The sequence below is a fragment of the Rhineura floridana genome, chromosome 5 (assembly GCF_030035675.1).
Source record: "Rhineura floridana isolate rRhiFlo1 chromosome 5, rRhiFlo1.hap2, whole genome shotgun sequence".
In the NCBI taxonomy this organism is placed as follows: Eukaryota; Metazoa; Chordata; class Lepidosauria; order Squamata; family Rhineuridae; genus Rhineura; species Rhineura floridana.
The window spans coordinates 173,795,398-173,935,190 of record NC_084484.1 but is presented as its reverse complement, the minus strand read 5'-3'; the positions used below and the strand labels follow the sequence as shown (position 1 = coordinate 173,935,190).

Below are 139,793 nucleotides of genomic sequence, written 5' to 3'. Positions count from 1 at the left end.
TGGGGTTATTAAAAGCATTGTCCACACCACACATTTAAAACACATCCAACATCCGACACACTTTTAAAGTGCATGACTTCCCCCAAAAGAATCATGGGAACTGTAGTTTGTTAAGGGTGCTGGGAATCTGTGGCGTTGTGAAAGGGAAACCACAGTTCCCAGAATTCTTTGGGGGAAGTCATGTGCTTTAAAGACAGGGATAGGCATACACTGGAGCCAGTGTAAACGGTAATGTGCACACAGCCTGAGTAAGTGTGGAGCTTTAAAAGAGAGAGACAGACAGACAGGGAGAGAGACAGAGAGAGAGACAGAGAGAGATGGCTGCTAACCAGGAATGATCAGCATCTGCCTCAATGCTGTGCTTTTCTGTTGACTTAGCAAAAAACAAAGGGCCCTTTTGCTTGGGCTCTGCACATACCACAGATGTTTCAATCAGCAAAATGTTGGGGGTGGCAAAAAGAAAATGTCAAGTGTGGGCCTGATCCTCTCTGACCACATGCATGAGACTGAGAAGCCACGTGACTTACAGGATGTCACCGCCAGACAGTAATATGGAGTATGCTGATCTTGCCTCTGCCAGTCATTTCCAGTGGTGTAGTGGCAAATTCAGAAGCGCAGAGTCCTTGCATGACAGTCACACCTCTTTCCCCCCTTTTCTTGTTGCTGGGTTGAGAATGAGATCCTTGTTAATGCCTTTTCTCACAACAACAGACGCCCTGGGAGCCAATAAGCATGAAAGGGGAGAGTGTTAGCTACTGAGAAGTGTCTTCTCAGTGGCTGACTCATCTCCTTTCATTCTGATTGGCTCCAATCAGCAGGAAAGGACAAGCAAGCATGTTAGAAGACTCTTCTAAATGGCGAACACATCCCCCTTTCACGCTGATTGGCTCATACAGTGCTGGAGACATAGGGACCCTGCTGGGACCATGCTCCCCAAAAAAGTAAGGGGTCTAAGAACTCCTGGATGACTACAGCCCTGTCATTTCTAAATATAAGCTTTGCTACCAAGAGAAAAAGCAAAGAATATACCAGTTGATGGGGTCACACATTTTGTGTGTGTGTGTGAGCATGCATGTGCATGTTGGCAGAAGTGTGTGACTACTAGGACAACCAAGTGTACAGTTGGGCAGGGATCCTATGCCTTTAATAATTGTGTAGAAGAGGACATTCTGGCAAGCCAAATTATACTTCTCCTTTGTATTAGTGTAACATTTTGGAGGGTTCATCTATTATCTTATTGTAATCCTTATAAAAACCAGCAAAGTAGATTTATTTATTTGGTTTATTATTATTTATTACATTTATATCCACCTTTCCTCCAAGGAGCTTGAGGTCATGTACATGGTTTCCCCCTTCCCCATTTTATCCTCTTAACAACCCTGTGAGGTAGTTTAGGCTGAGTGACAGAGGCTGGCCCAAGGACACCCACTGCACTCCATGGCAAAGTGGGGATTTGAACTCTGGTCTCCTAGGTCCTAGTCCAACACTCTAGCCATTACACTGCACTGGCTTTCCAACAAATCAGTATTATCCTCACTCTATTGCTGCCAAAAAGAGAAAGAAAGATAAAAAAGAAAGATAAAAAGAGGGATGTAGAAGCTGAGGGTGGGTTACCTAAAGCTATTAAGTGAGTTCACGGCAGAGGTGAAATCTGAACCTGGGACTTGTTGATTCATGGTTTACTCTCTTAACCATTATGCTACACCAGTCAGCTCAGATAAAAGCTTGCTTACTTGCCTGCCTACCCACTGACTGAACCTGCTGAACCTGCTGTAAACTCTCCCCCTTCACTCCTTCTCATCCAAATGAACAACCATCTTCAGAGAAACTGAACTCAAGTTTTTACTGGCTTCACACACTACCGATTGACTGGCCCTTGTGATAATCATGAAGCCACTTGCCCCTCCTCTGCCCAAAGCAGTGTTTTAAGTAGGAGAAAATCCTGACTGGCAATTTAGAAAATGTGCCTAATAAAAGAACAAAAGAGAAGCATGCTGGATCAGGCCAAGGGCCATCTAGTCCAGCATCCTGTTCTCACAATGGCCAGCCGGATGCCCATGGGAAACCTGCAAGCAGGATCTGAGCACAAGAGCACTCTCCCCTCCTGAGGTTTCCAACAACTGTTAATCAAAAGCATGCTGCCTCTGACCATGGAGGCAGAGCATAGCCATCATGGCTAGTAACCACTGATAGCCTTAGGTTGTGAACACTACTGCAAAGCGCTTCTATTAGCCACACGTGGAGGGGGAATGGATTGATCTGCCAATCAGTTGCGAAATCTCTTTTAAGCTGATTTTAATAAAACAACACACGCACTCAAGCTGCTCCCATCAGGTTTTACAATAAAAAGGGGTGGGGTTTGACTAGTGTCATGTGCCCGTTTCAGAAGAGAGAGGCAGAGATGCACTGGAATTGGCAGAACAGTGAGTGTGTTTGTACTCTTATACTCCATATATCTGTCCAATCCTCTTTTAAAGCCATCCAAAGTTAACCAGATAAACATGCGAAGCACCACGTGGGAGGGAGAGACCAGAAATCTTGTTTGGATCAGCACTGGATTCAGAGTCAGGTACGTCTGTCATTACAGGTGTGAAGGCAGGTTGGGTGAGGAGTTTGTGTTTGGTGTCTTAAAAATATAAAATGAAATAGGAACTAAGTTTCTAAATGCAAGCAGCAGAGTGAGAATGTAAACCAGTCCACACCTTTCCTAGGCACAAATAACAACAGACACAACCTTCTTAGGTAAAAGATATAAGAACATTTACTCATGACCTTTCATATGTTCAGAAACATAGGCTCTAGCTTAGATGAAAGAAAAAGTAGAAGTCTTAGTCCATTTTAGTCTTTGGTAGTGATGCTCTCAGGAGAGCATCTGCCATGTGGCCTCTCCCAGAGGTAAAAAGCTCAGTAATGGAGATTATGCAGGAATCCCCAGGACAAAGGAGGAGGAAGCCAGGTAACTAATCCCACCCATTAGGAAGTTTCATCATGGTAAACAGGTACATGGGGTATTTCCCCAAATATCCCTTAAAGTGAACATGCAAGTTTGCCTATTCCAACAGTTTGCCCCATAGAAAAATGCACATCAGCTCCTATATGCAGCCTACACACATGTCATCACACTATCACAGACCTATTTTGGGAACAGACTTTCTCTGGGCACAAAAAAAGTGAATTAGAAAACCCCTGGAGCAGCTTTCGCCAGACTGGTGCCCTTCAGATGTTTTGGACTACAACTCCCATCAGCTCAGTTGCAGTCCAAAACATCTAGAGGGCACCAGGTTGACAAAGGCTTCTTTAGAAATATGCTTAAAACGATGGCAAGGATGGTGCAGGCCCAAGAGATGGCAGTAGTAATTCAGAAACAATTGCTCAGCTAGTTGAATTCTGATAAGGGGCTCCTTTTTGATACTGTCAGAAGAACCCCATTCAGTCTATAAGCGCACGGGACTTTCTTTGGAAATCGGGCCTTTGGAGACCGCGGGACAGTTCTGGTTGCAAGTGTAAAAGAACAGCATGTGCCGATTCTTGTCTGTGAATCCTTTAAGTACCACTCTCCTCCATTGCACGCCAAGTCCGTGAAGCTTGCTCATTTTTCTTTAGCAAGAAGATCAGGAACAAACAGGTGTTGGGTTTTTTTTAAAGAAAAATCATCTAGAATCCTGCACTTGGCAAAAGATGCCTAAGGAATAAAGGAAGTGTGTTCACCATTCTGGTTCGTGTTGGGATAGACTAATCTGTCAATTTTGTTTCCTGTAAATGTCTCATTATTCTAAAGTTAAATTCAGTTTGCCACATTTTCACAGTTTGCCATTAAAAAAAATCCCCAGCAAAATAGGCCAGCGTGTCAGTGTGCAACCAATTTCCCCCAATATAAATATTTTTGCAAGTAATTTCTGGAATGAATCCCACATGCATGTGCACAAGCAGGGATGGGGGAAAAATTCGATTCAGTTAAAACTATATCTATCAAATTTGCACTTTCTGAAACAATATGAGAACTGAAACACAGCCATCCTTGGAAATTTGCACTTATCTGAATTTTTGTGATGCAGTTCTCCAACCAAATAGTACAAAAATGAAACTGGGGAAATTGTGCATAAAAGTATTTATGAAAAAATTGAAAATAACATACAAAAGTGCATCATATTAGTAGAAACTGATTGCTTCTCGGCCTTTTGGCTAAGATCAAGTGTAGCAATATTAGTAGAAACTGCTTGCAAAAATATGCACATAAGTCAAAACCAAATACAAAAATCTGTTTATTAGGAGAAATCCACACTAAAATGCTGAAGAATTTCCATGAGGATTTTTTTTAATTGCAAATTGCTGCAGAAATGTGGAGAACTGAATTTAAGATGGGGGAGAAAATGAGAAACGGAGAAAACCGAAACGGACAGATCTTTCCATTCCTAATCTCAGGTAGCCCAAGTCCTAGACACTCTATCTCAGCCTTTCCCAACTAGTGGGCCACCAGATGTTGTTGGACCACAATTCCCATCTTTCCTGACCATTGGCAATGCTGGCTGAGGCTGATGGGAGTTGTGGTCCAACAACATCTGGTGGCCCACTAGTAGGGAAAGGCTGCTCTATCTGTTCCAGGGCCCACAGACCTTCTCTCTGGTTAGTGCAAACCTATCTGTACAACCCATCTCTCCTCCACTCACCCCTCCCCAAACATGATGCGCAGGGAAAGGCTGTGGCTCAGTGGCAGAGCATCTGCTTTGCACGCAGAAGGTCCCATGTTCAGCCCTGGGCATCTCCAGGTGGGGCTAGGAAATACTGTGCCTGAAATCTTGGACAGCCACTGCAGACAACAGTAACAGAGCTCCATGGACCAATAGTCTGACTCACTATAAGGTTCCTATATTTAGAATAAGAGTTGAAAGGAAAGGGAGGATTCCACCAAGGATGGCTTTTCCTGTCCTAGTTTTCTGGTGATGGACGAAGTTGCATATTGTGGCCTTGTCCCTTCCGTGCGACTCTTAAGGGTGTGGGGCAACGCTATTCCTCCTTTGCTCTCTGTCTCCCAGAGCACTCTGATCTAGCCTCTCCTTCCTGTCAGCATGTCACGTTCCTCCAGCTCCTGTTCTCTTGACCCCCCCCTTTTCCTTCTGCTTCGTGTTCCACTAACACTTTTCCTCTTGCTGTTTCCTTGCCTCCCCCCTGCCCACCCCACAACCAGCATGCTTTTCAGATCTGGTTTCTCCTTTCTGCCATCAATATGGAGTTCTCCTCAGTGCTTATTTTGGTTACTAAATAAGGTGCCGGTACTCATGTCTTTGAAAGCTGGTATAGGACAGTGTGGAGGAGAGCCTGGCTGGTAGTCCAGAGTCTGTGAGTTCAAATCCCCGCTTGTGTTTCCTGGGTGTCAAGGGCTAGCTAAAGATCACCCCCACAGTGAGTGGCTCAGGGGTTACATGCCCTGCCACCTGTGCAGCCGTGGGCAAGCTGCAGAGTCCCAAGAAGCCCAGTTGCCCCCCAGCTGGCAGATGCAGACAAGGAAGGGGCTGGTTTGTGCTGCTGTGGCAAGCTGAGCAGGCCCTAGCCAGCTGGGGAGTAGCCTCAGAGGAAGGCAATGGTAACCCCCCTCTAAATACCGCTTACCATGAAAATCCTATACATAGGGTCGCCATAAGTTGGGATCGACTTGAAGGCAGTTGTGATGTTCCTATATTAATGTATATATGGTAAGTGTTGGTTGTTTAGAAGATACATGGTAAGTGGAGTGAAAGAGGGGGAGTGAATGGGCAGTAGAATGCGAGATGATTGGCTGAGTGTTTAAAATGGCTGAATGTATAAAAGGAGGAGTGAGAGTGGAATCTGGGGGGCAGAAGAGAAAGAGTGGATTGCTTGGTGGGGTTTAGAGAGTTGTTTACCAGGAGGGAGGTGGAGTTCGGATTAGTATTGAGTAAAACCATATGCTTATGTGCCTTAAGAAGAAATCTTGTTAATCTTGTTAGCTTTGTTATCTGTAATAAATACTTAATTTGGTTTACCAAAGGCCTGATCCTTGGCTGGGGTTTCACAGACCAGAAGGGAGGGTAAGGTAATGACCAAGGCTGAAGGGGAACTGTAACAAATGGTGGCAGCGGTGAAGAGAATGACAATACCAGTATTCAGAGTCTCTGGGAATACTAGTATTGGGACGTTACTGGTGGTTGCCTAGCAGGGGGATCGGTTGAGATCTGTGCTAGAGCGGGGAGAGAAACCATAAGAGAGAGCGGTCCGGACTGGTGGAGTCCCTGGTGGTGCCTAGTGACAGGCAGTAACCACGAGCAGGTAGGAACCTGACAGGGAGAGCCAGGGAAGGACGCATCACAGCAGTCCATTTCCATTTTCCACTCATATCTTTACATAAGTGCTGTGGGTGCTGGCAAAAAAACAAGAGACAGTACTGTGTACCGGTGAGTACTGTCACACAAAAAAGGACCCGATTCCTCCTGTATCCTTACAATTTATTTAGTAGATTTCTGTCCCACCTTTCCTCCAAGGTGGCCCCTTTTACTCCCCTTTTATCCTCACAACAACCCTGTGGGGTAGGTTAGGCTGAGAGAGGGAGTGACTAGCTTGTCACCCAGTGAGCTTTGTGGTGAGTGGGGATGTGGACCTGAGTATCTATCTGGCACTTTACCCACTCTACCACACTGGGATTCCACATCATCTCCCCCCAAACTTCCTTCTCTTTCTCCTGCTCTAAGAACTGAAATTGCCAGATCCTTCCAGGGGCTATACATCTTTTAAATATTAACCAAGCAAAGGAACAAATCACAGCTGAGCCGCACCCACCACTGTGAGGTATAAGGAAGTTAGGATGATGCCTCTCCAGCTGTTGCCATGGGCTGTGTACTGCCTGTGATGTCACAAAAGTGCATCACAGCTGAATGAATATAAAGGTGATATAAAGGAGACAGAAATTTCTACCATCGATGGCCATGATAGTGTTAATTTTGTATTTAGCATAAGATAGTCAAAAAGACTTAAGGACTAAATATCACACTCCTTCATCCAATCCATAAATGATTAATATATTGGCCTTCATAACTGGGAATAACAAATAATTAAAGTCATAGTTTAAATATACAACTTATTTCCAACATTCCCCCAATAAATACTAATTAAGCAATGTTAGTCTACTTGGAAACAGTTTTCTCAAGGTTTATTGGATGCTGTTGAGTTTTGGTGAAGTACTCATTCTTGTTACTGTTTCATGTTGCAATACAATGTTAAAGGTTCTGTGCTGGCCTGAAATTCTGTTTTGTGCTTTTTATTTTTAAATGATGTCTGCTTTGTTTCTTACTCTGCACACAACATGCAGACAATGCCAGCATCCTCTAGTAATCTGAATATCCTTTCCAGCCCCTTCTCTCCAGCTGAACAGTGTTCAGTTTAGAATTGGTACTGTGTGCTATGAGAAAGTCTAGGAAGGCCATCAGTTTTAGCTTTCTGTTACCTCCTGTTAGACTGTACTAAAAGTTCAAAAAGGTGCTAGGAATATGAATGATCAGAACTCAATGAAAATGTACTGGTCTGTATAATTTGCCTGCCACTGAGCAGAATCTTTTCCTCATCATGCTGATGTTTGTTATAAATTGTATTTTGTAAATTGTATTGTTTTATTGATGTATTTTGTATTGTATTTTTAATGTATTTTATATTGTATTTTTATATTTGTGTTTTTTGTAAGCTGCCTTGAGGGCCTTTGGCCAAAAGGCGGGGTATAAATAATAATAATAATAATAATAATAATAATAATAATAATAATAATAATAATAATAGGGGAAAGCCAAGGGAAAAGCCCCTTTCCTTCCCTATCACAGAGGAGGCAACGGCTGTGACCTTCAGCACTGGGTGGTCTCCTTCCACACAGAGGTAGATTGGCAAATGAAAGGAAGTGATCATCCAGCAGCAAGAGATGCTGTGGAGCAATGAGAAAGCAAGTTCGCTTGCTGAGTGGGATTGTGGCTTGAAGGGGGATGATATCCACAGTTGAAAGCTGGCTGATATCTGGTGACAGACCTGGTGGAAGCTGGCTGATGTTGGTGGGAGGAAGCTGGTGGAGTTTGTTCAGAAGCTTGTAGATGCTGCAAGGCTGAAGCAGGCAGATGTTTGCAGATGTAAGCTGGTTTATTTATTTTTATTATTTATTTATTACATTTATATCCCACCTTTCCTCCCAGAAAGAGCCCGGGGAGCAAACAAAAACACTAAAAGCACTATAAAACATCTTAAAAACAAAATACTTTAAAATATTTAAACAAATCATCTTTAAAAATAAATTTAAACATCTTTAAAATGTCTTTAAAAAACAACTTAAAAAACATCTTCCAGCACAGACGCAGACTGGGATAAGTCTCTACTTAAAAGGCTTGTTGAAAGAGGAAGGTATTCAATCAGCATTGAAAAGATAACAGAGATGGTGTCTGTCTAATATTTAAGGGGAGGGAATTCCGTAGTGTTGATGCCACAAAACCTCCTGTCTTGTGCGGGATGGACCTCCTGATATAAGTTGGTATCTGCAGGAGGCCCTTACCTGCAGAGCGTAGTGATCGACTGGGTATATATACTGCTTGCTGCCCTGGGCTCCTGCTGGGAGGAAGGGTGTGAAATAAATCAAATAATATATAAATAATAAATATATAAGGGGTAAGATGATCTTTTAGGTATCCTGGTCCCAAGCTGCGTTGGGGTGTGTACACTAAAACCAGAACCTTAGCCTGGTAGCTAATGGGCAGCCAGTGCAGTTCTTTCAGCAGTGGGGTAACATGTTGCCAATACTCTGCCCCAGTGAGCAGTTGTGCCACCACATTTTGCACCAGCTCCATATTCTGGCCAACCTCAAGGGCAGTCCCACATAGATGATATTACCATAATCCAGCCTGGAGGTTACCAGTGCATAGACAACATGGTTGAAGTTCTTTGTCGGAAGCTGGTTGTCAGAAGCTGCGTGGATATTTGTGGATTGAAGCTGGGGCACATATGTGAAAGAATGGAGAGCGGCTGATGTGTGAATGTGCCCATTGACTTTTTTAATGGATATTGGCTGGTGTGTGTGAATGGAGGTTTCGTATACATTTGAGGAAAATGGTGTGTGTTTGAGTGTGTTCAGGGGGTGGGGGAGGTCGCCTGCCAGATGTGGCGTCTGGGAATTATGCATTCAGGGGGTGGCAGAGGTTGCCCTCCAGGCGCAGGATGCATGAATGAAACAATGGATATTCATGGGTGGGAGCCAGGGAAGTTGGCAGGCTGAAGTTGGGGATGAAATTGCCAGTTAGAAGAAGCCAGGGGAGGTGCCTGGGTGATGCTTTCGGATGGTAGCCATTCCACTCACTGTGCCTTTGTTTGCTTTTCAGGGATGTCTGAAGCCCCTGGGTGAAAGTGATGAAGAGAACCGCAGGGTTTAAGTCAGCCAGCTTATATTCCTAAATAAATGCCTATCTAAATACATCCACCTTCAAAGTAGGGCTCATTACAACTTCCCCCCAAGAGAGATAACAGGAGATCAAACATCCTGATTTTGTAGTGTGCCCTTCTCTGATATTGGTACACATGAAGGGTGAGCTGTAAATATGTTCAGTAATAAATAAATAAATAAATCCCTGCAGAGGTGCACCCAAAATTGTGAGGCCTGAGGAGGCTGTGTAAGTCGCTTCTCCGGCTGTTGCCATTGGCTACGGGCCGCCTGTGATGTCACAAAAGGAGAAAGAGGCAGTTTCTTGTAGGAGGGTGGAGGGAGGGAACAGCCCGAGGAGGAGGAGGTATCTTATGGAAAGCTGGGGGAGGAAGAGCCAACTGGAGATACAACTGGAGAAAGTGTGTTGACTCCCTCCTGTCTCCTTGGGTTGCCAACATTTTGCTCTCTCAGGGATCCTGTGCCTGTCTCTCCTATATTGCTGTAAAAAAAGCCACGCCTGATTTCACCACTGAAAATCCCTCACACCAGTAACCACCAATAAACTTGTACAGGTCCCCTGAGTTTGGAAAGGTGAAATATGCCACTATGAGGAAGATGGAAACGGTCAGAAGGGACCTATTCCTTTGGGGACAAGCAGGTATCCTTTCATGCTGGGGATACTAATCCGGAGGGTGGAGGGATCCTGGTAGTAGGTGATTCAGTCACTAGGAACATGGACAGTTGGATGTGTGATGGGTGTACTAGGGTTGCCAGGTTCAATCCCTGAGACTGATCCTGTATCTTTAGGAGAAGAGAAAGTCAGCCAAGTGCAGCTGTTCTTGCAACACTGTAATGGGAAAAACCACTAGGTGGAATTCTCCCTTCCCCCTCCTGCACAACTTTTAAAGATACAGAAGACCTCTTGGAAGCCGGGCCTGGCAACCAAGAGGTCTTCTGTATCTTTAAAAGTTGTGCAGGGGGAAGGGCCCCAACCACCTTTGGCCCTGGCCCCACCTGCCACTGGATGCGGCCCCTCCCATTGCTGGCATGTGGCCCCTGACAGATTGCCCCTGAAAGGAGGTGGCCCTTGAGAAAAAAAAAGGTTGCCCAGTCCTCTTGTAGATAGTCCGTATAGGTATCTATCAGTGCAATCCTATGCATGACCTTCCTCTTTCAAAAAGCCTTTTAAGTAGAGACCTCATCCCAGTTTGCATCTGTTTTGGAATTACTTTTTAAGATGTTTTTAAAGATTTTTTGAAAGATGTTTGATTTTTAAAATGTTCTTAACATGTTTTGTTTTTGAGATGTTTTAAGATATTTTTAGTGTTTTGTCCTTTGTTTGTTGCCCTGGGCACCTTCTGGGAGGAAGGGCAGGATAGAAGTAGTAGTAGTAGTAGTAATAATAATAATAATAAATTTCACGCTAGGTTCAATTGGACATATTCTTTAGTACCCCTTGCTGGATTGTCACCTTGTAGTGGTGAGTGGGCTTGTGTGTTCCAATGAACCTTATCTTGGAAGACAATCTTACTTGGCCACAAGTGATCGCCAATGAAATGAAAATTAATTCCTTAGTAAGCTTGTATATTATTTTCAATATTGCTTCTCTGTATGCTAGTATTGGGCATGATCAAACAAGATAAGTGCTTGATACTGCAGATTTGACCTCCCATTTCCCCCCTGATCTTACGGATATTGTTCTGGAATTATTTTCGTTTAGGTTTAGTACAACAACAACAAACACCCAATATATGCCTGCGATTTCATCCCTAAAGGAAAATGTAGCTCATTATAGTGACAGGAACATCAAAGAAATGGAAACTTCTGTTGTGCATAAAAAAGCTGAGTTTGGTTCCTGACCAAAATGTCTGCTTAAAAGAAACAGCAAAGAGCATGTCTGATTTTGTTTTTTACATCTCTTCGAGGTTTTGGTCTTTGTCTTTCAAAGATCAGGGGACTCTAAGCTGCAGGGAAAAGAATAGCTTTGTGTGGGTTAACAGAAGCCCAGGGAGAAGAAATGAAAAATGATCATTAGAGTGTTGAGTGTGGGAAAACTCTCAGAAAAAACAGTGGTGAATAGCACCAAGCCATTTACCCAAGGATGTTGTTAGGAGGTGGCGGAGGGGTGGATGGAGGTTGAGCCCAAGATCTTTTGCACTGGATTTGGGATCTCCTATCCCTCCCCCCCTTTTTAACTTATCCCCTGTTGCTTACAAGGAAGTGTTTCCTCTAAAAGTCAGCTTAAATTTGCATCTATACACTGTAGATAAATTTGTGTCACAGGTGGGGATGGGGGAGAAATTTGATTCAGCTCACATTTAAACCCAAATTTATCCATTTGCTTTTTCCAAAACAATATGAGAACTGAAACACAGCCATCCTACAAAATTTGCACTTATCATAATTTTGCAATGCACTTCTCCAACCAAGCAATGTTTATAAAAGTGCATATATAAGGGGAAGTGTGCACAAAATGAACATATTGGTGAAAAAATAACAAACAATAATGCATTAAAGATCTCTTAAATCATGGCTTCTGTATTTATATGAGCATGATTATACTCAGGTTTTATACAAGCTAGATTGTGTGTGTGCGTGCAAGTACAGCCTATATTCAGACAAATATGGTATATGCAGAATGTGTTGGGGCGCCATTGTGTGTGTGTGTGTGTGCAAGTACAGCCTATATTCAGACAAATATGGTATATGCAGAATGTGTTGGGGCGCCATTGTGTGTGTGTGTGTGTGTGTGCAAGTACAGCCTATATTCAGACAAATATGGTATATGCAGAATATGTTGGTGCGCCATTGTGTCCTTGACCTCAGGCGTCAAAATGCCTTGGGTTGTCTCTTCCTCCCCAACTATTGTGGGGCAGAATTTAGAGATCTGCTTGCATAGAGTATTAGGAGGGCACGCAAGAGACTGGTGGAAGAACAAGGCAAATGTTTGAATTTATATAAGGCTGCATTTAGATATGGGGGTTACTGCATTAGTTTTGTGGATTATAATGGTAGCACTTCCTTCCCAATTTCTAAAATTCCTTTCATATGACAGCACCAGGAATCATGATTTGTTGACCGATAGTACTGCCATGTTGTGCTAAATGTCTTTCACACACCTGCAGTGAATGACTTGTTTTCTTTTCTCACCTGTTATACACATGTGCACTGTAGTTCCTCATAATTCACTATGTGAGTATACCTTGTCACATATCCATTCAATCCCTCTTCCTTTCACTTCTGACATTTTTGTGGGATGTGTGCATCAGGGAAACTGTTACCCGCATCTAGGCTGGAATATGCTGAACTGCTACAATTTCCATGACGTTAAAAAAAAAAAGGTGGGGTTAAATTGCATGCTGGGATACCACACCCCAGCTGGTCACATGAGCAGCAATAGCATGATGGCTGGAAAATCAAGACTCCCATGATTTACCAGATTTTAGGGCTTGCAAAAGGCCTATTTTTGCAATCATTTATCATGGAAATAAGCAGTAAACTTCTGCTATATTCCTTTAGCTTTCCGGAACTGGCTTATACATTGTGTGAAAGACAAAAAAAAAAAAAAAAATTAAAAAAGAAAAAAAAGAGGAAAAAATTATAAGGTAAGGAACCATCAAAGAAACAGATTAAACCGCTGTCTGAAAGCACCCCAAGTATTATACATGTTGAATTATAATCCCACAGCCACATAATTTTGAAAGAAAAGTTAAATTTAGCAGCCTTATCCACATGCGGATGGGTTTAAAATTTGGATTATTCCATCCTGTACCACACTTTGCCCAAAATTTCTGCAATCAGCAGAACTGTTTTATGTTTGCTTTTACCATTCCCTCATTTGGATCTCACGTCTCATACGTGACATACTTTTAAATCACATGACTCCCCCCAAAGAATATTGGGGACTGTACTTTACCCCTCACAGAGCTACAATTCCCAGCACCCCTGACAAACTACAGTTCCTGGGATTTTTTGGGGGGGAAAGCCATGTGTTTTAAATGTATATTGTGTACGCAGCCTCAATCTACTTGTTTTCTAGTTCAGACACATTTTGCCACCCACCCCTGTCTTCAGACTTCTAAACTGTGATCTTCTGTTGGTTAGATAAGGGGATCTGGAATGTTTTAAAAAGAACTAAACAGGAAAAGCCCACTTGGGTCTCTCAATCTTTCCTCATTAACCTTATCTCTGCCCTTTTCCATCCCAGCATTTTTAAGCCCTCTTGTCATGGGCACTTCAGCATTTCATGGATCCCTCTCTTGATAAAGATGCCAGCCTTGAATGTATTTATATCATGGTTAAGCTTAACCACCCTAAATGGCAATTAGTTTTCTCTTAATCTCCATTTCCTAATGATATTTTCTCTCAGTCTTCAGTTATGATTCTTTCTTTTCCAGAATATAAGATGACATTTCCATCATCAACCCATCCACTCATAAGCCATTTATGAAGATCGTGGGATTGCCAAATTTTACCTTGCAGAGTTTTTCTGCTTTTAATACCAGCTAGGCAGACAAAATCCAACAGAAGAAGTTTTCTCCTGATATGGGGAAAAGTGGAATGCATAAAGTCGGCTCACCGAGGCACAAGATATTCATGTCCTTATTACACAGACAAGTACAGGGGACTTTCCCTGCCAAACCCTGAACTTGGGACCTTTTGTTTGCAAAGCATTGAGCTATGCCCTCCTCCTACAAGCTTCATGGAGGTTAAGTCCACTAATGGCTATTAACCATGGCCCCTCTAGGCAACCTCTTAACTGAGCATCCATTCTGATATATTTGCACAAAGCTTACACAGATGTTAGTCTATCTCTGATCTGTATTGAGGATTCATTCTGATTTGTTTGTGTTGTGTTTACACATCTTCCCGTTAGTGATTTGTTCATCCCACACTTTTTGATTCATTTCCCCATCACTTTCCAAACAATGAATTTTTTTTTTTTAAAAAAGTAGGTTTGTTGTGCTAGGACAATAGAATGATTTAATCCACTTTAACTGCACAAACCTAAAGCTTTAGCATGTCCTTTAATTCCTCCTGCAAAATACTGACAGTCTACAGATGTCCCATGACTATTAGGAATAAGGCTCCATTTTTCAGAAGCAGAATACAGAAGGGCCTCATCTCATCTCTCAGCCCTACTTGGAGATGCAAGGGATTGAACCCTGGACCTTCTGCAAGCAAATCACACACTCTTCCACTGAGCTATGGCCCTTCCCAATTTTTTAAAAATATTTTTTTTCATAGTGTGGTATTTTGCAACAACTGTCCAGTGGTTGGTTTGGGGTGTTTTGTTTTTCTTTCTTCTGTAAACAGTACTGGTTTCCTTAATAAGATATATGAACTCTGTTCATAATAATTGACTAAGGGTCCTATACCCACTTTTGTTTTTATGTGCCTTCAAGTAAATTACAACTTATAGTGACCCTATGAATTAGCAACCTCCAATAGCTTCTGTCATGAACCACCCTGTTCAGATCTTGTAAGTTCAGGTCTGTGGGTTCCTTTATGGAATCAATCCATCTCTTGTTTGGCTTTCCTCTTTTTCTACTTGCTTCTGTTTTTTCCCAGTATTATTATCTTTTCTAGTGGTTCATGCCTTCTCATTATGTGTCCAAAGTATGATAACCTCATTTCCAACATTTTAGCTTCTAATGATAGTTCTGGTTTAATTTGTTCCAACACCCAATTATTTGTCTTTTTTGCAGTCCCATGTATCTGCAAAGCTCTCCTCCAACACTTGAGAGCAATTCCCACTGAACCCATTGTACTTACTTTAGACATATTGTGCTGTCAATATTAGGGCTGTCAAAAAAAATTTGAAATCAAAAGTTGATTACCTGACCAAATTTGTAGTGCTTTGCTGGGCCATGGTGAAAAGGGGAGACTTGTATAGTTGAAGCCAGCAGCGAAGATCTTTGTATGTGGTTGATTTTCCTATAGAGAACCAGTAAATTCCTCCCAGATCCGTTCTCCGTTTGATACGTGCCTAAGGCTCCCTCTGGTGGCCACTTTAACTTGACATTTGTACAGCTCAGTGAACTGTCCTGTGAAGGGTGTATCCAGGTGGAGCTAGATTTGTATCATATTTTAAAGAAATAAATGGTAAATTTATATAACAGGTAGGGAGTATATTGCTTCTCTTAGCATTTGGGCCCAGTTCAAAGTGCTGGTTGTCTTACAACAAGTGAGGACCCATGGAAATTCACAGAGAAAGGAGTGAGGGGAGAGGACACATCCACCACATCCCCAAGATCAGGCCAGTGGCCCATCTAATTCAGCATCCTGTTCTTGCAGTGGCTAACTAGATGCCTATGGAAAGCCCACAAGCAGGACCTGAGTGCAACAGCACTCTTCCCTCCTGTGATTCCCAGTAACTGGTATTCAGCGCCATTCCACCTTTGACACTGGAGGGAGAATATAGACCAGGATACCTGAGAGATCATCTTACCCCTTATATACCCAGTCGATCACTGCGCTCTGCAGGTGAGGGACTCCTGCGGATACCATCTCATCTGGAGGTCCATTTTGCAAACCATAGGAAGTGGACCTTTAGTGTGGCGGCACCTACCCTTTTGAATTCCCTCCCCTTAAATATTAGATAGGCACCATCTCTGTTATCTTTTCGGTGCCTACTGAAGACCTTCCTCTTTCAACAAGCCTTTTAAGTAAGACCTTATCCCAGTCTGCATCTGTGCTGGAACTGTTTTTAGGTGTTTTTTTTTAAAAGATGTTTTAAAGATTTAGTTTTTAAGATGTTTTAAAGATGTGTTTCATTTTGTTTGTTACCTTGAGTTCCTTCTTGGAGAAGGAACGGAATATATTATTATTATTATTATAGCCCAGCAGGCGAGAGGACAACTTTGGTAAGGCTGGTGCTGTGTCTTGGGATCTCCCATGATGTAAGGGTGGCCTTCCTAGAGTCTGCCCACCTGTGTGCCCTCTGTGTTGGTGGAAGAGAAGTAAGTTCTTCTGGCTTCCTTTCATTTCCCAATGCAGCAAACACACACCAACAGGGCTGCCTCCACCATTAGACAGGGTAAGGCAAACTGCCTCAGACAGCAGGCGATGGATAGGACAACAACAGTAAGCCGCAGCTGTTCTTCCTCAGCCCCCAGCCTCATGGCCTGTCCTGGGCTCCCTCAACTGGCCTGCTGCCTCAGGTGCAGTGGAGTGTGTCTTGAAGTAAGACTGAACTGCCAGTCTTGAGGATTTCTGTTGGGGGGCTGGAGAGTGGACACCATCTTGCCCTTTGCCTCAGGCAGCTGTGGCACTGTTAGGCAACCTGTGGAAGGCGCTCCCTGGTGAGGCCTGCCCAGCACCTTCATGGACATCTTTTTGGTGTCGGGTAAAGATTTATCTTTCCCCCCAGACTTTTGATAGACTAGGATGATACTGTTTGTTATTAGTGTGCTGGGCTGTATGGGGGTTGATGCATCTGCTGCTGCTGTTTATTGTTGTTTTTATGGAATGATACATTTATTTGTATTCTCAACAATGTTGTAAATTGCTTGGAAACCTTCAGGTAACAAGCAACTAAATCTAATAAATAATTGAAGACTCTGGACTTAATGGTCTTACAGGGAGTGGTGGTGGGCATTTTTAGATGGCAGTGTGTGTTCACTTATTCCACTTCCTCCAAATTGTGATAAGCTAGCCCTGCTGTGTTGGGGACCCCTCCTGTTCATTCTGCTGATTGGGCCCCTGGCCATCTGCCCCAAAGTCCTGCCTTGATGGCACCATTGCTCTCCAGGGCTTTCTGCTGTGGGTTGTGCTCTGCTGTGGGTTTTCTTTGGCAACATGAGGGAAATGCACATACATGGGTACCAACGGTACAGGTCTGGTGTACTGAGGGACATTCCAACCAATTTTTTTCTGCAAGGGTTGGGGCTTATGGCTCCATGTCAGCCGGGCAGTGGAATCCACTCCAGTTTTTTTCCAGGAGCTGTCTAAAGTGTTGAAACCTATTTGGACAGCTCCTGGAAAACCCCCGGAGTAGATTCCACTGCCTCACTGACATGGAACCACCAGACTGTACTTGGTTGACAATTTCTCCAGGTATGCAGACCCCCCCTTTAGCCTGTAGGGTCAACATGCAGACCAGGATTTATTACTGGTTAGCCTAGAACAGCCTTTCCCAACCAGTGGGCCACCAGATGTTGTTGGACCACAACTCCCATGAGCCTCAGCCAGCATTGCCAATGGTCAGGAAAGATGGGAATTGTGGTCCAACAACATCTGGTGGCCCACTAGTTGGGAAAGGCTGGCCTAGAAGGTTTTCTGCTATTGTTTATTAACCTCCTAAAACAACAAGTAGAGACTGTCCAAGAATAAATAGGCAATGCCCAGCCTATTGGATAACAATCTAAGTAGCTTCTAAAGCTCTAAAGATGCAGCATACAGTTAGGGAGGAGCATCTCGTTATTTATTAGTTCTACAATGTACCCATATGCCAGTGGAATCCTATGTGTGCCTATTCAAATGTGAATCCCATGGAGTTCCATGGGAACTTATTCCTTGGTAAGTGTATAAGATTGCAGCCTTTAAAAATTTTTTACAAATGTTTTCTAGTTCTTCACTTCTGGTGCTTTAATAAACAGTGCCATATTTTCATTCTTATTCTCTGTTGCTGATGATTTTGAGATAATATTGATTTGGTTTTAGGGTTGATTTTTTTAATGCGCTTGTATTTTATGGGATTGTTTTGCACCACTTTTGGAATTAATGAATCCAACAGTTAAATAGACAAATGTTCATCCATGCACACCCCAGGACTCATTTAATGGACTATCCTCCCAAATGGGAGGATGAGATTGGAAGTAAACAGATTCTGGAAATTTATTCATTCATTCATTCTCTAAACCATCTTTCATCAGTTTTGATCCCAGGGCAATTTACTACTCAAGCATCAGAACATTAAAAATAATTAGCATTCAACCAATAATTTAAAACCATCTTAAAACAAAACCATGTAATCAGAGCAGCAGATGGCATCTATCAATTTACTTCTGGCTTTTTCAAATCAAATCAAAGATCTGGGACAGGAGAGCGTTTTCATTGAAAACCCAGTAATGATGTCGCAAATTGTACCTCTGAGGAGTTAGAGCAGCAAGCATTTCCAGCAGGATGAATGAGTCTCTGCAGTGGGTGTCTCCTTTTATTGTTTTTCAATTCATTTGCTGTTATTCTCTGAGCTGTTTTAAACTGGTTTTTAAAACTATTTTTATTTATTTATTTATTTACTTACTTATTATTTGATTTTTATCCTGCCTTTCCTCCCAGTAGGAGCCAAGAGCAGCAAACAAAAGCACTAAAAACATTTTAAAACATCATAAAGCCAAACTTTAAAATATATTAAAACAAAGCATCTTCAATAACATTTTTTTAAAAAGCTTTAAAAAACATCTTTTTTTTTTTTTGAAAAAAGAAAAGCTTTAAAAACATCTTAAAAAGCAATTCCAACACAGATGCAGACTGGGATAAGGTCTCTACTTAAAAGGCTTGTTGAAAGAGGACGGTCTTCAGTAGGCGCCAAAAAGATAACAGAGATGGCGCCTGTCTAATATTTAAGGGGAGGGAATTCCAAACGGTCGGTGCCACTACACTAAAGGCCCACTTCCTAAGTTGTACAGAATAGATCTCCTGATAAGATGGTATCTGCAGGAGGCCCTCACCTGCAGAGCTCAGTGATAGCCTGGGAACATAAGGGCTAAGACGATCTTTCAGGTATCCTTGTCCCAAGCTGTATAGGGCTTTGTACATGAAAACTAGAACCTTGAATTTAGCTTGGTAGTTAATAGGTAGCCAGTGCAATTCTTTCAGCAGCGGGGTAACATGTTGGCGATATTCTGCCCCAGTGAGCAGTCTTGCTGCCACATTTTGCACCAGCTGCAGCTTCCGTATATGTACATCGCCTTGAGACATGTATGTGGAAGGCAATTCATTAATAATTATTAATAATAAACTCCTGCTGAAAGAAATTATCAGACAAACAACTCGATCCTATGCATGTCTTCTCAAAGTCCCATTGAACTCAAAGTCCCATTGAACTTCATGTAAGTGGATGCAGGATTGCAGCCTTAGGTGTAATCCTGGAAGTAAGCCAGATTCAATTTAGTGGGATTTACTTAGGGATGGAAAAATCTGTCAGTTTCAGTTTCTCATATTTCCAATTTTAAATTCAGTTCTGCAGCAATCTGCAAATTTTCCTTTTAAAAAAAATCCTCACAAAAATTCTTCAGCATCTGAGTGAGAATTTCTCCTAATAAACACATTTTTAAATGCCTTTTAGACTCACACACATATTTTTGCAAGCAATTTCTCCTAATACATTTTTGTATGTTATTTTTCCCTGCTATCATTCTTACGCACATTTCCCCCAATACTGATTTTTTGTAAACATCTTGGGTTAGAGAATTGCATCACAAAATTCAGAAAAGTGCCAATTTCAAAAGATGGCTGTGCTTCAGTTCTCATATTGTTTGGGAAAGTGCAGATTTGACAAATTCAGCTTTGACAGTGAACCGAATCTAATCTCTCCCCCATCCTACATATATAGTAGGCATATATACAATTGCACTGTTAAGTCTGTAGAGTTTCTATAGCAAATAAACAAGTGAAGTAATACAAATGTCCTGGTGTTATGCTTTTTTAAAGGGTCTGAGGACAGAGAAGTGGCAATGGCCAACTACAAATAGACATGCTTAAATAAGTGGCACTGTTGGAAGCTAACCTGGTGGTGCAAATAATTGAAGAGCAAGAGAAAAACTAGACACATAGAGAGCAATGACAGCATACCTTTTTAGAAGCAAATGCACTCTTTTCATGTCATTTCAAGAGAAGGGGAGGTGAAATTTGAAAGGTGTCTGTTGCACTTTCAAAACTGCTGAAAAGGTAATAAGTTTTGACACCAACATGCAATTACCATTTCTGTCTGTGAGAGCATTATTCTCCTATAAGTGAGGCTTTAGTGTGATTTCAAAGAGGATTAAGGTGAAGGGAGATATATGCTACAGAAGCATCCTCAGGGCAATCAGTTTCAGACATACCTGCCCTCTTGTCTGCAAAAGAAGTTCTGGAAACCAAATGTGAATGGCATTGGCTGACTGGCTTCCATAATACCACTGAGAACCCTCACCCCCCCCAATCCATGGATCAATTTTGCACTTTTCTAAAAAACATTCTTGTTTGAAAATGAGTAAGAGGAGCCCTGCTGGATCAGGCCAGTGGTCCATCTAGTCCAGCATGCTGTTCTCACAGTGGCTAACCAGTTTATTTATTTATTTATTATTTGATTTATATCCTGCCCTTCCTCCCAGCAGGAGCCCAGGGCGGCAAACAGAAACACTAAAAACACTTAAAAACATTATAAAAAGACCTTAAAATACATTAAAACAAAACAACGTTAAAAACATTTTTTAAAAAAGCTTTAAAAACATCTTTTTAAAAAAGGGTTTAAAACATATTATTAAAGAAAACATATTAAAAGCAATTCTAACACAGACACAGACTGGGATAGGTCTCTACTTAAAAGGCTTGTTGAAAGAGGAAAGTCTTCAAAAGGCGCCGAAAATATAGCAGAGATGGCGCCTGCCTAATATTTAAGGGAGGGAATTCCACTGGGTAGGTGCCACCACACTAAAGGTCCGTTTCCTATATTGTGCAGAACGAACCTCCTGATAAGATGGTATCTGCAGGAGGCCCTCACCTGCAGAGCACAGTGATCAGCTGGGTATATAAGACGGTCTTTCAGGTATCCTGGTCCCGAGCTGTATAGGGCTTTGTATGCCAAAACAAGAACCTTGGACTTGGCCCAGTAGCAAATAGGCAGACGGCTATGGGAAGTCTGCAAACAGGGCCTGAGTGCAAAATCACTTTCCTTTCCTGCAATTTCAAGCAATTAGTATTCAGGAGCACACTGCCTTCAACTGTGGAGGGAGGGCATAGCCATCGTGGCTAGTAGCCATTGATCACCTTATTCTCCATGCGTCCATCTATTCCTCTTTTAAAGCCCTCCAAGTTGGTGGCCATCCTTGCCTCTTGTGGGAGCGAATTCCATAGTTTGACTATGCGCTGTGTGGAGAAGCGCTTTCTTTTGTCTGTCCTGAACCTTCCAACATACAGCTTCATTGGATGTCCATGAGTCTGAGTTATGCAAAAGGGAGAACGTTTCTCTATCCACTTTCTCCATGGCATGCATCATTTTATTTATTACTGTCATGTTGCCTCTTACTCGCCTTTTCTCTAAACTAAAATGCCCCAAATGCTGCAACCTTTCCTCATAGGGGTGTCACGCCATCCCCATGATCATTTTAGTTGCCCTTTTCCTGAACCTTTTCCAGCATTATAACAGCCTTTTTGAGGTGAGGCGACCAGGACTGTCTACAGTATTCCAAATGTGGTCTCACCATAGATTTGTATAACGGCATTATGATATCAGCAGCTTTATTTTCAGTGCCTTTCCTAACAATCCCTAGCATGGAATTTGCCTTTTCCCCCCACAGCTGCTGCACACTAACCCAGGGATGGGAGAACCTGTGACTCTCCAGATGTTGGACTCCAACTCCCCTTAGCTCCAGCCAGCAAGGCTAATGGTCAGCGATGATGGGAACTATAGTCCAACAATAGCTGATGTAGGGATGGGCAACTCTGTCAATTTCAGGGTCACTCAGCTTCTCATTTTTCCAATCCCAAGTTCAGTTCTCCACATTTCCACATCAATTTGCCTTAAAAAAAAAAAGTCCTCATGAAAATTCCTTCGTATATAATGTGAATTTCTCCTAACATGTTTGTATGCTATTTTGCCTCATATACACATTTTTGAAGAGCAATTTCCCCTGATATAAAGTATTTTTGTAATTTATTCACACTGTACCCCATTATGTGCATTTTTGTACAAATTGCTTAGCTGGAGAATTGCACTGCAAAATTCAGAGAAGTGCAAATTTCAAAAGATAGCTGGTGGTTTGGTTCTTGCAATGTTTGTCAGTGCAAATTAGAAAGATTCACCTTTAAATGTGAACTGAATTGGATTTCCCCCCCTTTCGACCAGCTTCATCTGGTTCAGCAGCTGTGGCCCTATCCAGAAAGGGAGGACCTTGTCTGGTTTATCCATGCACTAGCAACATCCAGGCTTGACTACCTCAGTGTGCTCTCCATGGGGCTGTTTTAAAGACAGTTTGGAAACTTCAACTGGTAAAAATTGTGGCTGCATGACCATTGGTGAGGCAGATGGACAATATTACACCTATATTATACTAGTTGTACTGGTTGCCATTTCATTTTCAGGTCCAATTCCCAGTGCTGGTTATGACCTCTAAAGCCCTGGTTTGGGTCCAGGTTACCTGGAGGACTACTTTCACCCATATCAACCAGCCTGCACCTTAGGATCAGCTTCAGAGGCCCTGTTCAGTTGTCCAGTGACCAAGACTGTAAAGGTGGTGAGCTCACAAAACAGAGGCTTCTTCGTGGTGACTCCAGTTATTGAATATGATCCTATATGAAGAGAGACAAGCTCCTTCTCTTCATATGATTAAGCAGGCTTTAAAGACCCACTTTTAAAATGTCTTTTAAAAGGTTAATTTTTGGACCAGTCTGGTTTTTGTGTTAGGATATGCTGGGTTGTATTGGTTTTAGTAATATTTTTGTGTTTAAATTATTGTGTTTAAGTGGGTTTTTTAAAATTGTATTGTGGTTTATTTATTGTGATTGGTTGTTGTAAACAACTTTGTGAAGCTTATGCTTCAAAAGTGGTCTAAACATCTTGTAAAAAAAAAAATTAAAACAAATCATTAAAAGAGGGAGCACTGGAGGCACCTGGAGTGCTTTCACACTGCACTTTATTCCGTTATTCTGACGATTTATTTCCTATTAAATTGCGCATAAAATTTGAGCGTTCACATGACATAACAGGCAGCTCTGGAATTCTGGTGGAATGTAGTGGAAGTTTAGCACTAAATTCTGCAATAAATGATCCCAGAAAAATTCCGATAGCAGGCTGGGAACCCGGAAGATTGCCGGAGTTTTGTGCTAGCTGCCGCTGCTCACGTGACAGACATCCCAGCATGCAGTGCGCTCCCGCCCTTACCAACAGCCCTCCCAGCATGCAGTGCATTCCCGCCCTTACCAACAACCGTCCCAGCATGCAGCCTTCGCGCGCTGCTGTGCTGCCACCACCACGCCTCCCAGCCGATCCCAGCTGCTCCTGTGAGCGGCCTGTGCTGCTGCTGCTTGGGCTCAACCAGAGCTTCTGCTGCTGTGCTCCCGTGCCTCTCAGCTGATCGCGACTCTTTCAACCCGCCCCCCACAGAAGGAACAAGCAGAGCTTTTGAATAGAAAAGGCGAGAAAAGAAGCAGTCTTCGCGGTAGGTGAGAGTGCTGTGTGAAAGACCATTGCGAGAAATGCCGCTAAATTGGTACTGCACTGTGAAAGGGATTTTTGAAATCTAGAACGAAGCGCTAGATTTTTAATCCGTTAAACTAGCGCTGTTAGCCCCATGTGTGAAAGCAGCCCTGGTCTGTGAAAACATGTTTATTTTACAAATGTACAGCTCGCCAAGGAGTGTCAGGGATGCAGGAGCCATCAAAGGTGGCAGTTACCCCGACACAAATGTTAGTACAAGTGTCAGTGTGATAACAACAAAATCTCCCTCTTCAGCATCTAATAATAACCAGTCCCAAACTCTTTTTTCAAGCCCCATTTTGAACACTGTCTCCAATGTCCAGGAAAGCAGAGTCACTTCAGGCATACACAATTTGGAATAAGAAGGATATAGCCTGTAATGTTTAGATGCTCACAGAATCTTACACAGTTCACCAGCCAGATCTGATGACCAATTAGGGCTGTCCCAAGACATTTTGCTGCCCAAGGCAAAGGACAAGATGGTGCTTCCCCTCTCCCCAGTCCCATATACAGAAGCCAGCTGGGCTGGCAGCTGAATCTCACTTCAGCATTGGCAACAGGACAGCGTCCTCCATTGCATCTTATGACAGGGGGCTAGCTTAGGGGGTGCAGGTCAGGTCATGTGGCACACATAGCTCTGCTTTGCAGCTGTTCCCTGCCTACCAACATCTGCCGCCTGACGTAGCCCCCTCACTCTGCCTAATGGTAGAATTGGCCCTGTGGTCAATATCAGGATCTTGAGAAATGTCCTGTCCTGTTCTGGTGCTTGCCTGGAACTGCAGAAACAGCGGCACTGTCAAGCACCGATACCGTATGGCTGGGGGGCTGTGCTTGGCTTGATGTGCCATAAGCTGGGCACACATGCGTTATTGCAATCCACCCAAATGAACCTGGGTTGGTAGGCTTCTGCACCTTTTAAGGTTTCCTCTCATTCTCCAAGGAGAAGAGAAAATATTTTTGTATCCAAAGTCTTAGAGAGCCCTAGTGTTCTCCCCCCCAAGCTTCTAAACCCCTTTAAACTCTCTCATCACCTGTTGCACACAATTGGAGAGAACATCTGGCAGCATCAGTCCAGACACTTCGTTTAGAAGACTATATGGGGAGACTACGGCCCTCCAGATGTTGCCGGACTCCAATTCCCAAAAGCTCCAGCCAGCATGGCCAATGAGATGAGAGTGTAATCCAGCAATATCTGGAGAGCTATAGCCTCCCATTTCTGATCAAAAAGGATGATGTGAAGAGGGAAGAGGACAGAGGTATGCTAATGAACTGCCCAAGTGGCCAGATTGGGCACTGGCTGAGGACTCTAGGCTCGCCGAGGACCCCTGCAGCTGGGAGGTTGGAGCTCCCACTCCGTGATCCCTGCCAGCATCGGGTCATGGGCTGTGACCAGATGGGGGTGTGGATTGTGCAGCAGGAGCTCCACTCTCCCACCCAACATCAGCACCACCCACCCATGGACCTGACACATGCTTAAATATGCCTGGTTGTACCACATTGCGCATCGGTGCTCTGTGCATGCATGCCTGTCATAACTCAAGATGGCAGTGGGGCCCCCGATACCATCTTGGGGTGATGGCAGGTATGCACACTGATGCATGAGGTGGCACAATTGGGCATATTTAAGTGTGCATGTGTGGACATACAGGGGGGAGATGGGGCCTGCAGCAGGCTGGTGCTGGCCCTGGCACCCCTCCATGGATTCAGTGAATGTGTGAAGGGGGTGCAGGATTGTGCTTGCTGGCCACACCTCTCATGCCAATATGCCAGGCTCCCCCGTGAGAATGTCCACTTAATAAACTTCAAAAGCTCCATTTAGTAAAGGCTTCTGTTTTACACTGCTCCAGTTCAAACGGAGAAGGAGGTCCCCTATCATTTTGTGACAAATCTGTCTGAGCCATTATATCTGGTGCAAGTTACACATTGTTGCCTCATATCTGGGGCTGATTATTATTACAATTATTATTACATGGATAATATGCAATCGATCAGTCCATCAGTTTCCAGCCATTAGCTCAGCGAGTTATCAAACTGGAGATCTAGAGAGGCGTAGCGATGGAATTGGGGGGTGGGTTATTTTCAAATCTAAGACGCTCACTGTAGTCTTGGGCCAGCCACTCTTACTCAGCCTAACCTTCTTCACAGGGTTGTTGTGATTATATACAATTGGATAACTCTGACCCTGGAGGAAGGGAAGGGGTACACATATGAATGTCTTGAAAGACAGCCAGTATGTTGGAAGCCTGTATTAAACTTCCTGCTCAGCCATGAAGCTCTCTTCCAGCCTAGACTGCCTCACAGGGCTGTTGTGAGGATATGGGGGAAAGGACTCAGGCACCTGAGCTCCTTAGAGGAAAGGTATGGTAATTTAAAAAGAAAGAAAGAGATGCAGCCCTAATAAACCAGCATCTGTCTTGCTGTAAACAGGGAGCCTCTCTTAGAAGAATCCGTTGTGGATTCAAAAGGAAAACTTGCTGTACCAGCTTTTACATCAAAAAACTGGGTGAAGTTGAACTGGGAGCAGAGGTTGTTGCCAATTACTTAAAGGACTTAGAACACTGGCCCATGACTACAGTTTGCATAAGATTTGCATGTGCTAATTTATAGGCATAGATGCCTGTGGGCAAATTCAAGATGGTTGGTGGTTGGGTTCTTAACCAGCACTGCACTTTGTAAGCAAAGTAAAAACAGAAAACAAACATTTAAAAAAAATGGAGGGAAAGGTACAGGAGATCCAGGGCTCAGGTGCCAAAAAATCTGTGCTACACCCTAACAACTCCCCTGGAGCAGCCCTGCTTATCAGATCCACTCTTCTCACAAGAGCAGGGGGTCACAAAGGGAGACTAGGAGGAGCATTTCAAACTTCGGATATGTGGTAAGAAGCAGCAATGCCCAGGTAGTCCATCTCCTAAACACAAGGAAGGAATTCAGCTTCCAAGGAAGGGAACCAGGGGATGGGCTCAGAGTAGTCCTGCAGGCTGTGTCTTGTTGGATTTTGGGGCCCCCATGTCAATAAATTATCCAAAGGAGATAAGCCGTAGGAATATAAACCATCTCCAAGCAGAAAGCTTTATCTTTTGGTTGACCTAATTCCCTAGATGTGCCATCTCCTCTTTTAGACATCTCTCACCCTTTATTTACGGTTTCAAGAACAGGATGGTCTTTTCATTCTCATTCACAGATGGACATGACTTCTTCCTGGTGGAGCTATCAACACAATGAGAATTAAAATTACACTTGCTCTTCTGATCTGCTTGGGTCCAGTCTCCTGACGGGTACCACCTGCGTGGATTTGCAGCATCCAGCGCAGATGTATTTCAGGAAGCACAAGTAAGCGCTCCCGGAGATGATGACTGTAACAATGATGATAACAGTGGCACTGAATGCTGGTGAGACTGTGTCTTCCAGTACCGAGTGGAACCCGCCAGTTGCGGAGAAGGTTGGCAGTTCTGTGTTCTCTCCTAACAACAAAAGAGAAACACAACACAGAGTTAGCCTTGGTTTGAGGCCACTGGTTTGCAAAGTATGTCCTGATGACCCCCAGGGCGACATAAAGTTGAACTTGTAATCCAGGGGAGTGGGAGGCCTCTGCATGGGGAATCTCAGGGCCAGCACAATGCCGGTGTATGTGTGTCAGCAGGTTTGTCTAAGCCTGTGATAGTGGGCAATCTTTTCTGAAAAGCACGTTTGCCAGTAATGCACATCCACATGCTGGCTGTCCTCTACGGTGCAATATCAGTTCATGTGGAGCAATGGTGAAGTCCCACAGACCCAGTCAGTGTTTTTCCTGAACTGAGGGAACACATCAGAGAATCTTCTGTAACACAGAGGTTCTACTATATATATATATATATATACATACACACACACATATACATATACATACACACACACACACAAAACAGTTGCTTGACAAAAGGGTTGATATGGAACTGGTTCCCTAATAGCAGAACATTTCGTAAACTATATTTCAGAAAAGGGTCGTTCAGTCTTGATTCCCCAGATTTATTATTATTATTATTTATTATTTCAATTTATATACTGCCCTTAGCAGAATAGCTCTCAGGGCGGTGAACAAACAAGATAAAATACAATATATCATAGTAAAAAATCACAAAAACATGTACAAACAAACAACAGAAAGCACAACAAAAACGAAATACAACACAAATTAAGAAGGATACATATTAAAAGTAGAAAGATTAAGAAAATTAAAAGATTAAAATGCCTGGGAGCATAAAAAGGTCTTTACCTGGCGCCGGAAAGATAGAAGTGTAGGCGCCAGGCGTACCTCTTCGGGGAGGCTGTTCCACAACTCAGGGGCCACCACAGAAAAGGCCCTAGATCTAGTAACCACCCTCCGGGCTTCCCGATGAGCTGGTACCTGGAGGAGGGCCTTAGATTCTGAACGAAGTGAACGGGTAGGTTCATAGCGAGAGAGGCGTTCCACAAGGTATTGAGGTCCCACGCCATGTAAGGCTTTATAGGTCAAAACCAGCACCTTGAATCTCGCCCGGAAGCAAACAGGGAGCCAGTGCAGACGCGCCAGAATAGGTGTTATATGCGAAGACCGACTGGTCCTCGTCAATAGTCTGGCAGCCGCGTTCTGCACCAGCTGAAGCTTCCGAACTGTCTTCAAGGGCAGCCCTACGTAGAACGCATTACAGTAATCCAATCTTGAAGATGTTGTTGTTCTACAACTCACATCATCCCTGAGCATTAGCTATTTGGGGACCCAAGGTCGAACACTACTTTAGAACAGCCTTCACCAACTGGGTGCCCTCCACAGGCTTTGCACTACAGCTTCCATTGCCCATGCTCCAAAGCCTCTGGAGACACCCAGTTGGAGAATGCTGCTTTAGAATACGCTAAAAATACTGCAACAAAATTGACTGTAATGAGGCTAATGCTCCACCTCCCAACCCTTTGTGGACAACAGAAGAGGCAGATGAGATAAAGGGTTGTGTTAAGCCCTTAATACACGCATGGAGAACCTATGGCCCTCCAAATGTTGCTGGACTACAACTCCCATTATTGCTGGTCATTATCCATGCTGGCTGGGATGATGATGATGATTTATTACATTTATACCCCACCTTTCTTTCCATGAAACCCAAGGCGCCTTACATATGGTTTCCAGGCGGTCTCCCATCCAGGCACTGACCAGACCTGACCCTGCTTAGCTTCAGCAGGGAGCTGGACTTATGGAGGCCCAAAGGTTCCCCTTCTGTTTAAGGCTTAACACAAGAATGAGGCCTCCAGATGTTGTTGAACTACAGCGCCATCATTCCCAGCCAGCATGGGAACGATGTGAGTTGAAGTCCAACAACATCCGGAGGGCCAAAGGCTCCTCATTCCTTGCCTTAATAGGGTTGCTTCACAAGAAACCAGCCTGAAAAAAAAATTCAAAGCAGGAGCCATAACAGAATCCCTACTGAACTGCAGAAATAGGCCAGAGGCTCAAAAAATATCCATAGTACACGCATCCCTTTATTAAGCTAGGAAAACCGGCTGCTCCCAGCGCGAGACAGATAGTAAAGTTCAGGAGGGGATGACATTGGCAGTTACCACTCATTTTTCAGTTACCGCTCATTTTTAATACAACGGGTGAGAAGAATTAAGAGCTTGCTGACGTTTGCCAGTGACAGAAGACTCAGCAGCTTTCAGAGTGACCTTAAGAGGATTATAATTATTGGCAAGCAGAGAGCTATAGTCAAGACCAAAGAAGGAGAACATATGTAAAGAAGCAGAGCAGGCAAAATTAGTTGATGAACAAGGACAAAAAGAGCTCTATTTAGACAACATTTCAGTGTAGACACAACATTGGCCATCTCCCAACTTCCACACAGGGCCGGTTCTAAAGGGCGGCCAGGTGGGGCACTGGCCAGACGGCCCCTGGAGCTACAGGGCCCCCCTCAGCCACCCCTCTGCTCCCCTTCTGCGATCCAAGCCCCCCCACCCCCCACTTACCTGTCTGCTGTCTTTTACCATTGCCCTTAACGAAGATGGCGACTGCAGTTTCCCTAAGGTACTGAAGCCCCTGCCACCATCTTAGTTGATGGCAGAGATGTGTGTGTGTGTGTGTGTGTGTGTGTGTGTGTGTGTGTGTGTGTGTGTGTGTGTGTAGCATGCATGCGTGCCATCAACAAAGATGGCGGCGGAGGCGTCATCCCCTTAGGGAAACTGCGGCCGCCATCTTCGTTAAGGGCAATGTAAAAGACAGCAGGTAGGTGGGGGGGCGTGGGGCCCCCACATGTGTGCGGGCGTGCATGCGTGTACACACACGCCAGGGCCTAGAGCAAGCTGATGCCCAAGGGCCCCGGCATTCCTGGAGCTGGCCCTGCTTCCACACATAACTTCCAGATAGTGTGATGAACCTCTACTGCAGCCTTTCCCAACCAGTGTGCCTCCAGATGTTGTTGGACCACAACTCCCATCAGCCTCAGCCAGCATTGACAATGCTCAGGAAAGATGAGAGTTGTGGTCCAACAACATCTGGAGGCACACTGGTTGGGAAAGGCTGCTCTACTGTGTTCATTCTATGAATACGAATATTATCATTTGTCCAGTGCAACATCTGCTGCAACTTCTTGGGAACGGTTTCAGTTGATGCAGCCTGATGTTGTAGACAAGGTGCTTGCGATGATGTGGCCAGCAACGTCTCCTCTTGACCCTTGCCCTTCTTGGCTTATTAAAGCTTGCCGATGGGGTTTGACTGAGTGGATCCAGGGTGTGGTCAAAGCATCGTTGCAGGAGGGAGTGGTTCCAGCTGCCTTGAAAGAGGCAGTGATCTGACCACTCCTGAAAAAGCCCACCCTGGACCCATTGGTTTGTGACAACTACCGACCAGTTGCAAATACCCCCTTCTAGGTGATTGAGAGGGTTGTGGCGCAGCAATTGCAAGTACTCTTGGATGAAACAGATTATCTTGACCCATCACAGTCTGGGTTCAGGCCTGGTTATGGGACTGAATCGGCTTTGGTCGCTCTGATGGATGACCTTTATTGCGAGAAGGATGGGGGGAGTGCAACCCTGTTATTCTTACTTGATCTCTCAGTGGCTTTCGATACCATTGACCATGGTATCCTTCTGGGCCGACTTGGTGAGATGGGTATTGGAGGCATTGTTTTACAGTGGTTCCAGTGCTATCTCCAGGGTCGCTCTTAGAGAACAGCATTGGGTGACTGTCTTTCGGCCCCTTGGCAGTTGCACTGTGGGGTGATGCAGGATACCATCTTGTCCCCCATGCTGTTTAACATCTATATGAAGCCCTTGTCAGCATTATGCTGATGATACCCAGCTCTATTTCTCTGTAGCATCTGAATGGGGAGAGGCCGTGCAAACCCTTGGCTGCTGCCTGGACTCGGTGGTGGGCTGGGTTGGGAGAACAAACATGTTTCTATTATTATGTTGTCATGTAGTCCAACAACACCTGGAGGGGCTGCAGGTTCACCCTCCCTGGCTCAGGCCATTTGCCAGGAATTTTGAAGCAAAATGTTCTGGTGGTGCCAACTTGAATAATTACATTGGTTCTAGGTCTAGGGAATGTTGTGGTTGGAACTGGGGATGTTGTGCTGTGCAGGCCTGCTGCAGGTTGTTCAGTATTGCCCCTTCATAATGCCTTTGTTGGTTTTGTTCCATTCCCTTCAACAGCCCAGGAGTGGGACATTTGTTAATATTAACTGGTACTGCTCTTTAAAATGCATGAGTTCATGGAGCAATAGCGCCAAAACAGATGTGGTCCTCGCCCCGATTTCCTCCCTCCTTTTTCAACTCCTGTCTTGACTGGTTAAAGGGGTGGGCATTTCCTATCATTAGTCTGTGTCAATAAAACACATTGTGACTGTGGACTGAAAAGTGATCCAGGTAGTTAGAGGAGAGCCTGACAAATAGCCATTTTGACGCTTTGCCGTAAACCACAAACTTCTCTGACTCGCTTGAAGTGCCTAATCCACTTTGGCTAGGGATGGGGAAACTGTGGCCCTCCAGATGTTGTTGGACTCCAACTCTTGTCAGCCTCAGCCAACATGGCCAGCAGTCAGGGATGGTGGGAGCTGTAGTCCGAGGTGGAAAAAAGTGGATGTCATTTTTTGGTGCTCCTTGCCAAAATCCCCCCCTTATTCATTTCCTTTGCCCTCACTTTCCCTCCATGTTGTCATCACATAGCTAAAGCTGGTTGGCTTCATAGCTTTGTCATGACATCCTGTTAACTGTATGATCCCTGACTAGTTGGAATCACCCTGCTGACTGTATGGTCCCTGATTGGATGGAATCACACATGTGACTAATCTAGGACCAAGAAGAACCCTGGAAAACAGTTGTGCCAAACAGGACAGAGAGGGAAAAGGGCAAGTATTTGATCAAACTGGTTTGAATATCTATTCCACTGAAACAGTTTCTATCTGAAAAGCAAAAAAGTCCCACCTCAGTTTAATAAAAACTCATTTCAAATAAATGCTAGCTCCTTAGTACAAGATACCCGACAATACATCTCATTCAGAAAATTCAGAGAAAACCACAGCCTGATGTCCCCAAATCAGATCTTGTGAACAAGGCTCAAGACTTCCAATATCTGCCTCAGGGTGCTGGATGACATAAGTCAATTTTGTGTTTTCAGATGACAACGCTGGTTGGTTCAAACCACCGGGCTGAACAGGAGGCCTTAAATAAATGGTTAAGCAGTGACAAAATGCAATCAGGTCTAGGGAAAAGCTACAACAATGTTGCAGATGCCCTAGAGCTAACTATTAATGACTCAGTATTTTTAGAACATAAGAACACAAGAACAGCCTGCTGCTGGATCTGGCCAGTGGCCCATCTAGTCCACTCTGTTGTTCTCACAGTGGCCAGCCAGATGCCCATGGGAAGCCCACATGCAAGGCCTAAGCACAAGACCACTCTCCCCTCCTGCAGTTTCCAGCAACTGGTATTTGGAAGCATACTGCCCCTGACTGGGGAAACACAACAAAGCCATCATGCATTCTGAGCATCAAGATGCTCAGTTAAATACATGGTACATCTGAGGGACAGGATACAGAACCCAAAGACACGCGCGCGCACACACACACACACACACACACACACACTCTACAATAAATTTAACTTCTGGCAATAAGACAAAACCTAGGCTCGGGTCTATTCTCAAAGTCGGCAAAGGATCAGATAGGGGTCTTTTGCTGCTGTTGGGGTGACCAGGCACCAAGAGTTCAGTTTCAATGCTTATGTGTCTGGGTGCTCGTGGGTGCATAAAGAAATGTCAATGCAGGGTGCAAAGAGAGAACATTGGTGGAGACCCACACTAAAAGAATTCAAGATTAAATTGTAAAAAACACAGTGTAATTAAAGAACATTAATTCTCTTTTTTCTTTTTAACAGCACTTCATTGTAATTATTATGAACACAGGTCAATGCCACCATTTTTTAAATTATGAAAGTAGAAAAAGTTACATGAGAACAAATCCATATATTTCTTTAAAGATGCAAAAACAGAATGGGGGAGGGGATAAAAAAGAAAAGAAAAATGCCATTATTAATCAGCCAAAAGACCAAGCATTTCCCTTTCAAACTAATGCTGCTCATGCATTGCTGGGGGAGTGTGTCCCGCATGTGCGCTATTATTGAGAAAGAGGGAACACCATACATGTTCCTGCTTGCCTTGTTGCATGTTCAAACTGAATGCCAGAATAGGGCTTATGTATTTTTTCTTTTATTATTACATTATCATAATTACATTTATATACCACCTTTCCTCCAAGGAGCTCAAGGTAGTGTCCAAACATGGTTCTACCCCACCCGATTTTAACCTCATAACAGCCCTGCGAGGTAGGTTAGACTGAGAGTAAATGACTGGCCCAAGGTCACCCAATGAGCTTTATGGCTGAGTAGGGATTTAGACCCTGGTCTCCCAGGTCCCAGTCTGACACTCTTAACTACTATACCACATTACCCTCCCCTTAAATATTAAGACAAGCACCATCTCTGCTATCTTTTTGGTGCCTATGGAAGACCTTCCCCTTTCAACAAGCTGTTTAAGGAGAGACTTATCCTAGTCTGCATCTGTGTTGAACTGCTTTTTAAGATTTTTAAAAAGATGTTTTTAAGACATTTTATTTTTAAGATGTTTTTAGCATTTTGTCCAGTGTTTGACACCCTGGAAGGACAGGATAAGCTTTAAGGAAAGTTATATACTCCTGCTACGGCCATGCTACCCTGAACACACCCGATCTCGTCTGATCTTGGAAACTAAGCAGGGTCAGGCCTGGTTAGTACTTGGATGGGAGACTGCTTGGAAATACCGGGTGCCATAGGTTTAGAGGAAGGCAATGGTAAACCACCTCTGAATACCTCTTACCATGAAAACCGGAGCCAGTTCTAAAGGGCGGCCAGTTGGGGCACTGGCCTGAGGGCCCCTGGAGCTACAGGGGCCCGAGGGAACTCTCTGCTCCCCTTCCGTGATCCACGGCAACAGCCGTGGATCGCAGGGCAGGAGCTTCCGCCTGCCCACCATTCCCTCGCCTCGCCCCACCTACCTGTCTCCTGCCTTTTAGCATTGCTCTTAATGAAGATGGCGGCCAAGGTTTCCCTAAGGTGTGGAAGCCCCTGACGCCATCTTGGTTGATAGCAGAGATGCGCATGCATAGTATGCACACGTGCCATCAACCAAGATGGCGGCGGAGGTGTCATCCCCTTAGAAAGACAGTGGCTGCCATCTTGGTTAATGGCAATGCTAAAAGACAGGAGACAGGTAGGTGGAGTGAGGGAATGGTGGACAGGCAGAAGCTCCTGCCCTGTGATCCGTGGCTATTGCCGCAGATTGCGGAAGGGGAGCAGAGGGGCCCCTCAGGGGCCCCTGTAGCTCCAGGGGAAGGGGAAGCAGAGACAGGTAGATGGGGTGTGTGGGGGGACGCACACGCACACCCGTGCAATGCCCTCACATGTACACATGCCGGGGCCCTGGGCAAGCTGATGCCCAAGAGCCACGGCATGCCTGGGGCCAGCCCTGATGAAAACCCTATGAATACATCCAAAAAAAGATTCATAGGGTCACCATAAGTCGTAATCGACTTAAAGGCATATAACAACTCCTGTTCTGCATCTAACATAACATTTAAAATACATCAGAGATTAAAACACTTCAGTATCATTTAATATCAGTTACCCCCAGATGACTCTTTGGGCACAGGAAAAAAGGACACTGCCTTATATTTGGTCAGGACATTGGTCCATCTTACTCAGGGTTGTCTACATGTATCATTCTGAATGAGGGCCTGGACATCAGGTCCTGCACGGTCTCTTTGCAAAGTTTTCACATTTTGCATTAGCTACTTGGGGAGGGAATTCTTTACCATCCAACCACACTTATTGTGTAGTAGCATTTGCAGAAAATAACGTCTAGGGAGTACCTGATCTCAGGCAAACCCACTACAGGAAAGATATATCCTGGTTGCTAGGAAAAGAAAGAAATGCAAACTATGGATGTTCCAGGAACTACTAGAAAATAAGACAGATGCAAGAAAAGTCCATTAAAAAAGAGGGGGAAACAGAAGCTCTTTAGAACCTCATGGATTCTTACTGCCCGGTGTCCAAACAACTCACTTATCAGTCACAACTCTGACTTCAAACACTGACAGGTGAGAGCAGCCAAGTTGTCCCATTTCACAGAAGGATACCTGCACGTTTTGCTTTGTAACTTTCTTTCTAGGAGGACTAGAGCTTGCTTTTTTAAAATGAAACCTCAGTGTCTGGGTGCTATGGTGCCTACTTATTTATTTTATTTTATTTATTGGATTTATATCATGCTCTACCTCCCAGTAGGTGCTCAGGGTGGCAAACAAAAGCATAAGAACACTCTAAAACATATAAACAAACTTTAATGACTAGAACCAGGGCCTTTTCAGTAGTGGCCCCCGAACTGTGGAACAGTCCTCCTGATGAGGTGCGCCTGGCGCCGACGCTACTATCTTTTCGGCGCCAGGTGAAAACCTTTTTATACTCCCAGGCATTTTAAAGTGTATTTTAAACAGCATTTCCGTATTTTGGATGTGGTTTGGTTCGTTATTGTTTGTTTGTTTTTTATTATTATTTATTGTATTTATTGTATTTATATATTGTGCTTGTTTTTATCTTTTTGTACACCGCCCAGAGAGCCTTCAGGCTTAGGGCGGTATATAAATTAAACTAACTAACTAAATAAATAAATAATAAAATATATTACAACAAAACATCCTTTAAAAATATTAAAACAAAACATCTTTAGAAAAAAAGCTTTAAAAACATATTAAAAAGCAATTCCAACACAGATGCAGACTGGAATAAGGTCTCTACTTAAAAGGCTTGTTGAAAGAGGAAGGTTTTCAGTAGGTGCCGAAAAGATAACATAGATGGCGCCTGTCTAATATTTAAGGGGAGGGAATTACAAAAGGTAGGTGCCACTTCACTAAAGGTCCATTTCCTATGTTGTGCGGAATGGACCTCCTAAGAAGATGGTATCTGCAGGAGGCCCTCACCTGCAGAGCGCAGAGATCGACTGGCTATATAAGGGATAAGATGGTCTTTCAGGTATCCTGTTCTCAAGCTGTATAGGGCTTTGTACACCAAAACCAGAACCTTGAACTTAGCCCGGAAGCTAATGGGCAGCCAGTGCAATTCTTTCAGCAGAGGGGTGACACCATTTTGCACCTGCTGCAGCTTCAAGACCAACCTCAAGACCAGCCCCAAATAGAGCACATTACAGTAATCCAACCTGGAGGTTACCAGTGCATGGACAACAGTGGCCCATGGGCGCTGGACTGGTGACTCACAGTGCACACTGACTGAAAGCAGCTCTCCTGGGTTTCAGGAAGGAGTCTTCTGCCAGCCCTACCTGGAGATACTGGGGATTGAACCCAGGACCGTCTGCATGCAGGGCAGATGTGCTACCATTGAGCCATTGTCCTTCTCCTAAATGTACATAAAGAAATGTACATATTGTGTGGCTCTACACAAATTCACATTATCGTTTTCTTGCCTCAAAAATCATGTTCGGAGGGACTCATTCAGCCAGCTTTCCCTTGCCGGTGAAGATTTAAATCCCCGTTGTACTAATTACACTCTCCCCACCTCCGGCCTTCAGTTACACATTGCTGCTCATTCATCTCTTTCACCTTGAAAGTTCTGCTCCTGCTTTATGTTATTGCAAATGAGAATGTCAAGATGATGCACATACACACTCCCTGCAAAAGCAGGACTAAAGAAACCGGTGCACGGAGAAGAGACATCACAAGAGAAATCAGTGTTACCTTTAGATTGGAATCTGCTCTCAAGAAGGCATTGTTGTGTGCCACAAAGTCAAGCAACAACGAAACAGGAATGGGTCTTCTAGACCAGAGATGGGGAACTTCAGGCTCAAAGGCCAAATGTGGCCTCTCTGTCTGGCCTTTGGGACTCTCTCCAGCCACACCCTCTCCCCCCAGACAAGACAATTCATCACCAGTCCTGCTGCCTTACATCATACCCATATGAACTCTGAGAATGCCTCTTGGTTTCCTGTAATGGAGGACAGAGACAGGTGTTTGTGTGTGTAGAAACTAGCCGACTCTACAATGGTCGCATTTATATTAGTTGCTTTGACCTTTTTTTGCCTCTGATCATGCCTACCTTTAGCAATGAACTTGCCTGCTACAGGCATGTGGCCCCCAGGAGGTTGCCCAGAATGGAAATGTGGCCCTCGGGCTGAAAAATGTTCCCTGCACTCTGTTCTAGACAACAAGTGGGCTGCCAGGTTCTTACCTGGCAGAGGTTGACCTGAAGGAAAAGGCAACAGGCAGCAAGCTGTGATTCAGGAAACCTCCTTAGGAAGTTGGAGAGATTCCTGGGCACAGCAGGAGTTGATCTGACAAACAAGAACATATGAAGGCTCTGCTGGATCAGGCCAGTGGCGCATCTGGTCCAGCAACCTGTTCTCAGTGGCCACCCAGATGCCCCAATGGGAAGCCCACAAGCAGGACCCGAGTGCAAGAGCACTCTCCCCTCCTGCCGTTTCCAGCAACTGGTATTTGGAAACATACTGCCTCCGACTGTGGAAGCAGAGCAGAGCCATCGTGGCTAGTAGCCTTTGATAGCCTTTCCCTCCATGAATTTCTCCAATCCTCTTTTAAAACGGTCCAAGTTGTTGGCCAACACTGCCTCCTCTGGGGGCAAGTTCCAAAGCTTAACGAAGCGCTGCATGAAGCACTTTCTTTTATGTGTCCTGAATCTCCCGCCATTCAGCTTCACTGGATGTCCATGAGTTCTACTGTTATGAGAGAAGGAGAAAAATTATCTTTATCTACGCTCTCCATGCCATGCATAATTTTATAAACCTCTATCACCTCTTATTCGCCTTTTCTCTAAACTAAAAAGTCTCGAATGCTGCAACCATTCCTCACAGGGGAGTTGCACCATATCCTTGATCATCTTGGTTGCCGTTTTTTGAATCTTTTCCAACTCTGCAAAATTCCTTTTGAGGTGAGGCGACCAGAACAGCACACAGTATTCCAAATGCAGTCCCATCACAAATTTGTACAATGGCATTATATCAGCAGTTTTATTTTCAATCACATTTCTAATGATCCCTAGCATGGAATTTGCCATTTTCACAGCTGCCACACACTGGGTCAACATCTTCATCAAGCTATCCGCTATGACCCCAAGGCCTTGTTCTTGGCCAGTCACTGCCAGTTCAGACCCCATGAAAAAATATATGTGAAATTAAGATTGTTTGCTCCAATATGCATCACTTTACACTTGTTTACACTGAATTGCATTTTCCATTTCACCACACCTTCACTCTGTTTGGAGAGGTCCTTTTGGAGTTCTTCATAATCCCTTTTTGTTTAAATAACCTTAAACAATTTAGTAACATCAGCAAACCTTGCCACCTCACTGCTCACCCCTTACTCTAAATAGTTTATGAACAAGTTAAAAAGCACAGGTCCCAATACTTGAGGACTCCACTTTCTTCACCTCTGCATGGGGAGAACTGTTCACTTATTCCTACTCTCTGATTAGTAAGCTTACTCAGGTGCCTGTGGTGAGGTACCTTGTAAAATGCTTTTTGAAAGTACAAGTACACGGTTACTATGTCAACTATATCACCTCTGTCTATATGCTTGTTGACACTCTCAAAGAACTCCAATAGGCTGGTGAGGCAAGATTTATCTTTGCGGAAGCCATGCTATCTATGCTTCAAGCAAAGCTTGTTCTTCTATATGCTTGGTTATTTTATCTTTAACAATACTTTCTACCACTTTTCCTGGGATCATAGAATCATAGAATAGTAGAGTAGGGCCTATAAGGCCATCAAGTCCAACCCCCTGCGCAATGCAGGAATCCAAATCAAAGCATTCCTGACAGATGGCTGTCCAGCTGCCTCTTGAATGCCTCCAGTGTCGGTGAGCCCACTAACTCTCTAGGTAATTGATTCCATTGTTGTATGGCTCTAACAGTTAGGAAGTTTTTCCTGATGGTCAGTCAAACTGTCCAGCTGCCTTGGGCTCCTTCTGGGAGGAAGGGTGGGATATAGATAGATTAGACAGATATATGTTAAGCTAACTGACCTATAATTTCTGGGATCCCCCCCCGATCCTTTTTTAAAGATTGATGTTGCATTGGCCACTTTCCAGTCCTCAGGTATGGAGGCAGATCTGAGGGACAAATTGTGAAGAACCTGGGGCCAGCCACCCAACCCAGTATAGCTAGTCCCAGCCAGGCACACACTATGCTACCCTTGCTAGGCCTGACTTGAAGCCAAACGCCAATCCTATAAGGTAGGTAGACTGCCATAACCTGGTCTCTCACTCTGGGTCAAGGGGAAACCCAAAGTGCCAGAGTTTCCACAGAACAAGAGCCAAACTACACTTACTGTCCTACAGCTTAAGGCCAGAATCACAATTACACGGTAACTTGTGGCTTCCTGGCCAAGGTGCTGAATTCAGAGCCAAAATTCCCTTCATAATGAACACACACTAAAGAAATAAGAGGTAGCTTTATTAAAATAAAAATGTGCAAAAACATAGCAGTGTAATAGTTCCTGAAACCAAATGCCCAGAAAGTTAGGTGTAACACCAAATATAGAGAGTTCAGGTCATAGGCAAAAATAACAAAGTCTGTGTAAACTACTCAAATACTTACACAAATGGGAAGACAGGCAAATTGACCCCATGGTTCCACATTTCCCCAGAGATGTATGTCTTGGATAGCATCAGCATCATGGGGCACTTAGCAAAAGCACCCAATTGCTTTTATGGGAAAACCTCCAGCAACAGTTAGAATTTAATTAGCCAATCAAAGGGCTTCCTGGTGATGGAATACTCCAGGGTTTCTGCAACCTAATGGACACACACTTTTTCAGGCCACTAGCCTTGAGGCACGAGCCTCAGAACTGATAAGACAGGTATTTCAGTCTGCTTCCAATTAACTCAGTTCAGCTATAAGAACTTGTGTTTCCTAGCATTGAGATTTAGACTTTAATCCAGGCACGCTGTTTCTCCATAATGCATTGCCACAGAGCCATTTTGTTTGAGCAGACCAGTCTTCTTCACCCAAGTTGCATATTTTTGTTAGAAGGTCAGCTTTCTCACATTTCTTTAAGAACTCTCAGGTAGATGCCATTCCGACCCTGCAATTTTTTAGTTTTTGTCTATGAAGCTTAGGGCTTTCTCCCTCGTCACCACTATGTGCCTCAGTTCCTTAGACTCTCTTCCTGCAAAAGTAAGTTCAGGCACCGGGATTTGCTCTGCATCTATCTTCACAGTGAAGGATATGGAGAATTCATTTAGCTTCTCTGAAATCTCCTGCTTTTGCACACCTTTGACTCCCTTGTCATCCAAGAGTCCACTAGCCTCCCTGGATGGTCTCCTGCTTTGAATGTATTTAAAGATTTTTTATTGTTGGTTTTTATGGTTTTAGCAATGTACTCCTCTTTTTTGGCATCCTTTATTGTCTTCTTGCATTTCTTTTGCCAGAGTTTGTGTTCCTTTTTATTTTCCTCATTCGGACAAGACTTGCCTCTAATAGCTTCTTTGACTCTGCTTATTAACCATGCTGGCATCCTCTTGGCCCTGGTGGTACCTTTCCTGATCTGTGGTATAAGAACATAAGAACATAAGAAGAGCCTGCTGGATCAGGCCAGTGGCCCATCTAGTCCAGCATCCTGTTCTCACAGTGGCCAACCAGGTGCCTTGGGGAAGCCCGCAAGCAGGACCCGAGTGCAAGAACACTCTCCCCTCCTGAGGCTTCCAGCAACTGGTTTTCAGAAGCATGCTGCCTTTGACTAGGGTGGCACAGCACAGCCATCACGGCTAGTAGCCATTGATAGCCCTGTCCTCCATGAATTTGTCTAATCTTCTTTTAAAGCCATCCAAGCTGGTGGCCATTACTGCATCTTGTGGGAGCAAATTCCATAGTTTAACTATGCGCTGAGTAAAGAAGTACTTCCTGTTGTCTGTCCTGAATTCAGCTTCTTTGAATGTCCACAAGTTCTAGTATTATGAGAGAGGGAGAAGAACTTTTCTCTATCCACTTTCTCAATGCCATGCATAATTTTATACACTTCTATCATGTCTCCTCTGACCCGCCTTTTCTCTAAACTAAAAAGCCCCAAATGCTGCAACCTTTCCTCGTAAGGGAGTCGCTCCATCCCCTTGATCATTCTGGTTGCCCTCTTCTGAACCTTTTCCAACTCTAGAATATCCTTTTTGAGATGAGGCGACCAGAACTGTACACAGTATTCCAAATGCGGCCGCACCATAGATTTATACAACGGCATGATGATATTGGCTGTTTTATTTTCAATACCTTTCCTAATTATCGCTAGCATGGAATTTGCCTTTTTCACAGCTGCCGCACACTGGGTCGACATTTTCATTGTGCTGTCCACTACAACCCCGAGGTCTCTCTCCTGGTCGGTCACCGCCAGTTCAGACTCCATGAGCGTATATGTGAAATTAAGATTTTTTGCTCCAATATGCATAATTTTACACTTGTTTATATTGAATTGCATTTGCCATTTTTCCGCCCATTCACTCAGTTTGGAGAGGTCTTTTTGGAGCTCTTCACAATCCCTTTTTGTTTTAACAACCCTGAACAATTTAGTGTCGTCAGCAAACTTGGCCACTTCACTGCTCACTCCTAATTCTAGGTCATTAATGAACAAGTTGAAAAGTACAGGTCCCAATACCGATCCTTGAGGGACTCCACTTTCTACAGCCCTCCATTGGGAGAACTGTCCCTTTATTCCTACTCTGCTTTCTGCTTCTTAACCAATTCCTTATCCACAAGAGGACCTCTCCTCTTATTCCATGACTGCTAAGCTTCCTCAGAAGTCTTTGGTGAGGTACCTTGTCAAACGCTTTTTGAAAGTCTAAGTACACTATGTCCACTGGATCACCTCTATCTATATGCTTGTTGACACTCTCAAAGAATTCTAATAGGTTACTGAGACAGGACTTTCCCTTGCAGAAGCCATGCTGGCTCTGCTTCAGCAAGGCTTGTTCTTCTATGTGCTTAGTTAATCTAGCTTTAATAATACTTTCTACCAGTTTTCCAGGGACAGAAGTTAAGCTAACTGGCCTGTAATTTCCGGGATCCCCTCTGGATCCCTTTTTGAATATTGGCGTTACATTTGCCACTTTCCAGTCCTCAGGCACGGAGGAGGACCCGAGGGACAAGTTACATATTTTAGTTAACAGATCAGCAATTTCACCTTTGAGTTCTTTGAGAACTCTCGGGTGGATGCCATCCGGGCCCGGTGATTTGTCAGTTTTTATATTGTCCATTAAGCTTAGAACTTCCTCTCTCGTTACCACTATTTGTCTTAGTTCCTCAGAATCCCTTCCTGCAAATGTTAGTTCAGGTTCAGGGATCTGCCCTATATCTTCCACTGTGAAGACAGATGCAAAGAATTCATTTAGCTTCTCTGCAATCTCCTTATCGTTCTTTAGGACACCTTTGACTCCCTTATCATCCAAGGGTCCAATCGCCTCCCTAGATGGTCTCCTGCTTTGAATGTATTTATAGAATTTTTTGTTGTTGGTTTTTATGTTCTTAGCAATGTGCTCCTCAAATTCTTTTTTAGCATCCCTTATTGTCTTCTTGCATTTCTTTTGCCAGAGTTTGTGTTCTTTTTTATTTTCTTCATTCGGACAAGACTTCCATTTTCTGAAGGAAGACTTTTTGCCTCTAAGAGCTTCCTTGACTTTGCTCGTTAACCATGCTGGCATCTTCTTGGCCCTGGTGGTACCTTTTCTGATCTGCGGTATGCACTCCAGTTGAGCTTCTAATATAGTGTTTTTAAACAACTTCCAAGCATTTTCGAGTGATGTGACCCTCTGGACTTTGTTTTTCAGCTTTCTTTTTACCAATCCCCTCATTTTTGTGAAGTTTCCTCTTTTGAAGTCAAATGTGACCGTTTTGGATTTTCTTGGCAATTGGCCATTGACATGTATGTTTAATTTAATAGCACTGTGGTCACTGCTCCCAATCGGTTCAACAACACTTACATCTTGCACCAGGTCCCGGTCCCCACTGTGGATTAAGTCCAGGGTTGCCGTCCCTCTGGTCGGTTCCATGACCAACTGGTCTAGGGAATACTCATTTAGAATATCTAGAAACTTTGCTTCTTTGTCATGACTGGAACACATATGCGGCCAGTCTATGTCCAGGTAGTTGAAGTCACCCATTACTACCACATTTCCTAGTTTGGATGCTTCCTCAATTTCATATCTCATCTCAAGGTCTCCCTGAGCATTTTGATCAGGGGGATGATAGATCGTTCCCAGTATTAAGTCCCTCCTGGGGCATGGTATCACCACCCACAACGATTCTGTGGAGGAGTCTGCCTCTTTTGGGGTTTCGAGCTTGCTGGATTCAATGCCTTCTTTCACGTATAGAGCGACTCCGCCACCAATACGTCCTTCCCTGTCCTTCCGATATAGTTTATATCCAGGGATAACCGTATCCCACTGGTTTTCTCCATTCCACCAGGTCTCCGTTATGCTCACTATATCAATGCTCTCGTCTAAGACCAAGCACTCCAGTTCTCCCATCTTGGTTCGGAGGCTCCTAGCATTAGCGTACAGGCACTTGTAAGCAGTGTCTCTCTTCAAGTGTCTTTGGCACTTGTGGTTTGGCCTGTGGTAATTTTGCTCTTCTGAATTTATATCCTGTGCCCCTGCTCTCACAATGCCTACTTCTAGGCCTACCCCTTTTAAAATTTCATCATTTCTTTGGTTTTTATCCCAGGGGGGAGGTTTATTCCGAACCGGACCTTTCTCAGCTCCTGTCGGGTTTCCCCCGAGTCAGTTTAAAAGCTGCTCTGCTACCTTTTTAATTTTAAGTGCCAGCAGTCTGGTTCCATTCTGGTTCAAGTGGAGCCCGTCCCTTTTGTACAGGCCCGGCTTGTCCCAAAATGTTCCCCAGTGCCTAACAAATCTAAACCCTTCCACCTGACACCATCGTCTCATCCACGCATTGAGACTGTAAAGCTGTGCCTGTCTGGCTGGTCTGCGCGTGGAACCGGTAGCATTTCAGAGAAAGCCACTTTGGAGGTCCTGGCTTTCAGCATCCTACCTAGCAACCTAAATTTTGCTTCCAGGACCTCACGGCTGCATTTCCCCATGTCATTGGTGCCAACGTGCACCACGACCACTGACTCCTCCCCAGCACTGTCTACCAAACTATCTAAACGACAGGCGATATCCGCAACCTTCGCACCAGGCAGGCAAAACACCTTGCGGTCTACACGCCCATCACACACCCCACTGTCTATGTTCCTAATGATCGAATCACCCACTACAAGGATCCCTCCACCCCCCGGAGATATATCCTCGGCACGAGAGGATAGCTGCTCATCCCCCAAGGAATGGGTCCCATCTAAGGGATCATTTCCCTCTTCCTCAGCTGGATGCTCTCCTTCCCCGAGACCATCGCTCTCCATGATAGCAGGAGAGCTATCATCGCTGGAGTGGGACACAGCTATAACGTCCCTTGAGGCCTCCTCCACACACCTCTCTGCCTCTCTCAGCTTTTCCAGGTCTGCCACCTTGGCCTCAAGGAAATGAAGTCATTCCCGGAGAGCCAGGAGCTCATTGCACCGAGAGCACACCCACGACTGCTGTCCAACAGGCAGATAGTCGTACATGCTGCAGGCTGTGCAAAACACTGGAAAGCCCCCACACGCCTGCTGGCTTCTTACCTGCATAGTTTTGTTTGAGGTTTATTACGTCAATAGGTTGGAGACTGTGGTTTAGTTGAGGTCAGGGAACAGAAGGGCAGAGTGGGGGGCCCTGGCCTCCTTGCCCTGCTGCCCAACTCGCTCTGCTGCTTAACTCGCCTTGACGCTTTGTCAGCTGGGGCTCCCTCTAGCTCGTGGAGCAGCAAACTGCACTCAATACACTCAAACTGAGCTTCTAATATTGTGTTTTTAAATAACTCCCAAGCATTTTGGAGTGATCTAACTCTCTTGACTCTGTCTTTCAACTTTCTTTTTACAATCCCCTCAATGTTTGAGAAGTTCCCTCTTTTGAAGTCAAATGCGGCCGTATTCGATTTTCTTGGGGATTGGCCATTTACATCCATGTTTAATTTAATAGCACTGCGGTCACTGCTCCCAGTTGGGTCGACAACCCTTATATCCCACACCAGGTCCTGGGTGCCACTTAAGATTCAGTCCAGGATTGCTGTCCCTCTGGTCGGTTCCATGACCAACTGTTCTAGGACAGTAATTTAGGGTATTTAGAAGTGTTGTTTCTTTAACTATGTCAGGGTAGTTGAAGTCACCCATTGCTACAATGTTTCTTAGTTTGGATGTTTCCTTGATTTTCATTTTTCATCTCAAGATCTCCCTGAGCAAAGTTGCAGAAAATTTTAGGGGGGGGGATATCTGAAAGGCGGCACTGTTGAAGAGCCAAATCAAAACAGGGCAGGAAGTACTTTGAAGGAAAATATAGGGCTCTTCTAGACTGGTGGCTGTGTTCTGCAACATGCCATTGATGCAATAATAGTGCTTTAGCAGTAGATACTGGACCTTCCCCACACATCATTCCACTTTATTAGCTGTTGTGTGATGCGCCCCCAATGTTATTGCATGACTGCCATCTGGAAAGGCACATTTGCACTTCAGTGCAACAAAAGCAGGGCACAAAAGCAAATGGAACATTTGTAGTATAAAAAAAGCTACAGGATGTCAGCAGAAAGTTGTGGGACAGGCACTGATTGGAAACAAAGCACTATGTCCACCCCCAAAACTTTTGCAAGCGCAAACAGCGGAACCGCATGTAACTGCCCCGATACCATCAGGAACACAAATCATCATGAATGTAAAATAAAAAGGATGTCTGGAGGGGCGCATATACTCACTCGTGGGGCAATACTGTTGCAGTTTAAATGCCCCAGTTCCTGCTGTATACCCCTCTCCCTACCCTGTCAGCTACTTAATGGAAGCTGTTCTATACTCCACTGTGTGTTACGGAACTAGAAACGTGGCAGTGACATATCTGAGCAAAACTCCTGGCTTCCACGGCCAATAAGCAGTCAATGCACGAGCACTCTGCAAAGCTCCAGCCTTTGAAACACATTTCTCCAGCTCTGCAGTTCACTCACGGCTCAGCACCTGCCTTGGCTGAGGTCTGCTCCTTTCCCTTCTATATTTTTCAGTGTTGTAGAGTGAAATTGCCACTTTTACTTAAATTGCTATGCTGACGTGAGTCACCTCAATTTGTCCCTGATGGTTTGTTTATCCATGATTGGAGGTAGCAGAAAACAGTGTCCCCAAAATGGAAAGCACACCGCAGACCAAACTCCTACTACCTATGCCTAGGATTTCTAACTATGATCAAAAATCCTGGCACTGAGAAACTTATATCATTAGTCCATCTCAGGAACATGGGGAGCTGTCTTCTGCTGAGTCAGACCATTTATCTGCCTAGCTCAGTAATGTCTACACTGACTGGCAGCGGCTCTCCAGGATTTCAAAGATCTCTTCCTGCCCTGCTCCCTGCTGTGGCTCAGTGGTGGAGAATCTGCTTTGCAGACTGACGATCTCAGGTTCAGTCCCCAGCATCCGACCTAGAGCATCTGTAGGCAAGATGTCGGGAATTGAACCCAGGACCGTCTGCATGCAAAGCCAATGCTCCGCCACTGAGTCACAGCTCTTCCCCATCTAGCCCAGTCTACTCTTACTGGCAATGCTCTCCAGCATCTCAGGCAAAAAGGACCTCTCAGCACCTGCTACCAAAAATGCTTTTACTGAACTACTGGAGCTGAGATTTCTGGCTCTGACCTAGAACACATCTGGAACAAACCTAGGACACATATGGGAAGGAAGGCAGAAGCAGCACACAGTAGCTGTTGGTGTTTGTGAAGAGAGAGACTAGCATAAAATCTGTCTATTCAAGTGTTGTACAGCAGGGAAGAGGCACCTGTGATTCTCCAGATGTTGATGGACTGGAGAGAACTCCCATCATCCCTGACCACTGGGTGTGTTGGCTGGGCTGATGGCAGTCCATCATTATCTGGAGGCTCATAGGCCCTTTAGTTAACCCCATAACTAAGGTGTACAGTTCTTGTTTTTAAAGGCACGGAAGTGAGAAAATCAGGCTTGGTTGGTGCACCCCGTGTATAATGTAGTCTGCCTAGTCAGTTTACAATTCAGTAATAGGCAAAAAAAACCCTTGTAGTTTAAGAATGTACCTAGCCAATAGATATTTCTATCAAACTTTTAAAAAGCAGAGAAATTGGGCAACTACGGTGAATATACCAAGGGAACAGGAGACCTGACCTCCTCTCTGAGATATTGTACTGCCCTACAAATTTGTAATAATGCAAACACAGTTTGGGTTGGTCTTTCACAGTCCAATCCACTTGCTGTGTAGCTTGGAGGAATTTGGTAACATGTGCCTCTGAGCATATGGTGCATGGTGGCAACACCTGTGATGCATCTTGCTGTGCTGATTTTGTTTTAGCAGGGAGGAAACAATAATAATATGACAGTTGATGTAGGTTCAGATAAATATCTTTACAATTTTAGTGAAGTTTCCTATGGTAGATTATTTCCTTTTGCTTCTCTTTCTGTGAATATGTGAAGTACAGCAACACTATGCATAATTTACACTAAAAAAACTCCAAAACAATTCTGGAATAATGGCACTGACTATTCTGGAGAATAATCTCCACTGGACATGAGGAGTGTCTCAGTTTGCAGAAGATAAAACAGTGAGAGGTGAAATATATTCTAGCAGATTTCTAAGTGTGCTCTATATGTTTAATTGACCATGCCCATACTTCCTTAAGTGGAGTGGTTTAAGCATAGCAGGCTGAACACATGCATCTTGGGCAGGTCAAATGTTTTTTTCCCCCAACAGCTAGATCCATTCTTAAGTAGCAATATGTTGTAATCAGTCTGATTTTACATCCAACTGCAGTTTCAGATTCAAGTATTAATGCACCCAAAATAGAAATAGAATATAACCTTCAGTTTGAAATACAAAAGTATGACCACCATCATATGACATTAAATGACCAATAAAAAGGCTTTGAAAATAATAAAATACATTTGACACCGATTTCTAGGATAAATAACGAGTGAAATATAATTTTTTAAGTTAGATTCTCTGTAGAAACAGTAGTAACACATGGAAGAAGCAAAGTAAAAAGAACATCAACAAACATACAAAACTAATTCTCGTTCTTTGGAGATGCAGTCCTGATTGCTGGTGTTGCCACCACTCACCATATGCTCAGAGGCACATGTTACCAAATTCTTTCAAGCTACACAGAAAGTAGAATGGACTGTGAAAGACCAACCCAAATTGTGTTTGCATTTTGACAAACGTGTAGGGGAGTACAATATCTCAGAGAGGAGGTCAGGTTTCCTGCTCCCCTGGCGTATTCACTATAGCTGTCCAATTTCCCTGCATTTTAAAGTGATAGATATATCTGTTGGCTATAGGTAAGTTCTTAAACAGCAAGGGATTGTTCTGCCTGTTAGTGAATTTATCTGCTTTTTAATCTGAGAGGTAAGAAATGGGATCCTGTGCAAGTTTGCCGAGAATGGATTCATCATTTGCATGCTTATTGAGTTCAATGGGATTTACTCCCCCACAGTCATGCTTAGAGTAGGTGAAACTGTTGATGGGAAGGAGAAGGGGGACGGAGCGAGGGCTGGATTGAGGAGGGAGGGGAGGGGGAAGGGAGAGGGGGGAGGAGGGGAGGTTTGATCATTTCCATGCTTATTGAGTTCAATTTGATTTATTCCTGTGCAATCATGCTTAGGATAAGTGAAACTGACCTGGGAGAGGGGCAGGGAGGCGGAGGAGGTTGGAAGGAGGAGGGAGGTGGGAAAGGGGAGGAGGATGGGAGGGGAAAGGAAGGGGGAGGACAGAGGGGGAGAATTAGGGGGGGAGGGAGGGAAGGCAGTGGGCAGAGGGAAAGCCTCTTTCCTTTCCAAAAGGAAAACATTGCAAACAGTATCACTATCTTTTGGGGTTTGAATGGAAATGGACTACCTTCCAGTCAATTCTGACTTATGGTGACCCTATGAATAGGGTTTTCATGGTAAGCAGCATTCAGAGGGGGTTTACCATTGCCTTCCTCTGAGGCTGAGAGGCAGTGACTGGCCCAAGGTCACCCAGTGAGCTTCATGGCTGTGTGGGGATTCGAACCCTGGTCTCCCAGGTCATAGTCCAACACCTTAACCACTACACCACACTGGCTCTCCTTTTGGGGTTTACCCCACCTTTTTTCCTACAGCAGACACATGTAGTCTCCCACCCAAATGTAAACCAAACAGCTGTTAGGCTGGCATTTAGAACCCTGACAGTTTGTTCTTATTGAGCATGTCCATGCTATCAGACTTTAATATTAATTTTCTTAATTAAAAATCAGCCAGGCATTTTTTAAACTTTTACATTGCAGAAGATGAAGGTCAGAGTATGGGGCAAGGCCCGGTACTCTTAGGATTACAGGTACTCTGTGAACATGGCTGATTTTTAATTAATTTCAACAAATTATGAGACCGCTGACAGAAAAAAGTCCAACAGAAGCCTGCCTGCTATTTCAGACTTTAAATTCTGGATTCTCTCTGAGTGTTTTGTGATTCACCATGAAAACTGAGGCTCGTTAAGCAAGCGTTTGAGTTCAGGACTATATGTTATGTAAGGTTTTGTTTTGAAATGAGCTTATGGGAAGCAGCAGAATGGCATGGGGGTATTTTCAATTTAACATGGTGGTATGCAAAAACTCCATGCTGGCTATCGTATGCAGCCACTGTCGTGGCTGTATAATTGCTGGGATAGTAATATCCTTCCGCAACTTAGGAAGGCAGATTTTGGCAGGCATTAGCAAAAGTTGCATGACATTGCCATTTTAACATTATGTGAGATATAACCCAGAAACAGTGCTTCAGGGGCTTCACCTGATGATGATATGCTTATCCTGAATCACCATAGCAACCATATGGCACACTTGAAAAGCTCCAGAGGACTATATGGAGAGTCTAGTTAAACCAGATCTACATTGGAAGTCAGGAACTTTTTTCAAAAATCAAAAATAAAATGCATGCAGCACACCTTTCCAGTAAGCAACCTATTAGACAAGGGCAAGGAACGTTTCTGATTCTGTAAACTGGAAGCAGCAAATGGAATGCTTCCTTTGTTAGATTCTCCTGGGTTTTGTGCTTGTTGATCTTCTTTTTAACAAATCAAAAGCAGGCATCCAAAGCTTTACTAGTTGAGAAAAGAACTTGCTGGTATCATTCATTCATTTTCTCTCTCTCTCTCCTCCCCCTTCCTTAATTTTATTTAATTTTTGAATGTAGAAAACTGCCTGCATCAGAGATATTTTATCCTTTTCCCTTTTGGCTCTGAATGAAGATGTGTTCTAAAAACACAATTTGTTTTAAGCACAAGTGACAAAATAGAATGGTCTGGAAATGTCAGTGTGGTAAGGATGGGCCCTTTTCAACAACCTTTATTGTAAAAAAAAATCCACATTGCATTATTGATCAGTAAGGTGGGTTACTGTTGGAGCAACAATTTTTTTTTTTACTTGGTGCTGGCTGTGAGTTTTTCTTGTGGGGAAGAAAGGAGCCCCTTACTGGTAGGGAGACAAATGCACTGATGCAGACAGGGGGCTTACACCCCCAGAAAGAGGCTTCCAACATGTGTGCATAACATAAGAACATAAGAAGAGTCCTACTGGACCAGGCCAGTGACCCATTTAGTCCAGCATCCTGTTCTCACAGGGGCCAACCAGATGCCTATGGGAAGCCCACAAGCAGGGGCTGAGCACAACAGCACTCTCGCCTCCTGTAGTTTCCCGCAACTGGTATTTAGAAACGCGCTGCTTCCGACCGAGAAGGCAGAGCAAAGTCATCATTTTCTACTAGATTGTCTGTTGATCAAAGAGAAGCTTTTGAAATCCAAGCTTAGAGGCATTCATATTTGTTCTATTGTTGAACAAGCTGAGCCACTATGGTGTAATTTTGGCAGTGAACAAAACCTTCTGGGAGGCTGCTTACACATTTTTTCCTCTCTCCTCTTGAGGAAGAGCTGGTGCATTGGAAAATATCTCAGAGTAGGGTTGTCAACAAATCGCTTACTGCCTTTGTGAGTTTCTACCTTCTATAATGAATCCAAAGGGTCTTGGGACAAGGACCCTCCAGGAGAGGACATGCACCACCACCATGCATTTACATCATCATATAAGAGCCTGTTATTGCCATGGGAGTCTGAACTAGGTTAGTAACTTGGGCAGGGGTGAGGAACTTCTTTCCACCAGATTCTAGTGGTCACCCCTCAGCAAGCTACACTGTCAGGTGGGAGGCCCTGGGTGGAACCACACACTTGCCAGTCACCTGATGTCATATGGCATCAGGCACCGGAAAGGAATGATCCGGAGTGCATGGCTTAGGGTGTGCACCTGATTGCTTCTTTGCAGCTGCACCTTGCATTTGGCCTGCTTTCAGCTGAGATCCATTCCGCTTGGGAGCTCTGGTCAGAGCTAGCCACCTGCCAATCACCTTGCGAGCTCCTGATCAGGGCCCCCCCACCTGTCAGTCACCTGACATCACATAACATCAGGCATGGGAAAGGAACAATCAGGAGCTTTATTTATTTATTTATCTGTCACATATAATATCCCATCTTTCCTCCAAGGAGCTTAAGATGGCTCGCAATGTTCTCCCCCTCTCAACAACCCTGTGAGGTAGGTTAGGCTGAGAGACGGTGACTGGCCCAAGGTCACCTAGTGAGCTTCAGGGCTGAGTGGGGAATTGAACACTGTGATTTGATCCCAGGTCTTAGCCCAACACTCTAACACAGCCTTTCCCAACCAGTGTGCCTCCAGATGTTGTTGGACCACAACTCTCATCTTTCCTGACCGTTGGCAATGCTGGGTGAGGCTGATGGGAGTTGTGGTCCAATAACATCTGGAGGCACACTAGTTGGGAAAGGCTGCTCTAACCACTACACCATGCTGGCTCTCAAAAACAGCAGCTCTTTAACACCGAATAATGGGGGGGGGCAGGCAGCACTTATTCCTCTCTGCCTTCTTAGGAAGATAGGAAGCTGCCTTATTTCAAGATGGAACTTTGGTCTATCTAGCTCAGTATTGTCTACACTGACTGGCAGTGGCTCTCCAGAGTTTCATATGGGGCATTCCCAGTCCTACCTGGAAATGCCAGGGCTTGAACCTGGGACCTTGTGCATGCAAAGCAAGTGCTCTGCCTCTGAGCTATTGCCCCTCTCTAAGCTTGTTGCTTACAGTACACTCTCACTTGTTCCTTTGCAGCCACAGGCGTGGATTTTATACTGTTTAAATTTGGCACTGGATGCAAGGGTGAGGCTTTCAGTCAAGGTCAGTTCTACTGGGGATCTCTGAAAGCAGTGTGGCATGCATTTGGTGGCAAATTTAAATGACGCTGTAGGACTCCTGATTGTCCCTTTCCGGTGACAGATTTGTCACCAGGTGACTGACAGGTGGGCATAACCAGACCAAAACAGCCTTGCAGGTTAAATTGGGAGGCCTTACAAGCTTGATGAGGCTCGCAGGCTGGAGGTTCTAATCTCAGGGGAGTTCCCAGCAAAAGTTCCCAGAGCAGACCACAATAAAGACCCCATAACATACTAATACAATCAATATAAACCATACCACGTAAAAGATTAGTGCAGGTAAATAAGGCTGCGTACACACTATACACTTAACCTCCCCCCCCCCAAGAATACTGGGAAGTGTAGTTTGTTAAAGGTGCAGTGGACTGTAGCTCTGTGAATGTAAACTACAGTTCCCAGGATTCTTGGGGGTAGGTTGAAATGTGCTTTAAATGTATGGTATGTTCACAGCCATACACCTTAACAACAGTTAAATCCAAATTCACCCAGTTCATCCAAATGCCTGAGAGAATATGTAGGTTTTAACCAGGCATCAGGAACTCACTAGTGTAGTAGCCATCTGAGCCTCCAGGGGGAGTGCATTCCACATCTAGGGAGCCACTACAGCGAAGGTGCTGCCTCGTACTGTCACATAACAAGCCTTCTCCGCCAGTACATAAGAACATAAGAAGAGCCTGCTGGATCAGGCCAGTGGCCCATCTAGTCCAGCATCCTGTTCTCACAGTGGCCAACCAGTTGCCTGGGGGAAGCCCGCAAGCAGGACCCGAGTGCAAGAACACTCTCCCCACCTGAGGCTTCCGGCAACTGGTTTTCAGAAGCATGCTGCCTCTGACTAGGGTGGCAGAGCACAGCCATCACGGCTAGTAGCCATTGATAGCCCTGTCCTCCATGAATTTGTCTAATCTTCTTTTAAAGCCATCCAAGCTGGTGGCCATTACTGCATCTTGTGGGAGCAAATTCCATAGTTTAACTATGCGCTGAGTAAAGAAGTACTTCCTGTTGTCTGTCCTGAATCTTCCAACATTCAGCTTCTTTGAATGTTCACAAGTTCTAGTATTATGAGGGAGAAAAAATTTTCTCTATCCACTTTCTCAATGCCATGCATAATTTTATACACTTCTATCATGTCTCCTCTGACCCGCCTTTTCTCTAAACTAAAAAGCCCCAAATGCTGCAACCTTTCCTCGTAAGGGAGTCGCTCCATCCCCTTGATCATTCTGGTTGCCCTCTTCTGAACCTTTTCCAGCTCTATAATATCCTTTTTGAGATGAGGCAACCAGAACTGTACACAGTATTCCAAATGCGGCCGCACCACAGATTTATACAATGGCATTATGATATCGGCTGTTTTATTTTCAATACCTTTCCTAATTATTGCTAGCATGGAATTTGCCTTTTTCACAGCTGCCGCACACTGGGTCGACATTTTCATCGTGCTGTCCACTACAACCCCGAGGTCTCTCTCCTGGTCGGTCACCACCAGTTCAGACGCCATGAGCGTATATGTGAAATTAAGATTTTTTGCTCCAATATGCACAATTTTACACTTGTTTATATTGAGTTGCATTTGCCATTTTCCTCCCCATTCACTCAGTTTGGAGAGGTCTTTTTGAAGCTCTTCGCAATCCCTTTTTGTTTTAACAACCCTGAACAATTTAGTGTTGTCAGCAAACTTGGCCACTTCACTGCTCACTCCTAATTCTAGGTCATTAATGAACAAGTTGAAAAGTACAGGTCCCAGTACCGATCCTTGAGGGACTCCACTTTCTATAGCCCTCCATTGGGAGAACTGTCCGTTTATTCCTACTCTCTGCTTTCTGCTTCTTAACTAATCCCTTATCCACCCATGGACAGTGAGCAGCCCTCGCCCAGCTGATCCCAGGGTTTGCGAATCCTGCTGCTGAAATTCTGTGTTTTCATTGCTCAGATTACTCCTGTTTGAAGCCTTTGTGTAGAAAGCCTGCTGGCTGCTGCTGTCCAAATGTCATTTCTCTTCCATTTTCTTGTCTGTTACCACAGGCTGTATTCAGTGTGGGTGGATGTGCTTTACAGTGTTAGGCCGCAGGCACAAGGCCAATGAGAAGCTGCTCTAGTGTCAGTCTCTCACTGAGCTTCTGATCAAGGAGGGATCTGGCTTTTTGCCTGTTATTCTGGAAACAAGTTCAATATTGGCCTTGTATCCAGCTGTGCATTCAGCCGGAGGCTACGGACATACTAGTTCAGCCTTTCCCAACTAGTGGGCCACCAGATGTTGTTGGACCATGTGAGGTGTCCTTCCCTGGCTCTCCCTGTCAGGTTTCTACCTGCTCGTGGTTACTGCCTGTCACTAGGCACCACCAGGGACTCCACCAGTCCGGACCGCTCTCTCTTATGGTTTCTCTCCCCGCTCTAGCACAGATCTCAACAGATCCCCCTGCTAGGCAACCACCAGTAACATCCTAATACTAGTATTCCCAGAGACTCTGAATACTGGTATTGTCATTCTCTTCACCGCTGCCACCATTTGTTACAGTTCCCCTTCAGCCTTGGTCATTACCTTACCCTCCCTTGTAGTCTGTGAAACCCCAGCCAAGGATCAGGCCTTTGGTAAACCAAATTAAGTATTTATTACAGATAACAAAGCTAACAAAATTAACAAGATTTCTTCTTAAGGCACATAAGCATATGGTTTTACTCAATACTAATCCGAACTCCACCTCCCTCCTGGTAAACAACTCTCTAAACCCCACCAAGCAACCCACTCAGTTCTCTTCTCCCCCCCGATTCCACTCTCACTCTTCCTTTTATACATTCAGCCATTTTAAACACTCAGCCAATCATCTCGCATTCTACTGCCCATTCACTCCCCCTCCTCTTTCACTCCACTTACCATGTATCTTCTAAAACAACAACACTTACCATATATACATTAATATAGGAACATCACAGACCACAATTCCCATCTTTCCTGACCATTGGCTATGCTGGCTGAGGCTGATGGGAGTTGTGGTCCAACAACATCTGGTGGCCCACTAGTTGGGAAAGGCTGTACTAGTTGCTTCTAAAGCAACCAAACAGTTTTCTCTGCTTGCATTTGAAATGACACGACCCATGGGTGGACACATCTCCTTTCCTCACTGCTGATTAGGATCACTCGCAGCAAAGCATTGGGCAAATCACTGTGTCTGCCTCAGTGTGTAGCAAAGTGTTTTCATTGGACACACCTGGAGTAGCAGCAGGTTTGATGGCCAATCCTGTGCGGAGCTGACTTTAAGGTACAATGCACTTGACCTGCAGCTCCCAAGGTATTGGAGTAAAAGGCAGCAGAGTTTCCTAGCGTTGTGTGTCCCTGCGTCCAGATGGAGATGCACTGAAGCCAGCACAACCGCAAGTGTGTCTCTACCATGAGCCCTGCCCTGCTCATCCTGCCTGAATCTTGATCTACCTTGCCTTATTTTCAGCCTGAACTTCACCTTGTCCCACACCCTAGATGAGCTTTGCCATACTGCAGAGCAGGGCATGAAAGTACTATACAAACATTAATGATATTTTAACTGCTGCTGTTTTTATTGTTTTGTTTATATTAGCATCTTACTGTGGCTTTGACAACTTTCACAAAGAAGGGGGTGTATAAATAAGAATATAAGAGGAGCCTGGCTGCTAGATCAGGCCAGTGGCCCATCTAGTCCAGCATCATGTTTTCACAGTGACCAACCAGAAGCCCATGGGAAGCCCATAAGAACATAAAGATAACAAACTCACACGGACACAAATGACAACTGAAATAAGGGCCACATCTGCACTATACACTTAAAGCAGTATCATACCATGTTAAACAGGCATGACTTCCCCCAAAGAATCCTGGGAAAAGAAGCTTGTTAACATTACTGAGAGCTGCTAGGAAATCCCAGTTCTCTCACGGAGCTATAATTTCGATAGTGGTTTAACAATTTATCCCAGGAGACTCTGGGAATTGTAGCTACAGCTGTGGCAAAGTACTTACAGTAGCTCTCCAAGGTGGGGCTGGTTGGCTGAACCTTCTGGCTCCTAAACAGGCTGCAGTTCTCCAGGAGCAGCAAAGAAGGGCTGGGGAGGTTAAAGATGGTATTCACCTCCCAGCCAGCAAGAGTCCCATTACTGCTATCTGCCTCCAATGTCCTATATTCCTATGAACTGAGGCTTACTTCTGAGTAGGTTCCATGCCCCATATTGCACCTCTGTCTGTTGCACCTCAGACAGGTGTTGCCCCATGCTAGTCTCCACTACTGTAAACCCCCTGTCCACGGATGGGCATCATCATCATTATTACTCTAAATGTAAGATCAGGCCTTGGCCTCACATTATTGCATTCAGGATTTAATATTAAAAGTTCATGCCAACAACAAGATGAGTAGGTGTTCACAGCATAAATATCTCTTGCATAAGGAGGCAGAAAATAAGATGCAAAGTGATGGGAAGGGAGATGAGACTGTATCTCAGAGATTATGATGATTACATGATTGTAGTGAGAGCAAAAGAAGAAGGGGGCAATGCAATGGGAATGACCAAAGCCAAGGTAAAGGCAGAGTCAGGCTGCCTTTTCTTTTGCCAATTACATAGGAGAACACTATAGTTAAAAACCACCTACACAGAAGGGAGCTGGGGAAACAAGCGAGGAGCAGCTTGTAAACGAAATATCTGCAGAGTATATGTATGAGTGCAGCAGGAAGGACGGCGACTGAAAATAACAGCTATTTCAAACATATTTCTGCATTAAAAATGAGATGCAAAAAGAAGAACTGAAGTTGAAAGCAGCTGAGAAGAGTAATGGTATATAATTCCGACTCTTTTTGCATCCAAAAGCATCATCCACCATGCACTGTAAGAATGGCCTTGCTAAACCCAACAAGAGGGTCCATCTAGTTGGGCACAGCTGTTTTCCCAGAGTTAGCCAGCCAAGCCAGTTGTGCCTGGAAACTCACATGTAGAGTAGAAGGATGAAAGATAGCCAGCCCTTTTTATTTGCCCACTACGCCTCGGCATCATCATTTTTTAAAAGAAATAATAAAATTGTTATTGTTGCTAACCTAAAAGATTTTTTAAAAAACAAAAACCTAATACTGCTTGTTACAGTTTCACAGGTTAGCAAAAGATTAATACATTTTTGGTCCAAATTAAGAGGAACAAATAAGAAAAAGAGTGAAGAACCAGCAAATCAAGGCTTTTAATTAGATTATCAAGTAACACCTGACACTGCATACGATTATACAGAATTTTCAAATTCCAAAACATTACAAAAACACTCCATTACTTAATAAATTAATTGTTTGTCTACCTTCTCTGACCCTGACTGGATTTTATTATGTACACAATATCCCAAAATCAGCAAATAAACAGATTGGTAATAACTAATCTGGCATTAGTGGAACATCCTTTTCCCAGGTATAAGTTACAGAAATTCTCACTGCAGCAAAAAGATGAATTAATAATTATTTCCTGCTCATCTGCATGGTGGTTTACTGTGTTTGGTGCTACTCACATCTCCTTTTAATTTGCATGGTTCACATAACGTTACCGGCAAACTGGAAGCTGTCACAGTTTCCCCCCTGTAAATCCATACTAAGCCAATCCACTGATAATATGAAAAGGGAAGGGGAAAAATTCACTCTGTATCTCTAGTGGTTGCAGATGCTTTGCTCCAATGCTTTTAGGTGGGTGTGCCAATCGTTCCCCTCTCCACACCCACTTTCTTCTCCTCCCTTCTTTCATTTCGCTTCCTGTGGGTTGACAAGCAATTTCCAGCTGTTGTCCTCTGGTATACTGGCCTTTTTTATATTGCTGCAAATGGTGCCATTATTTTTATTTTCTCCTTAACTTGTGCACAAAAGCATAACACTGCTCAAACAAAGATTTGTATTTCAACTGTATCATTCCAGTAAAAATACAAATAATCACACTTCCTTTTTTTAATGGAAACTATTGCAGCTGGTACAACAATCTGAGCATGCTTGGTTGCCAAGCAACCAGAGGGAGTGGAAATGTTAAATTAGAGGGCATGGTCATTAGGAAACTGCATAATTGATCCTTTCCCTCGGTATGAATACAAAACACCATGTTTGCAGCTGACATTGAGCCCTTACTGTGGACAGTTCAAATAGAAAATGGAGGTAAAAACTGCATATTTAGTACAAAGTAATGCACCTATGTGGATAAGCCCAACCACTAGTTTCACATAACCAGAGAGCTAACGTTTCTGGAAATTTTGAAGCCCTGAAAAAAAACCATTTTTTTTCTGTTTCGGGGTGGTGGGGGTGGTGGAAATTTTGGGAAAAATATACAATACTTTTTAAAGTGCCCATTGCAGATCGAAAGGCACTTTGTTACATTAGGAACATAAAGGGCCCAATCCTATTTGTATTTACACATGGTTGAGGGGAGCTAGGATATGGCGGACCTTTATGCTGCCTTTACTTGCACCAGCTCCACTTATGCCAGCCTCTTCCATGTAGGATTGCTCTGAAAATGTATTATGTATAACTTGGTTTACCATTAAATTATCATGTTTGGTATATTAAAAGTACAGTTTATCTAGAGAATAATGACAGGCTGAATTTGCTTTTTAAACATTTTGTTACAATTGGAGCTACAAGCTGCTGAGCTTTAAGGATTTCTTCTCAGTCATCCCAGAGTGCAGGACATGGAATAATTGGCTCAAGTTGCAGGAAGCAAGATTTTGACAGAAGATCAGGAAAAACCTCCTAACTGTTCAAGTGGTATGATAATGGAACCAATGACCTAGGGAGGTAGTGGGCTCTCCATCACTGGAGGCGTTCAAGAGGCAGCTGAACAGCCACCTGTCAGGTATGCTTTCATTTGGATTCCTGCATTGAGCAGGGGGTTGGAGTCAATGGCCTTATAGGCCCCTTCCAACTCTACGATTCTATGATTCTATTCTATGAATCAGGACCATAGTATGGGGCAAAAGGTTAAAGCCTCTCTAACCTCCATGGTTGGGTCCCAGTCTGGATAAGCGCCCCCCTCTGGCAATTTATGGGAAAAATCCTGCACTAAAGGACAGAACTTCACATTTAACTTCATGTGGAATTTGGTCATAATTCTTCTGCGTTTTTTTTTAAAAAATCTACAAACATGCATCTCTATTAAGACTGACATACAGCAAGCTTTTCTGATTGCCGCAAAGGCCAGAAAAGTATCTGTATGCATGTAGCACATGGTTTTTCGGATGAAGCATAATAGAACCCTTATCCAAGCTAAAAAAGGATAGTCTGTATACATTTCAGATTTCATAGATTTCACTGGTCTATGGGAATTAAGGTGTGGCCATCTTTTGTTTGGTATCTAGGAATACAGATTCCTAAGAATTTAGATAGGCTTTTTCCATTGAATTTCATGCCTGTTATTAAAAAAGAATTCTCTGACTTGAAAAGATGGTAAGGTTTAAATTTGTCAATCATAGGCAGGGCTACTGTATTGAAAATGGGACATTATCAAAAATTTTGTTTTTATTCCAGACCCTTCCAATTCCTGTTTCTGCTGAGAATCTTAATATTAGCTTCTTCATTTTTATACTAAATCTAGGCTGGGTGGAGGGAGTCTTCCGCATTTATCATCCTATTTTATGGCTTTTCAGATGCGCCAAGTGGTTCTCATGTTGTGTCTAGATCGCAGTAAGACATGGCTAACAACGGAAATTTATTTTATTTATTTATTTATTTATTGCACTTTTAAACCTCCCTTTAGCAACAGGCTCTCAGGGCGGTGTACAACAGGATAAAACCACATTAAAACCAGCGAATGTGGATTACAACATATAAGTATAAAACACATTAAAAACAGATTAAGACAAAATTAATAGAAGTTACAATTAATTAACTATAACATTAAAATTAAAAACTAAGACTAAAATGCCTGGGCAAAGAGGTAGGTCTTTACCTGGTGCCAAAAAGATATCAAAGAAGGCGCCAGGCGTATCTCGTCAGGGAGGGCATTCCATAATTCGGGGGCCACCACCAAGAAGGCCCTAGATCTCATTATTGCTCTCCGGGCCTCCTTGTGAGTTGGAACCCGGAGAAGGGCCTTCGACGTCGAGCACAGCGAGCGGGTAGGTTCATAGTGGGAGAGGTGTTCCATCAGGTATTGCAGTCCGGTGCCGTTAAGGGCTTTATAGGTAAGAACCAACACTTTGAATCTGGCCCGGAAACGTATTGGTAGCCAGTGCAGTTGGGCCAGGACAGGTGTTATATGATCAGATCTTTTAGTCCGAGTGAGAACTCTGGCTGCAGCATTCTGCACCAGCTGAAGTTTCCAAACCGTCTTCAAAGGTAACCCTACGTAGAGTGCATTACAGTAATCCAATCTAGAGGTTACCAGAGCATGGATAACTGAGGCAAGGTTCTCCCTGTCCAGATAGGATCGTAGTTGGGCTACCAGCCAAAGCTGGTAGAACGCATTCTGTGCCACCGAGGCTATCTGAGCCTCCAGAGACAGGAGCGGATCTAATAAGATCCCCAAACTATGGACCTGCCCCTTTAGGGGGAGTGTAACCCCATCTAGGGTAGGTCGGACATCAACCATCTGGGCAGAGGGCCCCCCCACCAACAGCATCTCAGTCTTGTCAGGATTGAGTCTCAGTTTATTAGCTCTCATCCAGACCATTATCGCGACCAGGCAGCGGTTTAGTACATCAACAGCCTCACCTGAAGAAGATGAAAAGGAGAAATAGAGCTGCGTATCATCAGCATATTGCTGAAAATGCACTCCAAAACTCCTAATGACCTCGCCCAGTGGCTTCATATAGATATTAAAGAGCATGGAGGACAGAACTGAGCCCTGCGGGACCCCATACTGGAGTACCCAGGGCCTCGAGTAATGCTCCCCAAGCACCACCTTCTGGAGACGGTTCTCGAGGTAGGAGCACAGCCACTGCCAAGCAGTGCCTCCAACTCCTAAATCCGCAAGTCGCCCCAGAAGGATACCATGGTCGATGGTATCAAAAGCTGCTGAGAGATCAAGGAGAACCAACAGAGTTACACTCCCTCTGTCCTTCTCCCTACAGAGGTCATCATACAGGGCGACCAAGGCCGTTTCTGTACCAAACCCCGGCCGAAAGCCCGATTGAAATGGATCCAGATAATCAGTTTCATCCAAAAGAGCCTGGAGCTGGAAATGATGGAACCTCTCCCCTTCCATTGAATATTATGATTCTTACGCCGATTTCATGTACCTTATCGCGTAGCATGGCTTAACCCTTATACAAAGTGTACCTTGGAGATTTGGAAAAAACAGCAATGTACATTTATATTCGTGCCATCTTCTCTTAACTCCACTACCATTTTTGCCTTCATTTCAAACAATTCATAAAGAGACCTTATCAGCAATGTTAGAACAGGTGGGATTTTCTCATTTATGTGATTTTTATTTTAATAATATCCCTTTATCTGAACCCCAACTAATGATTCGTTTGCAAGATTTTAATGTCGACTGGCTTCAGGTCAGGTAAGTAAGCCACCTTATTGCAAAACCAGAAGCCTGGGGCCCTAGAGAATTCAAACTCCTTGATAATTGTAAGGGTTTGGCCTCCAGAATATATTTCCACCTATTAAATGTACAATTTTCGCCCTTGGAAACCCGTTGAATGGCTTGGGAAACAGATAGTGGATTAGATATAGACCCGTCATGTTGGAACAGGGCTTGGTCATCTCGCCCCTTTCTCTCGGTTTTTGCCAGCATTCAGGAGGACTCATTGAAAATGGTTCATTGGTGGTATCTAACTCCAGTTCGGTTGTCACAGGTGTTAAATTAATTCTTTTACCAGAAATCCACCCTATGTCCTGAGGCTAGAGCCCAACTGTTGTTGCATTTACTCCCTGCCTCCCAATCCCGTGTTGCAGCTTGTTAAGTCAAATTTGCACACAGGCTTGGGCTGACAGGGCTGTGGAGAGAAGGGCACTTATTTCCATATGATATGGGAAAGTGAGTTTGGGGATGTGGTGGTGAAGCAAATTAGTTTAATTATTGGGCAGGAGACTTATCTGAATCCTAGATTATGTCTACCTTCTGTGTTTGCCAACTGAAATTCTGGGTTACCCTGGAAGACACTGATTATTTATACACTGACTGCGGCACATTTAGTGACAGCTCAAGGTTGGAAAGATGCATCAATTTATCAGCTGGATAATGGGTTTAGAAAACTGATCAATCAAGTATGGGTGACTCGAGGCGAGGGTGATCCCATGAATTTCATTGCCACTGGGTGGCCTTTTGTGTCTGATATGGAGAGGCAATCACATGGATGGATCATTCCAACGAAATATGACTTTATTTGGCGCTCCTGATGAAATATGGTACAGTATAATGCAAATGAGTAAAACTCCCCTGCCCCCCAGAATGAAATTAAATAAATGGTAAATTGTATACTCCTCTTCTCTCTCTTCATGTAAGTAATACATGTAAAGCATAATGTAGTTTGTTTTCTTTTTTGGGTAAGAAGGTTGAATGTCTTAAATGTATTATTCTTATGGCAATTTCTAATAAATGTAATAATAATAAAAGACCGGCAAACGGCAATCTTTTCTGATTGCCACAAGGGCCAGGGAAGTTTCTGTATGCATTTAGCACATGATATCTCAGATGAAGCACAACGGAACCCTCATCGAAACTAAAAAAGGATTAACAGTCTGTACAGATTTCAGAGATATCATCTCTCATTCTACTTGAACAACATGTTTAAGAGAAGGGCCAAAACTCAGTGGTAAAGCCACTGTTTTGCACACACAAAGTCAAAGGCTCAGTCCCCAGTATCTCCAGGCAGGACTGGGAGAAACGCCATATCTGAAGCCCTAAAGAGTCGTGGCCAGTTATTGCAGATAACGCTGCTCTAGATGAACCAATAGTCTGACTTGATGTAAGGCAACTTTCTATGTACAAATGACACCCATACACTTGCCTATAAATTTGACAGGATGACTTCCTTGCGTGTAATTGTCTGTAACACGTTGCTCAATGAATGCTCACATGGATGCATCTTACGCCAGCCTTCTTCAGCACTGGGTCTCCAGTTGTTGTAATACTACAATTCCCATCATTTTTTACTATTGGCTAGGGAAGATGGGAGTTGTAGTCCAACAACATTTGCAGGCCCCAAAGTTGAACAACTCTGATGCCCGGGAGGCAGTAGTAATTGAAAATAAGTCTATCAATGGCTACTAGTCACAGTGGAATATCCAGCTTCAGAGGCAGTGAACCTCTGAGTTATCAGTGGTTCAGGGTCAACTGTGGGAGAGAGCTGTTAACTTCATGCCCTGTTTATGGGCTTTCCAGAGACAACTGGATCACCACTGTGGGAAACAAGATGCTGGACTACTAGGACCTTTGGTTTGACCCAGTAAGGCAGAAATGGGGAACTTGTGGCCCTCCAGAAGTTCTTTGACTCCAACTCCCATCAGCCCATGTCACCATGACCAATGATCAGGAATGATGGGAATAGTAGTCCAGCAACATCTAGAAGGCTATGGGGTTCCCCATCCCTGCAGCAGGGCTTTTCGTGTTTTTAGAGTACTATACACAATAGAGCAGCCTTGCCCTACATGGTGCCTGTGATGTCCCTATAGTTTGATAACTGTAAATATGGCAAGTGCGGGTTTATTAAGCGATATATGGTAAGTGACTGAGTGAGAAGGGGGAGTACATGGGCTAGAATGCTGGAGAATGCTGTATGATGATTGGCTGAGCGTTTGAGTAGCTGAAGGTATAAATGAGAGGATGACAGTTGAGAGGAGGTTGGTTGGTTGTGGAGTGTGGATTGGAGTTGGTTGTGGGTTGGATTATATTTGGCTGGTATTTAGGCAGAATATATAAGACTGGAAACGTAAAGAGTGACACTAAATGAAACCATACGCTTGTTGAACATTCCTAAAGTAATCTTGTTATTTCCTGGTGTTTATAAATAAATATTTTTCTTGGTTTACCAAAAGCCTGATCCTTGGCTGGGGCTTGCACAGACCAGAAGAGTGGGCAGGGTATTTACCAAGGCAGAGAAACAGTATCAAATGGTGGCAGCGGTGAAGAGATAGTGTATCATCAAGTATCCAGGGCAACCGAGGGCTGTATGCTTTATAGGCACAAAGATACAGGGGGGTTGTGGCCTGCAAGTGCACCCAGACACCGAGTAACAATAAGCCATAAGGGGACTAAGGCAAAGTCCTAAGGCAATATTGTGAAACAGGGAGTGGCTGGTGATGCTGCCTAGCAGTGGGAACTTGCGAGATCTGTGCTAGAGCCGGTGAGAGAACAAATAAAAACGAGGATCCTGACTGGAGGGACCGGACAGGAGGTGGTCTGAGGTGGGATCGTCACAGTGCCCTCCAGAAATTTTGGACTGCACCTCTCAGCATCCCTGACCATCGACCATGCTGAATAGGGCTGATGGGAGTTGGAGTCCAACATCATTTGTAGAGAGCACCAGGTTGAGGAAGGCTGCACTACAGGAACACAGGACAAAACCAATAATAACTATATTTTACACCCAAATGCATTTAATGAATTTTTGATTCTGTATGTATTTATTAATTCTAAGTGAAAAACAGGTTCGGAAGTCCTTGATTTGCAATGGTGTGGTGGCATGTATGTGTGCTTAACCCTGCCCCTGTCATTCTGCTCAAAATGACATACAACTTTTCTAATTACAATTTATTTTATTTATTTAGTTTAATTTATATACCACCCTAAGCCCGAAGGCTCTCTGGGCGGTGTACAAAAAGATAAAAACAAGCACAATATATAAATACAATAAATACAATAAATAATAAAACAAACAAACAAACAATAACGAACCAAACAACATCCAAAATACGGAAATGCTGTTTAAAATACACTTTAAAATGCCTGGGAGTATAAAAAGGTTTTCACCTGGCGCCGAAAAGATAGTAGCGTCGGCGCCAGGCACACCTCATCAGGGAGACTGTTCCACAGTAACTGCAGTGCACATGCATGAGAAAGTAAAAATGATAATGCTCTTGCTTCATCACTTTATTCCGCCACTGAAGACCACCAGGCTCATAGCTAGGGGGAATTGGGCCCTTGACCCCCCCTAATATTTTTCAGTCCCCCTACTTTTTACCAAAAAAGGGGGGTATGAAACCTGCAACCCTGCAAATGTTGCTGGACTGCATATTCCCATCATCCATGAGCACTGGCCGTGCTGGCTGGGGCTAAGGGGGGTTGGCAGTGAGTACAATCTGGTGTAAACAAATGGGGGGGTGCATTCTTAAATTAGAACATTGTGTATCTGCATTTTGCATCATCTCTAATATTCTACAGAATATGATTCTGTGTGGGTTTGGATTCTTTCAAAACGCTCCTGATTCTTCTTCACTTAAACCCCACTGCACAGAAATAATCCGATTTGTAGAGGCAGAACCTGCAAATTGCTTTACTTCTCGTCTAATCTCATAGACAAAAGAAACCTATATAATGGATCATTGTTCGGTGTTCATCTTGCCTGAACTGCCTCTGCAGGCCTTCTGTGGTGGTTCTTCGAAGGAAAAAATGTCTACTTCCTCACCACCACCCCTTCTGATGTAGGGAAAGGAGGAATAGCTTTCTGGATCACCCTGAAGTCCCAGCAGAAACAGCTCCCTTTTCAAGAAGCTTTGGCTGTAATCCTGTGCACTTTAATCTCGGAGTAACCCCCCAAGTAAACCCTGTGGGACTTATGTCTGAGCACAATCCAATAATACCTTAAACCCACTGACTGTGAGCTGACCTAAATCTGTACTAAATCTCAGGTCTCTGGGCGCTCATCTACATGGTAGTTTACTGTGTATTTGGTGCTACTCACATCTCCTTTAAATTTGCATGGCTCACATGATGTTATCAGTAAATAGAAGCTATCACACAGTTTCCACCTGTAAATCTGTACTAACCTAATCCATTGTTAATATGAAAAGGGAAGGAAAAAAGTCTTCACTCTTTTTCTCTAGTGCATGCGGGCGCTTTACTACAATACTTTTAGGTGGGTGTGCCAATCGTTCCCCTCTCCGCGCCCACTACCACCTCCTCCCTTCTTTCATTTTGTTTCCTGTGGGCTGACTTCCAGCTGCTGTCCTCCATTCTGCTGGCCTTTTTTATGTTGCTGTAAATGGTGCCTTTATTTTCTTCTTCTAACTTGTGCACAAACTCATAACACTGCTCAAACAAAGATTTGTGTTTCAGCTGTATCATATTAGGGAAAACACAGATATTCGCAGTTCCGTTTTTCTTAAAAGGAACTTACTGCAGCTGGTAGAACAGACTGAGCATGCTTGGCCACCTAGGAACCAGAGGTAGTGGAAATGTATAATTAGAGAGTGGGGCCACAAGGAAAAACAGAGGAATGCCTACTTGTGTGAATGGGGAAAACTGATTGGCAGCTAACATTGAGCAGGAATTACAGATGGTGCAAATCTATTATGAAGGTAAATGCAGTTTATTTCCTATGAAGAAATGTTCCCGTGTAGATGAGCCCTGTGTCAAGGGGCTTTGCTGCACTTTAGTCTGCCCAGGATCGGGCTAGTACATTCTTTAATCACTCCAAACCAACAGCAGTCATAAAAGTGTATAAATCAAGAGTGCGTCCCATTGAATTACAGGGGAATAGGAAGCACATTTAAGGCTGCAGCCAAGCCAGTGTGTGGCACAGAGGAAGCATGGGCAGAAGGGGCACAAGAAAGGGGATGTGGGTGGGCACAGTGACTCCAAAGGGAATCTGGATCCACGCTGCCGCCAACACAATGTTCACTCCAAAGCTTACTTGCAGCGTCGCAGTAGCACACGCCATCCATCCTGCCAGCACTGCAATTCAAATATCCTTTTGAATCTCAGCTTTGACACTGGGAAATGACTACAGTAGGGCCCCGCTTATACGGCGGGTTCCATTCCGGACCCCCGCCGTAAAGCGGAAAACGCCGTAAAGCAGAACCCCATTGACTTTAATGGGCCGCGTCGCGCAAAAATGGCGCAAAACGTCACAAAAGGAAAAAAACCCTTTAAAATGGAAAATGAAAGCCGCCGTATCAGCAGAATGCCTTAAAGCAGAATGGGGCCCTACTGTATTTCTGCCATGGGGGGGATCCCAGTGGCAACAATGTATTTCCCCTTTCCTTCTCCCCCACTTCACAAATTTCCCATCCCTGAAATATCTGTCAGGATGCCGTGAGTGACTGCTGCAAATATATAGGAAAGTGTCCCACTTCTCACAGGAGCGCGCTGCAGGTTAAAATAAAAGTATCACCACGGGCTAATGCCTCAGCAGCAAACCACAGCAGCAACAACCTCCTCCCTCCCTCCCTCTCTGAGCATTATTTATCTTAATCTGGAAATTAGGGGGAAAGGATTTTTCTGCCCCCCTACATTTTGGGGGCATGCCCCAAACCTTTAGGCTGGCTGCAGGCTTGCAGACCCCAGAACATGCTGCAACAGATGTACAAGGTTAGCTCTATCTCTTCCCAACGAGACGCCTCATCTTCACCGAGGAGGCAACTGGGAACCACAGCAATATGAGCAGATGCTGGCCAAACCAAGGGCCCCTCTAGACGGCAACATGCCATTAACACAACAATAGTGCTTTAGTGGTAGATCCATAATGGACCATCCAGACATCATTCCACTTTTATTACATGTTCTGCAATGCTTCCCCACTGTTAGCACTTTACTGCCATCTGGAGGGGCTCTATTGCACCATAGAGCAACAAAATCAGGACAGAAACAGCAACAGCCCCAGAACATTTGTTACAGTTACAGGATTTCATCAAGAAGTTACGGGACATGCAGTGATTAATACTTCCACCTCATAACTTTTGCAGGTGCAAACAGTATTGAAAGCGGGATCACCCCAATACCATAACGAGCACAAATCATTATGAATGCACAATAAAAAGGATGTCTGGAATGGCCTCTTGGAATGGGCGACTGGGAAGCATAAGCAGATACCAACCAAACCTAGACTCGCCTGTAAGAACAGGCAAGCAGAATTGTGCTCATACCAAAAATGCACATCAAAGTTAAATGCTCAGAAAATCTCGTCTGTGGGAGAGGAGGTTCAGTTTAATGCTTGAAGGGAGAGAAACCTGCCCTTCTACACCTGATGGGTTAGCTCCGCCCCTAATTGCAAGCCTTTGTTTCCTCCCTAGGAGTGAATGGCATTCATTCATTCACTGTATCAGGAAGAGGGAAGCTGGGGCCTTCAAGAAGTTGGACTCCAGCTCCCATGAGCCAACGGTCAGGAATGTTGAAAGCTGTAGGCAACATTTTTATTTATTTATTATTACATTTATATCCTCCAAGGAGCTCAAGGTGGCATACATGTTTCTCCCCCTCCCCGTTTGATCCTCACAACCACGCTGTGAGGTAGATTAGGCTGAGAGACAGTGACTGGCCCAAAGTCACCCAGTGTGCTTCATGGCTGAGCAGGAATTTGAACCCAGTTCTCCCAAGTCCCAGTCCAGCACTCTAACCACTAGACCACACTGGGTCTGAAGATTTATACAGAATGAAGCACCAACAGAGGCAAAACCTGCTTCTCAACCCCTTCATACAAGGGGATACAATGCACCCTACATCATTCATTCATTTATTAAATTTATATCCCGCCCTTCCTCCCTGGAGGAACCCATGGCGGCAAGCAACAACACTAAAAGCACTCTAAAACATCTTAAAAACAAAAGACTTTAAAACCTATTAAAACAAAATATCTTAAAAAATATAATTAGAACAAAGCATCTTTAAAAATGTATTTTAAAAAAAGCTTCAAAAACCTAAAAAAGTAATTACAACACAGACACAGACCAGGATAAGGTTTCTACTTAAAAGGCTTGTTGAAAGAGAAAGGTCATATAGCCCTCCCCTACACTGCCATTTTCCCGTAACAGGAATGGAAATTTCATTAGAAATAAAATAAAATCTGCTACACCCATGTAAATTCTGCAGCTTCGACATTGTTCTAGGCAAGTGTGGCTGTTCAAATCGTTCTCCGTTTTGCCTTCACAATCTTTTTAGTCTTCATTTTTAGAACAGATAAGAATTCCTGGTTTTAAAGCATATACTTTTGCCTGTCTTCTTTGTGACAGGTAGATTTATTCAGGTTATCTGCTGAAGCCATGCTGGAACACACACTTTCGATAAGAAATGCCTTTTGAAAAAAAAGAAAAGAGCAGCTGGCTGTGAACTTGCTAGAGGGAACACCTTCAGTCAATGTATCATCTCTCTCCTTTTGTCGCTAGTAGTAATGCTCGTGCTGGCAAAGGCACTGATAACAGATTCACTCTGAACTCACGAAAATGTAGTTTTCAAAAGGCTTAGAATTCCATCAGAAATCCCAGTGCCGACAGTGAGCTTGTCCCCACATATGTCAAATGACTGGCAGAGTACATACTGCCACAGTGGTGCCCAATGATCACACTACATAAAGAAAAGAAAACCCCCAACACTCTGCAAACTTTCATTTTCCTTAGCAAAATTAAGTCGCTCACGGCCATGGCCAATCAACATGCCTATTAACATGCAATTCTCTCATATATCCTTTGAGTCCTTTTTTAATATTGGAAGATGTTTTTCATAATGAATTATGCATGGCAAAAGCTTCTCTGACAGCCGGTTTTATTTTCCAAGAGCATACATTATATTTAAGAAGGCATGTGGCAGGTTTAAGTTTTAACATTTTAATCTCACTTTATAGTTATAAGGATATAGCCACGTACAGTTTTCCGTAGTGTTGTGTTGTCATTTGGGATGGGGGAGAAATTAGATTCAGCTCACATTTAAAGCCAAATTTGCCAAACTCTCACTTCCCGAAACTATGAGAACCAAAACACAGCCTTCCTTCAAAATGTGCAGTTATAGGAATTTTGCGATGCAGTTCTCCATCCAAACAGTGTTTACAAAAAAAATGCCAGAGCTTGGAAAAGTTACTTTTTTGAACTACAACTCCCATCAGCCCAATCCAGTGGCCATGCTGGCTGGGGCTGATGGGGGTTGCAGTTCAAAAAAAGTAACTTTTCCAAGCTCTGAAAAATGCTTATATTAGAGGAAAATATGTAAACAACATACAAGAATACATTATATTAGGAGAAATTGGTTGTAAAAATGTATATAAGTCAAAACTGCAGGCAAAAATGTGTGTTTAGGAGAAATTCACACAAAAATGCTTGAGAATTTTCATGAGGATTTTAAAAAAATACACAAATTGTGGCAGAAACATGGAGAACTGGATTTAAAATTGGAAAAATGAGACACTGAGAGAACTGAAATTGACAGATCCTTCCCTTGTTATCCTCTATTATTATTAATCCTTAACCACCCTCCACCATAAGGTTGCAGGATGGGTTATAACAATATATGCACGGTGAGAAATTTTAAATGGTGGCCCATAGGCCAAGCCAATGGTAGTGGACCTGCATACAGATGGGAGAGACCCCTTCCTGAAACCCTTGAGAGCTGATGCCTGTCACTTTAGCCAATACTGAGCTAACGCACCAAAGGTCTGACTCAGGTTGAGGCAGCTTTCTATTTTCCTATGTCAGGTCTGCGTTTTAAAAAATTATTCTTAGAAGCAGCCCCTGAGGTTTTAACCCTTGAATCTGACAACCATCTGTATCCATGATTATAGCCACCGCATCACTGACACCTATCATAGAGTTGGAAGGGGCCTATAAGGCCATCAAGTCCAACATCCTACTCAATGCAGGAATCCAAATTAAAGAATACCTGACAGGTGGCTGTCCAGCTGCCTCTGTAATGCCTCCAGCGTTGGAGAGCATACCACCTCCCTAGGTCACTGGTTCCATTGTTGTACTGCTTTAATAGGAAGTTTTTCCTGATGTTCAGTTGAAATCTGGCTTCTCTAACTTGAGCCCATTATTCCGTGTCCTGCACTCTGGGACGATCGAGAAGAGATCCCGGCCCTCCTCTATGTGACAACCTTTCATGTACTTGAAGGGTGCTATCATATGTCCCCTCAGTCTTCTCTTCTCCAGGCTAAACATGCCCAGTTCTTTCAGTCTCTCCTCACAGGGTTTGGTTTCCAGTCCCCTGATCATCCTTGTTGCCCTCCTCTGAACCTGTTCCAGTTTGTCTGCATCCTTCTTGAAGTGCGGAGACCAGAACTGGACGCAGTACTCAAGATGAGGCCTAACCAGTGCCAAATAGAGGGGAACCAATACTTCACACGATTTGGAAATTATACTTCTGTTAATGCACCCTAAAATAGTATTTACCTTTTTTTGCAACCACATCACATTGTTGCCTCATATTCAGCTTGTGATCAACAACAATCCCAAGATCCTTCACACATGTAGTATTGCTGAGCCAAGTATCCCCCACTTATAACTGTGCATTTCTCTTTCCTAGGTGTAGACCTTTGTACTTATCCCTGTTAAATTTCATAGAACTTGAACAGAATAGTGAAAATTAATGGGAGAGGAAGTTACACACATTTCAAAAAAATATATGAAATGCTTAGACTGGTGTGCTTGGGGTGGGGATCTGCCGGCTTGCAGTGCCTTGGAAACTTGACCTCCTCCCACATCAATTAAGATTTAAAAAAGCTCCCATTGGTACAATTTGGACTCCCTCCCCAAGCTTAATCCCCATGCCTAGAGGAGATTTTCATCGTGGAGGGAAAAGGAAAGAAAGAGGGTTACCTAATGCTCTACCCACTTTTGGCTTTGCCCCCCATCAACTCCAGCCCTGCCCACCTCCTGTATGCACTCCCCCAGAGATTTCCACTGAGAAAATGCAACCCTTGACATTAATTGGAAGCAATCTCTCAGATGCGTGAAGGCAATTGTGACTAATACAGTGAAATTAAATATGGGGAACTGTAGGCTGTATTACAGGGGGAAATGGCTCTGAGTTTCCTTCAATAGATCCACAACTTTTAAAAGGAGGGTGGATGGTTTGATCACCAGGTTGGACAATGGTCTGAAAAGTATTCTCTCGGTGTGTGTTGGGGAAATTCTAGAACAGGCTTTTGCTAAAACTAAATAGACTTCATGATGGTGCTCTCTTTTCACTTCTGAACTTGACTGGAATAAAATCCCCCACTCCACCTATTTATCTTTCAGACAGTATTTGTAATTTACAAAGGACCGTGGGATCTTTGAGCATCATTGCTCAACAGTTTTCAAGAGAATGGAAGATGGTGCTGTATAGAGGCATAATTGATGGTGATGTATGCAGTCATTTCTGTTTTTAAGAGCTGCCCCAGTTTTGGTTTTGAGATATTAACTAGGAATATTGTTGGTTAATTGTGGAGATATTAAAGCTTTTTTTAAAAAAACCACCTTGTTGGTGCAGTCATTTCCTCTGGTGGCTGCTAATGCTAACACGCCATCCCATCCTCCCTTGTCTTCTGCTTCTTCCTCGAGTAGATACATGGGTGATACCAACCAAAAAGTGATCATTCAGAGAATACACCAAGTGTTGGACTGAAGTATTTAGTCCATAGATTTTCATTACTTGCAATGCAAATTGTGGCTTCGGTAGTGTGGAGTGCATTCAGTCAGCTTGGGCTGGTGGCCCAACTATGACATATCTGCACAGAGATAACCTGGCTACAGTAATAGATGTTCTGATAACCTCAAGGTTGGATTACTGCAATGTGCTTTACATGGGGCTGCCTTTGAAAATGGTTTGGAAGCTTCAGTTAGTGCAGAATCTGGCTGCCTAACTGTTGACAGCTTCAAGGCAAACAGATCATACAACACCAATTCTGTTCCAATTACGCTGGTTGCTTGATTGCTTCCAAGCCCAATTCAAAGTGCTGGTTTTTACCTCTAAAGCTCTTTACACTCAGTACCCCACTATCTTCTGGAACACCTCTCCCGATATGAACCTAGATCTTTGGCTGAAGCCCTTCTTCAGATCACCCCTCTGAGGGAGGGGGTCTTTTTAGTTGTGGCTCCCCAGCAAGGTCTGCCAGGCAACTTTGTTGACATCTTTTCAGTGCTATTTTCCCAGGGTTTTGATAGACGAAGACAACACTGTTTGTCATTAGTGTGCTATCAAAGTTTCCTGTAGCTGTTAGGGGGATTTTTTTTTAAATATATGTGGTATAATATATATTTGTGTTTTTAACAGTGTTGTAAGTCGCTTGGAGATCTTCGGGTAACATGCCACTAACAAACCTAATAAATAATATTTCCCAGGAGCTTCTTGTGCCTGGCACAGTGTGTAGCAGCATATTGCATGCAGGAGTGAGATATTCCTCCCTCCCATTTAGGGGGGGGCGGCAGCCAGGTAAATGTGGAAGGATGGGGCTTGGAAGCTCACAGAGCAGGGGCAAGTTTAATCTGAATTTGCTCAGAAATAAACTCAGCTTTTCCCCAGCTTTTCAGGAAATCCCTCTGCTTATTTCTGATTCATCCCAACTCAACAAGGGGTGGCACTTCTCTGTAACTAATTGCAAGAAGAATGCTACTGTATTGTGTCAAGTGGAGAGGTGACTCTTGAAGCTTTTGGATTCCTTGGTATTTGTTGAACAGCCTTGATAGCTGGTGGCTACTAGGTATTGATTAGACCTCATCTGGTTGGATGGGGGGGCGGAAGGAAACATGGCATTTTCCCAGGGGGCAAAAAATCCAACGCCAACATACTTCTGCTGGATTTTTCCTGGGTTGTTTTTTTTTTACATCAATGTGGATGGACACAGCTGATACATGAAAAGGCAAAGGAGCCTTAAAAAGTTTGATAAATAAGGATGGAATAAATTTTATTCATTAGATGTGAGTATTACTAACATCTACAAGAAAAGCTCTGGCTGTGAGAATTCACAGTGAATTATGTTCATCATGGGAGGGATGGAAGACTTAGTCTGTTCATAGCTTCTGTAAACAGATCTTGCTGTGTTGTATGAGCTTCTGGTAACATGCGGTATATTAATCTGAACAGGTATCCTCTTGCTGCTTCTGTAAGGCAGAATATAAATGCAACGTATTTCATATACTGTCTCATCATATCTCATGACAGTGAAGACTGGTGGTTCAGATATCAGTGAGGCAGTGAATCCACTCCAGGTTTTAGGAGCTGTCCAAAGTGCTGAACCTATTTTGGGAATAGATTTCAGCACCTTCATGATGTGCTGCATCCCAATTTTCCATGTCTTATGCTCATGTCTGAGCAAGCATTTGAACTTGAATGCTTCTCCCTCTATGGCATCACTGAGCCATGACAGACAGAAGGGACGATGAATCAGTCCCTCTCTTCCGAAAACAAGCACAATGCAATATATGCAGAAAGAATCTAGACAACAAATCCTTAGCCACATTATGCTGAGATTGAGAGAAGAAATGTCATTACTTTCTACTGTTATGTTTTGTTTGCACGTATAGAACACCGGAAGCTGCCTTATACTGAACAGGACCATTGATTTGTCTAACTCAATATTATCTACACTGACTGGCCCGGGGCATTCCAGCATCTCAGGCATGGATCTTTGCTCAGACCTGCCTGGAGATGGCAGGGAATTAACAGGGACCTTCTGTATGCAAAACAGATGCTCTGCCATTGAGCTATTGCCCTTCTCTATTGACAAGATGGGGTTCAGAAAATGGACCTTTTCCCTCTGTGCCCTCTCTAATGGCCCGCTATTACCACTGCATCCAGAATTATGTCCAGCTGAGACCAAATGAATTATTGTTATTATTTATTAGCTGCTTTTCTTCATAAAAGTGAACCCAAAGTGATGTATGTTAAAAAGATTAAAACCAATATAAAACTAAAACAAATAAAAAGTTTAAAAACATTTAAGAAGGTGGAACAACCAACCCCCTAAAAAAAGCTACAAAGTCAAAAGCCCTAAAAAACCCTCCAAAAATTAAGAGTCAAATGCCTGGGAGAAATGTTTTTGCCTGGCATCTAAAGATATATAATGATGCCACCATGTGTGCCTCTCTGGAGAGAGCATTCAATAAGTGGGGGGCCACAACTGAGAAGGCCTGTTCTCGTTTCACCACCCTCCACACTTCCTTTGGAGGAGGCATACAAAGAAGGGTCTCAGACAGTGTGGCATAGTGGTTAGGGGGTTGGACTATGACCTGGGAGACCAGGGTTTGAATTCCCTCACAGCCATGAAGCTCACTGGGTGACCTTGGGCCAGTCACTGCCTCTCAGCCTCAGAAGAAGGCAATGGTAAACCACCTCTGAATACTGCTTACCATGAAAACGCCCTAAGTTGGGATTGACTTGAAGGCAGTCCATTTCCATTCTCAGGTGCTGAACGCAGGGTCTGGGTTGGTTCATATGGGGAGAGAAAGTTCTTGAGGTCCTCAGGTCTTGAGCCATATAAGGCTTTATACGTCAAAACCAGCACTTTGAATTAAGCAGGAAAACTAATTGGTAGCCAGTGCAGTTGCGCCAGAATTGCTGTTCTGTGTTCAGACTGTCTTGCCCTGGTGAACAATCTGACTGCTGAATTCTGCATCACTACAGTTTCCAAACTGTCTTCAAAGGCAGCCTCACATGTAACATATTCAGAGCTTGGAAAAGTTACTTTTTTGAACTACAACTCCCATCAGCCCAATCCAGTGGCCATGCTGGCTGGGGCTGATGGGCGTTGTAGTTTTAAAAAGCAACTTTTCCAAGCTCTGAACATATTGCAGTAATCAAGCCTAGAGGTTACCAGAGCACAGCAAATAAAAGTCAGGCTATCCCTGTCCAGATAGGGTTGTAACTGGGCCACCAGCCAAACCTGACAGAAGGCACTCCTCACCACTGAGGCCATTTGAGCCTCAAGCGACAGTAATGGATCCAGAAGAATCCCCAATCTACCACATGCTCCTTCAGAGGGAGTGTAATGCCATCAACAGAAGGCCACACTCCCTCCATCTGGTCTAGGAAATCACCCAATAATAGCGCCTCAGCCTCAGATCTGGACTGAGCTTCAGTTTATTGGCTCTCATCTAGTCCATTACCAAGGCAAGACATTGTTCTAGCACATCCACTGCCACACTTTGATATGTAAGAGAGACACGAGTTGTGTGTCAACAGCATATTGTTGACAACAGATTCTATATCTTCAGATGACCCCACTCAGCTGTTTCATGTAGATGTTAAATAGCATGGGGGATAAAACTGAACCTTGAGGAGCTCCACACTGAAGTCTCCAGAGGGCTGAACAATACTCCTCAAGCACCACCCTCTGAGTGCGACCATCTAAGTAAGACCAGAACCAGTGCATAGCAGTGCCACCCACCCCCAACTCAGACAGCCGCTCCAGAATAATACCATGGTTGATGGTATCAAAAGCTGCTGAGAATCCAGAAGGATTAATAGGGACATAATCCTCCTACATCTCCTGACATAGGTCATCTTACAGGACAACCAAGGCAGTCTAAACCCCGACTGAAATGGATCTAGGAATTTGGTTTCATCCAAGAGAGCCTGGATCACTTGCAGCAGCCAGCCTGGCTGCAGCTCTCATAGGTGAAGGAACAAGGTAGTGGGAAGTTGGCCATCTATTACAAGTCAATGCTGTTCAATATCTGCTCATTAAGAAGGACAAATGGAGATTATCAGGTTTCAGGAATACAAAGGACTAGCCTCTTTAGTAGAGGTATATTATGCTTCCATGCAGGGGAGGACCTTTCCTGTCGTGGCTTCCTGACTTTGGAATGCCCCCTCTGAGAAGGCATGTCTGGTGCTGACCTTACAAACTTTTCAGTGCTAAGTGAAGCCCTTCTTAGTTGCTTGAGCACTTTAGATTTTGGATGATTTCTGGAATATTTGCCCATTCTGCTCTTGTCTTGTTGTATTTTGTTATGTTTACGTGTTGTTTTAAATTGCCTGTATATGTTGTTTGACTTAGTTTTACTTGCTCTTTTGTACATCGTCCCTGGAATCTTTTGATGAAGGGTAGTTAAGAAATATCTTAAATAGATGAATGAATAACAGCCTGCAGTTAAAATCTGTGGCTTTGAGGAAGGCATGTAGACATTCATACTGCCAGAAACAGACCAAGGCCTCACATGGCCAAAAAACAGACTGATCTCTCACAGAAATTCCTTCATCATTAACAACACAAAGCTCTTTGCACCCCAGGTGGAAGTCAGCACAATTGCATCAGTATCAGTAGAGGCATCCCAGTATACACAACTTATGAGTCTGAGACAGATATATTTTCATACACTTTCTCCAATATCTCTAGATATCTAGATCTTTATTTTAACAAAACACATCCATTCAACATGCACAGAAGCAATTTAAAAGGTTGCCAGAATCCAAATCAATCAACATCTAGAGGGCTGCTGGTTTCCTACTCCTGGCTTAATGAAACGTTAGTTGAATGTATCGCTCTTTTGTAGTTGAAAAGTCTTCAAATCTATTTTTTGTCATGTTTTTGTGCAACAAATTGCAAGAAAATGCTGACCCATATATTTCACTGGGAACATTGTGAAGGGTAGATTAAGCTCTCCCCCCCCCCATGTATTTGGAAATATAGCATCATATCTGCAAAGGCTTAAAATAAAAAAAAACTTCATAAAAATAAAATAAGTATTTTTAAAAAGAAGTTTACATACAGGAACTCCAAATATATGGAGTCCAAACTGTAAGGGGTGGGAGACACAGGCTTAAAAAGTCAGGCTAGATAATCAGAAACTGGAAGACAGCTGAAAACTTAGGAACATAGGAAGCTGCCTTATACTGAGTCAGACCTTTAGTCCATCTAGCTCAGCATTGTCAACACTGACTGGCAGCAGCTCAGCAGGGTTTCATCCATGAGAGTCTCCCAGCCTTACCTGGAGACTGAACTTGGGATCTCTGCATGCAGTACCAATGAGCTATGGCCCCTTCCCCAAAGAACAGGATGAGGAACATTTTTACATGATTCATTTTCATATTTTAAGTCAAGAAAGGCATGAATGCCAGAGGTGAGCACATGCACGCTCTTCTTCCCCCGGCCCCCACTGTCCCTAAGCCAGGCTGATAAAGCTGGGTTGGTGGACTTGCAGAGAGGATATCTGAAAGCCACATGCACTTCCCTTCACATACATATGCGAGAAATGTGCTACAATAAGTCTGTGTTTCTTGTACTCATGTTTTGGACCAGACACCAATAGAGCAACCTTTATTATGGCGTTCAGATGTTGCTAGACTCTCTTGGACTTCCAGGATACCTACCAAGTGTCTGTCAAGGTCACAGCCAAAGCTACATCAAGGATAGATTTCCGCACCCTTGGGGCAGCATATGGCTGGAATTGTACATGAGCACAAACCTCCAAGGCTTCTGAACAGATCTCAGATGCTCTCACACATGCATCATTCATTTCCAGTAGTGTAGTTGCAAATTCAGAAGTGCCAGGTCCCTGCATGATAGTCACAGCCACACCCCTCCCCCCTTTTTTGCTGATGAATTGCAAATTAGATATCTTGTTAATGCGTTCTCCCACAACTACAAACATCCCTAGGAGCCAATAAGCATGAAAGGGGGAGTGTTAGCTACTGAGAAGAGTGTTTTCAGTGGCTGATTCACTTCCTTTACTCCGATTGGCTCCAATCAGCAAAGAAGGACATGGAAGCATGTTAGAAGACACTTCTCAGTGGCTAACACACTCCCCTTTCATGCTGATTAGCTCATTGGATGCTGGATACATAAGGACCCTGCTCCCAAAAAAGTAAGGGGTCTAAGACCCCCTGAGACCCCGGACCACTACACGCCTGTTCATTTCTCTCTGCCACTTTGCACTCGAAGACTGTTACTAAGCAAAGAAGAAAACTATCTTGCAAATGGGAAAAGGCCGTAGCTCAGCAGCGGAGCATCTGCCTTGCATGCAGAAAGTCCCAAATTCAATCCCCTGCATCTCCAGGAAGGGCTGGGAGAGAATCCTGTTTGAAATCCTGGAGAGCCGCTGCCAGTCAGTGTAGGCAATACTGAACTAGATGGATAAATAGTCTGATCTGGTATAAGGTGGCTTCCTATGTTCCTAAACAAGTGTATGTCACCTGGGCTCCATGATGGAAGAAAAGGCAGGATATAAATGTAAGAAAGACAAAATAAATAAAATAAAACTCATTCCCTCACTATTGGCTTTTTACAAGTTGGATAGCTTTAAATATCCCTGGGTTCATTCTTTCTTTTGCTTGGGACTAGTATTTGTATATGCTGCTGTATTATTGTTGCTTTCTACCAATGTTTTCATATTTTCATGCTTTACAATTGAGTTGAAGATGTTTCCAATTGTTGAATGCATGGTTTTATTTTTATTTGTTCTGAGAAAGAGCAGGATATAAGTGTGTAAAACAAACCCTGCTTGTTCTGGAGCTCTGCAGTTGGGTAGAAGGTGAGTTGGGTAGAAGGTGAGTTGGGTGAGGTTGGTTCTGCTCCCTAGACAGCAGTGGCATACTTGCAAAAATGTGGAACTCTGCTTCCCAGAATCCTTTGCAAAGCTCAAGATGAAACCACTTTTCCTGAACAGTAAAGTAACTGAAGCCTCTCTCCACTCCATGGTAGTTTCCAATCTTTATTCTCTGCAATATATATAATAGGAAATAGTTTATTATTTGATATCTTCCCAAGACTTTCTCCTGCATCCATTTTCTGTGCCACCCAGCAGACATACCTTTTTCAGGAGTGTGTGGTTAATGATAGGCATTAAATTGTGCTCCCAAGAGGGAAATGAAGAAAGTGCAAGGTTATGATTTTGATACACAAAAAGAAAACACTCATCTGCAGTTTTTATATTTAAAATAAATACCCTATAATTTGATGCAGGATCTGCGTCAACCAGCAGCATTAAAAGGAGTACTGAACAAAGCCTTAAGTAGCGAATAGCTTGGTGCAGCTGGAAGTTTATTATGATTCTCATTATAGTCATAGCATGGAAACTTGCCTGGAGATTGGTTCTTTAAAAAGTAGAAAGGCCAACATGATCATAGATACAAACTAACCAATCATACCGTGTGAGGAACTGAACTGGAGTGTGTGGAAAGAAAGCTACTGGGCACATATAAAGAAATATTGTCTGGAAAGGTGTTGAAGGATTTGTACCATTTTGTGGATTTTATATATTTTTATCTATTTGCCTTGTTGTAAACTGCACTGTTTGTGTATATAAACCAGCAGATTAAAATAAATAAATAGCAGAGAGCAACTTCAACATCGCATTACAGGGTCAATCCAAATCCCTGGCCTGGGGCAGCAGGGCTTGGAGTGGTGTAGCCACTGCTGCTTCCACAGCCCCCCTGCTCATCCTGATTAGGTTGGAAGGTGCGGGGCAGGGAAAAAAGCTCCTTTAGTGCAACAACTGCCAGACCGGCGCAATGAAGAGACCCAGATTATACCCCTTGAAATCATGTGATGGCAGCAAGTTTGGCACAGGATCCAGTAGATTCTTTGCTGGTTCAGCCCCTTTCCTAAAACACCTTGTTTCAGGGATTTTTCAAAATGACTATCAGTGGGGATGCTGGTGGTGGTGGTGGTTTCTACCCGCCCACTGTTTGGGTTGGTGCATTAGGGTGCTTTTCTCCGGTGGGGTTTTCCTGCCAATGACCGAGATCCCCCTACAGGAGAGGCTCTGCCCCGCTCAGCAGATCAGGGGGTGGGGGTGGATTTATTTATTTTTATTTAACAAGATTTGATTCTTTTTCAAAGTGGTTTACACAACATAACATGACATAATCATAAGAAAACTGCGCTGTAAGTCAAAAGAATCAGTGAAGAAAGAGTCGGTTTAGAAAGAAAGGCAGTTTTGTAGGTGGTACACAGGATCGAACCTGGGAATTTGATCCTTGGGGGACCTGAGAGAAAGACAGAAGTTGTCTGCCGCCAGGCATTTAACAAAACTGAGCAGCATCTGAAAATATGAACTGCACCCAATAGCAAATGGCAACTTGCCTGCATTCTGTACCTTGAATGTTCAGACTGCAATCTGATACAGGCAAGGAAGAATAACAACTTCCAAACGACAAAAAAAGAAAGAACCCCCTATAACTATTGCTCCCCAACTGGTGAATTTGGATCCAGATGTGGTAACACAAGAAGCAACACTATCATCATCCTCATCATCTTAATTATCATTATTATTATTATTATTGATATGGCAAAAGAAAAAGTGAAAACACATACAGATGGGTGATCAGATACAAAGATGGATGGAACACCTTGAATTTTAACCAGTGTGAAGAAAATGAGTTTTAGTAGGGATATCCCTGACTTTTTTTTTAACATAAAGCACACCTGTATCCAGTTCAGGTTGTTTCTGGGTCACCCTGAGGCAAGTGTCTCAGAATAGCACTGCCTCTGGCTCACTGAGGAACCATCTTGGTCATCTGGGAGTGGCTTATAGTATGAATTAAATAGGCAAGGAAAGTGTCATATTTTTGTCATACTTCCACACTGTGCTCACTGCAGGGCAATGAAGGAATACCACAATGGATCTCTGTTAACTATGCACGTGACCAGAGATTTGTTTATTTAACAGCATTTGCATAATGCTTAATCATAAAAACTCTAAGCAGTTTACATAAAATCACTGCAATGCAGTCTGTGTAGGGCTATCCTTGAAGTTAATCCAGAAGCTACAGCTAGTGCAAAATACAGCAGCTCAACTGCTCCCTGGGGCTGACTTTTGCTACCTTGTTATGCCACTGGGGAAAGAATTGCACTGGCTGCCAATTAGCTAACAGGTTAGTTCAAGGAGATGGTATAGGTGTACAAAGCCCCATTCTGCTTGGAAGTAGGATACCTAAAAGATTGCCTCATCCCCTACACACTCGATTTCTGTACTCTTTGGTACAGGAGGGCAGGGCTCTAGGAAACACAACGCTCTCAATTTGCTCCAGCAAGGTGCAAGCTGAAACTGAGCCCTTATATAGGAGGAGGAGTAGCAGCAGCCGCTGCCCTAATTGTTAGCATTGCCTGTGCTGCAAGATGCTGCTCTGCTTAAAGGGCCCAGCCTTCTCCAGTAGTGTCCTATTAGAACAGAGCAGGGGAGCCTCAGTTTTTCCTGGGACTTCTGCAATAGAATCCTCATCTGTGCCACATCCCTAGGCTGGGGAGATACTGGCCCAGCACGTTCATCTGAGAACACTTCTGGTGCTGTGCCTGCATGTCCTTCTGCTTCAGAGTCGTCGCCCTCATCCCCTGAAGATGAAGAATCTGACCTCAGGATCATGACAATCAGGAGGTCCATCCCACATGATGTCAGAATTAGGCCTTAAGTGTGGTGGCACCTACCCTTTGAAACTCCCTCCCTTTGCATATCCTATCTTTCTTATCTTTTCAGCACTTGCTAAAGACGTTCCTCTTTCAACAACCCTTCTAAATGGAGATAATTATCCCAGTTGGTAACTGGGTTGGGTTTGCACTGATTTCATGTGCATATGTGCATATTGTGAATATATTGTATATTGTGAATTGTTTTGGGACGTCTCATGGGAAGCAATTTATAAATGAAATTATTAGAAACAGCAGCAAAAAAATACACATTACTATTGTTGATAAAAGTCAGGATTAAAAACAAGTTAACCTAATAAGATTCAAAATATAAATAAAATGTATTTTGTATATAATCTAAAAATGCAAATAAAACCAGCAGTTAAAAAGTACAGTATGAAATAAAATTACATATTAAGATATATATTCCACTGGCTCTACTCTGGAATGGCCAGGAAGCAGGAACAGTTGCTGGATACCAGCTCTGTTGAAAAGAGGGCTGGGGAAGTACGTATCAGATTTATGATGCAGTAATCTTAAACAGGTTTACTCAAGAGTAAATCCTGCTGAGTTCATTTGGGCCTACTCCTATGCAAGTGGTTTTAGGGCCATAGCCTTCGAAGTACTGCTAACTACAGATGAGCCAAAAAGGAGAAATAATTCTCAAAGATGCCAATTTTTTTATTTTTACAAATTGGCCAACATGTTTTGGACAAATGGCCTTTGCTAAAGGCTTCTTCTTTTCTTTTCTTTTTTACTTTTTAAAGCAGTAAACCAATCTGGATATCGCTATCCAGACTGGTTTGCTTCTTTAAAAAGTAAAAAAAATAAGCCCTTAGCAAAGACCGTTTGGCCAAAACACGTTGAGCAATTCGTCAACATAAAAAAAAAGGGGGGGGCATATTTGAAAATTATTTCTGCTTTTGGCTTATCAGTCATTGGATACTTCCTATTTTTGGTGTGTTTTCTATTGCTATGTATAGCCATAGTAAGTTTATCTATTTAACACAGTGCTCAAACCAGTTGACAGGAAACAAACAACACAATAGCAGCACAGTAGCCATAACTCATTATAATCCGAATACAACATGACATTGACAGTTCGTAATTCAAGAGTTAACCTGAAGCATCGAAACCATAAAACTAATAGGTTAGTTAACAATATGCAGCACCAATAACACCAACAGTATAGCCACATTAAATGATGCACTCGGCAGTTCAATTTATGGGACTTAACAAGATACTGAGCCCACATTAAACTATCCTAAAAAAGAGAAAGGCAAAACAAAACTGAACTATGCTTAGCAAGAGTCTCCGATCCAACAAGATGAAGCACACCAAACCTCTACGCATCAGCGCAACCAATATGTCCAAACTGCACTTTTGTCATAGAGGAGACCCCTCTCTCACTAGGATCCCAACTCTTAGCTCCCAAAGAAAAAGCATAGCCCGGGCCATCCCTACCATTAGGCAGAATTGTTGGATTGTTGATATATATTGCAGCAGAGTGCAGAAATATCTCATCTTTTAAGACTGGCAGATGAAAAAATAAAGAAATTCAAGGCTTATTACTACAAAGAAATAAAGTCATACATGCTGTTGCAGCTATTGTGGAGCCACGAGGCTTGCACTCACGGGCGTTATCTTTGACTGACTCTGAGAACAAAGAAAGAGGAAGGAGCAAAGCCTGTGTAAGCAAACAAATAAGTAGTCCCTTTTAAAGGAGGAATCAGCAAAGGCTTGTTCGCAGCCCGCTAAACTTGACTGCTATCTCAGGTGTGGTGGAGGATGCTTTTCCCATCACTAGTGTTGAAGCAAGATTCATCTGTCACTCCAGCTGGCTTCTGTACATGGAGTGGGGAGGGGGTACTATCTTGTCCTTCACCATGTTGGAAGTGGGGCAAGAGCAACTCCTGTTTGTATTCCAGAAAGAAGACAGAGTTAGGGTCCTCCAGCTGGCTAGGCTTGCCGCCCTTTACCTAAGCTCTTCTCTACCTGACTTCCTTCCGTTGTAAACTGATACGCTCAGGGAAGCTTGTCTACTCCTCCTTCCTTTGATGTCTTCTTTGACTGTGGGAGGAGAGAGGAGACATCTTTGTCTTTGCTCTCTCTCCTGTACCATGAGGGCAATACCCAAGTCTGGGCATTGCACCTCCAACTTAGTTAGTTAGTTAGAACTAAGTATGCCTTTCCTATCTACTATGTATTTTTATGAATAAAGTAACTTTTTCTTATTTTACTAAGTCTTAATGCAGGGTATAAGCCTGCTTCTTAGGTAAATACACACTCTGGCATACACAGCTCAGAATGTTGAGTTATTGTGCATATGCACACCACACCACTGACAACAAAGTGTCTTTGGCCAGCCATGCGCATAACCACCACCACACATCAGAAAACCTACCACCACCAGCAGCCCCTCTTCTCATCTCAGTCTCATGTCCTTATGGCAACTCTTCTGGTAGCTGTTGCATCAGTGTCCAGCCAGGGCAGCCCTCATCAGAGGAACACCAGGAGGCTCTGGCCTTGGACCCAACTTAGGCTCCATCTCCATCTGAGGGTGAGAAGCCAGAGTCCTGCGATGAGACCGAGGAAGAGCCACCTGCACCCACGACAAGGTTGGCCTTAGATACTAAGGCTGAACAGGTTCCAAGCCCAAGAGTCATCACCTGAACCTCCAGCTGGAGACCTGACCCATCCAGGTGCTTAACAGGAGTCAGCTGAGGTTTGGGGTGTGGTTCCAGCAGCTGCAGCATAAAAACCCCAGTGCTAGGCTGAAAGAGCTGCTGGCACCATATGTATATACCAGGTTTGTACCTGGGCCGGCTGCTGAGTGTTTGTTAATGCCACTCCAAACCTGGCATGCTCTGGACTTGCCTTGTTCTTGACCTGTGTTGCCCATGAACTGTTTGTGCTTGGCTTCTGACCTTGGTTCTTACCTGACCTCTCTGTTGTTGTGGACTCTGGACTCTTAACTTTGGCTTTGCCCTAGATACTGCCTTGGTGCTGCCCTCAACTGTATTAGTTCTGGGAAGTCTCTTGTCTCCTGAGGAGTCTGGAACAGGTTCAGAGGAGACCAACAAGGATGATCAGGGAACTGGAAACAAAGCCCTATGAAGAAAGACTGAAAAAACTGGGCATGTTTAGCCTGGAGAAGAGAAGACTGAGGGGAGATATGATAGCACTCTTCAAGTACATGAAAGGTTGTCACATAGAGGAGGGCTGGGATCTCTTCTTGATTGTCCCAGAGTGCAGGACACAGAATAATGGGGTCAAGTTGCAGAAAGCCAGATTTCAACTGGACATCAGAAAAAATGTCCTGTTAGAGCCATATGACAATGGAATCAATTACCTAGAGAGGTAGTGGGCTCTCCGACACTGGAGGCATGCAAGACGCAGCTGGACAGCCATCTTTTGGGAATGCTTTGATTTGGATTCCTGCATTGAGCAGGGGGTTGGACTTGATGGCCTTATAGGCCCCTTCCAACTCTACTATTCTATGATTCTATGAAAGAACAGGACATGTTGCTAGGCAGCAGAGGGCCAGAAGAGGAAAAGACTGGAGTTTAGTGGTAGACCTTGTGCTTTGTGTGCAGAAGACCCCAGGTTCAATCCTCAGCATCTCCACATACAGACAGTAGAGACCTCTGCATGAAACTCTCGGAAGCTGCTGCCAATCGGTATATACTCTAACAGAGGACTGAGGCAGCTAGAGTCTGTCAACTGTGTAATGCTCACAACTTGGCACTACTATGGAACAGCCCTGTGCCAGCACAGTATCTGTGTTGATAGTGTCATTATATAGTTTAGTCACTAGGTGAACCTAGACCATTGTATCTGGGTGCAGTAGGGATGGGTGAATCTATCATTTTTCTCTGTTTTTCATTTTTCCAATCTTAAGTTCAGCGGGAGACTTCTCTCTCTCTGTTTGCAATGTTTTTAAAAAGTATGAGGTTCCCCACATCTGGGGAACTGGGTTCCCTATACAGGAAGCTGTCTTATACAAAGTCAGACAATTGATCCATCTAGCTCACTACTAGGTCCTCTAGACTGACAGCAGCTCTCCAGGATTACAGAAGGAATCTTTGCGAGGCTTATCTAGAGGTGCTGGTGATTAAAGCTGGGACTTTCTGCATGCAATGTAGATGTTCTACTGTTGGGCTACGACCCTTCCCCATAGACCACAGTGCTTTCAAGCATTCAGAGCACTTCTAATCTTGACAGTTATCCTATAAGGCAAAGGTGGCTAACCTGCGGTCCTCCAAATATTGCTGGACTATAGTTCTCATGATCTCTGACCCTGTAGCCTCTGATATAACTCCTCAAAAGGGCCTTGGTTTAGGCTTTCTCCATTAAGAGAGCCTGCCACAGTTGCAAAGCAATTTCCAGACTTCTGAGTAGGTTTAGTTTACTCTTCTTGCATGCCATCGCTACCTCTTTTCAACTGTCTTCTGCAATATGGTACTTGTGTATCATTAGTGCAAATTAGTGTTGGTTTTTTTTTATTTCTCTAGCCCCATGGGTGAATTGTTCTAATTAATTTTTAAGAAGGACAAAGTAGTAGCTGCATCTTTCATGCTGTGAGATTCCATGTCACTGCACCAACTAATCAACCATTTTTAGGAAGCATCAGTAGGACTGTCAGTTTCCTGTGAAATTAATGAGACCAACTACTAATTACTTGGTAATTATCTGTTCTCTCACATTTCCCTGAACTGTAATGGAGGGAAGAAATTACAGCAAGAAAGCTCATTTTTCTCATCTTGCTAAATCAAACACATTTTATTTATTTATTACATTTATATCCCACCTTTCCCCCAAGGAGCTCAAAGTTGTGTGCACGGTTCTCCCTTCTCCATTTTATCCTCACAATGAGCCTGTGAGGTAGGTTAGGCTGAGAGGCAGTGACTGGCTCAAGATCACCCACTGAGCTCTGTGGCTGAGTGGGGATTTGAATCCTGGTCTCCCTGGTCATAGTCTAACACTCTAACAATATTGACACATCTCCACTCATTGATGGAGAATACTGACTTTCTCTAGATTGGGGGGGGGAGGACCTGTGGCTCTTAAGGTGTTGTATGGCCAACTGCCAGGACTCAGAGGAATTGCAGTCTAACAACATCTGAAGAATACCAGGTTTCCCACCAACCCTGTGGGAGATCATGGTGCTACAAAGAAGAAATCCTTTTGAGCCTGCTCACCTATGAACTGTTTGGTATCAATGTCTAGGAACAGGGTAGGTGGTGGCTTCAGTTTGTTATGCCAGAACTTTTTTCTCCATCCAGTTCCTCATCTCCAAATTGCTAAAATCTTTGCTTGGCTGTTTCACCACCATCGCAATCTCGGTTATTAAGCATGTACATTTGTTTAATCCGAAAGAAAAATAAATAAATAAATACAAGAAAGCACCATTCGTATTTAATTTGGATTTCATAATTAACAGATTTAATTTATGTCCTCTGCCAGGCAGCGGTCCCAACTGAGCGGCAGAGTCCAGGGACACCAGATCACATTCTGCTGGCACCAGTTCCAAGTCCAAGAAGCAAGGTCGGGTCAGCCAAGGGTCAACTTCCAGCAACGCAAGGTTAACAATCACTTTGAACGAGTTCAAATTGGCAGGGCCCGATAAACTACATCTTCGAGTATTGAAAGAGCTGGCTGAAGAACTCTCAGAACTGCTGTCTATTATCTTTGCAAAATCATGGAGGACTGGTGAAGTGCTGGATAACTGGAGGAGAGCTACTGTTGTCCCTATCTTCAAAAAGGGCAAAAAGGAAGAAACGGGGAACTACAGACCAGTCAGCCTAACATCAATCCCTGGAAAAACTCTGGAGCAGATTATAAAGCAGTCAATCTGTAAGCACCTTGAAAACAATGCAGTGATTACTGGGAGCCAACATGGATTTATGAAGAACAAATCCTGCCAAACTGATCTTATCATGTCTTTTGACCGTGTAACCTCCCTTGTAGACTGTGGGAATGCTGTGGACATAATATATCTCGACTACAGCAAAGCTTTTGACAAAGTGCCCCATGATATTCTGTTTAGCAGGCTAGCTAAATGTGGGCTGAACAACTATGAGGTGGATCCACAGTTGGCTCCAGAATCATACTCAGAGTGCTTATCAATGGTTCCTTCTCAAACTGGGTGGAAGTAACAAGTGGAGTACCAGAGGGCTTGGTCCTGGCCCCAGTGCTCTTCAACATTTTTATTAACGACTTGGATGAGGAGGTACAGAGCATGCTTATCAAATTTGCATATGATACAAAATTGGGTGGCATAGCTAATGCCATGGAAGACAAACAAAATTCAAAGGGACCTTGATAGGCTGGAGCATTGGGCTGAAAACAAGAGAATGAAATTCAACAGGGATAAATGCAAAGTTCTACACTTAGGAAAAAGAAACCAAATGCACAGTTATAAGATGGGGGATACTTGGCTCAGCAATAAGACATGTGAGAAGGATCTTGGAATTGACATTGATCACAAGCTGAATATGAGCCAACAGTGTGATGTGGCTGCAAAAGAGGCAAATGCTATATTAGGCTGCATTAACAGAAGCATAGTTTCCAAATCGCATGAAGTAATAGTTCCCCTCTAATCAGCACTGGTTAGGCCTCATCTTGAATACTGCATCCAGTTCTGGTCTCCGCACTTCAAGAAGGATGCAGACAAACTGGAACAGGTTCAGAGGAGGGCAACAAGGATGATCAGGGGACTGGAAACAAAGCCCTATGAGGAGAGACTGGGAGAACTGGGCATGTTTAGCCTGGAGAAGAGAAGACTGAGGGGAGATATGATAGCACTCTTCAAGTACATGAAGGCCGGGATCTCTTCTTGATCGTCCCAGAATAATGGGCTCAAGTTGCAGGAAGCCAGATTTCGACTGGACATCAGGAAAAACATCCTAACTGTTAGAGCCCTACGACAATGGAACCAATTACCTAGAGAGGTAGTGGGCTCTTCGACAGTGGAGGCATTCAAGACGCAGCTGGACAGCCATCTGTCAGGAATGCTTTGATTTGGATTCCTGCATTGAGCAGGGGGTGGACTCGATGGCCTTATAGGTCCCTTCCAACTCTACTATTCTATGATTCTATGAACAAGGCAGACCTAGTGGCCTGGGGGCTGTAGGGGGAGGGTGAACATCAGCTGATTAAACCCTTCTGCCAGAAGGAGCATGTATTGGGTCATAGCTCCTTCTAAAAACAGAAGGAGTTCTTTAATTCATAGAAGGGCTTTGCAGGATCTAAGCCTCTAATCTAGGTGATCCTTGCAAGTGCAATGAAGCAGTTCTGTTGCTGCATCTTCACAATCCCAGATCAGGTTTTATTTTCATTCACTGCCCATTTGATAAGGCCTAATACAAAGGAAAATCAGCTGCTGGGTGGCTTATCTTGTGCTCCATGAACAAAAAGAAAGGGATCACTAAGAATATTTTATTTTAAATAATAAAGTATGATATTAGACTCTCCAAGGATAGCAAAAATACTGAATTTTTTTAAAAAAACCCACAAAGTTAAAACGCAGGGTTTTTTTTTAGAAAATGTTGCAATGGATATGTGTAAATCTGTGTTGCTATTACCTAAATTGAATAAAATTATTTCCAGCGTTTGCTACAGCAATTACTCACATAAACTGCGGGTGTCAATTTATTCTTCCTTCTCATAGACATGTAGGGGTTTGGGTTTTTTACGTAAAACTCAGGAAGTCCAATCTTGTTAGAAAAACAAGAGAAAACAAATTCCTCTGAATTTGTAATAAGTGAAGTCAGTCCTCCAAGTCATCTTTATTACAAATATACCATAAAAAAAGGTTCATAGCTTGCATAGAAAACTGACCTTCTACAGCTCCAGTACAGGATGGAATCTTAATGATATTGCAGTTTCCTCAGAAAATCAGAGCGTATTTAGCAAGCATAATTAATCTTGAAGAATTTTAAGCAAGGAGTGAAGCACATCCTGTTATGTATTAATTTATATCCCACCCTTCCTCCCAAAGCAGCCCAAACAATTTAACAAGAAAAAAGAAAAGCATACAAGAAACAGTTTAAATCATTTCAAAACATCATTGCAACTAAAAACATTCTAAAATGCAGTTAACAATATTCTAACACAATTAAAACCATTCTTTCATCAGTGATCTTGGGGTTGCCAGGAACAGTTCCCTTCAGCCATCAAATGCCTATGTTAACAGGAATGTTTTCAAATTCCTCCTGAAAGTCTGGGAAGGGCCTTCCACAAATGGGGGTCACCACTGAAAAGGCCCTGTCATGGATCAGTGCCAACCAGGTAGCTCTCAGTGGTGGCACCTTTAACATCTTGAGATAGCAGATACTAGGGAAGGTGCTCTTTGAGATACTTGAGTCCCATACCATTTAGGGCTTTATATCCTAGGACTAATATCTTGAATTGGGCCTGGTAGTTCACTGGCAGCCAGTGCAGAGCTTTCAGGACTGGTGACACATGGTCCCATTGGGCTGCCCCACTTAACAACCTAGCTTCCGCATTCTGCACTAACAACAAATACCAAATTCAAGCACCCAGGAGAGGAATTCTTGAACTGAAGAGAAATACCTTATGTTATTGTCAGGGATGGAGCTTTTCCTAAAAAATGGAGCATCATCCAGCCTTGCCAATACTAAATAACATCAGCCAGTTTGGCTTCTATTGGTAATTATCAAACTATTGCCTTAATATCCCATGCAAATAAAGTAATGCTCAAGATTCTACAACAAAGGCTCTTACCATATATGGAGTGAGAAATGCCAGACATCCAAGCTGGATTTAGAAAGGGAAGAGGTACCAGAGATCATATTGCAAACATACGTTGGATAATGGAATGGACGAAGGAATTTCAGAAGAAAATCACCCTGTGCTTTATAAAATAAAGCAAAGTCTGTCTAATATTTAAGGGGAGGGAATTCCACAGGGTAGGTGCCGCCACACTAAAGTCCATTTCCTATGTTGTGCGGAATGGACCTTCTGATAAGATGGTATCTGCAGGAGGCCCTCACCTGCAGAGTGCAGTGATTGACTGGGTATATGGCGGATAGGATGGTCTTTCAGGTGTCCTGGTCCCAAGCTGCATAGGGCTTTATGCACCAAAATTGGAACCTTGAACTTAGCCTGGTAGCAAATAGGCAGCCAGTGCAGTTCATAATCCTTTATTGACAGCATCACATATACCATCCTATCTACAAGCATGGTAGGAGGTGGCCTCTATAAACTGGGCCAAATAATGTTACTGTTCAGCAAATATGTGTCTAAATGTATCCATTTACAACTATGACATGAATGAAGAAGAGTCACATTGAGGAGGACATATGATTGCTAAAGTAGAGCCAATAAAGAGGGGCCTGGCTGTAATAATCAAATGTAAGAAAGTATTATCTTTATACAGATTGAGATGTATAAGTTGTATTTTACATGCTTTGTTGTGAAATGCTAGTGCAGTCATCTTCAATACCTTTTTCACATGCCTACTTGAGATCTTACTGAACTCTCCTATGTTGCCATAGAAACAGAATGAGATTTGAGGAGTGGTATCTGCAATCTAGAGCCTTTCATGCATTGTCATTTTGGGACCATTCAGCAGTTTTTGCACACAAATTAAGATAATAAAATTTAGAAATAGAAGCATACGTTTATTGGTGATGGGCTTGGTAAGAAGACTTGCAGTGCTCTAGATTTGTTCATAAGCAGTTCTGAATGAATATATGTACTGATCCTTCTGTTGTTTTAATGTCTGCAAGTGAGAGGTATACAGTGTAAAACTCTTAAGGAATACCATTCATAATGGAGAAGCTTTTACTGGGAGGAATAGAAGAAATAAAATAGGTTAGGAAATACGAACAAACATTATTTAATTTGAATTTAAATACCAATTGTTTGTGAATTGTTTCCCCTTTTTACACTGTTTTCTGAATATGAATTTGAAAATTATAATGGACTAACCTTATTCTTTTTAAATAAAGAAGCATCTTAATGGCTAGTGAACAAAGTATACATTCTTGATTAAATATAAAAAACCAATCTCAGGACCTTTAAAAAAAAAATACACATTCGAAAAATCTGAGTCTTGAGAGAAGCAGAAAAAACAGAAGACACAAATGCCTAATGAAAAGGCCACATAACAATTTTGAAAAGTAGAAATAGTACTAATATTTGTTCCTTAGCAAAAATTTATTCAGAAATGTATGCGTCTTCATATTGAGCAGGGTTGGGGGATTGAAGTTGTAGATGTTCCACCACCTCCAGAGTTCCAGTGACACACTGGCCAAGGGATGAGATTTGGGGAGGGGGGTTGTTTTTGTTTTCTTCTCTTCATTCAAGTGGTTCTTGTTTTGGTTTTTTAATTCCATTTGCCGAGGGGACTATGCAAACTTCAGGTTGGCATAGTTGATGGGCCTGGATCTTGGAGCCTCTTGGAAGAACAGAGGGCCTTTGGATCCAGTTGATCCTAGGCCTCCTTTATTCTTGGAATGCCTTTTCAGGGTCTGCTTCTGGCTGAAATACCACCAGTGGTGAATTTATGCTTTTAGAGCTTCTGTCTGTGAAGGTACCTCCCTCTGGTGGTGTTCCTCTCCACTGGCCAAGGGGCATTTGCTACCAATCCTAACTCCTTCCACCAGCAGATAATGAGATCACTCTGTTAGACACTTTGTCTAAACACAGCAAATATTTTGTCCCATCTTCATGCTTTAAAGGAAGAGTGGTGAACTACCAATCCATGCGTCTGATCTCACCTACCAAACCATTTTTGATAGCTTGTCTGCCCCAACCCAATTTTCTGATAGTGCTGAACCACATAGCATCTCTCCTCTTCATGATGATTTTAGTCACCATTGGGAACTGATCAGAGCACTCTGGAAACATGAAGGGGCTCTCCGATCTGCTCCAATGTTTCCTGATCCTTTGGCTATCACCAGGACTTGGAAAACATTGTAACAGATTGAAGTGCTGCTTCCTGTTTCCAGAGTGCTCTGATCTGCTCCCAGTGGTGGTAGTGGAGAAGAGAAGTTGAGCAGGGGTTGGGAGAGAATCCAGGCAAAAGGGAAGCTGATGGAAATAGAAGAGTTCACAACACATGGAGAGTATTATCAGGAATAGCATGAGATGAGAAAAAGAAGATGAGGGGCATTTAAAAGTAACAAATTAGACTGAACACTGTCTGGAACTATTGAATAAAATCTTATAATGAGGAAATGTGATCATAGTGACATGGGCATTAAATTAAGCAAGTGATCAGATTTTGATCAGAATTAAAGGAGAAAGTTGGGAAAGGAAGACTTGGTGGTGGAATATATTGCAGTAGTATCTGTCAGAGGTGGATTCTAGTCATGTCATTTTTTAATAAACAACTTTTATTATTTTTAAATATTCAGCTTCCATCCAACAAGAGGAATGACCTTACATATCCATCATAGCACCATTGTAGATGGATGGGAAGAAAGAGCTAAACATATAACAATGAGGAAACAACTAATAACAAGGAAACTAGCCAGAAATAACAATAACAACAAAAAGTGACCCAATTTCTTTTTTGAATCTTGGTAATTGGGCACTTTTACGTGCAGATCATGCTGTTGGAGAAGAGTGCTGTGGTGTGTGTATGAGAAGTATGCATAGATGTGCAAAAGTGTGGGATGGCCATTTGCATTTTTTGGACACATCTACAGCTTGCATGTGGTCCTGGGAGGGTTATCATGACCCTTGGGCTGGAAAAAGATAGCCAACCCAATTTTACGGGCGGGACCACAATACCTGTCGGAACGCCTCTCCCGATATGAACCTGCCCGGACACTGCGCTCTACATCGAAGGCCCTCCTCCGAGTCCTGACTCATAGAGAGGCTCGGAGGGTGGTGACAAGAACTAGGGCCTTCTCAGTGGTGGCCCCCGAACTCTGGAATACTCTCCCCATTGAGGTGCGTACAGCGCCGATGCTGCTGTCTTTTCGGCGCCAGCTTAAGACCTGCCTCTTTTCTATGGCGTTTTAACTTAAATTTAAAAAAATTATGTAATCTGATTTTTGCACTTTATACGTTTTTGTAATATTTATTATGCACTTTTTATGAGATGTATTTTGTATTTTCTGTTGTACACCGCCCAGAGAGCTATTGCTAGTCGGGCGGTATAAAAATCTAATAAATAAATAAATAAATAAATTTGATTGTGTAGATCATGAAAAACAATGGAATGCTTTAAAAGAAATGGGGGTGCTACAGCCTCTGATTGTCCTGATGCGCAACCTATACTCTGCACAAGAGGCTACTGTAAGGACAGGATATGGAGAAACCAATTGGTTCCCAATTGGAAAGGGTGTGAGACAGGGGTGTATTTTATCACCCTACTTTTTTTTATATGCAGAACTTATCATACGGAAAGCGGGACTGGACCAAGATGAAGGAGGTGTGAAAATTGGAGGGAGAAATATCAATAATTTAAGATATGCAGACGATACCATACTGCTAGCAGAAACCAGTGATGATTTGAAACGAAAGCTGATGAAAGTTAAAGAGGAAAGCACAAAAGCAGGACTACAGCTGAACGTCAAAAAGACTAAAGTAATGACAACAGAAGATTTATGTAACTTTAAAGCTGACAACAAGAACTTTGAACTTGTCAAAGATTATCAATACCTCGGCACAGTCATTAACCAAAATGGAGACAACAGTCAAGAAATCAGAAGAAGGCTAGGATTGGGGAGGGCAGCTGTGAGAGAACTAGAAAAGGTCCTCAAATGCAAAGATGTATCACTGAACAACAAAGTCACGATCATTCAGACCATGGTATTCCCGATCTCTATGTATGGATGTGAAAGTTGGACAGTGAAAATAGTAGATAAGAGAAAAATCAACTCATTTGAAATGCAGTGTTGGAAGAGAGCTTTGCGCATACCATGGGCTGCGAAAAAGACATAATTGAGTGTTAGAACAAATTAAACCAGAGCTATCATTAGAAGCTAAAATGATGAAACTGAGGCTATCATACTTTGGACACATAATGAGAAGACATGATTCACTAGGAAGACAATAATGCTGGGAAAAAGAGAAGGGAATAGAAAAAGAGGAAGACCAAACCAGAGATGGATTGATTCCATAAAGGAAGCCACAGACCTGAACTTACAAGATCTGAACAGGGTGGTTTATAATAGATACTATTGGAGGTCGCTGATTCATAGGGTCGCCATAAGTCGTAATCGACTTGAAGGCACATAACAAACCTAGTACGTTCTGTTAAAATTTAATCTACAGCTTCTAATATTAGTACCACATGTTTCTGCATTTCAGCTGTCTGCCTTACAAGAATTTATGCCAGGAGCTGCCAACTTTTTTTGGCCCATGGGCACATGTGCTAACCAGAGGAACTGTTGTGGACATCAGTTCTGAGAACAAATTAGTGGTAGAAGCTGAAACTGGTGTGTTCTTGTGTGCGTGTTTTCAAAGGAAGATCCTCTGTTTCCTCTTCTATCCTAGCAAACCTGGGATTTTTTAATGGGCCGTGTCTGTCACGGGATAGAAATGGCTGCAACTTTCAATACACAGCTATTGCCAAAACCAGCAGCTTTCTGTTCTGGTGTCTCTCCCCATGAATGATTAAGTAAACCTACCCATATCATTTCCCACAAATCTGTCTGTGCCAGCAGCAACTAACTGAAGCAGGAAAAACACAGTATGACATCACAAGGATAAATCCACCTAACCAGGTCTACAAAGGCCTGTTGTTTCAATGTCTTAGTTCATGGCTAGGGAACCTGAGGCCCTCCAACTCCCATCAGCCCAAGCCTGCGTAACCAATGGTTAGGGATGATGGGAGTTGTAGTCCAATAAACCACACTGGTCCAGCTCACTCTCACATGGACGGGGATTGCATTCTATTTTGGAATATGCTTGTGTCTCCAAGAAAGCATAACCAAATGAATTTAGGGGAAAAGTCCATTATGAATCAAAGCACCTTTAATCACCTTTAATTCATAGAACCTTTTTTTCTGAAGCTGTTCAAGACAATTTAGTACAACCTGGAATGGAGTAAGTTTTCAGCAATGTTTTTGTGATTGTGAATGCCAAATGTTGGCCAGTCTCTGTGTGTGTGTGTGTGCACATATATATCTATAGCCACATATGATCAAATGTTGTTCAAATATATTACCACACTTCCATTACGGACCAAATCTTCCCAGAAAAATTACATGCTTTTTGTGCCATTTTAGCCTGCTTTCCGTGACATGGAAGAGTGACAAATGTATAGTCCTTGCTGTTAAGATCATAATGTGCTTTACTTAGCATGGCTCAGCAATGCTTAGTCCTGTAAAATATTGTTCCTGCTCTGTAGCAGGGAGTTTTTTCCCCCCTGCTTTCTTTTTTTAAGAACCAAGTACTTCAATCTCCAGGGCCAAACCAAAACATTTTGCTGCCTGAGGCAAAGGATAAGATGGTGCTTCTCTCCATATGGAAAAACTAGCTGGATTGGCAGTTGGACCTTACTCCGCCAGTGTAAAGATAGCAGTGTCTTCCACTATACCTGAGGACAGCAGCTAGCTTAGGGCAGACCAACAAATTTCATAGATCTATAGGCCAGGGCATTATATTTTGGCTAATTTAAAATGACAACCAGCCATCATGGATGGGAGCTGAGGTTGGGTCTCATGCAAAAGTTGCAGCACCACTGAAAAGCATCCAAGGGCTCAACAGGGAGGGTGGTAACTGGCAGAATGGCTAGGTCAGGCCAGTGAAGAGTACTTTCAAGCCCCTGAGCCCTCTGCCGATGACCAACCTAGCTAGCTGTTGGTGCTGGACCTGGCTGCATCACTCTACCTAATGACAGGGCTAGTCCTCTCAATCTCCCATGAAGAGTTGCCTTTAGCCTTATAAAGGTATATGCCATTATAAACCCACTTCAATTGGCAATGCATTTCTTTGAAACAAATGCAAAGATTTGTTGTAGGACAGAACTGAAGAGAGAAGGACAGAAGGTGCAAGGAGCTACAAAAAAAAACCCCTTTGGCATTTAGGAGGACAGCTGGATCAAACATACACATAACTTGTCTCCTCTGCTGTTTAACACATGGAGAAAGCCGATCTCCTGTGATTAAGTAGCTAACAGAATCACAGACAGTTTAATTGAAAAGCCAGACGCTTCTGCCTCTTTAGTTTTTATTAATCAATTCTTCTCTAGGTGAATACTGTAGTTTGACTGGATGTCATGTACATCATGCTGGTCACCTCACGCTGAGCACAGAACAGGCGACTGGAGGTTAGGCAGAATAGCTCTGCCAGGAGTTTTATTTTTTCTTCGGCGCAGGATGAAACCAATCTTTGCTTCCCAGAATTTGTTGTGCTTTGTAGAGCAAAATGTTCATAAAGCATCCCAAGCTCCTAAAGTACACTTCATAAATTGTTTACACCACCTGGTCAGTCTTGCCCCTGCCAAATAGCATTTTCTCAATTGCCTCCCCTGAAGCTGCCAAAGAAAGCATACAGGTATCTGCATTACTACGGCTAACAGCAGAATTTCTGGGGAGCTAATTTAGATCGGGGGATGACAGATTTTTTTCAAGTACTCCCCTAACATCACATCTTCAATTCAATTGGGGGGGCTGCAGTTTTTTTAAGATAAAAATTAATAAGTCATCAGATCCAATTAGATTCTCTCACATCCTGTCTTGTTTAGCCTCACGTCCACAAAAGCCTTGATTAACCTGCTGTCTATGCATAGGCTGCAGCTGGTATAGCACAGTGGGGAGGAGAGCCTGGCTGGGAGTCCAGAATCTGTGAGTTCAAAGCCCCGCTCATGTCTCCTAGGCGTCAAGGGCCAGCTAAAGATCACCCCCACAGTGAGTGGCTCAGGGGTCACGTGTCCTGCCACCTGTGCAGCCGTGGGCAAGCTGCATAGTCCCAGTTGCCCCCCAGCTGGCAGTTGCGGACAAGGAAGGGGCTGGCTTGTGCAGCTGTGGCAAGCTGAGCAGGCCCTAGCCAGCTGGGGAGGACTAGCCTCAGAGGGAGGCAATGGTTAAACCCCCTCTGAATACTGCTTACCATGAAAACCCTATTCAGAGGGTCGCCATAAGTCAGGATCGACTTGAAGACAGTCCATTTAAGAACATAAGAACATAAGAAGAGCCTGCTGGATCAGGCCAGTGGCCCATCTAGTCCAGCATCCTGTTCTCACAGTGGCCAACCAGGTGCCTGGGGGAAGCCCGCAAGCAGGACCCGAGTGCAAGAACACTCTCCCCTCCTGAGGCTTCCGGCAACTGGTTTTCAGAAGCATGCTGCCTCTGACTAGGGTGGCAGAGCACAGCCATCATGGCTAGTAGCCATTGATAGCCCTGTCCTCCATGAATTTGTCTAATCTTCTTTTAAAGCCATCCAAGCTGGTGGCCATTACTGCATCTTGTGGGAGCAAATTCCATAGTTTAACTATGCGCTGAGTAAAGAAGTACTTCCTTTTGTCTGTCCTGAATCTTCCAACATTCAGCTTCTTTGAATGTCCACGAGTTCTAGTATTATGAGAGAGGGAGAAGAACTTTTCTCTATCCACTTTCTCAATGCCATGCATAATTTTATACACGTCTATCATGTCTCCTCTGACCCGCCTTTTCTCTAAACTAAAAAGCCCCAAATGCTGCAACCTTTCCTTGTAAGGGAGTCGCTCCATCCCCTTGATCATTCTGGTTGCCCTCTTCTGAACCTTTTCCAACTCTATAATATCCTTTTTGAGATGAGGCGACCAGAACTGTACACAGTATTCCAAATGCGGCCGCACCATAGATTTACACAACGGCATGATGATATCGGCTGTTTTATTTTCAATACCTTTCCTAATTATCGCTAGCATGGAATTTGCCTTTTTCACAGCTGCCGCACACTGGGTCGACATTTTCATCGTGCTGTCCACTACAACCCCGAGGTCTCTCTCCTGGTCGGTCACCGCCAGTTCAGACCCCATGAGCGTATATGTGAAATTCAGATTTTTTGCTCCAATATGCATAATTTTACACTTGTTTATATTGAATTGCATTTGCCATTTTTCTTTCATTTTTCTTTCATTTCCATTTCATGCATAGGCTAGGGTGGGATCTATTGGCCAATGCTGGTTTGAAAGCAATCCAACGACCTAACAGGCTGCTATCGATTCAAGTTCATTTTTTGTCTGCTAGCTGCTGCTTTTACTGATGCATTTTTCCCCCTCGAGAAAAAATAATGATATTAATATTGATATTTTTAAAAGGAAGCATCAATATTTTGAAAGGAAATATAGATAAATTAAAGGAAATATCAATAAATTGAAATATCAATAAAATATCTATATGAATATCAATAGTTTAGACACATATCTTTTAAAAATCCATTTCCAAAAATCAATACATAAAAATCTGATCCGCAACAATAGCGAATAAGCAAATTAATGGAAAATTCAGTACCAAATCTGAATTAGGCAGAATTCTAGCACATTCCTAGCATAGGCTAATTACAGCCCTCAGTGGCTGAAAGAGAGCAAGAACAAGCTCATGTTCCAAATTTTAACAGATTTTCTGCCTTGTCACCAAGAGGTGGTTTTTTAACCTCTAGGAAGCTGCTGTTTAAAAACCTATCTGCGCAACATTATGCATGTCTGCTCAAAGATAAATCCCACGAGTTTCAGTTGAGCTTGTTTCCAGACAACTGTGCACAGGATTACAGTCTGACTTTCAAATAAAAACTCGAAACCAAATTCTACTTTTAAAAAATGGAAGGGTGGCATCTTATGAAACCTGCAGCCCTATTCAGGCATTATCACATGACAACCAGGGTCATGCTCCACTTCAATTTATTTAGCAAGCTTTATATATCCCTTAGTAAAAAAAAAAATATCTCTAAGTGGTTTACATAAGATAGTATAAATTATTTATTTATTTAGACTCTTTTTAACTGCCCATTGACCATATCTTCTGGGTGGATTACAAAAAATCATTATTAAAACAAGATATATTACCAAAAAAAATAGAACTAAAAGTAAATACAAATCATCAAACCAATGCAAGCAAACTACAATCCTTTTAAAACATTATTTTTATATAAAAATAGCAATAAAAACAGACATTGAAAATGCTAGACATAATAAAATTACATGACTGTGTAGGATTGCCAAAATGCCTGATTTTTTCTTAGGCATAGGAAATAGTAGGCCAAATTAATCGGTAGGGGGTTCCAGAGAATAGGTGCTACCACAGAAAAGGATGGATTCCTCACAAGGGCATGTCCCTGCACCCACTAACAGCATGCTTGTTGCATCCCAAAGGTCATTTCTAAGACTTCTTAGGATCCCACACATGAACAGGAATCCTGATTGCATAGGACAGGGATGGTCCTCTGTATGATGCTAGTCTTCCCAACTTCCATAAGTCCCAGCCAGCATGGCCAGCGTTCAGGAATGAGGGGAGCTGTAGGCCAACAGCATTGGGTGAAGGTGGCTACAGGTTCTCCATCTGGTGCAGAGTTTGTGCGTTCAGTCGAAAACACTTAGAAGCCCACTGGAAATGGGCCATTTCTACTATTCTATGAAATCAAAAGAGCCAGGATTAAAAGGGTGCACAACACGAGCCACCCAGTGGTAGTAAGGAGAGTCCCAGCTGTTCCCTGCACACACACCTCTTATCAGCCCCAGGTCAGAGTCACCTTGCACTAAATGCTGCACCTGCTCATCCAGACATCCCTGAGATGATCAGTCTAGTCTGTGGTCATCTCAAGAGAATGAACTGGGAAGCCCCTGGTATCATTAGACTTGAAATTTGATCAGTGTCGCTGGTGCGGATTGGGGAGGAAGACAGGGAGGCCAACAGTAGGTGGAGCCAGAGCCAACCAGTTCTAGTTTTGTCCCAATTCTCCACCCTGCTGAGTTCTACAAGGGAAACACAGACTGAGGAGAAGGAAGCAGGCAGGCAGTGACACCACCTGGTCCCAGCTTCAATCCCTGGCCAGGTAAGTCAGTACTATTATCCCCCAAATTGCAGATGGGGAGAGGGACAGAATGACATAGGAAGCTGTCTTACACCGAGTAAACCACAGTCCACTGAGTTCAATACTGTCTGCACTGACTGGCAGCAATTCTCCAGTGTTCCAGGCAGCAGCTTTTCTCAGCTCTACCTGGAGACATCAAGGTTTGACCCTGGGACCTTCTGCATGCCAGGCAGATGCTCTACCACTGAGATATGACTGTTTACAGGGGGGACTGAGGCTGAGAGAGAGATTTGCTTGCCTATGGCCAGCTAGTGAGTTCGAGGCAGAGGAGAGTCAAACAGGAGGCTTCCTGTTTGTAAGTCGGTTTCTTGGCCACTACACTACACCAGTTCTCAAGAAATGAATATGTTTGTATTCTATATCCCATCCTTCAAATAAAAAAAGGGGGGGGGGAATCAGCACAGCTTGCACAACATTCAAGTTAAAGCATCATATGAAAATAAGAAAATAGCGTAACGTAAGCTCGTTTCGGTTCAGTTTCAAAACATTCAAGATCTGTAGCATAGATGTGCCGTTTAGAGAAAAGGCGGGTCAGAGGAGACATGATAGAAGTATATAAAATTATGCATGGCACTGAGAAAGTGGATAGAGAAAAGATTTTCTCCCTCTTTCATAATACTAGAACTCGTGGACATTCAAAGAAGCTGAATGTTGGAAGATTCAGGACAGACAAAAGGAAGTACTTCTTTACTCAGCGCATAGTTAAACTATGGAATTTGCTCCCACAAGATGCAGTAATGGCCACCAGCTTGGATGGCTTTAAAAGAAGATTAGACAAATTCATGGAGGACAGGGCTATCAATGGCTACTAGCCGTGATGGCTGTGCTCTGCCACCCTAGTCAGAGGCAGCATGCTTCTGAAAACCAGTTGCCGGAAGCCTCAGGAGGGGAGAGTGTTCTTGTATTCGGGTCCTGCTTGCGGGCTTTCCCCAGGCACCTGGTTGGCCACTGTGAGAACAGGATGCTGGACTAGATGGGCCACTGGCCTGATCCAGCAGGCTCTTCTTATGTTCTTATGTTCTAACCCACAACTTCTCTTCCATGATTTCTTTCTTTATTTACTTCCTATGCTTACTACTGCTAAGGAACGGCTTATGTTGACTCGCAATCCCAGTTCAACAGGTGTGGCCATCTCAGTTGCTGAGGGGGGGAAATGGCTTGTTTCCAGCAGCAGAATCTATGTGATCTGAAGTCCTGGAAAACCCAACAATGGGAGCACTTAGCAGACACTGAACATCATCACTGGTTGGCTGGCACAATCCTAGCAGCCCCTGGAGGAGCCCAGGTCCTAGTCCAACACTTGTCCCCTACATCACACTGGATCTCTCTTATTATTTATTTAAAGCATTTATATACCACTTTTCAGGTGGACTTCACAAAGCGGTTTACAATAAGGTTATTACAACAATAAGTAATGATTTTTTAAAGCTGCAATAAAATGGAAAGAATCTGTTACTGCTTCTTTTCCTCTCCTCTCAGGTCAATATAGTTCTACTGCAGATGCCCCTGTGGTGACAATTGGGGGAGGGAGGGGGTAATATGGCAGCTGGATGGTGATCATTGCACTTGCCTTGCCATGCGTTAATTATCTGCAAAGCATCTCTTATATTCATGGAGAATAAGGCTATCAATGGCTACTAGCCAGGATGGCTGTGCTCTGCCACCCTAGTCAGAGGCAGCATGCTTTCGAATACCAGGTGCTGGAAAGTGCAAGAGGGGAGAGTGCTCTTGCGTTCAGGCCCTGTTTAGAGGCTTCCCAGGGGCATCTGGTCGGCCACTGTGAGAACAGGATGCTAGACTAGATGGGCCACTGGCCTGATCCGGCAGGCTCTTCTTATAGTCTTAAGGCAGCTTCAGAAGGGTTTCAGATTTGCTTTTGACACCATTCCAGATATGCAGCAAGCACAGATGGAGATGTTGCTGAAACTTCCCTGATCTTGGCAATCTACACCACAGAAGGTGACCGACCAGTTTGGGGCTCTTGACTACATACTCTGCAAAACTGGTGTGTTTAACCAGACTGTAAAGGCTGTGGCCAGCATTTTGTGCCTTCTCTAGTTGAGCAGAGGAGTAAACCACAATTTCTCTTGCCCCTGCCTGAAACATTTCATCTGCCAACTGACTCTCTGCCACTCACCTATAAAAAGGTACAGGAGTCCTGTATCACTTTGCATCTGGCTACCCTGGGTGTCAAAGGCTCAGAGCCCTCTACTTGGAAAGAAGTTGATGCTAGTAACACCACTTACTCCCACAACATGCCAAGCACAGCCTCAGCAGCTGCTGCACTGCTCACACCATTCCAAAATTATAATAATAATAATAATAAAATTAAAAAACAACAACAATGCCACGGAGCCTTGTAGGGTTGCCAGATTTTTAAGCAGCTACTGTAGCTGCACCTTTAATTCAACAGTTAGCAGATAAAACACAAAAAGGTTTTCCTGTAAATTTCTGCAGCTGTAAAATTTCTGAGAGTCAGGACATTTTTGCTGCACATTTGGTAATCCTATGGCCTTCTCATGCCCACATCTCATCTCTTTAGGGCAGTTGTGCAGAAGAGTGAATTTTGTGCAATTGCAACAGCTACATGAGTGTGGTCTGCCTTTGCATCTAAAGGTGTAATCCAGAGCTTATTTACTTCCAAGCAAGTCTACTGATTGAAGTAAACAGGCATAGGAGCACTCTGAAGTCACTCTGGCAGGCAAAAGCACTTTCTCTCCAGGGGCTTTTTAGTGCTATTAGGCTAAATTAATAAGTGCAGAAATCTGTCATCCTGTAAACAGATTGCTGCAAAGGGACTGGCTCCAGCAGCAATCGCTTTCAAAAGCTTGTCAGAGGAGAATTCCATTGGTGGGACAGAAAAAGCAAAGTAGAAATGCTTAATAGGGAGTAAGAGAGGCAGTGTTGTATAGTGGTTAGTGTTGGCCTACGACCTGGGAGATCCAGGTTTGAATCCCCACACAGCCATGAAGCTCACTGGGTGACCTTGGGCCAGTCACTGCCTCTCAGCCTCACAGGAAGACAATGGTAAGCCACTTCTGAATACAGCTTACCATGAAAACTCTATTCATAAAGTCGCCATAAGTCAGGATCGACTTGAAGGCAGTCCATTTCCTTTTCCAATAGGGAGTAAGGCTACAACTTTAACCCCACCACTTGCCTGGGAGTAAGCCCCATTGAATTCAATAGCATTTACTTCTGAGTAAGAACATAAGACGAGCCTGCTTGATCAGGCCAGTGGCCCATCTAGTCCAGCATCCTGTTCTCACAGAGGCCACCCAGATGCCTGTGGGAAGCCCACAAGCAGGACCTGAGCACAAGAGCACTCTCCCCTCCTGCGGTTTCCAGCTGCTGGTCTTCAGAAGCATACTCCCTCCAACAGTGGAGACCTAACCTCTCCAATAGGATTAGTACTTCTCCATGAATCTGCTTAATCCTCTTTTAATGGTGTCCCACCCAGTTGGTGGCCATCGCTGCCTTCTGTAGGAGCAAATTCCACTGTTTGTAACTGCGCACTGCAGCGAAGTACTTTCTTTTGTCTGCTCCTGAATCTTCCAACATTCTGCTTCATTGGACGTCCCTGAGTTCTAGCGTTATGACACAGGGAGAAAAACTTTTCTCTGTCCACTTTCTCCACAGTTTTATACACTTATCTCCCCTGTCCCCTCTGACTCACCTTTTTTCTAAACTGAAAAGCTCCAAATGCTGAAACCTTTCCTCGTAGGGGAGTTGCTCCATCCGTTGGATCATGCCGGTTCCCCTGAACCTTTTCCAGCTCTACAAAGCAGGCACGGCTAGGATTGGACTGCAAGTCTGGATCCAAACCATTAAAAAAAATTGCTGCGGGTTGTGTAAAAACAAACCTAGGCTAGCAAAAGCAGACCCCCGCCTTTGGCGCGCTGCAACGAGAGACCTCCAATAAATAAAACCTTTGCTAGTAGAACTACACAACCCAGCAAAAAGAGGGCTGTACCTCAGTGGCAGAGCATTTGCTGTGCATGCAGAAGGTCCCAGATTCAACCCCTGGCGTCTCCAGGTAGGGCTGGGGGAGAAACCCTGAAGAGCCGCTGCCAGTCAGTGTAGGCATTATTGAGCTAGATGGACTGTTGGCCTGACCTGGTAGAAGGCAGCTTTCTACGTGCCTAACCCTGGACAGCCGCTACCAGTCAGTGCAGGCGCTACGGAGCTAGCGGGACCAACGCTCTGCCTCCGGAGAAAAACAGCTTCCTACGTTCCCAGATGCCTCCATCCCGAAGACGCCGCTCACCTTGCACGGCCGACGGCGGAACCAGGAGAAGTAGGACCAGCAGCCAGAGCCCCGGAGCCGTCCCTTCCTTGCCCGTCTCCTTCAGCATGGTCCCCCCGGCAAAGGAAGAAGGGCTCAGGCAAGGAAAGGGCAGGGCGCTGGCCAACAACGAGGCGCAGGATGTGGCCGCCCCGCTCGCTCAGCCACCGCCGGGGAATCGCATCTTCGGCCAGGTGAACTCCACGCCCCGCGTCTTCGGCGCCAGTTGCCGCTGAACAACGCGCGCGGCTCGGCGGGCGCCTGCTTCGCCGAGGACAGAGAGGCGTGTGTGTGTGTGTGTGTGTGTGTGTGTGGCAAGGAGGAGTGTTCCTCCGTTGCTGCCCACGCTCCGCAGGGACGGTCTGGTTCCTCCTTCCAGCCTTTATTGGGGAGCGCGGGAGGGGTTTGGGCTCCCTCAAGAGTTGCCACTCTCAGGCCCCAGCGAGCTGGAGTAAACTGGGCAGCCTGTTTCCCGCTGCAGGGCCCGGCCCAGCTGGGATTACGGTCAGGGCTGGGAGGAGGAGGAGGAGGAAATGGCGCCTCCCTACACATCTCCGCCTCAAGGGACACTGGGCAGTATCTTGGGCTACTCCTGCTCCGAGTAGGCTTATTGAAATGCCTGGACACAAGGAGGAGCGGAGGAAACTGCCTTAGGCTGAGTTAGAGCGTTGGGCCATATTGAAATGAATGGCTACGAGTAACTTCCCTCCATTCATTTCAGTGGAGGGAATTATCGAATCGTAGAATAGTAAGGTTGGAAGGGGCCTACAAGGCCATCGAGTCCAACGCCCTGCTCAATGCAGGAATCCAAATGAAAGCATTCCCGACAGATGGCTGTCCAGCTGCCTCTTGAAGGCCTCCAGTGTCGGAGAGCCCACTACCTCTCTAGGTAATTGGTTCCATTGTCGTATGGCTGTAACAGTTAGGAAGTTTTTCTTGATGTCCAGGTTTTCCTGATAAAAAACGTAGGAAGCTGCTGTTGGTCCATCTTGTTCTGTATTGTCTGCCCTGACTGGCAGCTGCAGCTCTCTAGGGTTTCAGACGGGGCAAACCCAGTTCTAACTGGAGGGGGATGGGATTGAACCTGGGACCTTCTGATGCTCTACCCCTGACCCGTCCCTAATTTAAGTCCCTTCATTCCAATGGGTCTCCTCCCAGGAGGAGTCGCATCGGATACAACCCATTGTGTGGCTAAGGCTGGTCAAGTTATTTTGGTAAGAAGGTGACACAAAACATCTTTTTTTCTTTTTAATCACACAAGCACCTGTCTCCCTCTTCCGACTATAATTAAGTAAGCAACCTACAATTTGCTGTCCTTTCATGATGCTCCCAATCAGCTTACTTCTGCCTGACGGGAGGGAGGACTGATTAGGGTGAGCAGATGCTAATCAAGAAAAGAGCAGTCATGATTTGTGTGTTTGTGTGCTGGAGCACCAGCCCCACAGGAGAAAGCTGCATCCTTTACAAGGCTGGCCCAAGACATTCTGTAGAGTGGAAGGTCCATAGCTCAGTGGTAGAGCATCTGATTTGCATGCAGAAGGTCCCAGGTTCAGCCCTCAGCATCTCCAGGCAGGGCTGGGAGAGACTCCTTCCCTGAAAGCCTGGAGAGTTGCTGCCAGTCAGTGTAGACAGTACTGAGGTAAATGGACCAATGGTCTTATTCAGCATAAGCTAGCTTCCTGTGTTCCTAGTTGCTTAAAGGAAGCTATAGGCTTATTTAAAGCTCAGTCTGAGGGTAGAAATAATAATAATAATAAACTTTAATTTATAGGCCGCCTATCTGGCCAATGGCCACTCTAGGCGGCGTACAATAAAGCACGATAAAATACATGGTAAAATATGATACAATAAAAACAATATAACCAGTACAGCACAATGCAAAATTACAATATTTAGTAGAGTTGTCAGTAATACAATTCTGAAGCTAGTTCACCTTAGAAGTCTCAAGTTCATAAAGGCCTGATGGAAAAGCCAAGTCTTCAGGCCTCGGCGAAATATATATAAGGAAGGGGCATGTCGAAGATCTATTGGGAGGGAGTTCCAAATCGTGGGGGCCGCCACAGAGAAGGCCCTCTCCCGAGTCCTCACCAACCCAATCACTTTAGTTGACGGGACTGAGAGGAGGCCCTGAGTGCAGATCTTGTAGGGCGGCACAATTTATGACGTTGGAGGCGCTCCATCAGGTATACTGGGCCGAAACCGTACAGGGATTTATAGGTTAATACCAACACCTTGAATTGAGCCCGGAAAATAACTGGGAGCCAGTGTAGATTGTACAGCACTGGGGTAATATGATCATAAAGGCGGGTGTTCGTAAGTAGACAAGCTGCCGTATTTTGTACCAGCTGTAATTTCCGGACTGTTTTCAAGGGCAACCCCACGTAGAGCGCGTTGCAGTAGTCTAAACGAGAGGTGACCAGAGCGTGTACTACGAGTGGGAGCTGGTGGACAGGAAGGTAGGGTTGCAGTCTTCGTATGAGACGCAATTGACCCCAAGCTGCCCGGCACACCGATGAAACCTGAGCCTCCATGGACAGCTTGGAATCAAGGATCACCCCGAGGCTGCGGACCTGGTCCTTCAGGGGCAATTTTACCCCATTAAATACCAGGTCGATGTTTCCCAAACCCCCCTTGTCTCCCACGAGCAGTACCTCAGTTTTATCAGGATTCAGCTTTAGCCTGTTTCTTCCCATCCATCCACTCACGGATTCCAGACACTTGGACATGGTCTCCACAGCCGACTCTGGTGAGGACTTAAATGAGAGGTAGAGCTGAGTGTCATCCGCATATTGGTGGCACTGCAGCCCAAACCTCCTGATGATAGCTCCCAGCGGTTTTACATAGATGTTAAATAGCATGGGAGAAAGGATAGAGCCCTGTGGCACACCGCAATTGAGGGGCCAAGGGTCTGAAACCTCATCTCCCAATGCCACCTGCTGGTGCCTATCGGAGAGAAAGGAACGGAACCAGTTTAATACTGTGCCTCCTATTCCTAATCCCTCCAGACGATCCAGCAAGATACCGCGGTCGACGGTATCAAAAGCCGCTGAGAGATCTAGGAGGACAAGAAAGGTGGATTCTCCCCTATCTAATGCCCTCCTCATATCATCCACCAGAGCGACCAAGGCTGTTTCAGTTCCATGTCCAGTTCTGAAACCCGATTGGTATGGATCTAAATAATCCGTTTCATCCAAGTGCGCTGACAGCTGATTGGCCACCACTCGCTCAATGACCTTGCCCAAGAATGGTAGATTTGAAATTGGGCGGAAGTTGTTTAAATCTTGGGGATCCAAGGAGGGCTTTTTCAAGATGGGCTTTATAATTGCCTCCTTGAGGGCTAATGGCAATACACCCTCATTCAAGGATGCATTTACCACCGCCTTGATCCCTTCGCCCAATTTCTCTTTACAGCTCATCAAGAGCCATGACGGGCATGGATCAAGGAGACAGGTGGTAGGTTTCACAGTTGACAGCACCTTGTCCACATCCTCAGAAGGAAAAGGCTGAAACCGATCCCATTTGATCACATTATGACTGGTCAACTCTGGTCCACTATCTGCATTCACGGTATGCGAAATCGAGCTTCTTAGATGTTCGATTTTATCAGCAAAATGCTTTGCTAAATTGTCACAGGAGGCCTTTGAGTATGCCAAGGAATACTCTGAAACACACTCAGAGTTCTGCTGGTTCCAGCGCATCTCCACCTTTCTCTTCTGAAAATGGGAGCACATTATGCTGGTCAAACCCTGCCCCGTTTTACTGTGAAACCTGGTGGGAGCAGCTTGAGTGCTTAAAAAAAAAAAAGCAGCTTCAAAGAGATTTCACGACTCATTGGCACATCAACCCACTTCTTCTCCAGATGTGGCTCATGGGAACGCTTTGATTTGGCAGCTAATGTGCTTACAGCCTCTGCTGGTTATTGGAGCAATCTTCAGCCTTTTCTCCCCAAGGACCCTCCTTTAGCCCAAACATTTGCAACACTGTATTTGGGGACCTAATTCTTAATTGTTTTGCTGTAGATTTGTATGGGGGTAGTACTTGTTATGTAAATTTGTATAGATATTAGCAGAGATCCTCAACGGTCTGAGATGTGTGTGAGCCAGTGGGTGCATTTACCTAAGTAGCAGGCTTTTACCTTGCATTGAGATCACTGAGACTTAAGACTTAGTAAAATAAGAAAAGTTGATTTATTTATAGAAATGCATAGTAGATAGGAAGGCATACCCAGTTCTAACTAACTAAGTTGGAGGCGCAACACCCAAGTTTGGGAGAGCATCACAGGTAAAGGTAGTTAAGCCTATCCATCTGGAGGACCCTAACGCCATCTCCCTTCTGGAACATAAACCAAGGAACAAAACAGGAGTTGCTCTTGCCCCACTTCCAGCAGTACTGCTGTTGCAACCCAGCTTAGATCAGTACTGCTGTTGCAACCCAATAGTAGGTCCTGACCCACCAGTTGAAGACCAATGATTTAAACTACATTAAGCATGCTTTATTGATTTTTTCCCACCAGTCAAATATTTTAGTTTGAATGCTTTGTTGTGCATAAAGCCCAGCTTCTTATTTATTTGTCAAATTTAACAAAGAAAGAGAAGGGGGGGGATTGTAAACAGAGAAAAAAACACAATACCAACACACATACTGTCACATTGAAAATGGAACAGCACCAGTACTTCCAACTAAAATTAAATGTATAAGTCGACAGAAGCCTTCCAAATGTCCAAGCAGGTATCCACTACGAAACTGGTGTTTATAAAAAAAAAAAAAGTTCAACTGTAGCAAGGGTGGTGTGGTCCTCGGGCCATTGCATAATAGTTGGTGGGCATTTTATCTTTCCAGGCTCATAGTATAAGCCTCTTGGCAACCATAAGGGCTTGCAATGCCCACTTTTGTTGTGCTGCCATTAATCCCCACAATATAGGAATATAGTTTAAATGTACATGAACATCTGGAAATATCAAAGATTTTGCCAGTACAAAATTGATACAGACAACCACTTCAGACCAAAAGAATATATCACTGGACATGCCCATAAAGACCAACTTAAAAACAAACTAGTGAGACTCGTACGGGAGGGAGAGGGGAGGGAAAGGTATGAACACCACATTTATTGAGTACAGTTCAGAAAATTGCTCTCTCAGGCTATGTGTACACTAGTGCCTTAAAAAGCAGTGAGACCATTTTGTCTGGGTGTGGTTTGAAATGAATCTGAACCTGGTTGCACACATCTTTATTGTTTGATTGGAATACGCCCAGCCCCGCGGCTGATGTCAGAGCTTAAAAAACTGCCCACTGCAAAGTGTTTCCATTGGACACACCTTGGAGTCACAATGGGTTGATCGACCAGTTCTGAAGTCAGTGTGAAGCTGGCTTAAAGGGAAAAGACATCCAATCTCAAAGATCCTAGATTTTGGAGTAAAAAGGAGCAGAGTTTGTTTGACATTGTGTGTCCCTGGAGTCACAACGGAGGTGAAGACTCACTAAAACTAGTATAACGAAGCAGGGGTGTAGTTGTATAGGGTCCTGGGGGGTGTCTTAGATCCCTTACCATTTTTGGGAGCCAGGTCTCAGCAAGGACCCTATGTCTCCAGCATCCTATGAGCCAATCAGCATGAAAGGGGAGTGTGTTAGCTACTGAGAAGAGTCCCAATGAGTGTCTATTGCAAGCAAGCCTTTATTAGTTCCTACTTCAACAAGACAAGACAAGCTGTGTAGAGTGAGAATTCTGTAACTACAGAATAAGATACTGTGAATCCTGATGATAGCATCCCATCTACATCATCAAGCAGTTTGATAGCAGCTGGAGATAAACATGTAGGCACTGAATCCAGTCATTCAAGCAGTATCTCTGTCAGTGAGAAAGGACAGTCAAAAGGTGACAGTGATAGAGAAGCAGAAAGCAGTATTCAAGCCTGGCCAGATTATTTTAGAAGGTTGTATAATCTTAGAAGGGTGTGTGGCTGTGACTGTCATGAAGGGACCCTGCACTTCTGAATTTGCCGCTATGCTACTGACTGCAAATGTGTCCATAGCCATACATATAGATACATTCACACACATGCTGCAATATAGTTGCCTGTGGGCTGTTAAATAGCTAGTGTAGTTGTTCAGTGATGAAGAGAAGGAAGATGTGATCATCAGACACATTACCCTGCTCCAGGTGGATGCAGACTTCTTGCCCCCAGAGTTGCCAAAAAGATGCTGTCTTCTACCCAAGGTCTTTCCCTAAGGGGCTAAACCCCCCCCATCTTGGTTGATGGCAGGCATGCGTGCTACGTATGCAGAGTATTCACACGACACAAGAGGTAGGTGGGGCACATTGGTGGGTTTATTAGTTCCACGCTGCCTGTATCAGGCGGTGTTGGGCTACAGTGCAGCTAACCCGGGGCAGGCTGGTGCCCAAGGGCCCAGTCAGGCCTGGCGCCGGCCCTAGTTGAAATTACCAAGATTTGTGATGAGACTAATGTTGCCTGCTGCTGCTTTCTTGATGGCAGAATGTTCTTTTCCAAGCTAAACATTCACGCCTCACTAACATCATTTATAACTGTCACATTACACCAGAGTTACTACAGATGCCAAGGGAGCTAAAGGTACAATATTGCAGAAATTGCAGTTTATAAAGGCATGATAAAGAGGTAGCTTGAGGGAAGGCATTAAAGTCCTCCTTTAAAGGGAAATGATGCATCAGGGATAGGGAACCAGAGGCCCAGGGACGAAATATTTTCTCCAGACCTCGCTATCTGGCCCTGGGGATGACACCCCTTGCTAATGCTGCTTTGCACTCTCTTTGAGTGTTTTTGTCTGGCTGGAATCCATCCTTGAACTCTCATAATACCTTTTGCTTCCCTGGAGAACAGAGAGGGGTGTCTGTGTATAGAAACTAGCCTACAGCACACTGTACAGCCTACTGTATTAAAAATTTGGTTGCACCACGGATTTGTAGGATGGCAGATCTATGATATCAACAGTTTTATTTTTGATTCCTTTCCCAACGAACCCCAACATGGAATTTGCCATTTTTGTAGCTACCACACACTGGGCCAATGTTTTATGTTTGTTTTTCTGCCCACTTTGGACTCTGGCCCCGCCCACCACTGGTACATGGCCCTCGGAAGGTTGCCTAGAATGGAATGCGGAGGCTAAAAAAGGTTCCCCACCCCTAAGATATATGAGTATATAAATATGGTCACATCCACAAAATATGTTTAAAGCTCATAACTTCTCCCAAAGGATCCTAGGAATTGTAGTTCACCCTTCACAGATCTATAGTTCCTGACTCTCCTACATGTCTCTGAGAGAGGAACACCTCTCTATCCACTTTCACCAAACCATGCATAATATTACACATCTCCATCATGTTTCCTCCCCTTTCTCACCTTTTTTTCCTAAACTAGCAAGACCAAACTTTATCACCCTTTTTCATAGGGGAGCTTATGTAGCCCCTTGATTCTCTTGCTTTCCTTTTTTTTTACACCTTTTTTGAGGCGTAGTAACAAGAACTGTATTCAGAATTTGGTTGCACCATGGATTTGTAGGAAGGTATTTTTATCAAACTATTCACAACAACCTCAAGATCCCTTTCCTTGTCAGTCTACTCAATGCAAATCTTGGACCCATAAGCAGTAATCATACAAAAACCCCTTAGGGGATCAAAATTTATTTATTTTGTTTTTGCTGTGCTTTTTGTGGTTTGTTTGTATATGTTTTTGTATTTTTATTATGATATATTGTATTTTATTTTGTTTGTTCACTGCCCTGAGAGCTATTTCGCTAAGGGCGGTATATAAATTGAAATAATAAAATAAAATAATAAATATAAAATGGCTTCTGTTCTCTAGCAGCTGTCTTGGTTAGCATGCAAAATCCCAGTCTGCATCTGTGTTGGAATTGCTTTTTAATATGTGGTGTTGTTTTTTAAAAAAAAAGTTTTTTAACCTTTTTTAAAGTTGTTTTTAAAGCTTTTTAAAAATGTTTTTAAAGTTGTTTTGTTTTGGTGTATTTTAAGGTCTGGTTTTTTTATGTTTTGATGTGTTTTTAGCCCTTCTGTTTGCCGCCCTGGGCTCCTGCTGGGAGGAAGGGCAGGATATAAATCTAATAATAAATAAATAGATAAACGGAGGCAACCGCAAATGCTCAGCAGTCGCATACAACTACAACTAGGTAATTTCACCTCAAGAAAGTTCTCACACACCAAGGGGGGAATTCAAGTTTTAGTTGTTATTGCCAATCTTTGTTAATGTCTCGTTTGCTAGACCTAGGCCGGCCACATTGCTTCTGGAAGACACCCCGTGATGAAGGAAAGTGGAATGTTCTCAGTGCACCAGCATGCAAGGGGTAAGCTGGTGTTCATCTAAGACAGACAGATAAGATGAGAAATGCAAAGCCCTCATAGGATGTGGATGACAAAACCAAACATTCTGCCGGGAGAGGGAAAATATTGCGTAAGACAACACCTGCTCATCTAAACCTCCAAGTAGCAAGGGACAGCTCAAATCAAACAAACCATATCAAGGTTCACTTGCTTCTACTGCCTATGTTGCTAAAACACACATACAAACATACACAACTTTCCCTGAGGGTGAACACGTTGCATATATTCCCACTGTCTCTATTTTTTACCAGAAACTAGGGATGGAAAGATCTGTCCATTTCGGTTCTCCTAGTTTCTCATTTTGCAGTCTAAAATTCAGTTCCCCGCATTTCTGCAGCAATTTGCAAACTAAAAAAAAATATGTCCTTATGAAAATTCTCAACATTTTAGGGTGAATTTCTCTGAAAAAACAGTTTTGTTTGCAGTTTTGAATAAAATACACATTTTTGCAAGCAATTTCTCCTAATATAATGCATTTGTGTATGTTATTTTCACTATATTATTTTCATTTACATATGCATTTTTGTAAACATTGTTTGGCTGGACAACTGCATCGCAAAATTTGAATAAGTTAAATGTCAAATGTTGGCTGTTTTGCTTCTCATATTGTTTTCATATTGTTTTCTTGGAAAGAATCAGCTTTAAATCAAACTGAATCAAATTTCTCCTCCGTCCCTACCAAGGACATCATATTTTTTCTGGTACCAGTCCCTGAGAACTAATTGTTCTAATATTTTGCATTTGGGGGGCATACTGTATTTAAATGATCACATGAACTGCTAGAGTGGTCAGACTGCAGAGTTTAGCTAAGGTACAGTAGAATTTCAGTCTCTGAGTGGGAAATCTATGCATCTTGTGTCTAGCAGACATCCAGATAAACCAAGGTTGGCCCAAGACAGTTTGCTTCCGCTCCCTCTCCATTTGACATTCAGAATATGACTGGACTAGCAGTTGAATCTTCCTTTACCACTCACCAATGGAACATCCTCCATGGTACATGTGGGCTTCAGTAGGAATGGACAGGCGGCTGCCTCCCCCTGCCCCAACATCTGCCACCTGAGGCAGGTGCCTCACTCTGCCTAACAGTAGGGGCGGACCACACATGCATAAATATTGTAACCCTTACCCACATTGTCTGCGGGCAGATGATTTTACTTTCCAAATGCAACACTTTCAACATCAACTCAACCTTTTTTCTTGAAAATGAAATTGATTTTTCAATTCCCACCAGAGAAAGTAATTGGCAAAGTGCTCTTGACAGCTTGAAAAACATCATTCTTTCCACATGAGCTCTCATCAGCATGTATGCAGCCTTGTGTGTAGTGCCGCTCACAATGGGATGCTGGTTGTCATTCTGCTAAGGTTGCGGTGAGCAGACAAATCTATAAAAACAAACAACCAGAAGAGGTAATTGTAGCTTCCACCACAATCCTTTGTTGATGCCCCATTAATAAATTTACAACAAATGTTAGCAAATGTTGCAGTATTGCTGTTAAGCCTTTTCTTGCAGGCTATTCCCCACTTTCATTTTTCAGTTGAAAGCAAGCAACTCTTGGTGGAGTGGAAAGTAGTTGTTAAAGTAGCAGTTGGGAACCTCCAGCCTGGGGGCCTAATGAGGCCAGGCCTTCCCCATTTGGCCCACAATGTGGTTTGATCCAAACCACACCCACCTGCCCATCACATGATGCCATATGACATCAGGTGCAGGACAAGTAAACCCATGGTGCCAAATTCAAAAGGAAGAACCAGGAGGACATTCCATTTGTGTAGCTGATTCTTCTTTTGCAGCAGAGACTTGAATTGTTTCTGAATGCAAGCCGGGGCTGTAAAGGAAGATTTGGGAATGCATTTAGAGGGCACTGTCATTTCTTTCTTTAAATATGGCTAGAGCTTGGAAGGTTCATTTTTAAAAGGAACTAGTCCTAGTTCAAATTCAACATGTCCAAAAAAAGAACTAATTCCAGTTCATGTTTGTCCCTTTACAAAATGGACCAGTTTGGTTCACGTTCAGTTCACAATTCAATTCATGTCCATCCAAACGACCCTCGGCAATTTTTCCTAGCATTCAGAATGTTAGAAGCTGCTGTGCTGAAGTATATACGTAAGAAAACTAAGAAAACATCAAAACACACACACAGTGGAATGTGAATTGTTTAATGTATTTTCCTCAACAATTATTATCTTTAAACATAAACGCTCAAAGAGTCTACAGAGTAAAAAGCACATGTAAGAGAATGAACTTGAAGATGAACTAGGAATTGTTCAACATTCCACCTCAAATTGCACTTAATTCATGTTCAGTTCTCTAGGTAATTATGGGAACTACTTTCAGATGATGGTTCAGAGATTTGTGAACTACATAATTCAGTGAACTTTGTTAAACTGAACTAGTTAATTCCAAGCACTGAAGATTACATCAGGCAACTGACAGCCCTACCTGCTTATCAAAATGGCCCACAAAAGCTTGGGTACTTCTGGATCCTGCCTTCAGCCGGATCCACTTCCTCACCCCTGAGTTTGAGGGTTGCATTAGAAGATCAGAGTTCAAATCTGCCCTCAGCCATGAAGTTCACTGGGTAACCTTGTGCCAATCTTAGCCTAACTTACCTCACCAGGTTGTGAGGAGAAAATGCAGAGGTGCAGAACCATGGAACCAACTTATTCATTTATTAGATTTATATCCTGCACTTTCCTCCAAAGGAGCCAGGGACGGCAAACATGTCAATACTATAATACAATTTAAACTTCTAAAAACAGTTAAAAATTCCTAGTAGCAATCAACCTTAAGCTCCTTGGAGGAAAGGTGGGATGTAAATGTAATAATAAATAATGAATGAATAAAAACACTTCTACTGTGAAAACAACCTGTTAAAAACAGTAATCCTACTTGGCACAATAGTTCCCACAACTGCTGCATCTTCCTGGGGGTGGTATTGAACTACCTACTAGAGTTAGTGCTAGTGCAACAGGGTTTCCACACTCTTCTTCTCCCGACCAAGTGGCTCACATTGTCCCCAAATCTGCTCTGAATACTTTTGAACCTCCCCAGACCCAGAGCTTGGAAAAGTTACTTTTTTGAACTACAGCTCCCATCAGCCCAATCCAGTGGCCATGCTGGCTGGGGCTGATGGGAGTTGTAGTTTTAAAAAGTAACTTTTCCAGGCTCTACACAGACCCTTAGATCTTCTGAGGCCCTTCTCCAGGTCCTCCTTCTGAGGGAGGCATGGAGGGTGGTGACAATGGAGAGGGGCTTTTCAGTTGGGGAATACACTGCCCAGTGAGGTCTGCCTGGTGCCTTCATTGACATCTTTTCAGTGCCAGGTGAAGACTTACTTTTCCCCTCTAGACATCTGATAGACTAATACGATGTTGTCTATTAGTATTAATATGTTATTAGAACAGCGAGGCATGTCGGGCTCTTGACACGGTTGCCCCCGAGCGCCCTCTCCAGCATTGTGGAGCTCAGTTTGCACCTTGGTAAACCAGTGAGCTAAGGGCAATGAAACAGGCTGGATGATGGCTAGAGCACAAGTAGTGAAAGACATGCTGTGAGGCGGATCGGGCATGAGTAAAACATCATAACCGTGCCTACTGTGCGGCGATGAGGGCGGCAAAGAAGACCCACTTCTCTGCCACCATCGCATCCTCAAGTAGCTGTCCAGTGGAGCTTTTCCGTATTGTCAGGGGTCTGTTGACATAAACTCCAGGAAATTGAGTTTTACACCCTTTGGAGGCCCACTGTGAATTGTTTGCAAGGCACTTTGAGGGAAAAGTTGTTTTCCTCCGTAGCAATCTTGATGCCTCATCCACATCTATTTTAGTCCTCCATGAGGTGTCCAGTGCAACATCTGCTGCAACTTCTTGGGAATGGTTTTGGTTGATGTGGCCTGATGACGTGGACAAGGTGCTTGTGATGATGTGACCAGCAATGTGTCCTCTCGACCCTTGCCCTTCTGGGCTTATTAAAGCTTGCCGAGGGGGTTTGACCAAGTGGACCCAGGTTGTGGTCAACACATCATTGTGGGAGGGAGTGGTTCCAGCTGCCCTGAAACAGACGGTGATCCGACCACTCCTGGAAAGGTCCACCCTGGACCCATTGGTTTGTGACAACTACCGACCAGTTGCAAATACCCCCTTGTTAGGGAAGGTGATTGAGAGGGTTGTGGCGCAGCAATTGCAAGTACTCTTGGATGAAACAGATTATCTTGACCCATTCCAGTTTGGGTTCAGGCCTGGTTACGGGACTGAATTGCCCTTGGTCATCCTGATGGATGACCTTATGAGGAGGAGGACAGGGGGAGTGTGATCCTGTTATTCTTACTTGGTCTCTCATCAGCTTTTGATACTATTGATCATGGTATCCTTCTGGGCCGACTTGGTGAGATGGGTATTGGAGGCACTGTTTTACAGTGGTTCCAATTCTATCTTCAGGGTCATTTTCAGAGAATTGCATTGGGTGATTGTCTTTCGGCCCCCTGGCAGTTGTGCTGTTGGGTGCCACAGAGTACCATCTTGTCCCCCATGCTGTTTAACATCTATATGAAGCACTTGTGAGTATTCATCAGGAGATTTGGGGCAAGGTGTCAGCAGTACACTGACAATACCCAGCTCTATTCCTCTGTAACATCTGAATCAAGAGAGGCCGTGCAAGCCCTGGACTGCTGCCTGGACTCGGTAGATGAGGGCCAATAAACTGAGTCTGAATCCTAGCAAGACAGAAATGCTGTGGGTTGTTGGTTCCCAAGTTTGGATAATTCATCAGTTGCCTACTTTGGATGGGTTTGTACTCCCTCTGAAAGAGTAGGTCTGTAGTCTGGGGGTGCTCCTGGATCCATCTTTGTTGCTAGAGGGCCAGGTGACCTCAGTGGCTAGGAGTGCCTTTTATCAGCTTCGACTGCTAAGACAGCTGTGGCCGTTTCTGGACTGGGATACCCTGACCACTGTGGTCCATGCACTGGTAACCTCCAGACTGGATTACTGTAATGCACTCTATGTGGGGCTACCCTTGGGGTTGGTCTGGAAGCTGCAGCTGGTGCAAAATGCGATGGCGAGACTGCTCACTGGGGCAGTGTATCACCAACATGTCACCCCACTGCTGAAAGAATTGCACCAGCTGCTCATTCGCTACCGGGCTAAATTCAAGGCTCTAGTTTTGGTGTACAAAGCCTTATACAGCTTGGGACCAGAATACCTAAAAGACCTAGTCGATCACTGCACTCTGCAGATGAGGGCCTCCTGCAGATACCATCTTATCAGGAGGTCCATTCTGCACAACATAGGAAACGGACCTTTAGTGTGGCGGCACTGTGGAATATTCTACCCTTAAATATTAGACAGGCATAATTTCTGTTATCTTTTCGGCGCGTATTGAAGTCCGTCCTCTTTCAACAAGCCTTTTAAGTAGAGACCTTATTCCAGTGTGCGTCTATGTTAGAATTGCTTTTTAATATGTTTTAAAACCTTTTTTTAAAAATAGATTTTTTAAAAGCTTTTAAAAATGTTTTAAAGAAGTTTTGTTTTAATATGTTTTTAATGGTTGTTTGGTTTTAATATATTTTGAAGTCTGTTTTTATGATGTGTTAAAGTGTTTTTAGTGCCTTTGTTTGCTGCCCTGGGCTTCTACTGGGAGAAAGGGTGAGATATAAATTTAATTAATTAATTTATTAATAGTATGCTGCCAGAGCTTTCTGTAGCTCATTGGGACTATTGTTGTGATGTTGCTGTTCTATGGTTTTGTTTTTATAGTATGATACATTTGTCTTTGTTTTTAGCAATCAATCAATCAATCAATCTTTATTGATACGGTCATAGACCAAAAGACATTTATAAATAAAACTACATACGTTTGTAATAAAAGGTTACAAAGTTGCAGTCATGTTAAAACAGTAAAACAATAAAACAACAAGGAAAACAGTTACAGTTGGGTGGCGGAAGCTTCTGAAAGGATAGATGCCTTCCGAATTGATTGAGCCGCAAAAATAAATTTAGCAACTGACAAGACAGTATCCTTATTAGCTGCTGACAAAAGATGTAAAAGTAAACAGTTAGGCGGTTTGTAGGCGTATTTATTTATGATGGGGGTTATGAATTTGGAGCGAATATCGTCATATAGGGCGCACTCAAAGATGACATGAGAGAGAGTTTCTATGGCGCTGACACCACAAAGGCATAATCGGTTTGCATACGGGATACGTTTAAATCTCCCTTCAAGTAAGGCAGAGATAAGACAGTTAAATCTAGCCTTTGTAAAGGCTAGACGATATTTGGGGATCGTAAGAGTTTCCAGATAAGGGGCACTGAGCATAGGCACAAAGCTCAGACCAAAGTGAATAGGAGAGCAGGTCGAGGTGGCTGCAGTTATGGAGCGTTGGAAGTCCATATCGTTGATACGAGTCCGGATAGAATGTTTAACTGTCTCTGGAGCGAGGGACATCAGATGTTCAATTGAGAGGCCAATACTTGCAAGGTAATTTGTAAACGTACGGGCCCATTTCGAGGTAAAAGAGTCTTCCCAGAGTAAAGGGAGATAGCCAGTAGATTTTTCATAAGACATTTTAAACCAGAAATTTAGGGCGGCCAACCACGCTTGAGACTCAAGTGAGACTAGGCCAGATTCTAACCTAAGGACCGCCGCAGGAACGCACCTGGGAACGCCAAAAATTTGTCTGAGAAACAAGAACTGCCTCCGCAGAAGAGTTGAAGGCGCCAATCCATAAAGGTACCCCGTAGAGAAGTTGAGAAATAGTTTTGGATCTAAAAACCTTTAGGGCTGCCGGAATGTATTGTCCTCCTTTAGTGAAGAAGAACCTTCGAATACCACTGGCTGAGTTGCGAGCAGTAGAAATAGCCCCTCGGATATGGGGATTCCAGGACAGAGAGGAATGAAAAAGTATACCAAGGTATTTGAAATGAGAAACCTGTTCTATTTTATGGGTATTAATTGTCCATGCGTGAGCAGGAGAGTGCTTGGCAAAAGCTAAGATCTTAGTTTTGGAAAAGTTTATAGATAGTTTGTTATCATGACAGAAACTCATAAAAGCTTTAGTTAGGCGTTTGAGTCCTACTTTAGAAACAGAAAGGAGAACAGCGTCATCTGCATACAATAACAAGGGACAATGCAGGTTTGCTAACTTAGGGGGGTGGAAGTCCGGGGATTGACAATAAAGGGACAGATCATTCATGAAAAAATTAAATAAAAGTGGGGCTAGTATGCAGCCTTGTCTAACTCCTTTTGTTGTAGTAATGGGGTTTGTGAGATGACCTTCACGACTACATCTAACACGAAAGGATGTGTGGTGGTGCAGACGGCTAATTAAGAAGAGGAGTCGCTTGTCGATCGTAGATTTTGCGAGTTTCGCCCATAGTATCTCCCTAGGGATGGAATCAAAAGCCGATTTCAAGTCGACAAAGGCAACAAACAGGCCGTTACCCCAGCGGTTCTTGTATTTTTCAGCTAAGTGATTTAAAATCACACAGTGTTCTATCCCAGACCTGCCTTTCCGGAAAGCTGCCTGCTCCCTCCCAAGGATATTATCCTCCTCCAACCAAGATGAGAGTCTCTCTTTTAAGTAGCAGGCATATAGTTTGCCAATAATGGAAAGGAGGCTAATTGGGCAGTAATTTGCTGGGTCCTCTTTTTTCCCTTTTTTAAATATAGGGATAACTATGGATTCAAGCCAAGACTCAGGGAAGCATCCGGAATTATTGATCAGAGTAAAGAAATTTGCTAGAAGAGGGGCCCACCAAGCTTGGTGCGCCTTCAACATTTCAGAAAGTATGTTATCAGGTCCAGGAGCTTTGCCGGATTTCAAGCTAGCAATCAAATCAATAATTTCTTTTTGGGTTACAGGTGGCCAAGTGGGAAGATTTGTTAAATTATCAATAAAGGAAACAGCATTTACAGTCTCGTTGTTTGCAGAAAAATATTTCTCCCAGAGGTATGGGGAAATGTGGCAAGGGGCCGGATTTAGTGGGCTCATAGAACCAGAAATCAGCTCCCAAAAACACTTCGAATTATTTGATCTGGAGGCTTGAATTAAGGCTTCCCAATCTTCGTGCATCACCTGCCTTTTTTTGATGACTATCATATGCTTGTAGTATTTTTTGATAATAAAATACTCAGGGTGGAGGGTGGTTAAATTTTGGTGTCGATATTGAAGGTATAGCCGTCTCAGCTGTTTCTTAGCATCAAGACAGTCCTTATCAAACCATCTGGGAAAACCAGTGGTAGGAGGAGCCCTGAAGGAAGAAGATGGTGGGATAATAGAGGCTTTAAGTTTGGTAATTAAGGAGTTATACGCTATTGACGCTAAATATGAATCAGAAGCATGCATGATCTCCCTCTGTAAGGACAGGGCAGAGGGGGAAGTGAGAAATAAGGCCACATTAGAGGCTACTGTGGGAGTCCAAAATGTCCTTTTATGGGTAGGGTGGATTAGATTTGCCATTGGTTTATGGGTAAGGAGCAAGTGACCGTGTTCTGGTAGATAAAAGGAAAAGGAAAGGGGAAGGTGATCACTATCCTGTCTGGAGCCGACAGAAAAGTCCAAAATAAACCTGAACAGGGAATGCGAGATCAAGGCGTAATCAATGACACTGCACCTGAGGCCAGAGATGTAGGTAAATTCCGCACATGAATCTATCTGCTTATGACCGTTCAACATTATTATGTAAGAAAATTAAGTCAAATTTGTTCAGAAAAGTAATAAAGTCAGGAATTTTTTGTTTGGCATTCCACCCTGCAATGTTCCAGGAGAGAAGGTGGAATGTAAAATTAGGTGAGAGAACAGAAACCTGGCATGCATTAATAATTGGATTCGTAGGATGAGAAATTTCCTTTGCTGTATAAGATTTGCATAGTGAGTGCTGTGATGTCCTGAAATGAGGGTTTACCATTTTTTCAGGAGATTCACAGGATGGAATCGGGTTTTTAGAATTTAATAAGGGTTGTCAAGTCAGTTCAGGAACCTCATGTACAATCACATCACATATTGTGCTAGGTCTACAAACATTTGAGTAACAATGTGGCAGTACCTTTAAGGGAACTTTCAGAGGAGAAACTTGAATGCTGGATGGTGAGTTCAGTTCATAGTCCTCCAAGTATCTGGAACATGTCCTTTTTGCCCTTAGATTGTTTAACAGATTCTGCATTTTGTTTATGACCTCACTTTGTTCATTCTCAGTGAATGTATGGAAACTATTTAATAGATCCTCCTCTCCCTCACAAGCAAAGTCAAATGCAAGATCTTGATTTTCCTTACTGTTTACCAGAGAAGGAGGTGACTGTAACGGAACGAAAATGGGAGCCGGTGGTGGGGAGGAGCTTACTTCATCCAAAATAATAAGATCAGAGTTTATGGAGTTAAGTGTTTCAAAGTTTAATGTTTCTTGTGCTGGGGGAGTCAAAGGGGATAAATTCTTTTCCAGCATAGTTGGTCCTAATGATAGAGAAGAGCAGTTCATGTTTAATGTGCTTTTAAGAGGAAGCTGTTCCAGGAATGGATCCAAGTTTCCAGAGTTTGATATATTTTTGCTGCTGTTCGAGGAAAACTTCCTCCTCTCATGTGAAGAGATAAGGTTTGTTGTTGGAGTTCTCTTTGTGAACAAGGAAATTGGACTGGCCAGGTTTGTGAAATGTCTCTGAACGGATATTCCATGGTAGCTGAGAAGGGATTTATTTGCAATTATCCGTGCTGTTGTCTCAGCTGATTTAAAGGTAAGTAAAGCAGACGTTTTTGTTGAGGGGTTGTAAAGGAATTCCACATACGAGATATCGTCAGGCCGTAAATCCATTACACCTAACGACTGGAGGGCGTAACACACTCTTTGCTTCCTGATGTTTACTTTTCTTTGATGTTAAGAAGAGGAAGATTCAGCAGTGCAAGTTTGTTTGAATTATATTTGAGAAGCCAATTCCCATTTGTATTCTCTCGTCGTGAAATCTTGTTATTGGTAGAGCATATTCCGCTATAGGACCTCGGGTTGGGGTGAGTAAGTAGCTCTGGGAGATTTGGACTTTTTTTGCTTTCTGGTAAGGCTTTGCAATAAGATCTAGGGGGTGTTCTCGCTGTAGATGAAGCAGATAAATTCTTTGTTTGCGAAGCTGTTTGCTGTTGAGCTTTAAGTACTTTAAAAAGTTTCTGAAAGTTCATCTTCTTACTCCTTGGCGGTTTGTAATTTTTTATGTTTTTGGATTTTTTCTCCTTAGGTGCAATACGAGGTTTCTTTATGTTTGCACACTTCAGTGTTGTTGTTGTTTTGTGGGGGGAAGAGTGTAGTTTAAGCTCAAATATAGTTTGGATAGTTCTTCCATAAATGATTTTAGAAGGTTGTTTGTTTCTTCCAAAAAAGCTTTGATGTTTTCAGTCTCTTTTGCCACAATGGCTAATTGTAACTGCAAACATTTTTGGCCAGTTAGAAATAGTTTTTGGCCAATTTGTGCCAGTTCCGTAGTTTCAGTAACTTCTGTAGAGCAGGCAGAAGAAGGCTGTGATTGAGTAAAAACGGGAGTCTGGCTGTCGATGTCTGTAGCATGCACAGTAGACAGAATGTCTAAGGGGGAATGTAAGTCAGTGTCCTTGTACAGAGAGGAAGATGGCGTCTCCTTGCTTTCAGGTACCTGCAGCAGAGAGTTGATCAGACTAGGTGTATGCGTCTGCCCAAAAAGGGGATCTGTGGATATTCCATACACCAGGCTTTGTATAATTTCTGGGTCATCCCTTGCCTGGAATTCCTCACTCAAGCAGGTACAGAATTGTTCTGTTTCGATTTGGGAAGGGGTTTTCTCAATAGATCGTGACGCATTTCTCTTTGTCTTATCCGCTTTGGTTGGTAAAAAGAAGTTTGTAATTTTAAGCTGTTGATCCCCATTCCCAGATTCTTCCAAAACCTGGTCTGATTTATGGTCATGTTCATAACATCTTTTCCTTGTTTGAACCATTTTAAAAACTATAAGGTTTGCCTTTTAAACTCTAAGATGAACGGAGGTATAATTATAAATTGTCGACTCCAAGGCTAAGTAGTTTTATCTTAGGAATCCTTAGATTTTGTTATGGTAAATTATATTCCTTGAGTTAGTAATGCGAAGCAGAGTTGTGACTCACCGGCTGATAAAGAGTCTGTTTTCTTGCTGATAAAATGGTTCCATAGCCTTCAAAAAATAGGTGTTGTTGATGCTGTTAGGTTCCAGAATAAAAATTTCCAAAGAATATCTCTAAAGATAGCAAAAAAAGAGGCAAGGTGGGTATGAGCTCCAGAGCTCGCTAGTGGACCTGCCTGCCAGCAGCCATCTTCAACCGAGCTTTGTTTTTAGCATTGCAGTAATTTGCTCAGAGACCTTTGGGTGCTAATCAACAACAATAATAAAATTGTATTGAGTGTGTGTAGGGAGAAGACAAGGAGATTGTTCTGTCACAAAAGGAGAAACCCTTGTGCTGAAGGAACGATTGGTTAGTTTAGAGAAAAGGCGAGTAAGAGGTGACATGATTGAAATGTACTGTATAAAATTATGCATGCCATGGAGGAAGTAGACAGATTTTTTTCTCCCTCTTGCATAAACTCATGGGCATCCAATTAAGCTGCATGTTGGAAGATTCAGGACAGACAAAAGAATAGTTAAATTATGGAATTCACTCCCACAAGTGGCAGTGATGGCCACCAACTAATAAATCTAATAAATAAAATAAATAAACTTGGGTGGCTTTAAAAGAAGTGGGCAGTTGTGATTCAGTACCCCAAAATCCGACCCTTTCCCTCAGTGAAGCAGTACCCTCTCTCTTCACAAGCTATTAATGGTATACAATCAGTTATTTAATCTCTCAAGTCCCAGGGTATTCTGGTCCCAACAACCTCACCTTGTAATACCCCGATACTTCCTGTTCGAAAAGAGGGATGCTTTGATTCCCAGGGCAAGCCCGTATTTTGTTTTTTACAGGACTTGCACATTATTAATTCTTTTGTTACTCCTATTCACTCTGTTGTCCCAAACGCTGCAACTATCCTAACCTCTATCCCTGTCTCTGCTACAGCCTTTACAGTTGTAGATCTTTGCTCTGCTTTCTTTTCTATACCTCTACACCCAATTCATGGTTCCTGTTCGCTTTCTCCTGGGAAAATTCTCAACTAACTTGGTCTAGGTTACCTCAGGGATTCAGAGATAGTCCATCCTGGTTTGCTCAGGCATTAAAAAAGGATTTAGACACTCTTCCCTTCCCTTCCCTTCCCTTCCCTTCTAACTCTACACTGGTGCAGTATGTGGATGACTTGTTAATTGCGTTGCAAATGCGACAGGACTGCCTTAATGACTCTATCTTCTTCAGCAACTAGCAGCAAAAGGACATAAAGTTTCACAGCCAAAGCTACAATTCTGCCAACCCGAGGTTCTCTATCTGGGACATCACATCTCATTGGGCCAGTATCAACTTGCACAGGACTGCATCTCATCAGTTTTGGACATTCCCAGACCACAGACCAAACCAACTCTGTGGGTTTTTGGGAGCTGCTCATTATTGTAGACGCTGGTTACCTAATTGCTCTGCCCTTATTAAACCTCTGACTGTTCTCACAGCAGGAGAACTTCTTGGCCCCCTTGACTGGACTGCTGACTGTGAACAAGCTTTCACTTTCCTGAAGAAAGCATTGACTCAAGCTCCTGCCCTGGGCCACCCAGACTATGACAAACCTTTCTCCCTCTACTGCCACCAACGAGAGGGCTTTGCTTCTGGAGTACTCTGCCAACCCTTTGTGTTTAAGGTACGCCCTATTGCTTACTACAGCACTGAACTTGACCCAGTGGCAAAAGGCTTTCCACCTTGCCTCTGAGCCCTTGCTTCTTCTGCTGCTCTGCTTCAGAAGTCTGATGACTTGAATCCAATGCCATCCCCTTACCCTGCTGGTTCCCCATTCTGTGCATTCTTTTTTGCTACACAGGAAAACTTGGTATCTTTCTCCTCAATGTCACACTCATTATGAAACCATTCTGCTAACCCCTCCTAATCTGGTCTTTGAACGCTGTCCCCCTCTCAACCCTGCTTCCCTTCTGCCCCCCCCCTCTGATGGAGAGCCTCATTCAATCCCTCCTCATGATTGTTTGCAGGTCATTGAACATCTTTCTACCCCTCGTCCTGATCTCTGTGAAGTTCCTTTGGAGAACCTGATCTTATCCTTTTCACAGATGGCTCCTGCTTTAGAGATGACACAGGAGTTCTCAGAGTTGGTTATGCTTTGTGCTCTCCTCATGAAGTCCTAGAAGCCTTTTCTTTACCTACTCTCCGGTCTGCCCAAGCTACAGAGCTCGTGGCTTTGCAGAGAGCCTGCACTCTGGCATCTGGCTGCTCTACTAACATCTATACAGACTCCTCTTATGCCTTCAAAACCTGCCATTTTGTGGGTCAGATTTGGTCACACAGAGGATTCCTGACTTCAGCTGGCACACAAATCTCCCATTCAGCTCTTCTTTCTGCTTTACTGTCTGCTCTTCAACTTCCTGATTCTGTTGCTATTATGCACTGTTCTGCTCACACTACTGCTACTGATCCTGTCAGCTGGGGCAATTGTATGGCGGATGCTGCTGCTAAGGCTGCTGCTCTTAGTGCACCTCCTTCTCCCCACCTTCCTTCCTAACTGACTCTTCTCCCTTCATCAGTTCCTGAACTACCAGAACTTGCTTTGCTTGAAGAAGCTGCCCCAGAGCATGAGAAAGATCTTTGGGTCCGCTTTGGCTGTCACTTGCATCCTGATTCTGTATGGAGGGATGTCTCAGGCCGTCTTGTGGCTCCACAGGTGCTTCTTTTTCCTCCTGCTCAGGTGACCCATCACTCTTCTCACCTGAGCAAAGGGGGGATGCTATTGCAAATTTCAACTTTCTGGTTTGCCCCTAAAATCACACCTGTTTTGGCTCAGGTAGCATCCACTTGTTCAATTTCCTTGCAACATAATGTTGGTAAACCAGAGCATCCTCTTAGTGGCACCACACCTTGGGCCTATGAACCATTTCAACATGTACAATTGGATTTCATTGAAATGATGAAATGCCAGAATTATAGTTATGTATTGGTCACAATCTGCCATTTTTCTGGTTGGGTAGAAGCATTCCCATCACGACACGCAGATGCCACAGCTGTTTCCAAGGCACTGCTTAAACATATTATTCCTTGATTTGGCTTATCAATCTAACTGGATTCTGATCAAGGTATCCACTTTATGGCTAAAGTGGTACAACAGCTTTGTCAAGCCTTAGGCATTCAGTATAAATTGCACACTCCTTATCATTCCCAGTCATCTGGTTTGGTCGAACGCTGCAACCAGTCTTTGAAGACAAGATCAGCAAAGCTATGCACTGAAACAAATTTAACTTGGCCAGATGCACTCCCTCTCGTTATTATGGGGTTGTGGAATACACCTAACAGAAAACATGGATTGACACCACATAAAATTCTTTTTGGCCGCCCCATGACAGTTGGGGTGGCTCCCAGACCAGCTCAATTACAGTCTCTATTGGAAGGCTAGGAAGAACTCCTGGTCCACTGCACTAATCTTACCAAAGTGTTGAAAACTCTTTCCTCCCAGGTCCAGGAAGCTGCTCCTGTTCTGCTAGATATGCCTGCCCACCAGTTCCAACCTGGCAATTGGGTCTTGGTTCGTGAATTTCAGAGAAAAAATTGTCTTCAACCTCGATGGAATGGTCCTTTCCAGATTCTCCTGACAACCTTCACTGCAGTGTGCATTGCTGAGAGGACAACTTGGATACATGCGTCTCACTGTTGGAAAGCCCAGCCACTTCAAGAGAGCGAGAGAGGCCAACCGGATCCTGACCGAGCATCAGAAGGAAAGAGCGAGGAAAAGGAGTCACTCTTTAAGGATCACCATCACAACAATCTGAGGAAGGGCCCCCGCTCTGCCAGAGGACTTCGTGAGTGAGATCCTATCCTCTTGGGAGAAGTTAAGACTACGAATCCGAAGGGTGTCTGAGAAGGCAAGACAAATAATATCTATCCCAGAGCCAATGAGGTGCAACCCTTCGGCAGGCCAGCTCCCAGGTTGATTTTGAGCTTGTCGAAGTAGTGCATGGCCCATTGGACTATTTTGGACCTCCCCACACTGAGGTGGTGGGGCCAGTGACTTGTTTATGTAGAGGAAAGGGGGGCTTTATTGCTGTTTGCTTGCTATTCCTTATTATCACTGCCATAATATGGGCCCTGTGGGACTCAGGTTTGTGCCCCTAGTACTGTGCAGCCTTTTTAGCATAGTGCACCCAGATTGGAGCCGGAATACGTTCTTAAATTTAATGGTAGATATTGCTAGACGAATGAATAAGAGTACTTGCTGGGTTTGTATGCACACCCCAACTTACAAAAAAGAAGGTATCCCACTGGTTGGGGTTCCTTTGAATTCAATTGGTCATATCTCAGATACATGGCTTAGACGTGATGACTCCCTGAAAAGTCTTAACACTACTCAGTATGTGGCCCTGTCCAGATGGACAAAAGGGGGACTTTGTTTAAAGTTCATGGGAAGCACATTTGTTGGCAGTAGTCAATGTGATTGGGTCCTTCTTCGAACCAAGGGTAAATGGAGTCTCAGCAATTCCACAGGGCAGGTCATGAAGGACAGGCGAACGGTATGGGAGCCATGGTGTGCTGCTCTCAGGCCCCAATGGCACTCATATTATAATGAGACCTGTACCAAAGATGAAGCTACTTTAGCCGTGGTTATGTATGGCAAGAAAGGGGCAAGAGAGGATGGGCTAACCCACATCCTGTCTACCTTACTTGGAACAGCACATAGTTACTGGTGGATCTGTGGACAGAAAGCTTGGAAGAACTTACCTGTTAATTCAAAGAGAACTTGTTATATTGGACTTGTGGCCCCTGGAATCAGAATCATTGAAACCTTTCCTAAGGGACTGGTAAGAAATTACCGAAAGGTAGCCCCTAGCCATAAAATCCTGGAAGCTTATACAGACCTTAAAGCTCCAGGTGACCCCTGGCTGTGAAGTATCATACCTTTTTATGGGGCAGGAGCAAACCATATGGATATTTTAAGAATTTGTGATTTACTTGAAAACTTTATGAATGAAACTGCAAGTGTCCAAGCTATAGTTAACACTGAACTCCAACAGATCCAACAATTCACTTTACAGAATCACATAGCTCTAGACTACCTCCTAGTATCACAGGGGGGAGTCTGCAATCTTATTGGCCCTGAATGTTGCACCGACATTGTTGATGGTTCTGTGAACATCACCAGATCAATTGAGAATATTCGTCTGTTAGCATCTAAGGTGCATGAGGTTAGGACATCTGGGTGGTAGTGGAGTCAAGGTGACTGGTTCAGTGGATTGAAAGGTTGGATTAAATCAGTCCTTTTAGGACTACTGTTGGGTATATTGTTCCTCTTTACCTTATACATCACAGTAAATTGTGTGTTGTTTTGTTTGGAGAGCACAATGCAAAAGACCACCCAGACCACCTGCTGAAGTGAAGCAAATGTTGTAAACTGCCTAGAGAACTTCGGCTATGGGGTGGTATACAAAAGCAATCAATCAATCAATCAATGTACTTGGAATTTGATAAACAAAAGATGGAGGAGGAGGAGGAGGAGGTGTTATCTTTAATGCAAATTGAGATGGGACTTTTTTAAAGTCCCAAAGGGGGAATGAAGAGGATTTTGGCTGCCATTCCTTCTAAGCAGGGGAGTCATGTAGACAATAGTGAATAGAACTGCTGTAGCAGACTGAACATGTGCCAAGGATACTGATATCACAGCAATGCATAGAGGAGGGTGGCTAGTATGGGGGCAGAGCATCACAGTAGCATAGAATAATTGGATGAGACCATTGCTATGGCTATGATGAATGTAGGGGTATATATATGTCTGTACCTAACTGCCTTTTTGGTCGAGTTATGTACTTTGATCCAGTAAAGTGCTTTGCTGAATAACTAACCTTAAAACAGGCTTTGGCTTCGTTATTGAGTCTCCTCCAAAAAGAACCTAGTCGTAAATTCCATGACACCTTGAAATGTCTTTACTCACTGTAGGCCTTTAGGGAAAGGGCAAGTTGAAAAAATCAAACTCCAAGACAGCAACAAGGGTGAAGAGGCCAGAAGCGGACACAAGGTCAAAGGCCTGTCCAGACTGAGTCATGATCCAAGACAGCACTCAGGGACTGAAATCAGAAGAACAAGCAACTTCCCCACACTCAAGACAAACTGCTTGGCATGATAAGCTAGCTTGACTGCAACAGTTTTATAGGGCCTGGTGTGTCCTGATTGGTTGAGAGAGTCAGCTGACAGAATTCAAGCTAGGAGGCCAGCTGACTGTCTTCTGGCTGGAACTGGAAGCTAGAGGGAGCCTTTTCCCTTGATTCCTAGTCTGCCTCCCTGTGATCTCTTGAGGGAAAGCATGTTGATGGCTCTGGAGGTAAGATAGTGACAGCTAGGTTGCTGGTCCCTGATAGTATTGTAGCAGTGCTCCCAGGGCAGGGATTCGGGGCAGAAGTGTGTGTATGTGTCTATCTGTCCTGTAAGGCTATGCACTCTAGAGTTTATTAAGCCAACTGCACCACTGTTGCACTGAGACCTCCCTCAGTGCTTCAGAGTGTTTTATTTCTTTCTCTAAGGCTTTTTTGCTGTTATAAAATGCAGTCACAAAGGCTGCAATGTCTCTTGGGACTGGAGTCCCACACGGAAGTAAACGGTCGTAGAGAGGAAGGAGAGGTTTACTCTGGCAATTTTTCTGCTGAAACCTTCCAAAGTAGAAAGTGTAAAAAGAAACACACACCTCTTCTGTGCTGGTTTCTGAGACAGATTTCAGCTTTATAGTTTGTTTTTTTATGGGAAATTTACAAGAAAAAATGGATCTTATCCATCTTTCGGCCCTTAAACATGAATTCTAACAGACAGAACGTACAATTTACATTGGCACAATGAGTATGAGAGGATAAAGGAAGAAAAAGAAAAAGTGTATGTGAGTGTTTAAGGTAGTTGTGTCTTTCCCATTAAGAATGCAGTGGGTAGAAAATAAGGATAAGGAAAATAAGCATCCTTAAGGATGCTTCCTAGAGTGAGCATCAGCAAGTCCATTATCCATCCTTTTTGGCATGAATAATAAAAAAATTAAAACCTTGCACGGCTAAGCTCCCATACAATTAGTTTTCTGTTGGAGCATTGGGTAAACAGTACATCCTACACACAAAAAAAGAATTCATATGCACTTGAGGTTTCTGAATTCTACCCTCACTAGGGTCCTGATCTAGTCCTGGCAATTTTGGAGAATTGGGAGGGGGGACCCTGCGCTATGCAATTTGACTGACTCTGCCCAGAATCAGTGGGGATCCAAGAAGACTCAGGTTCCCTGTGGTGCTCAGCACTGCAACAGCAGCAACGTTTGTTGGCAGTGGAGGCTGATCCATTAGGGCAAGTGGGCACTGCTCCCATCTGACCGCCTTCTTACTTAAAACCAGTCAAATGGTTGTGAATTTCCTTCTTGTCTTAGAGTTGTAGAATACAGTGGGGATGAGGGTGGAGACAAGACTAAAATGGTTGGGTCTCCTTGTCATTGGGTTGGCTCCACCTATCATTGGCTCTGGCTCCACCTACTGTTAGTCTCCCTGTCTTTTGCCCTACCATTCCCAATGAGTATCAGCCACCACTGGTTGTTGGTCCAACATTGTTTTCTACATTGATATTTTTGATAGCCAGAAGACCAGACAAAAGATGGCTTGATTCCATAAAGGAAGCCACAGACCTGAACGTACAAGATCTGAACAGGGTGGTTTATAACAGATGCTATTGAAGGTCACTGATTCATAGGGTCGTCATAAGTCTTGAAGGCACATAACAACAACAAATGTATGTGCCATGATGCTTAATGTGTCATTGATATAATACATGTTAAAACACTCAGAAAAGGCCAACCAAAATGATCCAAGGGGATGGGGCAACTCCTCTAGGAGGCAAACAACATTTGGGGCTTTGTAGTTTAGAGAAAAGATGATGAAGAGGAGATATGATAGAAGTGTATAAAATTATGCATGGCAGAGAAAAAGTGGACAGAGAAAAGGTTTTCTCCATCTTTCATAATACTAGAACTCATGAACATCCAATGATACTGAATGTTGGAAGATTCAGGAAAGACCAAAGAAATTACTTCTTCATAAAGCGCATAGTGAACCTATGATGACATCCACCAACTTGGATGGCTTTATAAAAGTATTAGACAAATTCATGGAGGATAAGTCTATCAACAGCTACTAGCCACGATGTTCTATGTTCTGCCTCCACTTTTGGAGGCCAGTGTGCCCCTGAATGCCAGTTGTGGGGAATCGCACTATGGGAAGAGTGCTTTTGCACTCAGATCCTGCTTTCAGGCTTCCCAAAGACATCTGGTTGGCCACTGTGAGAAGAAGATGCTGAACCACGTGGGCCACTGGGCTGATCCAGCAAGCTTCTCCTATGTTCTATAAGGCACCAATGGGGAATGTGCCCCCAAAGCAATTACTGACTTGAAAAGAGGGATTTTCCTCAGGACTACAGCAGGAAGAAAAGCCTTCAGTTTCCTCTTTGTGCTTGTTCTAATCCTATTAATTATCAGGGTCCTCTCACTAATGCAGTTTGCATTACAAAAATATGCACCTTTTTATTTTTATTTTTATTTTAAAAAAACCAACCCAACTTGTTATATGCAAAGACTGATGTCAAGGATAGTTTGATTCTTAGGTTTAGGCTAGTAACTGAAATCAGTATATTAGGCCCCATCTGCACTACACATTTAAAGCAGTATTATACCATTTTAAATAGTCACGGCTTCCCCCAAAGAATCCTTAGAAATGTAGTTTTTGTTAAGTGCTGAGAGTTGTTAAGGGACCCCTATTCCACTCACAGGGCTACAATTCCCAGAGTGGTTAAACAATCCAGCCCTCTTGCTAGGGAACTCTAGGAATTGTTGCTCTGTGAGAGGAACAGGGGTCGAGTCCTAACAACTCTCAGCACCCTTAACAAATTACAGTTCCCAGGATTCTTTGGGAGAAGCCATGACGCTCTAAAAGTGGTATGACCCTGCTTTAAATATATAGTACAGATGAGGCCTCTGTTTGAACTTGATCAGAGAGGTGGTGCTAGGGGAAGAAGATGTTTGACCCCTGCCCCCCTCATCTAAATTTCCCCTCATTCAGCTGCTCTTGATGTGGCAGAGGTGATGATGGAATACAGGTTCAGTAGGGAAGAGAATGGGGAAAAATATAACCAAAATATAAATTGTATGCACATTTATGCCTTGGTAAATGCCTGTTCTAAGCGGTATATAGTAGCGGTGAGGGCAGCAAAAAAGAGATATTTTGCTGCCACAATTAAGGCATCTCTCTCCCGCCCAGCGGAGCTCTTTAAAATTGTACGAGGGCTTTTACATTCTGGCCCTCGGGATATTATAGATTCATCTGTAGCCCGCTGTGATGAGCTCGCAAGGCACTTCCAGGATAGGATCGCATGCATTCGCCGGGACTTAGACTCCAATATTATGGCAGTGGAATCTAATGAAGCATCCAGAACACGGTCTTGTCCTTATTTATTGGATGAGTTTCAGTCTGTGCAGCTTGAGGATGTTGACAAGATCCTTGGACTGGTGCGGGCGACCACATCTGTGCTGGACCCTTGCCCCTCTTGGCTAGTAAAAGCTGGCAGGACCGGAACCGCCGGCTGGGCCAAGGAGATAATAAACGCCTCCTTGAGAGAGGGAGTGGTCCCTGACTGCCTAAAAGAGGCGGTAGTGAGACCGCTCCTGAAGAAACCCTCTTTGGACCCAGATAACCTGAACAACTATAGACCTGTGGCGAATGTTCCGTTCTTGGGCAAGGTGCTGGAACGGGTGGTTGCCGGCCAGCTCCAGGGGCTCTTGGATGACACTGATTATCTTGATCCATTTCAATCCGGTTTTAGGCCTGGTTTTGGCACTGAAACAGCCTTGGTCACCCTGTATGATGACCTTTGTCGGGAGAGGGACAGGGGGAGTGTGACTCTGTTGATTCTCCTTGATCTCTCAGCTGCTTTTGATACCATCGACCATGGTATCCTTCTGGGAAGACTCACGGAGTTGGGAGTTGGGGGTACTGCTTGGCAGTGGCTCCGCTCCTACTTGGTGGGTCGCCACCAGAAGGTAGTGCTTGGGGAACATTGCTCGATACCCTGGACTCTCCATTGTGGAGTCCCGCAGGGATTGGTACTGTCCCCCATGCTTTTTAACATCTACATGAAGCCGCTGGGTGCAGTCATCAGGAGTTTTGGGGTGCGTTGTCATCAGTACGCTGATGACACGCAGCTCTATTTCTCCTTTTCATCTTCTTCAGGTGAGGCTGTTAACGTGCTAAACCATTGCCTGGCCGCGATAATGGATTGGATGGGAGCTAACAGACTGAAGCTCAATCCAGACAAGACTGAGACGCTGTTGGTGAGTGCCTTCTCTGCCCAGATGGTGGATGTTCATCCTGTTCTTGATGGGGTTACACTCCCCTTGAAGGAACAGGTTCGTAGCTTGGGAGTTCTTTTCGTTCCTTCCTTGTCTCTTGAGGCACAGGTGGCCTCGGTGGCACGGAATGCTTTTTACCATCTTCGATTGGTAGCCCAGCTACGTCCCTATCTGGACAGTGACGACCTCGCTTCAGTTGTTCATGCTCTGGTAACTTCTAGATTGGACTACTGCAATGCGCTCTACGTTGGGCTGCCCTTGAAGACTGTTCGGAAACTACAGCTAGTCCAGAATGCAGCGGCCAGATTGCTGACGCGGATCAGAAGGTCCGCTCATATAACACCTGTTCTGGCCCGTCTGCACTGGCTTCCTATTTGTTTCCGGGCTAGATTCAAAGTGCTGGTTTTGACCTATAAAGCCGTACACGGCATGGGACTGCAATACCTGGTGGAACGCCTCTCCCAATATGAACCTACCAGTACACTGCGCTCAACATCTAAGGCCCTCCTCCGAGTGCCATCCCATCGAGAAGCTCGGAGGGTGGTGACTAGAACTAGGGCCTTTTCAGTGGTGGCCCCCGAACTGTGGAACAGTCTCCCTGATGAGGTGCGCCTGGCGCCGATGCTACTATCTTTTCGGCGCCAGGTGAAAACCTTTTTATACTCCCAGGCATTTTAAAGTGTATTTTAACAGTATTTCACTATTATCTTGTATTTTGGACGTTGTTTGGTTCTTTTATTGTTTGTTTGTTTTTGGTTCTTGATTTATTGTATTTATTGTACTTATACACTGTGCTTGTTTTATCTTTTATGTACACCGCCCAGAGAGCCTTCGGGCTTAGGGCGGTATATAAATTAAATAAAATAAATAAATAAATAAAATTTATTATCGTTGTTGCTGTTGTTGTTAATAATAATTTATATGGTGCCATCAATGCACAAGGCACTGTACAGAAAAAGCAAATGTATAAAAAGGAATAAAAAAACATCCCTATCACAAAGGTGTACAATCTAACTAAAAATAAAAGGGGAACATAGAGGGAAGGGAAGGGATTAAAACAGGTAAGGAGCAGTAGTCAATGTGAGAAATGACTAAAGCGTGAACCTACAGTCTTTGCAGAAGAAACAGACAATCAAGTTCTGATTCTTGTAATATTGTAAAGGGGGGGGAAACTACATGATTTTGCTACACACTCAATATGAGGAACAAAAGAGGGAGAAGAGTCGAAAATGAAGCCAGGACTGCGTGCTTCCTCCAAAGGATGGAGAGGGACATTATTAACAGTAATAGAAAATGTATACTGGGAAGAGGGCTTGAGGGGAAAGATAAGCAGTTCTGTCTTCGCCATATTAAGTTTCAGGTGACAATGAAACATCCGCCATGGAGAGATGTCCAAGGGGCATGCTGTAATTCGATGCTGGACATCAGGGGAAAGTTCTGGGGTTGGAAGATATAACTTCCAAGGGGAGGGGGGAGGGGGGAGAACCGCTTGCACCAATGAAGGTGGTACTTGGTGATGGAGCAATGACCTACCCCCCGGCTGTTCTGCTGCCCCTCCAGACTGGTTATCGACTCCCCCTGCTCTGCCTCCCCTTCCCTAACACCCACAGCCAGTTCACTTACACCCTCCATTTCCTCCTCCTTGTCGTCTATCAAACGCTACCGGCCCAGGCCAGACTATGTTGGATCCAAGGGGCTCATGACCCAACTGTTAAAGGTGCAAGAGCCCTACATAAGAACATAAGAAGAGCCTGCTGCATCAGGTCAGTGGCCCATCTAGACCAGCATCCTGTTATCACAGTGGCCAACCAGGTGCCTGGGGGAAGCCCGCAAGCAGGACCCGAGTGCAAGAACACTCTCCCCTCCTGAGGCTACCAGCAACTGGTTTTCAGAAACATACTGCCTCTGACTAGGGTGGCAGAGCACAGCCCTCATGGCTAGTAGCCATTGATAGCCCTGTCCTCCATGAATTTGTCTAATCTTCTTTTAAAGCCATCCAAGCTGGTGGCCATTACTACGTCTTGTGGGAGCAAATTCCATAGTTTAACTATGCACTGAGTAAAGAAGTACTTCCTGTTGTCTGTCCTGAATCTTCCAACATTCAGCTTCTTTGAATGTCCACAAGTTCTAGTATTATGAGAGAGGGAGAAAAAATTTTCTCTGTCCGCTTTCTCAATGCCATGCATAATTTTATACACGTCTACCATGTCTCCTCTGACCTGCCTTTTCTCTAAACTAAAAAGCCCCAAATGCTGCAACCTTTCCTCATAAGGGAGTCACTCCATCCCCTTGATCATTCTGGTTGCCCTCTTCTGAACCTTTTCCAACTCTATAATATCCTTTTTGAGATGAGGCGACCAGAACTGTACACAGTATTCCAACTGCGGCCTCACCATAGGTTTATACAACGGCATTATGATATCGGCTGTTTTATTTTCAATACCTTTCCTAATTATCGCTAGCATGGAATTTGCCTTTTTCACAGCTGCCGCACACTGGGTCGACATTTTCATTGTGCTGTCCATTACAACCCCAAGGTCTCTCTCCTGGTCGGTCACTGCCAGTTCAGACCCCATGAGCTTATATGTGAAATTCAGATTTTTTGCTCCAATACACATAATTTTACACTTGTTTATATTGAATTGCATCTGCCATTTTTCCACCCATTCACTCAGTTTGGAGAGGTCTTTTTGGAGCTCTTCACAATCCCTTTTTGTTTTAACAACCCTGAACAATTTAGTATCATCAGCAAACTTGGCCACTTCACTGCTCACTCCTAATTCTAGGTCATTAATGAACAAGTTGAAAAGTACAGGTCCCAATACCGATCCTTGAGGGACTCCACTTTCTACAGCCCTCCATTGGGAGAACTGTCCGTTTATTCCTACTCTCTGCTTTCTGCTTCTTAACCAATTCCTTATCCACAAGAGGACCTCTCCTCTTATTCCATGACTGCTAAGCTTCCTCAGAAGTCTTTGGTGAGGTACCTTGTCAAACGCTTTTTGAAAGTCTAAGTACACTATGTCCACTGGATCACCTCTATCTATATGCTTGTTGACACTCTCAAAGAATTCTAATAGGTTACTGAGACAGGACTTTCCCTTGCAGAAGCCATGCTGGCTCTGCTTCAGCAAGGCTTGTTCTTCTATGTGCTTAGTTAATCTAGCTTTAATAATACTTTCTACCGTTTTCCAGGGACAGAAGTTAAGCTAACTGGCCTGTAATTTCCGGGATCCCCTCTGGATCCCTTTTTGAAGATTGGCGTTACATTTGCCACTTTCCAGTCCTCAGGCACGGAGGAGGACCCGAGGGACAAGTTACATATTTTAGTTAGCAGATCAGCAATTTCACATTTGAGTTCTTTGAGAACTCTCGGGTGGATGCCATCCGGGCCCGGTGATTTGTCAGTTTTTATATTGTCTATTAAGCCTAGAACTTCCTCTCTCGTTACCACTGTTTGTCTCAGTTCCTCAGAATCCCTTCCTGCAAATGTTAGTTCAGGTTCAAGGATCTGCCCTATATCTTCCACTGTGAAGACAGATGCAAAAAATTCATTTAGCTTCTCTGCAATCTCCTTATCATTCTTTAGTACACCTTTGACTCCCTTATCATCCAAGGGTCCAATCGCCTCCCTAGATGGTCTCCTGCTTTGAATGTATTTATAGATTTTTTTGTTGTTGGTTTTTATATTCTTAGCAATCTGCTCTTCAAATTCTTTTTTAGCATCCCTTATTGTGTTCTTGCATTTCTTTTGCCAGAGTTTGTGTTCCTTTTTATTTTCCTCATTTGGACAAGACTTCCATTTTCTGAAGGAAGACTTTTT

General features: G+C 43.7%; 1 protein-coding gene and 1 pseudogene across 1 annotated transcript; one reads left to right on the top strand and one right to left on the bottom strand.

Annotated features, from left to right (window-relative positions):
• Positions 1 to 23,952: 23,952 nt before the first annotated feature.
• On the bottom strand, positions 23,953 to 115,506 carry LOC133386123 (uncharacterized). Its single transcript, XM_061629730.1, has 3 exons — positions 115,489 to 115,506; positions 106,126 to 106,571; positions 23,953 to 27,256 (listed from the first exon to the last, which is right to left on the bottom strand). The coding sequence occupies exons 1-3, from the start codon at positions 115,504 to 115,506 to the stop codon at positions 26,971 to 26,973; spliced, it is 750 nt and encodes a 249-aa protein (XP_061485714.1). The 3' UTR covers positions 23,953 to 26,970.
• Positions 33,987 to 34,105, top strand: LOC133386290 (5S ribosomal RNA; annotated as a pseudogene).
• Positions 115,507 to 139,793: the final 24,287 nt, after the last annotated feature.

Coding starts and splice junctions, on each gene's coding strand:
- LOC133386123 (XM_061629730.1), bottom strand. Junction 27,257..106,125: donor TCCGCCGTCGGCCGTGCAAG/GTGAGCGGCGTC, acceptor TTTTGTTGTTAG/GAGAGAACACAGAACTGCCA.